Source organism: Saccostrea cucullata, unplaced genomic scaffold (genome assembly GCF_032062105.1).
Source record: "Saccostrea cucullata isolate Sc308-1 unplaced genomic scaffold, CSIRO_AGI_Scuc_v1 ctg387, whole genome shotgun sequence".
Classification (NCBI taxonomy): domain Eukaryota; kingdom Metazoa; phylum Mollusca; class Bivalvia; order Ostreida; family Ostreidae; genus Saccostrea; species Saccostrea cuccullata.
The window spans coordinates 190,215-302,466 of NW_026927209.1; the positions used below are offsets into that span (position 1 = coordinate 190,215).

At 33.6% G+C, this 112,252-nt stretch overlaps 3 protein-coding genes and 1 long non-coding RNA gene across 5 annotated transcripts; 1 reads left to right on the forward strand and 3 right to left on the reverse strand.

Annotated features, from left to right (window-relative positions):
* Nucleotides 1–25,605: 25,605 nt before the first annotated feature.
* On the reverse strand, nt 25,606–28,878 carry LOC134273720 (uncharacterized). The gene is made up of 4 exons (XM_062755922.1): nt 28,654–28,878; nt 27,649–28,224; nt 27,094–27,195; nt 25,606–26,877 (listed from the first exon to the last, which is right to left on the reverse strand). The coding sequence occupies exons 1-4, from the start codon at nt 28,876–28,878 to the stop codon at nt 25,606–25,608; spliced, it is 2,175 nt and encodes a 724-aa protein (XP_062611906.1).
* Nucleotides 28,879–35,969: 7,091 nt separating this feature from the next.
* On the forward strand, nt 35,970–46,723 carry LOC134273728 (uncharacterized). The gene is made up of 8 exons (XM_062755938.1): nt 35,970–36,085; nt 41,779–42,285; nt 42,475–42,969; nt 43,062–43,488; nt 43,574–44,242; nt 44,514–45,100; nt 45,348–45,565; nt 45,860–46,723. Exons 2-8 carry the CDS (start codon nt 41,785–41,787, stop codon nt 45,984–45,986), a joined length of 3,024 nt encoding a protein of 1,007 aa, XP_062611922.1. The 5' UTR covers nt 35,970–36,085; nt 41,779–41,784; the 3' UTR covers nt 45,987–46,723.
* Nucleotides 46,724–51,050: 4,327 nt separating this feature from the next.
* On the reverse strand, nt 51,051–71,260 carry LOC134273729 (uncharacterized). Its single transcript, XM_062755939.1, has 9 exons — nt 71,223–71,260; nt 61,735–62,273; nt 57,424–57,921; nt 55,286–55,328; nt 53,086–53,817; nt 52,821–52,988; nt 52,505–52,702; nt 51,535–52,014; nt 51,051–51,395 (listed from the first exon to the last, which is right to left on the reverse strand). Exons 2-9 carry the CDS (start codon nt 62,257–62,259, stop codon nt 51,220–51,222), a joined length of 2,820 nt encoding a protein of 939 aa, XP_062611923.1. The 5' UTR covers nt 62,260–62,273; nt 71,223–71,260; the 3' UTR covers nt 51,051–51,219.
* An 8,084-nt stretch (nt 71,261–79,344) lies between these two features.
* LOC134273717 (uncharacterized) lies at nt 79,345–83,293 on the reverse strand. Of its 2 annotated transcripts, none has more exons than XR_009993478.1 (4): nt 82,947–83,293; nt 80,582–80,707; nt 80,142–80,222; nt 79,345–79,607 (listed from the first exon to the last, which is right to left on the reverse strand). It is a non-coding gene; the product is annotated as an uncharacterized LOC134273717 (long non-coding RNA). The 2 variants fall into 2 exon arrangements; XR_009993479.1 differs by lacking the exon at nt 82,947–83,293 and adding an exon at nt 80,995–81,015.
* Between the last annotated feature and the right edge of the window lie 28,959 nt (nt 83,294–112,252).

Here is a 112,252-nt window from a genome sequence, read left to right on the forward strand (position 1 = left end):
ATAAGAATGAATTTAACTTAATGTTAGTGTTTATTCGCTAACAAAATCATTGCATCGAACATAGCAACTGCGAAATGATGACTTTAACTTTTAATATTCTACTTTCATCAACGTGATCGTCAGTATCTTAAGCATGCTCTACAAACGTTTTTGTTTCATTTGTAGAGCTTGCTTTGCTTATCAAATCAATTGCATGAGACATATGAACTCGATATGCAGACAACTGATTGATTGATTGTATATTGTTTAACGTCCCTCTCGAGAATTTTTCACTCATATGGAGACGTCATTGTATGCCGGTGAAGGGCTTCAAATTTAGACCTATACTCGGCACTCAGGGCCATTGAGCAGTGATGGTTCTTTATCGTGCCAGCGCCTACCGTGACTCGGGACCTACGTTTTTAAGGTCATATCGAATCCGAAAGACCCGTGACTTTCACTTCCAAAGCCGAGCGCTTGGCGAAGGAACAGTCACTACCTTTGTTTACTTCTTAGGTATGACGCGGCGCCGCGAACGAGAATCGAACCCGGGCCTCCCGATATGCAGACGATAAGAGTATATTGTTACAAAAGGGAGGAAAGATGACGATTTTAAAAGTATTCAAGCTCTAAATTCCATTATATAATACAAAATTTAAGCAGAGCAAACACATACCTCCGAAACATCAGAGGTGGGATCAGGTGCAATGGAGGAGTGATCACCCCCTGACCGGTCACACCCGCCATGTGCTGGTTGTCATAATCGAAAAATAGCAGAATAATCTGTCGACAATTCAGCAAATATTGGAATATATAGAGATAACGAACAGTATTCAAAAGTCTATAAAAACAAAACCTCACAATTAGTATGAAAAACGCCAGTCGGCATATGACTTAATATTAAAATGTATTTGCTGACAAGCTAATTGTATAGGCCACAGAACTTACCAAATGATGAATTTAAACGAGATTGTTGATGATCTAATATCATCAATGTCAATAATATATCTCATTTAAGAAATTGTAACATTCTCTTGCGTATCGAATCAGTTGGAATATTTTCCAACAGTCTGTTGAAAATCCCATGGCAACCAATTGCGCCCCGTTATTAGCAGACCTATTTTGGTATTCATATGAAGCAGAATTTAGTTTGTCCAAAATCTTATGCGTGAAAAGAAGAAAACACTTGGTGGCCTTCAACTCGACATTTAGATATATCTATGACGTATTTTTAGCTCTACTGGTCAGAGACCATAAAAACTTACCTCACAATTAAGGTATCGTCCGTCCGTCTGTCTGTAAACAATTTTTCAAAACGCTACTCCTCCTACAGTTTTGGTCTGATTTTATTATAACTTGGCACACAAGTAGACTAAACTGAGATACATAAAATAGTGCATCGGATTTTGATTTCGATGAACGGTGCTGCCAGGATTACTAAAAATAGAATTTTCTGTGAAATTCCTTTAAAACGCTACTCCTCCTACAATTTTAGTCTGATTTCAATATTACTTGGCACACAAGTAGACTACACTGAGATACATAAAATAGTGCATCGGATTTTGATTTCAATGAACGATGTTGCCATGGTTACTTAAAATAGAATTTCCTGTGCATTTTTAGCTCTACTGGTCAGAGACCAGAAGAGCTTATGCGATAGTAAGGTGTCCGTCGTCCGTCCGTCTGTCTGTCTGTCGTCTGTCTGTCTGTCCGTCCGTCTGTCTGTAAACAATTTTTCAAAACGCTACTCCTCCTACAGTTTTGGTCTGATTTTAATATTACTTGGCACACAAGTAGACTACACTAAGATACATAAAATAGTGCATCGGTTTTTGATTTGGATGAACGGTGTTGCCATGGTTACTAAAAATAGAATTTTCTGTGAAATTCCTTTAAAACGCTACTCCTCCTACAGTTTTGATCTGATTTCAATATAACTTGGCACACAAGTAGACTACAATAAGATACATAAAATAGTGCATTGAATTTTGATTTCGATGAACGGTGTTGCCATGGTTACAAAAAATAGAGTTTTCTGTGAAATTCCTTTAAAACGCTACACCTTCTACAGTTTTGGTCTGATTTCAATGTTACTTGGCACACAAGTAGACTACACTAAGATACATAAAATAGTGCATCGGTTTTTGTTTTCGGTGAACGGTGTTGCCATGGTTACAAAAAGTAGAATTTTCTGTGAAATTCCTTTAAAACGCTACTCCTTCTACAGTTTTGATCTGATTTCAATATTACTTGGCACACAAGTAGACTACACTAAGATACATAAAATAGTGCATCGGTTTTTGATTTCGATGAATGGTGTTGCCATGGTTACTAAAAATAGAATTTTCTGTGAAATTCCTTTAAAACGCTACTCATGCAGTTTTGGTCTGATTTCAATATTACTTGGCACACAAGTAGACTACACTGAGATACATAAAATAGTATATCGGTTTTTGATTTCGATGAACGGTGTTGCCATGGTTACAAAAAATAGAATTTTCTGTGAAATTCCTTTAAAACGCTACTCCTTCTACAGTTTTGGTCTGATTTCAATATTACTCGGCACACAAGTAGACTACACTAAGATATTTTAAAATAGTGCTAACGGTTTTTGATTTTGATGAACGGTGTTGCCATGGTTACTAAAAATAGAATTTTCTGTGAAATTCCTTTAAAATATCCTTCAGTTTTGGTCTGATGGCAATGGCTTCTTTTCACATCCTTTGTTTCATGTATAAGTACAAACCAGTAGAGCTACAGTCTCGACAGAGACTTCTGGTTAATTAACAGTAGTAATTTCCATTCTTATGTCGATACGATGTATCCTGGTGAGCTTGAGAAAAAAGATACCACAGAGTCTGACTCATCTTTTTCATACTTGAATATTTTACTTGAAAAAGACGTTAATAGTAATCTAACAACGGAGTTCTATGATAAACGTGATGACTTTAACTTCTCAATCGTCAACTTACTTACTTATGAAGCAATACGCCTTCATTACCTGCATACGGAGTATATATATCTCAGTTGATTCGATAGGCAAGAGCATGCTCTACGTATGAACAATTTCTAAAACGAGGTAAATTATTGACAAACAATTAATTTGAAGAAACAAGAATTTCAGCAGTTTCGTTTAAAGTCATCAATTCGTAAGTTCTATGTTCGATACAATGGCCTTGTCAGCAAATACAACTTATCAAATGCTGACTAACGTATTTCAGACAAATTGTTAGTCCAGCAGCAGCGGCCGATCTATTTGTGGTTGTGTTAGAAAATGCACATGGGGAAATGATACGTCTTAAATGATAGCATGTATAAAATCATGAGTAATATATTTATAAAACTTGCTTTAAACTAAGAATTAATTGTTGCTGTTACGATTTATTTTCATTATAATTTCTCATCAGATAATTGATAATTTATGGTTAAATAAAAATAGATGCTCCCTAACCTGTGAGTGTGTATGAAAGGAAATCTTATTGATTTTCCGAATAATAATGACTGGTAAAAGTGCGTGGTAAATAAATTTTTTTAAAAAATTGAAAAGTTGTTCAACTAGTAAAAATTATTTTGAATGTGCTACAGCTGCGAATGACACAAGAATACATTTTTTCCCTACTTTTGAACCGCGCCTTGCAGCATAGTCTATTCTGCAGAAACCATCATGATCATGGGCGTTATCACATGACGAAGATCTGGGGTATCAGACTGATTATTCCGTTATTTTCCAATCACGAGCAAGGAACACACACCGGTCGTGACCGGTCGGCAGGGGATACTCACTTCTCCATGGTACTTGATCCCACCTCTGATGTTTCGGAAGTCCGTGTTTACTCTGATCCAACTTTAAATTGTTAAATGGACTTACTAGTATAATCTTGGGTACTGTTCGTTATCTTCTCACGTAGAGTGACATTGGCCTGTCCACGACAGATTTGGGGTAAAAAACATTAAATAGATAATGAACAAATATTCCCAGATTATAATATTACGACCTTTATCTTTAGAAAACAATGCAATCATTGATAAATTTAAACTATGTCCTACAGTTCGCATTATAACAAAGTCGAAATGCAAATTCCGAATTTATTTGGCAAACAATCAGATGGTAACAACAGATCAGACAAAAAGACATCAGCACATGACAAGAAGTTGACATCAACTCGATTCTCTCGATTTTGAATACTAGTAGTAGGCGTAAGAAAATATCAATAGAGGCAAATTTTCCGGGGCAGGAAAAAACTTCTTTCAAATTTTGTGTGAAAATTTAAAGATTGAGTAAGAGAAGTCGACTGTTTAACATTTTAAACCGTGGAAATCTGTTAAAACTTGCAACGAATGTAGTGACAGTATTGAACTATAACTACAACAGAATTAATGAACCACACAATTCTAACAAAATAATTTATTCTACTAAGCTAAATGATATTAAATTTTTTTTTGGCAAATAAATACCGGGAAAACAAACCAGCAGGGATGCTTCGAAACATCAAAAATACTAAGCCGCCAGTTGAGTACACAGCTAACAAGAAGATTTGGATGACGTAAGAGATGACGTAAGAGATTTTCAACAACTGGAAACAACACCAGCATAAAAAAAAACAGAGAAGAAACATTTTGAGGTTTCTTGAAAAAGTCTCTTCCTATTCGAATGAATTGAGACTTAGCGATGTGAAATCGAAGTTTCTTCCTGCAAACATAACTTCTGTGCTGCATCAAGGTGTGATTTTTGCCTTCAAGACTGACTATCAAGTCCCTCATAATCAAAATTGTCCAGGTCCTATCAGCAACAGATCTCTGCAAGGGAATTTCTTTTCTTGATGTCATCTTCTGAATATCAAGACTGTATTGAAGAGTCTGGAAAAACCCAAACAACTCCACCTTTCCAGAACTGCTGAAAGCTTGCAGGAGTTCCTAGTTCAGACCAAGAAGAAACATGTATCAATGAAGACGATGAAGATGATGACGTATATCCTGCTGATTAAACTCGCAAGACAACTACGGGAATTTCCAAGTGACTTTGACAGCAACTTTGACGGCAGTGATCCGACAGAAGATGATTCTGACAACTAGGAAAGGGATCTTCGTGGTCATTTCCAACGCAAAAAAAACCTTTGGCAGTTCTCGACAGTGAAGATAAAGAAGAAATAGTCTGCAAATATGGGGACTATATAAAGTAAAACGAATCAAAGAAGAAAATACTAAGGAAATTAAGGAAAATACACAACCAGACAACAGATGGATCCATTAAGCCAATGACCGGAGAAATCTTTCTACAACTTGAAGGTTTGCTTGTGATGAAGCGATCCAAGACTGCTTGTGATGAAGCGATCCAAGACTGAACAGACAACACTGAACAAGTTTTTAAGTGACATGTTTGTGAAATATGACTGTGAATGATTGTACTCATTAAAGAAAAAAAAACATCAAAGCTCAAACTTTAAAATCTAGTGTTAGTATATGTATTTACACCATTCAATGCTCACGTTTTAAAATGCATTGCTTGTCCTATTCAATATACAATTTTTTTTATAAACATACATGTAATTCGTTAAGTTTATATGATTTTATTCATCATCAGTCTCATAAAAGTCATAATTTCGTAAGTTCTATGGTTGATACAATGATCTTGTCAGCACATACAATTTATCATTGAGTCACATGATGACTGACGTTTTTCATACTAATTGTTAGGCCATTATTTATACACTGACTTATCGACGGATTTTCCCACACGGCGACACTAAATAAGAGCTAATATTGGCATTTCAATGCTGAAACCATAATTTAATATGGATGGCTTAAAGATCTATGAAATAAAATTTTGGTGCGGCATTCCTCCTTTAAGCTTAGTTTTCATTTGAATCAGTAACCCTACCCGAAGAGGTCCCAGAATGATCAGCGAAAGAACTTCCAAAAGCTTTCTTGTACAAATTCCATACTCTTTTGTTGCATACGCAACTGAGAAACATAAAGAACCCCTGGAAGCCAATGAGAATTGCCACAAAATACGACAAGATAGAGATTTCAATAAAAGTACCTGAAATCTGTAAAACCCATGATAGTCCAGTCAAAGAGAACAACTTCACATAAAAAGTAAACAGAATTCTATTTTCGGATGTGCTTTCCATATCTGGTGAGGAGTATATTTTATACGACGTCAGAATATAAAACATTATATTTGTCAAGCAGATCAAAGTTAGCGGCAATATAAGCGTCACGATAAAGGAAATGTTGTGCGTCATTAAAGATGACGCGTTATCATAGCCAGTGCTATTGCCGTTCGAATCTATCAAAGATATAATTATATTGCAAGAAACAATAAATGAGGAACTACCGAAAGCATACGAGACATACTTAGTTATTGTTTTTCTGATATAGCTCCCTGAATTCTCGGTACGACGATCTTGCCTGAAGACTCGGAACATGTGAAAAGAGCAAACCTGAAGCCAGAAAAACAACAAGAGCCATGATAAATGGGACAAAGCCGACAATACAACCATACCTGTAGAACGAAAAAATGGTCTGACAATCAGCAACATCTGTGCTAGAAACAGAAAAATCATCAAGATCATATTGTTAATTCCAGGAAGTGTCCTAAGGCTTGGAAATAGACAATATGTTGTAAACGCTAACACCAAGAACAACAGAGATATGCATACACAACTTAGTGTAAGCAAAGACAAGGGAAGGCCTTCATCAAGAAAACCCATTTCTTTCAATTTCTTTTTGTAGATTGAGATATCAGAGGCACATACCCGATATTGAACAGTGGCATCGGCTGCGAAGTAATAAGAAGATAAAGACAACCCTAAATATGAAAACGTGGATCGAAGTTTTGTCCAGTGTACCCCAAATTCATTGCCTTTCAACTCAAGTTGCTGACACCTCAAAAGAGGGCTAACTAACACATTTTTAAATAAGCCAGCACCGCATTTCCTATCGTCATATAAAACAACACACCGTGACGTGTGAACTTTCCAGACTAAATATGGCAAGCTGAGAGCTTCCTCACTTCTAGAAAGTTCTACATTAACTACAAAGTCGTCGGCAAGAGTCCAATTTGCGGACATTTGAGTGAATTCTATCAGTTCTATCTCTAGGACATCCCGTTTAATTCCCACGCCGGAAAAAAATATTTGCAAATATAATAAAAATTGACCATGTCTTATGTTTTCAGTAGTACACTTAGAAGATGCCATTAAAATAAAATTTTCATAACCGAAGCTAAATCTTAATGCATTCATCTTTTCATAGACTAATGTCTTTATAACTGCTTTCAATTTTCGCATTAGGTCCTTGAGTGTCGCATTATTTTGTGTTAGCGTTGTCAGCTTAATTTGAATTGGAAGAGTGTATCGTAAATCCTGAGTGGATGCTAGTAGGGCTACACAGCTGTTGTTTATTTGTGTCTTGCCAGGAAAGCAAGTCAGATTTCTACATGTTTTCTGCAATAGAGAATACAAGTCTTTAATTTTCAACAATTATTTCACAGATTAAACGTCAGAATGTTAATCATTATCAAATATTTCAATTTTTTTACCCCCCCCCCCACCACGACTCCCTTCCATGATATTCAATAGAAATATTACCTGACTGCTATCATACATCTGATTTGGCAAACAATTCTTGTAAATATCTTCAACAGGCAGAAAATTTGACTGTTCATATGACGGTAGAGAGAAGTAAGATTTATAGGACCATCGGGATGCTGGACCTATGGGCGCTACCGTTGTGGTAGGAACGACCTCTTTGTAAACAACATCACCGCAGCTAGAAGCATTGATGTCATTACACATTTTACAAAAAACATTTTTGTATCCTGCACAAACATGGACATTAGGAAACTGCACACAAGCCTTGGTCAGATTTGAATTTTCTTGCAGCGCGCAGGATTGATCTGTTTCAGCAAGATGTGTTTCAGTGGGGTTACAGATCAGACAGAATCTGTTTTTATAAACAATTGAGTTAAACTTAACTGGTGGAAAAGTTAAGACATCTGTGTTTTCACATGCAACTGATACATCCTCGTTATAAGTATTCCACGTACCAGACACGTTACATGAAGATATTTTCGCGCTGCACACGTCGCTACACTTTTTTGCGTCAATGGGTGGCTCGAAACCCATCTCACAAGAGCTTTCCTCAAGATAATTCATCAGGTGCTGCAAAGATTTAAAATTTCTATGATTTACAAAGATCGGACAACTAACTTTTAACGGCCATGGAAGTACAGATTCTATGTCAATGTTATCAATTTCATTAGCTTGGATTTTCCCGCACAAATAACAAAACAAATTGGCGTAAGTCTCTTCATTGTCACGTGTTAAACTTACAGGAAACGTGTGATAAAAATGAGAAAAATTTCGACTCGTACAGTAATCTTCGTATTCATCAATTCTTTGAATGCATCCACCAATTGCTCGAAAGTTTTTCACCGTATCATTTTGACTTCCGGAATAACGATCACTGATACATGTCCATTTTTGTTTCAGAGCAAAATCATCACAGCAATTTTTCGTACATCCTACAGTACAGGAACAGTTCTTTTGTAAAGGTAATGTGTACCCTGGTAATAGCCACGGTAAACAGACGCCATTCCTGGACAAAGCAAAGCTCGTGTAAGCTAAATTAGTTACGTTGACAGAATATTGAATCTCGCTGTGATACTCAATTGGTGGATCAAAACTCGAAGATTCATTAAATGCTGTCGGTAAGCATGCATATCTAACATTAGGTAAGTTTATCATTTCTACCGAAGGTGACGACTCCAGTTCCACTCCTTGTTCTGTTAAAGTGTTCCCTTGTATGGCCGACATCGCTCTTAGTTCTTGCAAGTATTTTTGAACATGCTCTTTGACGTATTCAAATTCAATTGTAAATTCAAAAAGCTCATTCTGATAGATTTCTTTAACAGAAGAAAACTTAACATCACTGTAGTAGTAAGAATTGTCATCGCCACGCGAACAAGCAAAGCAAAAGTAATTCTTGTAAGGAAAGGACGCTTCTAAAGTAGGTTGATTTAAACATGCATTTTTAAAAATGCTAGGATATTCGCATGTGTTTATAATGGAACGTTTCTCAAAAGGTGGGGGGTTACACATTTTGCAAAATATATTTCTAAATGCTCCTATTGGGGCGTAATACCCGCTCCGACGGCAGGAGAAATCTATTTGCTTATCATATCGCCTCCACGATCCCGTCACATTACAAGATGCTATTTTGTCGAAACCATCTGAATTACAATACTTGGCACCAGAGCCACTAAAATTGATGCCACATGATCTGGATTTTGCTGCAGAAATAATGTCATTATACGACGAGAAGTAATTAAAATCCGTGGTTTCATGGCACCTGAAATATAGCTTCCATGACTCGATATTGGTTTCATTATGACACAGTGCGCAAAATTTGTTTTGATAAGTAATTCCTGTTGCTTCGCCTTTAACAGGTGGATTTTTTAGGTAATCCACTTCTGTTGGAAGCTGTGAGCAGTTTTTTGATAAATCAGGGTTTGCACCATATGGACACGATGCAACCATAAGATTTGACACAGAGTACATTGAACTAAAAATATACGTGCCCCGGCATTCCAGAAATCCGCCCCTGAAAAGAATATCTGGACAACAAGTAGGATCGCTCTTGTCTTCTGAACAATAGTAGGAACAGGAGCATTCCGGACATCCAGTTGACGTTTTTGAATTATCCGGAATATTCAGAGCCGTCAGAATAGATTTATCGCATACAATCTCAGTGCCACACAGAAGTATGCTTTGTAATATTACATGAGTGGCATTGAAGTCGAAATTTTCCTTATTTTGAATTTGCTTAATTTTATTCGGAATCGGTGTGTCGTTCTGTAAGAGCAGAGAGTTTACAATTAAAGTCCATATTACGACAATTTTCAACATGTTTTTCTCATGATAATCGTTACTCCACGTGAAGATGTGAAGATTTACACTGTTAGATCTACACTGTCAATCTTTACAGAAGTCAAGAGATGACATGAATTTTCTAAGTCATCTAATTTGTTTCCTGTCACATTTCAAGAAATTTGCTGTTTTATCTATTCAATTTTCTCCAATCAACAATTTTCAAAGAACTTACGTTCTTTATGCCCCTCCCCTATTTTTTGAAATGGTTGGAGAGTGTTCTATAGCATAATGGCATAGTTTATTCATTACCATTCAGGCTCAGATTTTTATTGCACATGTATGCAATAACAAAATGAAACTTGTGATCAACTTCAAAAAGATGTTTAATGTTATATGATCTCTATGTCAACATTTCAAAGTTTTTATTGAAGAGCTGGGATTTTTATTAGCAAGTTAAAGTTAATAAATATGAAACAATTTGCTTTATTGTTTTTCTAATTGCATGAAAAATAATCTTCACTTATTGTTAAACGTTACCATTAATTTTAAAATTTTCAAAACAAGATGGCCACAGGCCTCAATGCTCACCTTGAACCCCATGGAACATTTAGTGTGAACTATTCTATTCCACCTAATGCAGTCATGCAAAGTTATAACTCCATGTTATGGCCCCATCCTAGCTCGCTGAAGTGGACTTACAATCATTTAACACAATATTCAGATTCTGAAAATGTATATACAATAGGGACTTACCGTTGTGAAAAAAAAAATATATTACAGACTTTTTGTCTATATCCATGCATTATTAAAAAATCTTGCCGCAGCATAATTCAAGTACAAATAATGCGTACAAATTTTAATTTTTAGTAGAAATATGTTCATAATTAAGTATCACCTCACCCTACTGTCCTCGATTTCCTTTCGCCAAAATGCTTTATATTCCATATAAAATTTTGAATATTATTTTGGCTACATAATATCTCCAGATCAGGGTCAAATTTTAAACATGTACGTGAATCTGCACTAAATTGCGATAATTGCCTTCTAATACTAGATGTATTAAAAGGGAGAATTCAACTTCCGCCATTAACCCTATTGTTTGATATTATTCTTGTCCAAAAAAAATCCAGGGCAATTTACTGAAAGAAATTGAATCTAAATTACGAGTGAATCTGGAATGCCTTCATAAAATATTATTTAATATAGCCCTGCTGTTCTCAGAAACAAGCTCCGTGCACTTCTTAAGTTCACATGGTTTTTTGCACAAATCAAAGTTATATTCTTCTTGTAATAAAAATTAACATTATCGAACTTCAGTATTATACGGAAGCCCGTTGAGGCCAGTTCAGAGAGAGAAATATTTTTTATTGCGTTTAATCGCAATAATCATTGCGTTTAAACGCAAAACACTTTGCGTTTAATCGCAAAAAATTGCGATTAAACGCAATAATATTTTTGCGATTAATAGCAATAATTTTTGCGTTTAATCGCAATAACTTTTGCGATTAAACGCAATAATATTGCGATTAAACGCAATACTTTTGCGATTAAACGCAATAATATTGCGTTTAATCGCAATAATATTGCGATTAAACGCAATATTTTTTGCATTTAAACGCAATAATCTTTGTATATAAAAGCAATCATTTCTATTGATTCTTGAAGAGTGCAATGGATCCACGCTGATATTCGTTTCTTTTTTCTTTTGTATATTAACCTTTGAGGAGAATTGTGTATTGTTAAGCATTATAGAATCAGATTCTTCTGAAAAAGCATTTTCTGAATGGTTAAATCATTGGTATGGATTTAAAGAGGAGAAAGAAGTATCGGTCTGTAAAAACAAAGACAACCTTAGAAAGAAACAAAGCTTTAGCATGCATAGATGTCTATATTCCTGTTAAAGTTTTGGTCAGTTGCTTACAAACAAAAATAACATTTCCTATATTGTTTTCTCTACTTTTAAACTTTAAAACTATGCAAACAATTTTAAAGGAATTTCAAAATAAAAGACTGGAAAAGAAATAATGATGGAAAAACTATCACTCAAAGTTGCGGTCACAAACTTTACACCGTGTACCTTTATAAAGGGCTTAAGGAAACGACTGATGAAATGTTGAGACTTATATATATGTACATGTACATATTATGTATATGTATGTTCACAACCTTTCCTTTGATCACATACAGTAAACACGAGAACACGAAAATTTAGATGGAATCATATAAAATAAAAAATAAATAAAATAAAAAAAGATTGATCGATGTGTACTACCAAATTGTTATGGCTATTAATACCACTGAAACATTCTTAATTTGCTGTGATACCTAAGGAATTAATTAATGGCTGCTTTAAAAGTTTTGGATTCTTAAAGGTTTAAGAAACTCTGGTTGTTTACTTAGGATGCCATTGTTAAACTTCAAAACTCACACACTGAAACATTTTGCAAAAAGACACAGAAGCAAACGGTTCTTCTTTAAAGAATCAGATCATAGTATTCATAATAATTTTTGGCTAGCCGATGTTTGATTTCAAACTACAGCACTGAATCATTGTGGTTAAATGCAAAATGAATCCTTAAAACGAAGGATTATTGCGATAAAATGCAAAGAGTATTTCATTTAAATGCAACAAATTACTGTATTTAAATGCAAAACAATTATTGGGATTAAACGCAAAAAATTATTGCGATTAAACGCTAAAATTATTGCAATTAAACGCAATAATTATTGCGATTAAACACAATAATTATTGCGTTTAATCGCAATATTATTGCGTTTAAACGCAAAAATTATTGCAATTAAACGCAAAAATATTATTGCGTTTAAACGCAATAATTATTGCGTTTAATCGCAATATTATTGCGTTTAATCGCAAAAGATTGCGTTTAATCGCAATCTTTTGCGATTGAACACAAAGTGTTTTGCGTTTAAACGCAATGATTATTGCGTTTAAACGCAAAGTTTTGCGTTTAAACGCAATACTTATTGCGATTAAACGCAAAGTTTTGCGATTAAACGCAATAATTATTGCGTTTAAACGCAATAAAAAATATTTCTTTCTCTGAACTGGCCTCAACGGGCTTCCGTAGTATTACGACATCGCCACTAATAATAAAACCTACAGATGCCAAGGGCTAATGTCCATCAAAATTATGTAAAGTTTCCAAGTAGATGTTATATCGACGACGCATTGTCAATTAACAATTGTAATTTCAATTCTTATTTCGATGCAATATATCCTGGTGAGCTTGAATAAAAGATACCACAGAGTCTAAAACATCATGTAAATTCATATCAATTATTTGGATATTTTACTTTAAAAAGAAGTTAATAGTAATCTAACAATCAAGCTCTATGATAAACGTGATGACTTTAACTCTTCTATCGTCAAATTCCCTTACGTATGCAGCAATATACCTTCATCACCTGCATATGGAGTTTACATATTTCAGTTGATTCGATAAGCAAGAGCATGCTCTACGTATGAAAAACTTCTAAAACGAGGTATTGACAAACAGGTTGATGAAACAAAAAAATCAGCAGTCTCGGTAAAAGTCATCATTTCGTAAGTTCTGTGGCCGATACAATGACATTGTCAGCAAATACAATTGATCATTGAGTCAAATGTTGACTGACGTTTTTCAAGATTTACTGTATTAAAAACTTTGGAATTTTGATTAACTATAATGACAACTTTGTAACTGTGATTTACTGTAGTAAAACTTTGGAACTTGATTAGCTTTAGTGCAAATTTTGGAACTATGATTTAATATAGTAAAAACTTTGGAACTTTGATTTTATATAGGGAAAACCTTGAAACTTTGATTGCAGATCTCCTCAAGGCCGAAGAATATTGGACACCTACTATCTTGACAAATATTTTACAGAACATATGGGAATCAGAAGAGACACCAACCTTCTGGAGAACAGACCTTATAGTAAAACTTCCAAAAAATAGGAGACTTATCCAACTGCAACAACTATAGAGGGATAATGCTGATCTCAGTATCCATGAAAGTGCTAAGCAGAGTGATATTGAACAAAATCATGCAAGTCAATACTAAATCGGAGGAGCCTATTATCTTAAATAATGAAAAAATAGAAGACATCGTGACATGCAAGAAAAAAACCAACAAACTAGCAGAAACAACAAGGAAGATTGGCCTGTAAGTTTACAACACCAAGACCAAAATCATGCAAGTCAATACTAAATCGGAGGAGCCTATCATCTTAAATAATGAAAAAATAGAAGTATCAGAATTTATCTATCTAGGAAGCAAGATCACCATAGATGGGAACTCAGAGGTAGATGTACTAGCTCGAATTTCTAAAGCCACAGGAGCGTATGTTGCAGTAAGAAACATATGGAGGTCAGCAAAGATCAGCACAAAGTATCTTTTAAAGCAACGTGCCTGGGGTCCTCCTATATGGTGCTGAAGCATGGAAAGTTATAAAAACCATTTCAAACAAGCTAGATACCTTCCAGACAAGTTGCCTTTTCAGAATACAACGCATCTTTTGACCTAATATCATCTCAAATGAATAGCTGTACAAAGAGACCAACACCTCTATCTGAAGTTATAAAGAAAACAAAATGGCTGTGGATAGGAAATGTACGTAGAATGCACCAAACTTCCATCCCCAGGATTGCATTGAGATGGACACCATCTGGCAAGAAAAAGAGAGGAAGACCAAAAGAAACATGGAGAAACATGGAGAAAATCTGTGGAGAAAGAGATGGGAAAGAACAGCTCGACATGGGAACATTTCCAGAGATTTACACAGGACAGGCCAGCATGGAACTCTCTGGTGACGGTCTTATGTGCTAACCAGCACGAAGAGGATTAAGTAAGTAAGTTGAAACTTTGATTCCCCTTAGTAAAAACTTTGGAACTTTGATTTAGTATTATTACCTGTAGTTAGTATAGTTTACTTAAGTGTTTGATTGTTAGGGATGTTTCAACACAATTTTTCCAATCATTCCCTACGAAATATTTTTAAAGTCCATTCTGATAGTACACACAAATACTGTAAATTTAAGATTTAAAAAGATGGTTGAGTTCCTGGTTAACGATATCGTTATAGTTTTGTAAATGAGGTCTTAGAACAATATATTGGAATTCCCATTATTCTTTTCCTTCCTCCTCTCTACAATGTATGTTTGTAGAATTAATTATTTTCACTGTCATCGGTACTAATTTTACCTTGTTATTCGCAAATCTATATTTGTAATCATACAAAGGAAAATTTATTCACAAAACTTTCTCATGATTTGTGGAAAACACTTGTGATGGCCTCCAACTCAACATTTAGATATATCGACGACGTATTATCAATTGACTCCTTTAACAATATTAACTTCCATTCATATATCCTTTCGATATACTTCAGTGATCTTTAAATAAAAAATACTAGATGGTCTGACACATCTGTTTCAAAATTGAAAAACTTAACAACAAAAACTTAACGATGAAAAGAATGACTTTAAATTTCCAATGGTCAATTTACCTGATCGAAATATACCCTTATCGCATGTATACTGAGTTTATATCTCCCGTGCATTTGATTTGATATGCAAGAGCATCTATGCAAGACCTCTATGTACAAACGATTTCTAAAATGAGGCAAGTTACTGCCGATCAAGTTGGTAAAACAAAAATAATAACGGTTTGTCTAAAGTCATCACTAGTTGATATGGTCGATACAATGATTTTGTCAGCAAAAATAATCTTTCATTAAGTTAAATTTAGACAGACGTTTTAATACTAATTTTTTGTGCCAATTTGTACTCACCGAAAGAACTGCATAAGGTATATTGCATAATTTTGCCCCAACAAAACTAATATTTTGAAAATTTGTTGACTTGTTCTGTATTTTATATATTGTATTAGAAATCTAAATTAACAAAACAAATCAGATATTATAGTTTTAATGCAGGGTATTGAAATTTTTCTTTTATGACGTCAAAAACTTGTATTATTTTTGAAAAAGAGGAAACGATGGATAAATATGCTCAATTTTTAAGCTAAAATCAATAGAGTGCAGGCCTGCTCCAGAATAATATTTACATATTTTATTTTTTACGTCGTATCAAACATATGATATCATGGCTCATGAAAATATTCAGTGCTTTGAAGTCTGCAGATATCTATTTTAGAACATAGTTATATTTTTCTCCGTCCACATTTGATTTAGTGGGCAAATATTGGTCATTACCAAATATAGCCCTTTCCTGTATACCCGATCATGACATTTAGCACACTAAATGAGACTAGTAAACAGGGAATGCTTACTCGTCTATGCCCCCTGACCCCATCTCTCATGCTTTGGAGGTCGGTGTTTAAGCTTGAAAAGTGTTTATCTCCATATTTCAGTTTGGAATGTTAGGATCGAACTATTTTAATACTGACAAGCACCAACACTGATATGGATTTTGTATTCTAGTGAAGCAGGGATTATTGAAAAACTTTTATAGCATACAAGGTATTCTATAGCTTTTCGATAGAAATATTTTGTATTGAATTTTATTCTGAATATTCCAGTGAGCTGCCTAATTTTTTTTTTGTTTTGTTTTTTATTTCTAGTTCATTTGAATATTCAGAATAAAATTAAATAAACAAATATTTATATCTAAATGTGGAATTAAAAGCTATAGAATACCTTGTATTCTATAAAAGACTCTCAATAATTTCTGCTTCCCAAGAATACAAAATGCATATCAGTGTTGGTGCTTGCCAGTATTTAAATAGTCCAATCCTTACATATGTAGATAACAAACACTTTTCAAGCTCAAACTCTATTTATTAGATATAAATTGGAAATGCAGAGCAAACACAGACCTCCAAAACATCAGAGATTGGGTCAGGGGGCATAGACGAGTAAGCATTCCCTGTTGACCGATCACCCACCCCCATCCCCGTGTGCTCCATGTCATGATCGGGTATGCAGAAAAGGGTTATATTTGGTAATGACCAATATTCGCCCACAAAATCAAACTTCGACGAAGAAATATATAACTACGAGGGCTGTTCAATAAATAATGTCCTCGGTGCTCGAAAAGAAGCAAAAGACGATTTTCAATGATTTAGTCTTTATTATTTAACTTATTAATCTCTTTTAATTAAAACACATGTAACATTTTTATCTATTTTCTGATTGTTTTTAGAATTCATTTTTGGGTATGACCCTTAGTATATTGGAAAATGGCAGATCTAATGATTTTCTGGACTTAATTGTTTCTTCCTTCTGAAAGGTGTTTTATTGAAGTTTGGAAATAGAAACAAGTCAAAAGGTCAAAGATTTGACGAATATTGTTAATGTGAAAAAACATTAACTTTCTGTTTATCCCGAAAAAAAAACCTTTACTCTTTAGGGCGTGCGAGTTTGGACGCTGTCATGAAGAAATTCAGTGTAGTGGATTCCTGATTCTGGGTCCTTCCTCTAATAAACCTTTCAATTTTTTTGCAAAAAAATTGCTTTCTAGACTCCTCCAGAAATTAAACTGTCCCCCCGAATACGAATTTGAACAACAATGCCACTAATATTTAAGACAATTGCATTTAAATCTGTCTTCGTGTTCTTGCAATTCTTTGCTCTTGTCAGACCTTCGCTGTTTTTATCAAGTACATCTTATGGTAAATTTTGTTTTGGGGTTTTAAGCAATAGATTCAAGTTCCATTATCTGTTTGAATATCAAACAAACTTGGATAACTACAATTACTGATATTTTAAAATAATTGTTAAGACATTCGTACACGCTGTCGTTTTCACTCATTTTTCAAAATATAGGGTGTCCTTTGAGTACTAAGCTTTTTTACCGTCAAACGTTTCTTAAAACAGTGTAAACTACTCCCGAAATGATGTCTCTCAAATTTGCCATGTGTCTTAAAGTCAATCATACATCATCAAATATTATTTGTTGAAATTTGGCAAACAGTACATAAGTTGTTATAATTTTTTGTTGGCAGGACGGTACCCATTTTTGATGCCCATTCTATAATTTTTGTCATTGAAATCCACCTGCTCATTTGTCTATAAAACAGGTATTGGTTGCTGTAAATGTCACATATTTCAGTGAATATTTCTTTGGGATTTTTAACAAGTTTTACAGCAGCTTTAATGGAGCTTTTATTTTCACGCTAGTTTACTGATTCTTTATCATTCATTTATAATGCAGTGTCTCGAATAGCCCTTGTTTTCCATCCTCTCACAATGAAACTATTTGATGAAAAGTGGTCACATAAACTGTTATAAATTCATTAAAGATTCAATAATGAGAGAAAGTCAAGCTTAATGTCATATGATATCTGTATTGTATGCCATACAGTTCAGGACATTATCTATTGAACAGCCCTCGTATGTTCTAAAACAGGGGGATATCTGCAGACTTCAAAACACTGACTATTTTCAAGAGCCATGACGTCATATGTTTGATACGACGTCATGAAAATGGTGTAAATCTAAAATGTCCATGTTTTCTACAGAAAAAGGTGTTTATTACGTCGATATTTTGAGTAAAAGTCACCGAGCGCAGGTCTGCTCCAGCTAAATATTTTGAAATAATGTGAAGAATGGTAATATCAACAAAATATATAAATATTATTCTGGAGAAAGTCTGTGCTCTATTAATTTTAAAGTAAAAATTGAGCAAATTTTATCCATCTTCCTCTCTCTGAAAAATAATACAAAATCTGAAAAGTTTGTGACGTCATAAAGACAAAAATTGTCAATACCTTGATTTGAAACTATAATATATAATATGTTTTGTTAATTTAGATTTCTCATACAATATATACAATTTAGAACAAGTCAAGAAATTTTCAAAATATTTCTTTTGTGGGGCAAAATTATGCAATAACCGCATGTAGTCCTTTTGGTGTGTAACAATTGGCCAAAGCAATTAGTGTAAAAAACCAATCCAATTAAAATAAGTTGTTAAATCCGCTCGCATGCTCGCTACACTAACATCTAACAACATCCCATAAAGGGTCACGTCAGAGTTGTTCAAACTCTATCAACCAATCAAATCGTCACCTGCGAAAGCATCTTATATTGTTGAAGCGAATAAGTCTAGATTTGTTCCGAATTTGACCTCTGATGTGACTCTCTATGGGATGTTTTTATAGATGTTAGTGTAGCGAGTATGCGAGCGGATCTAACATTTAATTTTAATTAGATTGTATACATATGTAAAAACGTCTGTCTGAATTTGACTTAATGAAAGATTATATTTTCTGACAAAATCATTGTATCGACCATATCAACTAGAGATGACTTTAGACTTTAGATTGGTATAAAATCCAATCCAACTGAAATAAGTTGATAGATCCGTTCGCATGCTTGCTATACAAACATCTAACAACCTCACATAGAGGGTCACGTCAGAGTACAAACTATATCAACCAAACAAATCGTCAACTGCTAAATCATCATGTATTGTTGAAATGAATAAGTCTAGAGTTGTTCCGAATTTGACCTCTGAAGTGACCCTCTATGGGATGTTGTTGTAGATGTTAGTGTAGCGAGTATGCGATCGGATCTAACATCTAATTTTAATTAGATTGTATAAAAACGTCTGAATTTGACTTAAGGTCAAGATCTAGTAAATGTCCTTAGACTAACATTTTGGTACTAGACCCATTATGACGTCATAGTCACTTTCAACTTTCTTTTTCCCGTACTTTAGGGCTCTAATAGAATTATGTAGAAAATAAAGCATTTTCATGGAATTCAATTTGAAATCATCTGAAAAGTAGTCCGGATACCTATATTAAATTGAACATTATTTAATAGAAGAGATCAAGAACATACAATTTACTGTTTTCTGAAAGACTGTAGGCAATCTGGATACATTTTGTTTGTGTGATACGGAAAGAATTCCCATATCCATGACTAATTTTCTTAATTTTTCATTGAAAATGACAGTTTAAAATATGGTTTTTCATCTTATTTTCGTACAAATTATGCTCCGAAACACCTTTTCTGACCAAGCTAAAGTTATAAAGCATCATTAAAGAAATTCATTTCTTGAATTTGATAAATCTGTAGGCACCCTTCATTTACTAGATCTTGACCTTAATGAAAGATTATATTTGCTGACAAAATCATTATATCGACCATATCAACTAAAGACGACTTTAGACAAACTGTTATTATTCTTGTTTTACCAAACTTGATCGGCAGTAACTTGCCTCATTTTAGAAATCGATTGTACATAGAGCGTGCTCTTGCATATCAAGTCAAATGCACGGGAGATATAAACTCGATATGCAGGCGATGAGGGTATATTTCGATCAAGTAAATTAACCATTGGAAAGTTAAAGTCAATACGTTTATCGTTAAGTTTTCGTTGTTGGGTTACCAGTAAAGTCCTTTTTCTAATAAGACTTTCAATTTAAAAAAGAAGATGTTTCAGACCCAGTAGTATCTTTTATTTTTATTTCACTTAAGGTACTCCGATCCTCAGATTTGAAAATCAGACATTCACTTATTAAAAATGCTCAAAAAAATGTCTCTGAATTTTCAAAGTTATGTGTTTTTATCCAAGATAATTGTACAAACTTTATCTTTATAGTTGATCATATTATGTAGGGATAATATACAGGAAATGCGAATAAAAACACCTACTATGCATTTTCCAATTCAAATTTGATCAACAAACATATTTCAGAAATAAAAACTATTAGCATTTAGGCTTTTGAGGAGATTGCAGAATTTTTTTTACATATTAAATACTTTACTTCGATCATTTCACAATGCATTTAAAGTGTATAAAGATTTTCCTATTGTTTCAAAACACCATAAATCACTTTTAATTTCATATGATGTTAATAAACATTGGTATCTATGGTTACATTTAGAGAACCTCAATTTCTCTAAATATGTTATTTTAAAAACTTCCACGGGGTAAAATATTCGACTTTTTATAACATCTTTCTAAAAAAAACTTCAAAGAACCTTGAAGCACATTGTACGAAAGCCCACAAGGTTCATTCGAGATTCGAATTTCGGAGTACGAGATTCGAAATTCGAGTTTTGAAATTCAAGATCCAAACTAACCAATCAAAAGCAGGTTCAACATTTGATTACTCCCCTTTATTATGTTTTTACTATCAAGAATTCGTTGAATATTTTTAAAACAAATGGATCATTTGCTAAAATAATAATGCAAGAAAAAATGTTTTATGTGTCAAAACGAAATAAAAATAAAATTTGGATTACATTTTGAAAAATATACATAAAATCTTATTTTTCTAATTAAAGAAAACAGTAAATACGTATAATATAGAATATTATATGGTCTTTTCGTTGACTTGCGGAAAAAGTAGGTCGACTAAGTTTTTATTAGATCACTGATGAGGGAGAAAACTATTATTGATTAGATATGAAATATTGAGAATCGTGTCTACACTGCTTAGCAATTCAAGGGTATTTATTTCATTACATTTATAAAGGGTACATTAGTGCAGTGAGACTTGACTGCTGAATCGAACTGTATCGTTAAAAGGTTTTACTAGTATATTTTAGTCTTTGACCATAACACTATGGTCAGAGACTAAAATATATAACCATAAATCCTTAGTTCGCTACTATTTGATATCAGATAAAATAAATGCCGCGATTATTTTATTTCATAATGCCAATCTGTTTTGTGCATGTTATTCCTAATTAATTCAAAAAATCAAAGCCTTAGACCAAGATAAATAATTGAAAACTTATTCCTCTATTAGGAAAATAAACGCGATTTTTGTTTATCAATACCACGTCGCCTTTCAAGTTTTTCAAAGTAACAATTTCATTGTGTTCGGAAAAATGGACAGGAGGGGTAAGTAGGGGTGGGGTTATTGTTAATCTTTAGACACTTGACACTTATTTATAAGTTTATTATGTCATCAACCCTGTAAACAAAATTGACTATACAAAAATATATATACTCCTGATATATGTAATCTGTTTAATATTTAAGAAGCTAAAATATAAATTGAAGTATATCTTGCTGATCAAAAATTCAATAATTGTTTAAATTTCCTTCTAAAATATATAATACTCTTTCTTGCATTGTAATATTATCAAATGACCCATTTGTTATAAATATATTAAACGATTTCTTGATAGTAAAAACATAATAAAGGGGAGTAATCAAATGTTGAACCCGCTTTTGATTGGTTAGTCTGGATCTTGAATCTCGAAACTCGAATTTCGGATCTCGTATTTCGAAACTTGAATCTCGAATGAGCCTTCTGGGCTTTCGTAACATTGAGAGGTATAAAACGAAAATTTTTGCTTTAAAAGATTTAATTTTCAAGCGTTATTTTGAGACCTTTTGAATAAAATTATAAATTAAAGAGCTATCATTCCTGGCTGAGGATTGGAGTACCTTAAATATATCGAAAGGACATATGAATGGAAGTAATTATTGTTAAAGGAGTTAATTGATAATACGTCGTCGGTATATTTAAATGCCGAGTTGGAGGCTAAAGAGAGTGTTTTCCAAAAATCATGTAGAAACTCTTTGAATAAATTTTTCTTCATATGATTACAAATATAGATTTGCGAATAACAAGATAAAATTAATACCCATGACAGTGACAATAATTTATTATCTTAAATGTACAAACATACATTGTAGAGAGAAAGTAGGAAAAGATACAAGCACATAGAAAAAAGAAAACTGGGAATTCCAAAAGTTCCAAAAATTTCAATATGGTAAATAAAACTTAGAAAACTTTTACTTTGATACTATAGTTAACTATAGTTAACAATATTTTAGTATACTTTGTATGAGGTTGTACGTGCCGATATTATTGATTTTGGTGAAGTTTGACCAAAGCAAGTTGCTTGAAGTTGAATGATAACTATCCGTCTCTTATTTACAACACTTCTAAATATATTATTGCACAGTACTCCCGAGGTCCATCCTTCGAGATCCAGTATAGGTATTGTAATTCAAATTAATTCTGTCGCCCGCTCATTTGCTCAAGGAGTAAGGAGTTGATACTTACGTCGTGAGTTCGAATACCACTGTGAGACGTGGAGACCGGTCGTTTGGATCAGACCATTCAAACCGAGGTCCCGTGTTGCAGTAGGTGCTCGCACGAAAAAGATTCCTCACTAATCAATGGTCGTAAGTGCCGAGCATAGGGCAGAATTTGCAGCTCTCCACCGGCAAAATGGTGGTATTACCATATGAGTGATAAAATAGAAGGTTGTTAATCAACAATCATTCATCAAATTCATTTTGATTGTTTGGACTATGAAATAATTAATGCCGACTTATAGGTGTGTCTAATTCCTTCCTTAAGGATATCCGATCCTCAGCCATGAAGGATAACTCCAAAAATTAATATTTAATTTAAAATGCATCAAAATGAAGCTTGAAAATGAAATTTTTTCATGCAACAATTTTCATTTTATTCATCTTTATAAGATTCAGGGTCTTTGGAAGTCATAGAAAATGTCTTACAAAAGTTGACATTTGTACCCTATAAAAAGAGAAAAAAATCATTACAGTTTTAGAGAATAAGATTTTCTTGAATCCAGCCTTAGATACCAATGCTTATTAGCATGATATGAAATGATAAGTGATTTGTGGTGTCTTGAAATGATAGCAAAAGCCTTTTACACTATGTATTATAGAATACATGACAGAAATAGAAGACAAAAAATACCAAATAGATATAAAAATTATGACAATTTCTCTGAATGCCTGGATACCTATCGTTTTTTAACCTAAAATATATTTGTTGATCAATTTGCAATTAGAAAATGCATTGCTGATATTCCAATTTGCTTTTTCTGCAAAAACATTGAAGATTTGACAATTTTCTCCAAAATATGATTAACTTTAATCTTTAACTTTAAAGAAATACTGCGAATAAATTTACATATCTTTGTGGATTCAGAGATACTTTTATGAGCATTTTTGATTACTTAACTGTTAATTTTATAAACCTGAGGATCGGACTACCTTAATAGGGAGCAATGCGTACATGTACGAAATAGAATTTTTGTGTCTGTACATTTTTTTTTCAGGTTAATTGTATTTGCCGATTTTTTTCTATTCCACTTTAATATCATGGTAGTGACTATAGATACCATATAGCAATATCATACAATAGTTAAATAATATAATATTTGTTTAAAGTCGGGTAAAACAAACTAGTAACATTAGCTCTGAGGAAATACTTCTAACTTGCTTAAACCTAAATGTTTTTTTTTCTAGCCTATCACATACCGACTTCCATACGAAACATAGTGATACAACATGACATTACAATTTTTTTAAATGTAGACAAAAAGATGCATCATATCCCAAAGATTTTGCTATCATTGAAAATTTTATTAAAATCTTAAATTAAAAAAAAATTATATTTTTTGATTTTACTAGAAGCAACTAATCTTGAAGTTTTAAAATAATCTAATAAAAATAAAATAATCTTTCATACGTTTGAGAAATATTCTTTTGTAGATTACAATTTTCCATTGCAAATCATTCAAATTATTTCTTAGTATTTAACACAATGAAAAACTATGAAACGTATTGACAGTTTTATGACAAACAAAATGTGTAAAATAATAAATTCATTTATATGTATTTTACAATAATTTTTTCATAAAAATTTCATTCAACGATAGAATTGTGAAAAAAAACATCATAAAAATAGATGATACAGAAACATTCACATATTATAATATTAAGATCTTTGCTTATAGAAAAACAATTCAATAATTGACGAATTTAACTCATGACACAGAGTCCCCATTGCAACAAAGTTCAGATATAATTTCCGAATTAAGGACATACGCAAGGTACCTTACCTACTGATAATTTTTCAAAATGTTCTAAATTTAAATTAATTTATACTTATAATACCATTTCATGTTCTTAGACAAAAAATCAGCATGTGTTACAAGGGGTTTCGAAAAGATATCAAAGTTTGAACAGTTTTGCATTATTCAAAGAAAAAGGTATAAAAATTACAAAACATAAATTCCAGATTTCTTTTTCATCAAAATTTGTTTTTAGAAGAGGTATACAAATCAATGTATAGACATTAAAAGTATTGCACACAGGTCCTTTATTTAGTGGATTTCTTCAACTCCAGGGAATAACCCAATAAAGTTCAAACTACGTTGCGTATGACCTTAATGTGGCCTTGTTTAATACAAATAATTAGAGGATAAAAAGACAAAAAGACATCTGCACATGACAACAAGCTAACATCAATGTTTGATTCTCTCGATTTTGAATAGTAAGCTTAAGACATTAACAATATATACCAATTTCTCGAGCAATAAAAAAACTCTTCATTTAAATCATATGTGAAAATTTAAAGACGGAGTAAGAAAAGCCAACTATTTAACATTTTAAATTGTGAAAACCTGTCAAAGCTTGCAACAAATGCAGAAGCGTGACAGTATTGAACTAGGTACAACAGAATTAATGAAGCAAAGAATTCTTACACAATTGAATATACTTTGCAAAATGATTTTGAATAAATTATTCTTTCTGAAATACTGTAAATCACTTTTTATTCGCGAGAACTTTATTTTCGCGTAATTACGCGAGACAGTGTACTCGCGAAAATTTAATTCTCGCGTATAATAGTATTCCTTAAGAACATATAGAGCAATGACCACAGTTCGCGAAAATTTTGTCTCGCTAATCAAGAGTCAATGACTGTCTCGCGAAAATAAGGTGTCGCGAAAATTAAGTGATCTACAGTAAATACATCTACGTGGTTTTTAAAGCTTAGTTTTCATTTGAATAAGTAACTCTACCCGAAGAGGTTTTAGACTGATCAATAAAAGAACTTCCAAAAGCTTTCTTGTACAAATTCCATACTCTTTTGTTGCATACGTAACTGAGAAATATAAAGAACCCTTGCAAGCCATTGAGAATTGCCACAAAATACGACAAGATGGAAACTTCAATAAATGTATCTACAATCTGTAAGAGCCATGACAGTCCAGTCAAAGAAAACAATTTTACATAAACAGTAAATTGAATTCTATTTCTGGATGTGCTTTCAATGTCTGGTGAGGAGTATATTTTATATGACGTCAGAATATAAAACATTATATTTGTCAAGCAGATCAAAGTTAACGGCAATATAAGCGTCACGATGAAGGAAATTTTGTGCGTCATTAAAGACGACGCGTTATCGTAGCCAGTGTTTTTGCCGTTCGACTCTATCAAAGATATAATTAAATTGCAAGAAACAATAAATGAGGAACTACCGAAAGCATACGAGACATACTTAGTTATTGTTTTTCTGATATAGCTCCCTGAATTCTCGGTACGACGATCTTGCCTGAAGACTCGGAACATGTGAAAAGAGCAAACCTGAAGCCAGAAAAACAACAAGAGCCATGATATATGGGACAAAGCCGACAATACAACCATACCTGTAGAACGAAAAAATGGTCTGACAATCAGCAACATCTGTGCTAGAAACAGAAAAATCATCAAGATCATATTGTTAATTCCAGGAAGTGTCCTAAGGCTTGGAAATAGACAATATGTTGTAAACGCTAACACCAAGAACAACAGAGATATGCATACACAACTTAGTGTAAGCAAAGACAAGGGAAGGCCTTCATCAATAAAACCCATTTCTTTCAATTTCTCTTTGTAGATAGAAATATCAGAGGCACATACCCGATATTGAACAGTAGCATCGGCCGCGAAGTGATAAGAAGATAGAGACAACCCTAGGTATGAAAACGTGGATCGAAGTTTTGTCCAGTGAACCCCAAATTCGTTGCCTTTCAATTCAACTTGTTTGCATCTCAAAAGAGGGCTAACTAAAGCATTTTTGAACATGCCAGAACCGCATTTCTTTTTGTCAGATAAAACAATACACTGTGATTTGTGAACTTTCCAGACTAAATATGGCAAGCTGAGAGCTTTCTCACTTCTAGAAAGTTCTACATTAACTACAATGTCGTCCACAAGAGTCCAATTTGTGGACAATTGAGTGAATTCTATCAGTTTTATCTCTAGATCATTCCGGATAACTTTCTTATCAAAAAATATTTGTAAATATAATAAAAAATGACCATGCCTTATGTTTTCAGTAGTGCATCTAGAAGATGTCATTAAAATGAAATTTTCAAAATAGAAGCCAAATTCTTCAAAATTATTCGAAAATGATGTCTCTATAACTGCTCTTAATTTTCGCATCAGTTCCTTGAGTGTAGCATTGGCATATGTTAGCGTTGTAAGCTCGATTTGTACTGGAAGAGTGTATCGTAAGTTCTGAGTGGATGCTAGTAAGGCTACACAAGTGTCGTTCATTTGTGTCTTTCCAGGAAAGCAGGTCAGATTTTTGCATGTTTTCTGCAAGAGAGAATCAAGTAATTAATTTTTGATAATTACTTTTTAGATATTTAAGGAAGCAGTTTATTAAAAAAGAGTAAAAAGTTCCAACGCAGGTTGACCCAGTATAACTTGCGTTGCTACTTAATTAATTCCTTATAATAAAATTTTCAATAATTACTTTTAGAAAAACTAGACAATTTCTCTCTTAAAAAGTGCCTTAAAATTGTTCCTATCTTAAACGTTATGTCAGGCAGATTGATATGTTTTTGACGTTTGTTATTGTGACGTAGGCAAATCAGGATATAAAATATATATTAATTTTTTAATCCAATCAAATGACGCATCACAACCAAAATTAAATTATTGAAAATATTTTATACATTAAAAAACAGAATATTATCAAAAATTTGGATATTTACGTATTGTCCCTCACATTCCCTCCCTTCCAGGAATGAAAATAGAAAACATTACCTGACTGCTATCATAAATCTGGTTTGGCAAACAATTGCTGTAAATGTCTTCAACAGGCAGGATACCTGATTGTTCATATGAAGATATAGAGAAGTAAGTTCTGTATGACCAGGTATATGGGGGAATTGTGGGCCATGGCGTAGTAGTTGAAGGAATGACCTCTTTGTAAAAAACATCAATACAGTTAGAAGCGTTGATGTCATTACACATTTTACAAAAAATGTTTTTGTATCCTGCACAAATATGGACATTAGGAAACTGCAGACAAGCCTTGGTCAGATTTGAATTTTCTTGCAGCGTGCAGGACTGATCTGTTTCAGCAAGATGTGTTTCAGTGGGGTTACAGATCAGACAGAATCTGTTTTTATAAACAATTGAGTTAAACTTAACTGGTGGAAAAGTTAAGACATCTGTGTTTTCACATGCAACTGATACATCCTCGTTATAAGTATTCCACGTACCAGACACGTTACATGAAGATATTTTCGCGCTGCACACGTCGCTACACTTTCCTGCATCAATGGGTGGCTCGAAACCCACCTCACAAGAGCTTTCCTCTAGATAATTCATCAGGTGCTGCAAAGATTTAAAATTTCTATGATTTACAAAGATCGGACAACTAACTTTTAACGGCCATGGAAATACAGAGTCTATGTCAATGTTATCAATTTCATTAGCTTGGATTTTCCCGCACAAATAACAAAACAAATTGGCGTAAGTCTCCTTATTGCCACGTGTTAAACTTACAGGAAACGTGTGATAAAAATGAGAAAAATTTCGACTCGTACAGTAATCTTCGTATTCATCAATTCTTTGAATGCATCCACCAATTGCTCGAAAGTTTTTCACCGTATCATTTTGACTTCCGGAATAACGATCACTGATACATGTCCACTTTTGTTTCAGAGCAAAATCGTCACAGCAATTTGTCGTGCATCCTACGGTACAGGAGCAGTTCTTTTGTAAAGGTAACGTATACGATGGTAATAACCACGGTGAACAGACACCATTCCTGGTCAAAGCAAAGCTCGTGTAAACTAGACTGGTTATGTTGACATAATAGTGGATGTCATTGTGATGTTGAAATGTTGGATCAAAACTCGAAGATTCATTAAATGTTGTCGGTAAGCATGCATATTTAACATTAGGTAAGTTTATCATGTCTGCCGAAGGTGACGACTCCAGTTCCGTTCCTTGTTCTGTAGAAGTGTTCCCTTGTATGGCCGACATCGCTCTTAGTTCTCGCAGATATTGCTGAACATGCTCTTTGACGTATTCAAATCCAATGGTAAATTCAAAAAGCTCATCCTTATAGATTTCTTTATCATAAGACAACTCGACATCACTGTAGAAATTAGTATTGTTATCGCCACGCGAACAAGCAAAGCAAAAGTAATTTTTGTAAGGAAAGGAAGCTTCTAAGAGAGGTTGATCTAAACATGCATTTTTAAAAATGCTGGGATATTCGCAAGTGTTTATAATAGCACTTTTCTCAAAAGGAGGGGGGTTACACATTTTGCAAAATATATTTCTAAATGCTCCTACTGGGGCGTAATACCCACTTCGTTGACAGGAGATATCTATTTGCCTATCGTATCGCCTCCACGAACCCGTCACATTACAAGATGTTATTTTGTCAAAATTATCTGTTTCACAAAATCGTTGCTCAACAATAGTGCCTTCAATTTTGATGCCACATGATCTGGATTTTGCTGCAGAAATTATGTCATTGTACGACGAAAAATAATTAAAATCCGTGTTTTCAAGGCAGTCGAAGTATGGCTGCATTGGCTCGGTATTAGTAGCATTATTGCACAGTGCGCAAAATTTGTTTTTATAAGTAGTTCTTGTTGCTTCGCTTTGAACAGGTGGATTTTTAAAGAAATCCACATCTGTTGGAAGCTGTGAGCAGTTTAATGATAAATCAGCGTTTGCCCCGTATGGACACGATGCAACCATAAGCTTTGTTTTAGACACAGAGAACAATGAATTAAACATGTACGTGTTCCGGCATTCCAGAAATCCGACTTTAAAAAACAAATCCGGGCAACAAGTGGGACTATTCTCGCTCGTTGAACAAGAGTCGGAACAGGAGCATTCCGGACATCCAGTTGAAGTTTTTGAATCATCCGGAATATTCAGAGCCGTCAGAATAGATTTATCGCATACAATCTCAGTGCCACACAGAAGTATGCTTTGTAATATTACATGAGAGGCATTGAAGGCGAAATTTTCCTTATTTTGAATTTGCTTATTTTCATTTGGAATCGGTGTATCATTCTGTAAGAGCAGACATTTTACAATTAAGGTCCATATTACGACAATTTTCAGCATATTTTTCGGATTGAAAATTTGAAAATTCAAGACTTTGATTATCCTTATTAAAAGCCGATAGATGAAGTAAATTTTTGAAACTTGTTAGTTCCTTTCCATATTCAATTTTTATAGAACTTTTATTCTTTATGCCCCTCCCCTATTTTCTGAAATGGCTGGTAGGTTGTCAATAGCATAAAAACACAGTTTATAAAACATTCAATCTCAGATTTTTATTGCACATGTATGCAATAAAAAGAAAATGATTCAACAAAAAGTTTAATATTACAACCTCTATATCAACATTACAAAGTTTCTTTTTTAAAAAGTAGGGTTTATTATTACCAATTTAAAAATTTAATAAATGTTAACCAATTTGTTTTATTGTTTTTCTAATTGCATGAACAATGATCTTTGGCATCATTTAGAGTAAAAACGTAACTAATAAATAAAAAAAACAAGAGGCCCACAGACCTCAATGCTCACATTCGACATCGTGGAACCTTTAGTGTAAATATTATATTTCACCTAATACTGTAAAGAGAAGTTATGATTCCATGTTATGGCCCCATCCTAACTCGCTGAAGTCGACTTACAATCAATAAACTTAATATTCAAACTCTGAAAATGTATATACAACAGGAACTTACTGTTGTGAAAAAAGACTTTACAGAGTTTTTTTGTCTATATTCATGCATCATTAAAAATCTTGTGGCATCAAGGACAAATAATGCTTACAAATTTAAATCTTTAGTAGAAATATTTTCATAATTAATTAAGTGTCACCTAACCTTACTATTCTCGATTCCCCACTCCAAAATGCTTTATATTCCCATATGAATTTTGAATATTTACATTTCCAATGTCTTTGTCCGAGATAAAATTACCAATTGTAAATGCAATTTATTTCCTCATGAATGTTTTGGCGCGGTTCCAAAAAAAACCACGTGCAGGGCGGGACAACACCTAGAGAGAAGCAGGCTTGGAGCCCGTGGATTGGCGGAATCAAAGTATATAAATATAAGGAATAACTGTCAGATTTTTCAATTTCATAAAGATTATCAATCGATTGGCTTGTGTGATAATTTTACGCATAAACGCCTTCGGCGCTTATGCAAATTATCACTCAAGCCAATCGATTGATCACTTCATGAAATCGAAAAATAAGACAGTTATTCCTTAAATACTTATTTTGGTTACATAATATCTCCAGATCAGGGTCAAATTTTGAACATGAACGTGAATCTGCACTGAAATGGGGTGTTTGTCTTTTTATACGAGTTCTTCTAGAAGAAATCCAATTGTTTGAAATTAATCTTCATGGAAATTGAGAATGTCTTCATAAAAATTTGTGAATGACGAAGACCGTCAAGCATAAAATATCCTACGTTTTCAACTACCGTTAATGTCCCTGGCATGCTCTACCTCACTAGACAGTGATACCTTATATTTCATTTTCATTGTGAAATAAACTTGTAAATTTAAATTTAAAAATGTGAACTAATAGATTTGACCTACACAGGCCTCCCATATCAATAGTCCCCGCCGACTGACATACAACACAAAGACAGACGCACAAGATATACATGTATATTAGGCCTCCTTAGCTCCTAGAATGATCAAGAAATCAACTCAACCAACTTTCAAAGAGAATTCACAGAGAAAACAAATAGACATGGAAATATATCATTTTGTCAGAAATAATCAATCATAACTGAGAAAATTCTATGTTGTGCAAATGATATAGTGATAAAGTGAAATATATACACATAAAACTTTCCATTTTAAACTATGTAGATTAAATACGAGGATATATAATATATGAAATAACAAACAGTATTCAAACTCAAAATTCCATTAAACATTACGAATTTTGGAGCAGAGCAAACACGGACCTCCAAAACATCTTAGGTGGGATCAGGTACCATGGAAGAGTGAGCATAGCCTGCCGATCGGTCACTTCTGCTGTATGCTACTTGTCATGATCGGGGAATAACAGGAACATCCGTCGGTAATTCAATGTGTATATACTACAGTATAGACCTAGTAATAAGTATGAAAAAAGTCTGTCAGCATTTGATTTGTTACCTGAAGTCAATATTGTCTTGTTAGAAATGAGAATCGTAAGTGGACAAAATTTCTTTTCGTCAAGAGGTTGTTTGAAGAAAAGATACCACAGAGTCTGACACATCTGTTTCATACTTGGATATTTTACTCGAAAAAGACGTTAATGGTAATCTAACAACCAAGCTATATGATAAACGTAATGACTTTAACTTTTCTATCGTCAACTTCCCTTACTTATGCAGCAATATACCTTCATCACCTGCATACGAAGTGTATATATCTCAGTTGATTCGATACGCAAGAGCATGAACAATTTCTAAAACGAGGTACATTATTGACAGGCAAGTTGTTGATGAAACAAGAATATCAACAGTCTCGTTTAAAGTCATCATTTCGTAAATTCTATGTTCGATACAATGACCTCGTCAGCAAATACAATTTATCTTTGAGATAAATGCTGACTGACGTTTTCCATACTAATTGTTAGTCAATTATTTATACACTGAATTGACGACGGATTTTTCCGTTATTTCCCGATCATGACAAAGGGCACACGGCGGATGTGACCGTTCAGCAGGGGATGCTCACTCCTCCATGGCACCTGATCCCACCTCTGATGTTTCGGAAGTCCGTGTTTGCTCTGCTCCTACATGTATTTTGTATTGCTATTGAATACTGTTCGTTATCTCCATATCCTTCCTTGAATGATAAAAATATATGCCTATATACTTGTAACTTTCCATTTCAAAATGTATTTAATGTCAAATGTAAGAATTTAGACCATCATTGAAAGAGAAAAAAATTAAATCCTTTATTTTTAACTTTTTTTAAAGGAAGAATTGATTCAAACTTTTACAATATATATTTAGGATACGAAATATCACGTTTTGGACTTGGGCCGGATAACAAGTGTTACTTCTACTAAAAGAAATTTATAAAAAACATAAAAACATCAAATATTTCCTGATTCAGGAGAAACGTCCTTTAACAAAATTCAACAACATTAAAACAAATATATAAAAACACAAAAAGTATGAAAATAAATTCATTTTTATAATTTTTTATCTTTTTTTGTTTATCTTTTATTTTCATTTACCTTGTTACGGGTAATGTTTAAATCTTTTTAAACATATTGTTTGTACACACAATTACACTGAAGTTATCACAAAGATATTTTTTAAAATGATATTTGGATTCTTAATATCTATGCAGTTTATTTATTTATTTATTTTTTTTTTTTCGTGTTTTCTAATATTTTGTCGGAATTTCCATATGTATCAATCGCACACCTTAATAAAAAACAAAAACAAACTAATTCTTCACTCAAATGAAGAAAAGTTTATTTAAACGTCTACATGTAACAAAGAGGTATATTGCTATGATCTTCAATTCAACACTTAGATGCAAAGAAGACTTTTTTTCCATTTCTACGTTATCGATTGATTGTTTTTTTTTTTTTTGTTTTTTTTTTTTTTTGGTTTTACCTCCCGTTCCACTTTTTACTCAAAGACGTCACCATTATGTAGTCATAGATTTACACCTTTATTTGGCATTCATTGCCATTTACATGTAGGAGTGGGAGTTCTTTATTGTGCCAACGTGTATCATGAAACAGGGTCTCGATTTGTTAGGGTCTCATTCAAACGACTAAGACTTTTCACTTCAATGTTCCAAGCGCTTTTTGAAGAAATGGTTGCTACCTATTTTTATAGACCTAACTCAGTCACGGCTGCGACTCGAATGAGCGTTCTACCGACTGAGCCACCGTAATTGTTGTGTATTCGGTATATCCCCTTGAACTCGAAACAAGAAAAACCAGAGTCTGGTATGTCGTATTTGCTAGGAAAGGACTTTAATTAATAGTAATTTCATAGCAAAACTTTATTATAAATATGAAATCATAAACGTTACTATCTTTATTGTTATCTTTCCTTATAAACTTTTGTGAGTGTATGTTTCCCAGTTGATTCGATAAGATCATGTTCTAAGTACAAACAATTTCTAAACAAGACAAGATATTGACAAATCAGCTGATAGGAGGAGGATATCAACACTCTCGTTTGCAGTCAAGATTTTGCAAATTCTATGGTCGATAAAATGACTTTTCATCAAATAAAAATTAAGTCGAATGCCGTCTGACGTTTTTCAAATCAAGTGTTCGGGTGTTACTTGCTTACTGAATAGTCCACAGATTTGTATATTCGCCGGATCAAAGACCACTCAAAGAATGGCACCTGATTCTACACTGTCTGTTCTGCTTCGAATTAATATTTCGAACATGATTACTCTCCTTTATCTCCATATTTCATACAAGTTTACAAGATGTGTAGGAAATCAAAGCTATGCATTGTACTCATGAAATATTGATATTAATTCTTGTTTGATAAAAACTAAAAACTGATCGTAATAGCGGTTTTGTAGAGTAAGACTTCCCCATAATTATACTTTTACCCGGAGGTCTGGCTCTGTAGTGAGATTTCCCCATAATAATACTTTTCCCCGGAGGTCTGGCTCTGTAGTGAGATTTCCCTATAATACTACTTTTCCGTGGAGGTCTGGCTCTGTATTGAGACTTCACATAACAAGTAGAGCTTTTTAAAAAAGCTTCCCGTCTTTAGCAACAATCTTAAACAGTAAAGTGATCTACACCTATAAGGCGCGCCGTATAATTCTTTTGAATTGCTTGAATTTGTATTTCTATATTTGCTTTTTACGGGCATAAGCCCTACCATGGTTGTCGCTCGGCCATCTCCGTAAACTTTAACTGACCAAGAGCTTTCGATAAACCTCGGCTGATTCCATTCTCTCTTCAAACAAGAAAGGGGAAAAGAATAATAACAAATTGTAAAGCCTGCGAGCAATAAAAATCAAATTTTATTTATAATGAAATGAAAGAGACCTTTTTATTTATTGCTATAAAAAATATCATGTTATTAAAAAAAAATTACTGCTGATTTTGTTGTTCGTTTTGTCATTTTTTTTTTTAAGATTGAAAATCTTGCAAAATTGTTAAGTCGTACGAAAATTAGATCATCAGAAAGTTATCTCCCTTGCCTTGAATAGCTTTTCAACCGATGAAATAATTGAAAATTTTCTCATCATGCAATTTCTACCAATCACAAAAGAGAGGAAGTGCATAGTCCGAAGACTGTAAAAAACTTAAACTATACAACACCGTCTTCCAAGGAAGACGGTAATAATACTTTTCCCCGAAGGTCTGGCTCTGTAGTGAGATTTCACCATAATAATACTTTTCCCCGGAGGTCTGGCTCTATAGTGAGATTTCCCCATAATAATACTTTTCCCCAGAGGTCTGGCTCTGTAGTGAGACTTCACATAATACTTTTCCCCGAAGGTCTGGCTCTGTAGTGAGATTTCACCATAATAATACTTTTCCCCGGAGGTCTGGCTCTGTAGTGCGACTTCACATAATAATACTTTTCCCCAGAGGTCTGACTCCAAAGTGAAAGTCCTCGGGGAAGGAGGGGGCTCACACTAAAAAAAGGCTTGCAGATGAAGTCTCACGAAGGGGGGGGGGGAGTTCGCTCTACAAAACTTGTCAGTTTCCTCTATTCCTCTAACATTTTGCAGTTGTGTAGGCATTACACTGGGAAGTTATAAATTTGATTTCTCCCTTGAAGATCCACAAAAGCGAAATGTTTTATATTTTTCATGTAGAGTCTCTGAAGTGTAAGTAAGTAAGTAAGGTTGATCGATTTCCGCTGAAGATTCTTATTTTTTTTCTTTGCTAGTAAAGATATCATGGAAAAAAAATTTCATTAAAAAATATCATTTCTAACAACAACAAAAATAAAGTCAAGAAATATTTCTCTAAAACTAAAATTCTAAATCTGAAATAATTCCTTAAAACCTATTTTTAGGATAACTTTAAAAAAAAATATTTTTAGCGTAAAAAGTTTGGGCATAAGTGGGTTTTAAATGTAGTGTAATTCCACCAGAGTCAATATCCTTCCCGATTGCGTCCGAAATAAAACAGAATTTGTTCCTGAATGATCACAAACAACCAGAGAGGTATGAGATTCAATTATGTAATGCGGTAAGACTACATATTAATTTATATATTGATATAAAACGTTCTGTGAATAATGGAAGGTATAACATTGAAATAATGAAAGACTTATAATGTACATTTAATATACGGCATTCTCAGTCTTCCTTGTACTAAGAGTTCAACTATTCGCCAGATACACGTATAACAGGAATCTAACTTATTTCCTGCATTATTACAAATCTGTTTTCGAGACTTTATTTCATATCAAAATTTGTATCCTGATAAATGGTGAGTTAATTGAGTATTTTCTTTCAGTTGATTGGGTACGCCAGAGTATGTCTTTACATAAAGATTACAGACTGTGATCAGTCTCATACTTCCACAGCAAACGCTTTCCTCTTCTCATGTTCTAAAGAAACATGTAAAGTTCTGACCAGACAATCTCTAAACTGAGATTAGCCACTTACAAAACACTCTATGATACATGTACATAAGGAATCACTGTCTAGTTCGTATAGTATGCTAGGGCATCAACGATAGTGGGAAAATGGGATAATTTGCATAACGGGCGAAGCCCATTAATTAGAAATAATCCCATGTTTCCCACTATCGTTGATGTCCCTGGCATACTATACTAACTAGACAGTGTTTCCTCATATTTACATTTCATTGTGAAATAAAATTGTAGATTTAGACTTTTAAAATGTAGACATAGATTTGAATTAGACAACGACTATCATGCCAATTTCAATAGTCCTCTCCCGCTCACGTCAAACACAAAGGAAGCCGCACGAAATTTACATGCATATTTGGTCTCCTTAGCGTCGGACACAGAGACAGATGCGCACGAGATTTGCATGCATATTAGACCTTCTTAGCTCCTGACCCATCGACATGCCTAATTTACATTCCGGTAGAATTATCAAGAAATCAACTCCGCTAACTTTCAAAGAGTTATCACGGAGAAAACAAGAAAACATTGATGTAACCATAAATTGTCGCCCGGGAAATAAATAAAGTAAACAATGGAAATGAGTCTTGATCATCAAACCGTACCGCTTCGATGTGTGTGAAAAAGGCATGCGTCTAAATGATGGAGACGATAGTCGAGAATATTTTGAAAACAGAGTCGGATGAAAATCAAACCAAAAATACCATTTCAAACTTTATCAATTCCTCAAGTAAATGTTGGATGCATTGTTACAACGCACTTTGAAAAATTACGCACTTTGAAAAATATTTTCAAAGTGCGTTAAATTTGGGAACAAGCTAACACACTTTGAAAAAATTAATTTTTTAAAAGTGCGTTGATATCGACCATATTAACGCACTTTGAAAAAATGTAAAGCTTGATAAATGTTCTTGCAAATAATCGGTATGATAAATAATTGATCCTGGTTGGCTATCTTATTTTTTGATAAGGTCACTTCAGGACATGAGGTATTGACGTTTTAAATATTTTAGGTTTCGGTTAATGTTATAATAGGAAATGGGTCTTTTAGAAAAATGGAAAGATGATTATTATACCCCCCGCTTGAAAAGTAGGAGGGTATATAGTAATCGTTATGTCCGTCCGTCCGTCTGTTACGCTTTGGGGTACCCATCTCTTATCCGCAACTCCTCTTATACTAATGAGTGAATTTAATGAAACTTTCACAGAATCTTTATTACATATTGCCATTGTACACATCCTATTTTACTTTTTTATTCGACGCGTATTTTAGGTTTCCCATAGCAAAACATGGACATTGCCATTATATTCTTACCTATGACGTCACATATGCCGGCTTCTGAATATCATTTGATACGACGAGTTATTCCTCTTTACACATTACCGTAAAACAATATATAGCAAAACATGGACATTATGGGAGGCGGGGGGGGGGGGGTATCATTTAGTGAGCTCATTGCTCACAACACCTCTAGTTTATTATCATTATTTTGATTCGTTTCTTTTTATTAAAAAGCATATATGTAAGGGGCTGTAGATATAAACAACTAAAAGCATCGCATTTTTTCTTAAGAAAAGAGAGCAATTTGATTTGTCAAAACAATGCAAATTCTTTCTTTATCATACGTTTTTTTTTTTTTTTTTTTTTTTCCCTCATTTATTTCCCAGACCTATAACAATTAAACAGCTGATAAGTTGGGCAGCTGCCAGGGATTTGACTAAGCTCCCTCTATAACAATACATAATAATAATCCCTACAGCACCACGCAGGGTGCTTTATTATTTAGATACAAAGTCACACATAATTTTACATCTAATACATATTATAAATCAAATAATATACGTATATATAAATATGGAGATATAAACAACTAAAAGCATCGCATTTTTTCTTAAGAAAAGAGAGCAATTTGATTTGTCAAAACAATGCAAATTCTTTCTTTATCATACGTTTGTGGCAACGCACTTTGAAAAAATTACGCACTTTGAAAAATTTTTTCAAAGTGCGTTAAAATTGGGACAAAATCAACGCACTTTGAAAAATTTTTTCAAAGTGCGTTAAATTTTGGACCAACTCAACGCACTTTGAAAAAATTTTTCAAAGTGCGTTAAGAGTCTACATCAATATATTTTACCATGGAGACACTTAACGCACTTTGAAAAAAAAATCATATTTTAGTCATGAAAAGATTTTATTTGTTTTTTATCTTTCAAAAAACTAAGCCTAAGCCTAACCTCAAAAATGAATTGATTTACTCCCGTCGAAAAGAGAAGACGGGTATAAGATCCCTATGTCCAAATCGTTATCTTTCCAATACATAGGTGTCGGTAACAAACGGGGGAGGGGAGCAATAAACCCAAAAAGGGAAAGCTGCATTTTCAATGCTTATACGATGTATATATCTTTCCAAAATAAGTGGGGGGCTTAGCCCCCCCCCCCCATCCCCCCATGGCCCTTCGCCCAGTCTCGATGTCTATGCTATAACCAAAGCATTCATATAATTATGTATTTACCTAACTTGTATGACGTTGAAAACTTTCAATAAAAAATGAGTTAATTAAAACAGATGAAAACTAGAAATTTTAAAGTACAGTTAAACGTTTGAGAGAGAAAGAATTTTCATAGTTTTGAACAATCAAGTTGCCCCTTTTTATCAATGAATTTTATGAAGCTGTCCTCTGTTAGTACCCCTATATACCTTTATATCTACTTATCAGAAACAATCGTCACTCTTTTTTTCAAGACCCTTTAATTTTTCCTTTATTTTATCAAAACCTTAAAGCGTCAATATCTCAGGTCCTATATACAGTGAATTTATCATAAAAAGTTATCAAATCAGGATCTGTTATTTATCATACCGATTATTTGAAGGAATATTGATCAATCTTTACATTTTTTTTCAAAGTGCGTTAATATGGTCGATATTTACGCACTTTGAAAAAAAATTATTTTTTTCAAAGTGCGTTAGCTTGGTCCCAAATTTTAACGCACTTTGAAAATTTTTTTCAAAGTGCGTAATTTTTCAAAGTGCGTTGTAACATACGTTTAATGTACTGAAAAATTACTAGGTTTCATCTATTTAAAGATGAATCATTCATTGAAATTTTCAATACTAGGTACATGTATGTAAATACACTGTAGATATAAACATGTTAATGTAATATCATAGGCATCGAAACCGGGTGAAAGTCGGGCAAGCAGAAGGGCTATGCCCCCATTTATTTTGGAAAAAATATACATAGTATAGGCATTGAAAATGCAGCTTACACTTTTTGGGGTTTATTACTCCCCTTCCTGTTTTATTTGCTACCGACGCTTGTATAATGGTAAGATAAAGTGCTGGGCTCAGGATTTTCGATAGATAAATAAAAATCAAAGCTTTCCATTACTTAAATCTGAATTCAGAAATTTGTTTTTTACATATTTTTTCCAATGTGCTTTAAGTGTCTCCATTGTAAAATATATTGATGCACTTTAACGCACTTTGAAAATTTTTTTCAAAGTGCGTTGAGTTGGTCCCTATATAACGCACTTTAAAAAAATTTTTCAAAGTGCGTTGATTTTGTCCCAATTTTAACGCACTTTGAAAACATTTTTCAAAGTGCGTAATTTTTTCAAAGTGCGTTGCCACAATGCATAAAATATAAATTGAAACCAGACACGTGCATCATCTATAATCAAAATGTTTTTCATTTTATGGATATAAAACACGAACTGTGTAGAGTACGTTTGTACGCGATAAGGAAAATTCGGTGTTCTAAAAAAAAGGGGGGGACCTGTCGTTTTTTCGTCAGTAAATGATAAGCAACTTTATGTATTAAATTTGGAAAACATAATTATATATTTTTACAGAGATTCACTTTATGGAAGAAAATATATTATGTATCTCGAAATTTATAAAGGGAAAAAATATTCTGATTAACAATCTTTTAATGTTTAGAAAACCTTTAATTCTGAATAACTTCTCCCACCTCAATCCCCATACACCAACACTTAAACTTATATGTATAGAGCAGCCCGGTCCCCCAGGCTACAAAACAAATAGAAATGGAAATAATCCCGTATGAAATCATCACCAACGTTGAAAACTGTTTGATCGATACTTTGATCCTGTTGGACTTCTTATTGTTTAAATGTAACTTAATTTTAGTTGTAACACGTCATTTGATTGGATAAAAGATTTAATTTATATCGTATAACCAATCGCATTATCTCGGGTCTTTCCGTCAGAGGTCGGAAAACAACCTCGAATGTATTTTAAACATCCTCGGAACTTAAAAATGTATACATTTCCTGTTTATTCAAATATAGGATAGACGGAGTTCGAAGTCCCTTCTATAGTATATTTTAGGTAATATTATTACATTGAATAAAATTAAAGTCCATATTCCACAGATAAAAGGTCTCCATGCATTTATTTCAAAGATCGTGAAAAGGGAGGGTTGCCTACGTCACAATGAGTTATGTCAAAAACGTGAATACTCTGACTCCACTTTGAAAATATGATATAACTTGAAGCCATTTTTGGAGGAAAAATTGTCTTATTGTCTATACAATAAAATTAAATTATAAGGAATAAAACTTTGCGGTTTATAAAGCGTTAAATTCCCAAGTTGTTATAACGTATAACATAGGTTGCTCTGCTCTTCTTTTGTATTGTTTTATGGACTTTGAGATTGAATACTGTTCGTTATCTCCATATCCTTCTTGAAATAATTTTCGTTCCTTAAATGTTAATACAGTAAATCTTATAAAAAAAAACTTCAACGTGTGAAAAGAAAACTTTTCTTTGACCCTTATTCAATTTTTAGCGAAACGCAAATACCGAGTTGTCCTTAAAAATTGGTATTTTATTTTTAACGAGATGTAATTTTATTTAAGAGATTTAGAAGCTTACTAAAGAATCTATTACAAATAAAGTGCAATTAATATTTAGCGATATTCAATTTTAGCGATCTTGGCACCCTCGCTAATAATGCCAAAATTAAACCTTCGCTAAAAATCTGCTTATACGACACTTATTTAATTTGACTAGGAATTGCTCTCATTTACCTGATCAATACAAATGATATATTGCCGGTCGACAGGGAATGCTCAGTACTAATAGGCACTGAACCCCAAGTCTGGTGTTTCAATGTCTTCGGTCCACCTATTCAACGCTAGAATTATTGTTTCCCCTATTTTCAATTATTTATGAACTTAAGCGTAAAAATTGCACTTTTTGTTGTTCTTTTTAAATCTTTTTGATGATTGAGAAAACCCAATTCTTAATCTTTATTTCAATAGTTAAAAATGGAATCTTCTTGGGAGAAATTTAAACTTTGCATAAAAGTGCAAATTGAGGGGTTCTTTCCTAAGGATATGAAAGGAGAATATGATTTTACGAAATGGCTTTCTCCTCCCCTAATGCAATTTGTCTTCACGAAGGAGCTTACACTTCTACAGAGCGTTCTGCAGATGCGTGGTTATGTTTTGGAATACGATGGAGTACAGATCGACGTGATGCATGTGTCCAGAAAAAAACTGATAACCCTACAGTGGGTGTCAAATGATGTATGTAATGTGATGTCAGGGTTCATCACCAGGTACGACGCACGACCAATTTTATTGCCGGTAGATTTGGGTAAAATCAAATTTAAGAAACTGCCCTTGGAGGATGTCTTAGTTACCCGGCACAAGTCGAGGAGCTGTTACTGGCTGAGTGGAGTAGGGGAGGACGTTGACAAGGCATACAGCATTGTACAAAGTCACCATCCCTCTCTCTGGACTTTACCTGGTGGAGTATCATTCAAGGTTTGTCTGTTTCTCTTTTTATCTTTTTTTGAGCAGAATGTCAATATACATGGAACTATTTTTTTCAATAATATGAAAAGCTATTACCGGGATGCTGACCTTTAAATTAATACTGAATGGAGGTAAGTACTAAATTTAAAATGTGATATTTTCAAATCATTCCCATCTATAACCATGTATATTTATCAGATTGAAAATGACTGGAAAGACATCGAAATATCAATAACGTTAGAGGACATGCTTCAGCCGTGTCGGCTTTTGATTGAACCGTCTCCATTCATTTCCCGTCCAAAACTCCATTTTGCTGATACAAGGCAACCCATTTACAAAGCTCTGAAGTCCGGTGAAGACCAATCTTCACCAGAAAAAGTAGATCAACTGGAATCACTCATTGTTGAAACAATCAACTCTTTAGTTGAGGTCACATCAAAGTTCGATGCGAGGGCTCTAAAAGTTACCAGTCGTGCATATGATACAGAGTTTAGACGTCCTAAGTCGTATGGCAACGTTAGCTGTTACTGGGAAGAAGATTATTCAGTTGTCTGGGTAACAGGAACAAAAATTGACGTCACCTCCGGCTTTGAAAATATTCAACTTTATATAGAAAATGGCACAAAACTTCCAGAACCAAAAATAATAGACAACACAAAGGAAGTGAATGAGGAACAAATAGACGAGGAAAAGGTTTGTAAAAATGGTTTTTCTCCACTGGAAATAAAAACTTTATTAAAAATATATGTACATTATATTTAATTTAAATCTAACATTTTATGTAGACAGAGAATGTGGAGGAAGTCAACATAATCGAAATGAAATCAGCTGAGGGCATCACCATTAAAATATATTATGGAGATATCACAAAGTTATCAGTAGACTGTATAGTAAATGCCGCGAACGAACACCTCGCACATGCTGGAGGGGTAGCAAGAGCCATAGCAAAGGCAGCTGGGTCAGAATTTGAGAAGGAAAGTAAGGACTATGTGAAGACGCATGGTCCCCTGTCGGTCGGAAGCTGCTGTGTGACGTCAGCGGGTAGACTTTCCTACAAACACGTTATCCACACGGTTGGCCCAACGTGGAGCGACTATAAAGATAAGGAGAAAAAGTATTGCTTAGGCGATCTGCAGGAGGCGGTAGAAGTCACCTTTAGAAGGGCCGACAAATTAAAGCTTACATCAATCGCTATCCCAGCGATCAGTTCTGGTACACCTTTATATCAAACTATTTAGACTTTTCATGTATTTCTCAGATTTTATACCAATGAACTTCATATATTTGTATTATGCAGGAATATTTGGTGTACCCAAGGAAAGTTGCGCTGAACAATATTGCAAGGCAGTCGAATCCTTTGGTAAACAGTTTCCAGAAACAAGTCTTCAAGAAATTCATTTTGTTGATATAGATAGTCAAATGGTAAGTCTCATTGGAACTGTCTTTGAAAAACACTTCGGCACAAAGTCGCTAACAAGAACAATATCCCTACCTGTCCATCAGAAGTCCAGTAATGACCGAGGCAGAGAGGGGCGAAGCAGAAGCCAGAGTCCTCGAGATAAAGAAGAGAAGAGCGTTGTGTTTGATATTACAGACACAACGAGTCTATCTATAAAGGTCGGAGACATCGCCTCCTATCAAGGCTCAGCCATTGTATGTCCACAGGACAAGAAATGCAACTCTAGAGGACAAATTGCAAGAGCCATTACCGAGAAACTGGAAAATATGGAGTTGGACATGCCAAGCATTCAAACTAAAGAAGAACAAACTCATGGTAAAGTTATTCCAGTGAAAGGAAAGCTCTCTGTCCCTTGGGAGTATATTTTCCATGCTGTATGCCCAAGAAAAAGTAAGGAAGAACCGCTACGTCAGTTTGAACAGAACCTGAAAGAGACCATCAGGAATGTGTTCGAAGAAGCTAAAAAACACAGTTTACAAAGCCTAGTGTGTCCTCTCCTTGGAGCAGGTGAGAATTCTATAATATTTTCAAATATCAGTCTGAATATAAGTCTGAATATAAAAACCATACACATTAAGGTGGCCTTCTACCAGTGCAACTAGTTTTGTTCGATCATTTTTTCTTTCTAGCACAGTAGCTAGATATCATTTATGCAATTATCGCACAATGTGCCAATAAACTCGGGAAACTAGCGAGCTAATGATTTGAATATTATTCTTATTTTTGACACGTTTTCCATTAAAATGCATTCTTTCTAATGTAAAAAACATATTTTTAGGTTTTTCGACTTTAGACGGTCTTAATGAAACTTGTTCTAAATGTCTTGTTGACGTCGTCAAGGATTTGAAGAAAGGGGTCTGTCCCCTTAAGAACATATGCGTTGTTGTTTCATCTTTACCAATACTAAACACTCTAAAAAGTGCGCTCATTGATGCAGGTTTCTCATGCAAAACTTCGTCTAAATCTGACAGTTGGAAATATTCCCACGATGCAAGACCAAAACCTAGATCTAGCTGCTGCACGACGACAAAAGCGGGATATCGTTGTTGTCAGTTTCAGCGAAAAGGTTCTCCCGTGAAAAAACCAAAATTCAAAACGGCTGAAAAGTGTGACATATGCGCAGAGAGAGTATATAATCCTAAAACACTTGACAAGTGTGGCCACGTGTTTTGCTGTAGGTGTATCGATCGCCATTTATTATATCACCCAGACTGCCCAACTTGTGGGAAGAAATATGAAATGGTAAAAAGAGGTCAGCCCTTTGGAATAATGGATATCACCACAAATCAGAATAAGTTAGCTGGTTATGAACAATCAGACGGAACAATCGTCATTACTTATACATTCAAAGAGGGGTATCAAACAGTATGTAATTTCTGACACTTTATTTTATCATTATTCATAGCTTAAATTTATAAACTTTCGTTAAATTTTGAAATGGTGTACTTTTTGTAAACTACAATGAATATCGAGTTTCATCTTTTTTATCTTAATCTTTTAGTATGTATTAGATTTCGTGTACGTAGGAAAGAAATGAAAACTCCTCTCCGATGCGCTTGCCCCAAACACTTCATACATGTATGTCTCACTGATTATTTATTTTTCGTTACAGTCTTTACATCCATCCCCTGGGAACAAATACGCTGGAATCATCCGTAAAGCATACATCCCGTACACCGCCAAGGGACAACTAGTGACGCGTCTCCTGAATGTGGCCTTCAGCAGACAGCTTCTGTTTACGGTGGCTTCCTCCTCCACCAAGTCTACTGAAGGAATCATCGTGTGGAATGGGGTTCACCACAAAACTAGCGTAAACGGAGGAGAGCAGAGGTAGGTCTTCAAGTACTTATTATCTAAGGTATCCTTAATCTGACTTAAATGTCTGATAAAGATTTAAAAGTAAAGGATGTTCTTTTGAATCTATGCACAAAAACTATTATTCTAACACTAATTAGTGAACATATTTATATCTTTATAAGATTTAGAAAGGAGAATGTGAGATATTGGAGCGATCTAGACAAAAAATTCAAACGTATAGGAGTTTTGCAATAATTGTTAGCATGGTATAGCTGTAATTACCAAGATAGGTACACCATTTCACAATGGTAAGTTTGGTTGTTTTAGTTATGGTTATCCGGACAGCTCTTACTTGGATCGTGTTCTGGACGAGTTGTACGCCAAGGGTGTGACCCCGGACAACAGCAAGCAGCGGACCGAGTACCAGGAATTCTCACGCTGTTTTAAAGACTAGCAAGACTAATTGTATTCCATATTTTTTCATAGAGATTTCATTATCTAACTGTGTCTAATGTTTCTTATATGTAGAAGTGCGACCATTTTTATGTTTTATTATAAAGTTTGAATTGTATACAACCGTTTTATCCTCCTAATATCATCCCGAAGAGATATTACGTTTGGAACTTTCCAAATTCTTAGACCATAATATTGTAAGTTAGAAATAAAATTTCTCCATTTCTTAAAGCCTCGTATAAAATATATAAACTGTAAACAGTGAAATTTTCGTTCCCGGTTTATTTTCGCTCCTTTTTTCTCATTGAAATCAGGCAAATTTTAAACGGGCAAACACGGCATGGTCTTTCAAACAGAACTGTGTTTGCGCGAATTCAAGACAGTGCAAAATAATGTGCAGGTGTCAAAAGACGAAAATAACCCCGTATACAGAAGTTTATCCTTGAACTATTGCTCAACATTACTTGGACAATTTGTGTATAACAGATCAAATTTTGCCGTTTCAACTTCAAACTTTTCTAGGACAACAGGGCTAAATGCAAATAAATTATTCTTGGCACAAACATCCTTAATTTCTCCCAATAAATGCCTATATTTTGTCATATGATTCTAAAATATCTTTTAATTTTTTTTTTACATTCACATTTGTTGTTTGTGAGTTTCCAGGTTTTCTCTGTTACTACTGAAAAATGCGATTTTTTTAATCTTGATATCATGATCGTTTTTGTTAATAGTGAAAGATCTTGTTTTTTTTTTACTTTGTCAAATTTAATCAGTCATGTACATGTATTTCATTATTTCCTTATTATAAGCTATATTTATAATTGTGAATCTATAAATAAAAATTAAAACTTCCTTATAATAAAAAGAATAATAAAACTAAGTACTAATAGTACTTTTAGACTTATAGTACTAATAGACTTTTAAATATATGGAAATAAGGAACAGAATCAATCTCAAAAGTGCATTATATATAAACAAAACTGGAGCAGAGCAAACACGGACCTCCAAGTAATCGGAGGAGGGATCAGGTGTCATAGACGAGTGAGCATCCGCTGGACCCATCAATTGTTTCTTCTGAAATAACGGGAAATTCTGTTGACAATTCAGTGTGTGAACAATGACCTAATAATAAGTATGAAAAGCATCAGTCAGCGTTTGATTCAATGAAAAACTCGGTCACTGTATCGACCATTTAGCTATATATTAAATTTTATTACAATTCAGAGGAATGACAAACGTACAATTATAAAATGATCAGTTTTATATGTTCTGGCATTCATGGTAATGATCCAATGTGAAATTTTAAAAATACAAAAAAATCATATGTAGACATTAAATTGTTCATCTGTTAAATGTATTCATTGCTCTGAAATCTATTACAAAATAACATATGCACAGATATTATACTACCCTTTTTCTATCAAAACATTCACATGAAAGTTGATGAATACTTTAAACTTCAAAAGCCCGAAATGTTAAAAATTGTCTTCATCACAGACTACCTACTGAGTATTTCTATATATCTTTCTTATTGAAAACAATTAAAATGTCCTCAAAAGTAATGATTTTTTGTTTTCTTTCATCATTTGAAGCTAACAGAAAGAACAAAAGTTTTTTCAATGAAACATATGGTGATAACGAACGGTATTCAAGATAATAAAATCCATAATTATTAAATTATGCACTGAAGCAAATAAAAAATGCCAATATGGATATAAAGATTTGACTGCTTATTCATGTGTATACATATTTGAAGATTCTTTAAATCTAACTCTACTAAACCTTTTGACTTCAAAATCGACTTCAAAATCTCCTTAAGGCTATAGGGAATTGTCATGTAGAATTTTATTGCAAAGTGTAAAGGCCTCTCGAGATATCGCTTGGAAACGAAAGTGTTCCATACAGAAATACAGCCGAACGTAGGGACGGACAGAAGGGCGGGGGCATAGGGAGTTATCATCATGGTTTAAAAATTAATTGCAAAAACTCAAAATCTTCTTGAAATATCGCCCGGAAATGAAAATTTAACACATAAAACGACCTTGACTTCTGAGCTTTTGACCTCCAGTTTAATGGGGTCTTCTTTAAGCCAGTGATTTATGGTTTGAAATATTGCAAAAGCTCAAAGGTTTCAAGAGATATCGTGCGAAAACGTAAGCGTTTAAACAGACAGCCTTTTAAAAATTTATTACCTTGACCTTTTTACATCAAAATCAATAGGGATCTTCCTTAGGTCATAGGGACTTATAGTGTGTAAAATTTCATTGCAATCGAAATATTGCATGGAAACGAAAACATTACACACAGAACTACACAGATCGACGGACAGACACTGGCAAACAGATGGACAGACAGAACAAAATTAATATCCCCCACTTTCAGCGGGAAACAAGAAGGACCACAGCTTTACCTGAGCACGCTGACCAGAAAAAAAGCAGAAATCAGTTTAGCATTGAAAAGTTTAAGGGGAATGGAAAAATTCAAATTAACACTACCTTTGAGTCCTCTCATATCAAAATTACTAATCATGGGTTTGTTGTTCTTGAGCAAAGTGATTTTAAAGAATTTTTTTCTTTTGTATTCCTAAGTAATACTTATGATCGCTCATTGTGAACCTACTTTGAATTTGAATACATTTTGGTCTACCGTGGAATCATTTTAATTCGTTGGAGTCTATGTTCGTAAGCAGGAAACAGAGGATGCTCATTCCTCTACGGCATCAGATTCCATTTCTCATATTGTAGAGTTTCCTGTTTGCTCTGCTTTCGACACTTTTGATCTCAAATACTTTTTGTTAACCCCACAATTGTTCTTTTTTTTTTTTAAACATTTTAATAACCCAGTATACTTCTTTTAATTGTTCTTTGTTAAAATTTATGTCAATGTTTTGCTTTCGGAAGACAGAATAATAAAACAAAGAGAACTAGATCTTCATGGACAAAATAGGGACACAGCGGAGTTAGTACATTTCGAACTTACTACCGGTCAACTGATAGCAGATACATTTTTCTAAACAATATTTAAAAAAAATCTTTTGAAATCTTCTCTAGAATAGGTGGAGCGTTGTATATAATTTATGAAAGCATCTTAAACAAACAGATTCAATTTTCTTAAGAAAAAAAAATGAATCCAAGTTGGACTAGCAAGTAAAAGTTTGAAAAGTGGGTTTATGTTTTAAACTAGACCTTGTTCTGAGAAGTTTTTAACATTTTATATGGAAATACATGTACACATAGATATCTTAAGGGAAGATCGGGGAAAGTGCAATGTAGTTGCATTGAAAATTAATAACGAAAATATTAATACAAAGAATTCAAAGTATGAATTATTTGTACGGAGAATATGGTGAACAAGATATTTTTCTTTCAAAATGCAGAGATATAAAAAATGAAATATTTCTGAAGAACAGGAGTCAATACGTTTCATGGCAGTGCATTATAAGGTGGAATAAATCTTTCAAACTAAATGTTCTGGTCATTACATGTATGTCGAAGATGTGAGTTGAGGCCTGTGGGCCTTTGTTTTTAATAATAGCTATTGTTGAAGCTCATGTTCGATTTTGTCAGGGAATGAGAAAAAACATAAGGCAATTTCGTTTACATTATTAATTTTGAATTGGTAATAATAATCCGTACTTTTTTATTAAAACTTCGTTATATTCATTATCGGGAATATATTTTTTTTAAACATTTCGTTTTCATTATTTCCCCGGACGGTAAGTCGATCAAACCTCAATATGAGTTTCATTCTATTATTACATAGATGCGATGCGCAATTAAAATCTGAGTCTAAATCTTAAATGTTTTCTAAGACCAAGACAGCATTTTAATTTTGTTACAAAATATTTTTTGGATTATGTGTGCAAAAACGTCGTCATGAAAGTGTGAGATCGAATGCATGCACATTACTTTTTATTAACTTTTTATGCCACCGTACACGATGGTACGGGGTATATAGTTTTTGCCTTACCGTCCGTTCGTCTGTCTATCTGTCTGTTAGTTTGACCTATTTTTACAAAACAAATACTACACTTTGACCTTGGCCATAACTTTTAAACAGTTTCAGCTAGGGCTTTCATATTTCACATGTATTCATGGTGACAAGACCTTTCAGTGGCTATGAATATTTTTGATCTTGCCCTTAAAGTTTATCTCAATTTTTAAGAGCTTTTATCTTGGCCATTACTTTCGAACAGCTAGAATGAAGGCTTTCATTTTTCACAGGTGTGTTCCTTGTAACAAGACCAACCTTTTGAGTCCAAACAATTTTGGTGTTTTACAGGCATTTGAGAAATTTCAACCCTCGCCATAAGCTGCCATGCAGGAACACCAGTGTTTCACAAACACATCTTGTTCTTCCTTCAAGAAACTGAGTTTATACGGTTACAATGTGTGACCCATCTGCAGTTCCGATAGAAACTCAAGTTTCGACCAACTTAAGTCCGAAAGTGCCATTGTTTAAGCATCCTCATAAAATCAATTGTGACTAACACGGTCTTTATCGATTCTCAATAAGAGTAGTAAAAATTCTAAGGTTAAAATGTATCCTTTACTTGGATGTTTTAGAGGTCTGTGTTTACTCTGCTCCTATATTTTGAATTGGTTTATGGATTTTTGATCTTGAATACTGGTCGTTATATCTACATGTTTCATGCAAACATTACACAACTGAAAATTTTTATTTTAAAATAAATAAGTTTAAAAAAATTCTTCATTCTTTAAGAATAACAAAAATATTTTTAACAAAACATTAATACGAGGTGTTTACAAAAATCATTTTGCTTCCAATCCTTATTATTCAATCAGATTCTTACAATGCATGGATTTTAACACTAGTAACAAATATAAAGCTGAAACAAGATATGACATATTTGCATCTTTAAGGATGCTTAACAGCAAACCATACGATAAAGTGTTCCTTCGATTATTCTGGTCTTATAATGTTGTTGGCCATTCATTGTACAAAATCTTTCTTATTATTACATTAGAAATATATATATATATATATATATATATATATATATATATATATATATATATATATATATATATATATATATATATATATATATAGGTTTTATCTTAACTGTTTACTAAAAAGCCAGAAAAATTACAATACACTCATTGCTATATTGTTTTGTAAACATATAAACTGTATGTTAGTAGTCAGGAAAAAGGCAAGTGTGATATAAGCAATGCATATTCAGATGATCATAAAAAATGAGTGCATTTTCATTTCGAAGCATTTTTAAAGTCTTTAAAAGCATTCTGAATTTCAGCTATCATTGTTGAATCTCTGTCAACAAAATGAATTTCTTGCAGACTTTGACGAGGGTATGAAGCAGCAAACTCACAAACTGCCTTGTAATAACATTCTGCACATTTCTCTCTGGGAACACCGAAAATACCTGGAATTATCAAAGCAAACTATATATCGTGATTTATTATTTGTACCAATTTGTTGGTGTGTGTGATGATGACATTACTGAGATATTATTCTACGGATATTTTAAATAATCATAATTAAAAGTTCCTTTAATGAAATACCTGAACTGATCGCCGGCAATGCAATAGACTTCATAGCAAGTTTATCGGCCTCTCTAAAACTGACTTCTACAGCCTCCTGGAGGCCAGCAAGGCAGAGAGCCTTCTCGTCTGATTGGTAATCATGCCATCTTGGACCAACCGTATGTATGACACATTTGTATGGAAGTTTACCGGCGGTTGTTACGCAGCACTTTCCAACAGCCAAAGGGCCATTCTTTTTAACATAATCAGAACTTTCCTGATCAAATTCATAGCCAGCAGCCTCTGAAATTGCAGATGCTACTCCACCTCCATGCATTAAATTTTCATTCGCAGAATTCACTATACATTCTACTTTTGCTCTCATGATGCTTTCAGTATATATCTTCACCGACAAGCCTTTCAGGTTTGGAGAGATATCAGCTTCCGGATTTACAGAGAGCTTTACGTCAAGATCCGCCCCATCTATTGTGTGTCGCCGTTGTAAGACTCTTTTCACGGCTAAAACATAAATGTATCAAAATCTGTTTTACTTCTGGCTAGGAACAAGTTCATTGAGATATATTAGGAATTAAATTATTTACATGACTTCCAAATAGTTTCTTTCATGTTTCGGACTGAATGTAGTTTGATAAGGAAATCATTGATCTACGAAAAGCAAACTTAGAACTCTCATTTGAGAGTGCGGATAAAACATAAAAATTGCTCTTTTACTTTTTAAATTAATGATTCAAACGTATTATCAGTAAAGGTTAAAAAAGATATTCTTTGTTAGGCTAGTTTCTATGTATGTCTTTGAAGGTCGAATATTTTGTTAATTTGTATTAATTTATAACATCAAATTGAATAATGATTTATCATGCTTATTGAAGCATAATTATTTAAATATCTAAAATCTTTTTGCAATTGATGCACAACCATTGATATTGTTTCATTTGAATAAACATGTTAAACTCTAAAACTAATTAAGTGCTGAGATGTTAATCATTACCTTCTTCGTTATTAAAAGAGACATAAAATATTTTGTTGTCTTTGTCCATCATAACATTTGTAACACCACCCCCTCCTGATCTCCGTGCGTTGTCAAAATAAAATTCAAGTGTGTCAACAGTTGTCCTTCTACTTGCACCATACACGATAATTGTATGCGTCGACTTCATCTTTGTAGACCTCTGTGTTTGTTCAGACTCTGTCGCAAACAATACAAACTCAGTAAAAAGGAAAAAAGTAAATGAATTAATTGACATATGATTTTTAAAAATTACATAGAAATTGCAAATAAGTTTATTAATTTCGTATCTCTCTACCTCCTATTCCATTTCTAAACACATGTTGTATGCATTTTATTAAGTCCGTATTTAGGTCGATGAAATGTATTTCTTTTAATTCAGTTTGATATCCGTAATGTGCACTGAATTCTAAAACAGCTGACAAGTATTCCTCCGCACAAATATCTGTTGGAATTCCGAATTTTCCTGGAAATAAAACACAAAAATGTATATACAAGTACTATGTTGAAAGTTTTGCATTGTCATAAACATTTAATTAAGAGTTTTGTATAAAACTCTTTACCTGTACTGACTGGCGGGAAAGCAATTGACTTTACATGTCTATATGTAGCTTCTTGCAGACATCCATAAATTGACTGTCTCAGAATTTCTCGACATTTTTCTTTGAATCTGAAATCACCCCACCGTGGACCAGCTGTGTGAATTACAAACTTGTAACGACTTAGTTTACCTGATATTGTAGTGCAACATGCACCTGTTTTCAGAGGTCCATTTTTCTTTACATAGGATTCACATTCTCTGTCAAAATCAAGTCCTGCGGCATTTGATATCATTAAAGATACGCCAGCACCATGCATTAGGTTTTCATTACCAGCGTTTACAATACAATCCACTTCCAATGTTACAATGTTAGCACAGTACACTTTCAAAATGATTCCCTCGTTAGTAGTCAGTTCTAAGTCGCCTACATGTATGTCTTCATAATTTTGAAATCGGTTATGCCTGTGAGTTGGTTTGCCAACATGTGATTCGGATTTGTGTACAAGTTCCTTTATTGCAGATATTTGTTTCAGTTTTTCTTTAAAGTATTCTCTATCCCCCGCAAGGGTCGTTTTAATGAGCACTTTATCTTTATTCCACACTGGCTGAAGGGCAATCCATTTTTCCTCCTTACCAAACCATTGTGACATTGCTCGAAAGGAGTCCTCCGTGATTCCATTAATTTCTGTGGTTGTGTCGATATTCAGTTTGGAAGGCAGTGGAGATGGAAAACCACATTTACTGGTCTTACTGCCTAAAATTCAAAAGAGTAAATTTGAATAATTAACAAAGAAAAAAGACGATACAATTTTTACAAAAGTTTTTTTGCTCTCGTTAGTATGAAGGTCTATTTAAACTATTCTACTTGAAAGAGTTCACCCTCTACCAAAACTACCTTTGCGCATGATTCCCCTGAGAATCCATCTCTATATATTTAATTCGAGTGCATGTCAATGTAAAAAATTATACCCCATGTCTTTTCCTCACTATGACAGACTGTGGGTTTTCGATGTGAAGAGGTGAGGGATGAGAATGGCCTCCACACTGAGAACAATGAATCTGAGATGTACATTTCTTACACTTTTGTTCATCAAAATTACAGCTTAAATTTAAATCTCTTGCAAAAACGTTTTCATTCCTCAAATTACGTCTCTGAAACTCCGACAATCATTCAGGCAGACTAATTTTGTGAAGGGGACACAAAGGATCCGAATCCTTTGCCCCTCTAGTTTTTTTGCGGCAATCTATTATTTCACCAGATTGTTTCTCAGACTAACTTTTTCTATAACTGGGTATGAATTTGTTACATTCTCCGTGGTGTGCATGAATTCAGTGTCGTTTCTGTTTCATGAATGAAACGAAACATGAGAATGGAGGAAAAAGAACGGAATCAGTTGTCAAATTCTTTTGCATGTTGTGTGAAAGCTTACGAGAGTTGTTCGAATATTATTGAGACAGTGTGTATATCTTTCTTTCTAATTAACGTCTTTCATTGAAAATTTGCATACTCGTGTGACAAATACTACGAATCAATAAAAGCAAAAAATATTTAACAGATATTTAATTTCCGCTCTTAAATTGTATATTACATGTAAATGTGTCAATGGTAGGGGTATAAGACGCAATTACGAAGTCAGATATTGAAAATATACAACACCAACGTTCAAACTCCCGTTAGACCATAACAAGAGCAAAATAATTCAATTTATATAATACTTTTTTTTATCTCGGAATATTCTCATCCCGTAAAGTGTAAGAATTGCTGCCATCCGGCACGACGTGTGCCGACGTAAGAGAACCGACACCTGGATCGGCGTGCTGTATAAATCTCTAACGTGGTGTTTCATGCAATGAAAACACTTTGTTTCTTTTCCAATAATAAAGCTTTTTGAATCCAATGTTTTTGGATATGTCAATGAGTAAAAAAAGTTTTTTGTCAAGGAAAATTTGTATTCTCTGTGATCCGAGCTTATAACTATTAGCTCGTCTTGTTTTATGGTACAAGTTGTACTAAAAAAAGTAAATAAGTATTGATTTTATTTTTCTTAGAAATATTCACCATTAATGTTGAATATTTTCAGAAAAACTTTTTGAGCCTAAATCAAGAGATTTTAAACATGGTCTAAAATATTCTTTGAAGAATTTAATCGGCTTACTTTTACCAATTGCAATTAATCTCGGACATTTTTACTTATTGTTTGCAAATGTGTTATACTGCATACCATTCGATGGAATCAATGTTGCATTTTCTATCTCCTGGTCTTCCTAAAATAGACAAAACCATGTGCAGTTTTTCATGTGAATATTTTTCAATTTTTTTTTTTTTAAAATAATGACATCTTAATTCTGTGATGTTGGTAAAAAAGGTCTTAAACTTATCACTTGCAAATAAAAACAAACACCAGAATTCCAAAATTTAAAAAAACAAGCAAATTCAAAGAATTGTGGTCCCCCGCTTTCGGTGTCTTTTTGGGTGAGATGTCATTTTCTTAATGACATTTTGTGTCTAATATGAAAGCCCTATCATAAGTCATCTATTTAGAAATTATCACTGAACTCCAAGGTCAAGGTCAAAGGGTTAACGTTCTTGGTATCCAATGAAAAGTCTTCTCAAAAGGATTACATATGTGAAGTAAGAAAGCCCTAATCCTTACCATTCAAAAGTTATAGTCAAGGTTAAAGTTTTCTCATAAGTACAAAAAATCTCCAAGGTCAAGGTCAAAAGGTCAAGATTGTTAGTATTAAATGAAAGGTCTTGCCACGAAGAATACATATGTGAAATATGAAAGTCATGGTATCTACTGTTCAAAAGTTGTGGCCAAGGTCAAAGTTTTTGAAAATTAGGTCAAACTCCAAGGTCAAGGTCCAAGGGGCAAAGTTTCTGATATTGAATAAAAGGTCTTCTCAAAAGAATTATATAAATGAAGAATGAACCTATCCCTTACCATTCAAAAGCTAGGATCAAAGTTAAGATTTTTTAATAAGTACGGAAATCTCCAAGGTCAAGTTTAAAAGGTCAAACTTGATGGTATCCAATAAAAGGTCTTGCTACAAAGAATACATATGTGAAATATGAAAGTCCTCGTACCTACTATTCAAAAGTTATGGCCATAGTAAAAGTCTGGAATTTTTGTGTAAAAGTGGGTCAAACTCCAAGGTCAAGGTCAAAAGGTGAAATTTGGTGGTACCTAAAGAAAGGTTTTGTCACAAGGAATACACATATGAAATATGAAAGTCATAGCTCCACTAAATCAAAAGTTATGGGCAAGGTTAAAGTTTTTGTGACGGACGGACAGACGAATGAGATTTAATGTCCCCTCGCTTTCACGAAAGCGGGGGACAAAAATCAAACAAATGATCGCCTCAACGAATACGATAGGCAAGCAAATGTAACATCAATTTTTTGACAGGTTTTTGTGCATCCTAAGTTTAACATCAATGCAAGATTGATTTAAGTAGGATTTACATATGTAGTAATTTGGAAATGAACCCGCTCCAAAAACTCGAACCTGTTTAGTTATCCGTAAGATGTAGATCGGATCCAACGTCATAGGTATGTCTGGTTATACATTCCTTCATCATCCATTTAAGTTTTTTTTTTATTTTTACCTCCCAAATAATTATAATACTCTAGTCGGTCATTCAAAATATAGGTCACATGTCCTATCCAACATTCAAAGCAAATTGTTTTAGTTTGGTTCAGGAAGGGCAAATATTCACTCATGCATCTGGGAAATATAAGTGACCAAAGCACACAACGAATATATGGTATCCATAGATGCACCACTTATGCTAGTTTTGTTCAGGAAAGTTATAAACTTACTTATGTGTGGACAACTTTCAAAGTCTTTCAACTCCTCACATCTAGATCTATAACAGCATCGACCATCAGTTTGGATTAGATGAGATTAAAAGATTGGGAAAGGACATACCCTAAAAATTTTATTCTTGTGATTTATCAGGAAAAATTAGTCAGATCCAGCATCTTGAGAAAATTTGGAAGTGTTTATTACAAGATGCATTATCCATGCAAGTTTGGCCAAGGTAGGTTTTATTGTTCCTTGGGATTGAATTTGCTCCAAAACTCTAACCTGGTTACTTATCTGGAAAATGTAGATCAGACCCAGAATCTGAAGCTAGTCTGAAGTAGTGTCTATATCCCTAGATGCATCATCAATACAAGTTTGGTCCAGGTAGGCTTATAGTTACTTTCAAATGACTTATCCCAAAACTTTTACAAGAACTCTAAACAAATGCAAAGAAATAGTAAAACAATCCCGACTTCGTCGAAGATTTATATAATTTTGCATGTATGATAATTATGTAAAATATATTTTACACATACTGTTCATCATATTACCTGTTCTTCCTTTTTAATGACTGGCGCTTGAGCACATTCAAAATTAAACTTTGATTCCTGGATAACTTTCATGACTTTTTCAAATCCAAACTGAAATTTGTCTTTTGTAGAAGATACCCAGAGGATATTTCCATCTTCATCCCATACAATTGACAGGTCTTCTAATCCCGTCAGCTTTGTTTTCACGTCTTGCTGAATTTCTGTTGGCACCTGCAGAGATCTGCAGATATATCTACTGGTGAAAGAGATAAATGAATTCAAAACAGAGAGACAAGTTATTTCAAGCTCTCCAATTGTTGGTTGATCTAACTGTCCCTTCATTTTATTAGTATCCTTCATCGATGACTGCACAACGTCGGCCGATAATGTCCATAACAGAGGTCTGCGGTGACAAACATATGGCAGTACATTGATTGTCAGAGAAGACATTTTGGCAATATGACTTTTTACCTCTGTAGATACGACTATGTAAACGTTCTTTTCATCTTCATTGTAAAGCTAAAAAGGTAAAAAATTATATTATAAAACTGATGACGAGAAAGATTTTTTTGACAAATTTCCTACATTAAAAGAATGTTCCGAGGCAGTATTTGAAATGAAAAACAACAAATCCCCTGGACTCGATGGCTTACCGGTTGAGTTTTACAAAATGTTTTGGAAACATTTAAAACAATATATGTATGATGCGCTTATTAATTCTTACGAAGAACAAGAATTAACAAATACACAAAAATGTTCCGTTTTGTCTTTAATTCACAAGAAAGGTGATCTAGATAAACCTCAAAATTACTGTCCCATAAGTTTAACAAATTGCGACTACAAAATTATAGCCTGTGTCTTTTCTCGGCGTTTAAAAAAAATTATAAATAAATTAATTAACCCGGATCAGTCTGGGTATATAAAAGGACGATATATAGGCAGTAATGCTAGGCTTATTTTAGATATCTTTGAATACTGGGAAAGAAACGATGAATCGGGTATACTATTATTTGCTGACTTTCAGAAAGCGTTTGACTCAGTTGAGTGGGAATTTCTGATTCAATCAATGAAGAAGTTCAACTTCGGCGACAACTTTGTCAGATGGATCATAATCTTATATACAAACCCTTATTTTCACATAAAAAATAATGGCTGGATTTCTAGAAAATGTCACATGAATAGAGGCATCCGACAGGGGTGTCCTGTCTCAGCTTTATTATTTCTATTCGTAATGGAAATTTTATCTACAAAGGTAAATAAATCAGATAATGTTCAAGGTTTTAAAATATGTAATACGCAAAAGGAAATAAAATGCATACAGCATGCGGATGATAGTACTTTTCCAGTCAAAGATGAAGAATCTCTTAAACACGTAATTAAAATCATTGAAGATTTCGGGTCGATATCAGGTACAAAGTTGAATCTATCAAAAACAGAATGTATTCTATTGGGAGAACTTAAACAGGACATGGAAGGGGAGACATCTCTACATGGTGTCAGAATTAACTCTAAAACAATAAAATGCCTCGGCATATACATCGGGCATGACGAAGCAGAAAGAAATGAGAAAAACTGGCTATGCAAATTAAGAGAATTTGAAAAAATACTTGACTCTTGGCGAAGCAGAAAATTAACTATTTTTGGAAAATGTCAGACTATAAATTCTCTATTAATCTCAAAAATATTATACACTGCTTCAATATTAGAGAACCCAGAGCAATCTTTCATCAAAAGTCTAAACAAAATAATATTCTCCTTCATTTGGGGTAACCGTGAAAGAATTAAACGCAACACCTTATAAAGAAGCATAAACGAAGGCGGAATCGGTATCACTGACTTTGAGTCTAAAGTCAAAGCTATTAAAGCCTCATGGGTTACAAAGATTACGAAAGATAAAAGCAGTCTACTCTCTCTCGTAAATGCTGTTTTGTACAAAAATAATATATAGATTTTGCGTTTTTAACAAATTCAAGCGTAACAAATTACAATGATCTCTTACTAAACTCCCTTCCTGAGTTTTATAAAGAGGTTGTCTTGGCTTTTAATGAATGTAAGGATAATACTCTTACAAATCTTGCAAATCAGAATATTTGTCTTAATAAAAACATTTGCTTTAAAGGTAAACCACTATTCTTTCCGAATTGGACCAAAGGGGGTCTCTTGTTAGTAAAAGACCTTTTTAATGACAATGGTTTCAAAACTGTAAATGAAATTAAAGAAAAATTAGCATCCACTAATAATTTCCTTTGCGGATATCTAATTGTAAAGACCGCCTTAAAGAAACACTATTCACGCATAAACATGCAAACTATAAACTTTGTAAACATAAACGCTAATCAACAATTCTATTTTGACGGAAAATTTGAAGATATTTCTAATAAAAAATCTTGTTTTTTCTACAACATTTTAATAAAAAAGAAATCACACAAGCCAATCATGGAAAATATCTGGTGTAGAGAATTCCAAATAGATAAGAGTCATTTTGATACTATATATGAAAATAAAGTTCGCTCATTATTTGATAAATCTGTATCAGAATTTAGTTATAAGCTACTACATAATCTGTTGACTACAAATCTATCCGTTAGTAAGTGGGATAAAAACAACAGTGGCAACTGTGATTTCTGCGATACACAAGAAAATATCAAACATTTGATTTTCGAATGTTACTTGATAAAGCCAATCTGGAGTAAAATTTCTCAACTAATAAAGATAGATATAACATGGAAAATGATTGTTATAGGCTTTATTATTTTCAACAACAAATACACTTTTATTTTAGATAATACATTGTCATTCTTGGCGTGTAAGATTTACAAATATAAAATGAAATGTAGAATTGTTAAAGACCAGATTACATATGAAGGAGTGTGTCGCTTTTTAAAAAACGCGCTGATGCAATTGTATTTTACTATTAAAAAGACAAAATGTATAAATTCAGATTTTAAAATTCTTGAACTTTTGTCACAAAACTTAAAATAATTATGTATATTAATTGTATCAATTATATATGTACTAGAGGGTGAGCTGGCCCTCTGCATGTACATCCATGTGGCAGGACAAAACGGACTGTGAAGGTGAACTGTAAAAGCAAGTCCTGCCGCATGATATTCTGTCAACTATTCTGTTTGTAAAAATTATATATATTCTACTATAACCTTATACTGGTTTAATAAACATGATGTCACTGCTGCATATTTTTGAAGCAGCTAATTATCGTCTATTGAATTGTATAATCATGATACCAATTATATTTATAATAGTCACTTTCTACTAAAATCATACACTATATTGTATAAGTTTATGATATATTTATTTAACAAAATTATTCTTGATTTACCTTTTATACATGTATAAAATTTGTTACCGATCCAGGGAGCCTCTGGCACCCCAGGTGAGGTGTATGATGAGGGCCTCTGCGGAGGTGATGCCTCAAATATGAAACTATGTATGTATTTGAAATAAAAATCTTTTATTCAAAAAAAAAAAAAAAAAAAAATTATATTATTCTTTTTATAAATTAAAGACAGACTGCTTTCACATACAAGAAAGCAAGATAGTTCATATACCATGATTAAAAGATAAATTTTTCTAATTAACTTTGTATTGCAGTACTTAATACAATTTTGAATACGTAAAATAGCTGTATTGCAGAATTATGATGCGTGCATAAGTCTAGTATTACCCATCAGATCATTTTAAAACTTTTCTTTCCACTGTATATTACAGACTTACATGCACAATCACATCTTTTAAACTTTACGGAAGTAAATCATAATTATGTAAATTTTGTTTTAATATGCGCAATTACTCCAAACACATATATATAATGTTACTTCTTATCAGATTTTCATTTTGAAGTGAAAGGAACATTTATTTATTTTTTTATTCACAAGGCAATTTAAAAGGCGCTTATAAGATATACAAACGCCAACTTTTAAAATCTAAAAATGGGCGTTTTTTCTTTAATAGTTACACGCTATAAAGCAATTTTATTCTGATATTTGTTGTACTATGTAATACATTGTTTTACTGGCGCTCATCGACATATTTTACGGACATCACCATAGTGTATTTCTACTGGAGTAAGAACTCTGGGGCATCCGTTTTGGAGTTTATTTGCAAACTTTATAGATTTAAATAAAGTTAGTATTTTTTCCTAATTATGTAATAAACATGTCATACTCTTTTCATATTACACCCTGTACCAACCCTCGACAATACAAATATCTGTCGTCGGGCCTGTAAAGTTCTGAAAGGATTGTATTACATCCTGTAGATAGATTATACACTTTTATATTTCATTTACAAAATCCATACCATACAACTTACGGATATGTCCGCATTTTGTGGATATGTCCATAAACCCTCATTCTTCTTTTGCATTTCTTTGTATACGTTTTCCACATGGATATATTCCCCGTATATAAATAAAAGATTCTTCTTTTCATTCCATGTATAAATAAGTTGGCTTGAAGACAAGGTGTCATCAATTGACGAAAAATCCATGTCAGGTGGAAAAACAATTGTTCTGACGTCATAATCAATAGTAAAATGAGAAATAACATCACATAATTCATCACCACATTCTTCAAGATTTTCCACGGAGTTTTTATCAGAAGTATGACAAATTTCTATTGGATGCTTATTTTCCTCTAGAGAATAACCTCTGCTTTGCAAATGGTCTTTAAATTTGCAGCAGTCTTTTGTCAAAATATACTGCATAATTTGAGGTGAAATGGAATGGGTAAAATCAAATACTCCTGTGATGTCTCTTACTCGTCTTCTGGTACTTTGGTGCTTTGTCATGATGCGGAGACTAACTTTAAAATCTTTCCAAAGGTCTTCTGTTGCCATCTTTAATCCTGTGGCTAAAATAAAAAAAAATCCTAAAATTCTATGACGTAACAGAACGAAAACTAGGTGTGAGTTTAGATAACAATCATAGTCTTTATCTGTGCTTTACATATAGTGTTAAATAAAATTAAATAAATAGCTTAGTCTAGATCCAGCCAGTATTTTTATCAAATGCATCATCAAAATACCAAAGATACGTGATTTTCTGACTAAATCAAGATAAACCTGTAAAAACAAGATAGAGCTCCTTGCTTTTTTCCAAAGCACACTAAAGGGGGTGAGAATAAAAATAGTGCCTCGGGACATCAACTACTTTATTTAGATAAGTAAACGACCAAAACAGTTACAAAATAATAACGCACCGTCATACTAGGAAAAGATGATGAGGATAAATACTTTGACAGAGACTGAAAGAAAGATCGTATTTTGACAGATATGCTAGAAGAAAGACGTTTTTGTGATATGTCATTTAATAGCACTGCCAATAAGACAAGCAAGAAATGTTATTGCAGCAAGTAACGGAGTTTATATATCTCAATTGATTCGATACGCAAGAGCATGCTCTACGTATGAACAATTTCTAAAACGAGGTAAATTATTGACAAGCAAGTTGATGAAACAAGAATATCAGCAGCCTCGTTTAAAGTCACCATTTCTTAAGGTTTCGTCAAAGGTCAACATGTCTAAAATATAATTTTCACAATAGCTCCAAAACTATGTGTGGAATAAAGTCAAAACGTATACAGTTTATAAATATATCAATGATTAATTGATAGAAAGTATCACTTGATAACAAATATTTTTAAAAAGATATTTTTTGTGAAAAATTATATCAGAAAATGTGCATATTTAAAAAAAGGCACATGCTTAATTCTGTCCTTTATGTGAAAACCAACATTGTAGAACTAATATATGTTTATCATTGAAGGGCAAGTTGGATGTGAATGGTCTCTGAAAGTCTGTTATTGAAAGCATGACATGTATAAAGAAACGACTCCTATAGAATCCGCCATTTGCAATGTACTTTCACTTTCAAGTCTTAACATTTGGACAAAATAAACAGGGAAAAAAGCTTTCCAGAGGCTATCCAAGTCTAACTTGCCCTTCATTGATAAACATATTTTGTTTCTGCAATAATGGTTTTCACTAAGAGCGCTGAATTAATTAGGTGTATTTTTTGAAAATATATACATTTTTAAGAAGAACTTTTCTCAATATTTTTCCAAGTATTTTTTTTTTATCTACTGATACTTTCTATCTGTTAATCAATGAAAACTTTATAAACTGTAAAAGTTTTAACTTTATACCTCACATAGATTTGGGGCGTTTGTAAAAATAAATTTTTGGACATGTTGACCTTTGAACGAAACCTTAAGTTCTTTGGGTGATACAATCAGCAAAAACAATTTATCAGTGAGTCAGATGCTGACTGACATTTTTCATAATAATTGTCAGTCCATTATTTATACACTAAACTGACGACGGATTTTTTCATTATTTCCCGATCATGACAAGGAGCACACGGCGGGTGTGACCGGTCGGCAGGGGATGCTCACTCTTCCATGGCACCTGATCCCACCTCAAATGTTTAAGAGGCCCGTGTTTGCTGTGCTCATGTTTTGTATTGTTTTATGGACTTTGATACTGAATAATGTTCGTTATCTCGATATCCTTCATTCTAAACAAATATGCATAAAACAAAAAAAAAAAATCAGAGCATCACTCTAAGTTCAAACAATACTAAAGAAAAATAAAGTAAATTATTACATTGCAAGCAAGATAAATATAGACAAAAATGCAGAAACCGACATAAACCTTGTATTATACAACCAGAAACCCATTTTAGAATTGTACAACACCCAAATCTTAAAATAATCAACACAGACATTGATTTAAGAATCTTACGTTCCAAATAAAACCCAATTTAGAAAGACAGTTTATCTTCAACAAGCTAGCTAGATAGAATAAGATACCTATGTAAAAGACAAAATATAAGGCATAAGATATCACAAACAAGTTGTAGCAATTAAACACTCCCTTTGTCACACACGAAAAACAAGTGTTAGAATTGGATTAACATACTTACAGAATCAAACCAAAATCAATCGCAGAATACAGTAAGATGGATATCAACAGAGAGACAAAAGACAGAAAGACTACAAGAAACTTGGAGACAACCTCTTGACACACGAAAAAGGGGTCAAGTAAAGGGATTTGAAAGAGGACAATTAAGTTTCTAACGAAACCTTTGTTAGCTTAGTAGGCAGATGGACTAAATAATTAAATTTATGTTGTTTTACTTTCCATTTAAGATTTTTTTCTCTCATTTATAGAGGTCACCATACACCGGCGAAGATCTTCAAATTTAGGCTTAAACTCGGCATTAAGGGTCATTAAGCAGCGAGAGTGCCTCATCTTGCCAACGTCTACCGTGACGCAGGACTTCGGTATTTAGGCCCCTTATATCATAAACTTATCTAACAATAAACCTTTATCACCTAAAATTTATGTTTCCCATTTGGAGTGATACGCAAGAACATGCTCTACATACGAACAATTTCTAAAACGAGACAAACTTAAAGTTGATAATACAAGAAAATCAACAGTCTCGTCATTTTGCAACTTCTATGGTCGACACAATGACATTATAAGCAATAACAGTGTATCGTTTAGTCGAATGCTGAATGATTTTTTTTCATTATAATGGGTCAATTTTTTTTACACTCAGAATTGTCTACGAATTTTCCGTTTTCCTGATCATGTCAAGGAGCAAATGGCGGGTGTGACTGGTCATCGGGAGTGCTTCCTCCTACATGACACTTGATCCAACCTTTGATGTTTTTAGAGGGTCCGTGTTGCTCTGTTCCACCGATCTGAATTGTTTCAAAAACCTTTTGTGTATGATTACTATTTGTTATATTTATATTTCAAATTGACAAAAAAAAACGTCATAATAACGACGATAGTGCATACGATATGCTGACTTTAAACCAGGTAGCTAAAATCCATACAACATCAACTTATCTATCAGCAATGTCTGCCTCGGATTAGAAATTGATAGCATGAAGAACATGCTCGAGCATGGAATAAATTGGTAAACATAAACATCACATGCAGGTGATAGCAGAATACAACTAACTAAGGATATGGAAAAGCTAAGTTATCTTGTTTGTCAAAGAGTTGTTTGTTGGCAATTATCATCTATATTCAGAAAAAAAAAACACAGATGTATAGATTCGGCGGTGTCTCTTATTTCGAAAACACTGGATAATTGTAAATAAATAGTGTTAAAACCTAATGAATATACGTATATGTGAATGTCGAGGTTTATCAAGTGCTTTCTTCTCATGTAGAAGTTTAAAAAATTGTTAGCCTAAGTTTAAAGTAATATAAGAACATATCACATAATAAGGAAACAGAATTAGTGTTGGTCTTCAAAGACTACAAAGAAGTTCTCAATGAGGAACTACAGCATCATTTAAATATCAACTTAATTGTATTTCTGATGGATCAGAGTGATTCTAAACGAAAAAAAATTTGCTGATGAACAGTCACAAGATGTGAACATTTCCGACACTTAACTTGCCGTAATGACCTTGCACTAAGCTTATGAAGTACTCTTATGCATTAAAAGAAAGAAATACCTGTACTAAGGAGGAGATTAATATTCCATTAATTCTACATAACAAAGATAAAGCCTTTTGATGCCAGTAACCTTAAGATTGCCGGAATGAGCTTGAGTTAAGATTATTAATTACCCTTGTGTTAAAAGTAATACCAAGTATGAACTTCCATTGAATCCCAGTAGCAGTAGAAAAAATTTTCCGGACAAATGGTGAACTGCATGTCTAAAATCTTGTTAAACAAGATAATTCAAAGAATTCTTGTCTCCAGTTTTCGTATGTTATACCCCATTCATACGACGAAAATTTGCTCCTGTGTGCAATTTTACATACAAGTAAATCTACACACGTAAGTTAAAGTTAATTTGCTATGCGTTCAGACGTACTATTAGTAAAACCTCATATTTTCATATAAAATAAGGAGATGGACAGAACTGAGAATTTTTATAGAAAAGGGATATTTTCTTATTGTTTGGGTATAAGACTAACTTTTGGATGTTCCTCAAATAAACTGGGGCGTAGGGGGAGGGAGTCCGATCCACCGATTTATTGGTACGAAAAAAAAACTTTTAAATGACTTTAAGGACAAAGAATGGCATACGAATTTACGCACGAAGAAGGAAAATTTAATAATTTTGTTGTTGTTTAATGTTGGAAAATGTTTTGCACTGGTCCTAAAGACTGTAGAAGAGCTGTTGGGTGTAAAGAAAAAGGTGACTATTACCATCTACTTGTTTACGTCCTCAACAGAAATAGGACGATTGGAATCTTTTTGGTGTTGGGAAATATACAGTACATCACGTGTGTGAGGCCATTATAAAATATCTGCTTGAATACGATAATTATATTTTTTCCAGGAGAATGAAAAGGATGACGACAACTAACAGTGATCGATCTCAATAACCTTTGAACAACACAAATATATGGAAATCAACAACTTGAATAGTAAGGACATACTTATTTATCCTACAGGGCATTTAATTGTTTTCGACCACAGCTACATATCTCTAAAAACAAAGGTCTGCCAGAAATTAAGGATGCAAGATGCCCTCGTTTTTGCAAATTCGAACATTGATAATGGCTCCTTGTTTAGAGTTTTGCCTTCTAGCCACCATGTTTACCGACTGATATTTACTCGCCAATGGATACACAACCGAAACAACACTTATGATGGTAATTTATGCAATAAAGAAAACAAAATGTATACGTAATATGTTAATTTGCTGCGAGTTCATACAACAAAATTTACACACATGAGCTGTTAATTTGCTTCAAAGTGTATGCAAAAATTAATTTACACCTAGTCCTGACCAGGTGTAATTTTTTTTACGCAGGATTTGCGTATGAGTAAATCAGTTCATACAACAAAAATTGCTTATGTAAGTAAATTTACTTATGTGTAAAATATACTGAGGTATGCAAATCATGTCGTATGAATGGGGTATAATAGTCACCGGGATGCAATTACTTGTGGTGTATTGTAAATCTATTTTTTGTTTGTTTATCTTTGTTTATTTATCTTGTTTTCTCTGTTCATCATACAAAAAAAAACCTTTATAATAAATAATTAAATTTATGTTGTTTTACTTTCCATTTAAGATTTTTTTCTCTCATTTATAGAGGTCACCATACACCGGCGAAGATCTTCAAATTTAGGCTTAAACTCGGCATTAAGGGTCATTAAGCAGCGAGAGTGCCTCATCTTGCCAACGTCTACCGTGACGCAGGACTTCGGTATTGAGGCCCCTTATATCATAAACTTATCTAAGAATAAACCTTTATCACCTAAAATTTATGTTTCCCATTTGGAGTGATACGCAAGAACATGCTCTACATACGAACAATTTCTAAAACGAGACAAACTTAAAGTTGATAATACAAGAAAATCAACAGTCTCGTCATTTTGCAACTTCTATGGTCGACACAATGACATTACAAGCAATAACAGTGTATCGTTTAGTCGAATGCTGAATGATTTTTTTTCATTATAATGGGTCAATTTTTTTACACTCAGAATTGTCTACGAATTTTCCGTTTTCCTGATCATGTCAAGGAGCAAATGGCGGGTGTGACCGGTCATCGGGAGTGCTTCCTCCTACATGACACTTGATCCAACCTTTGATGTTTTTAGAGGGTCCGTGTTGCTCTGTTCCACCGATCTGAATTGTTTCAAAAACCTTTTGTGTATGATTACTATTTGTTATATTTATATTTCGAATTGACAAAAAACGTCATAATAACGACGATAGTGCATACGATATGCTGACTTTAAACCAGGTAGCTAAAATCCATACATCAACTTACCTATCAGCAATGTCTGCCTCGGATTAGAAATTGATAGCATGAAGAACATGCTCGAGCATGGAATAAATTGGTAAACATAAACATCACATGCAGGTGATAGCAGAATACAACTAACTAAGGATATGGAAAAGCTAAGTTATCTTGTTTGTCAAAGAGTTGTTTGTTGGCAATTATCATCTATATTCAGAAAAAAAACACAGATGTATAGATTCGGCGGTGTCTCTTATTTCGAAAACACTGGATAATTGTAAATAAATAGTGTTAAAACCTAATGAATATACGTATATGTGAATGTCGAGGTTTATCAAGTGCTTTCTTCTCATGTAGAAGTTTAAAAAATTGTTAGCCTAAGTTTAAAGTAATATAAGAACATATCACATAATAAGGAAACAGAATTAGTGTTGGTCTTCAAAGACTACAAAGAAGTTCTCAATGAGGAACTACAGCATCATTTATATATCAACTTAATTGTATTTCTGATGGATCGGAGTGATTCTAAACGAAAAAAAATTTGCTGATGAACAGTCACAAGATGTGAACATTTCCGACACTTAACTTGCCGTAATGACCTTGCACTAAGCTTATGAAGTACTCTTATGCATTAAAAGAAAGAAATACCTGTACTAAGGAGGAGATTAATATTCCATTAATTCTACATAACAAAGATAAAGCCTTTTGATGCCAGTAACCTTAAGATTGCCGGAATGAGCTTGAGTTACGATTATTAATTACCCTTGTGTTAAAAGTAATACCAAGTATGAACTTCCATTGAATCCCAGTAGCAGTAGAAAAATTTTTCCGGACAAATGGTGTACTGCATGTCTAAAATCTTGTTAAACAAGATAATTCAAAGAATTCTTGTCTCCAGTTTTCGTATGTTATACCCCATTCATACGACGAAAATTTGCTCCTGTGTGCAATTTTACATATAAGTAAATCTACACACGTAAGTTAAAGTTAATTTGCTATGCGTTCAGACGTACTATTAGTAAAACCTCATATTTTCATATAAAATAAGGAGATGGACAGAACTGAGAATTTTTATAGAAAAGGGATATTTTCTTATTGTTTGGGTATAAGACTAACTTTTGGATGTTCCTCAAATAAACTGGGGTGTAGGGGGAGGGAGTCCGATCCACCGATTTATTGGTACGAAAAAAACTTTTGAATGACTTTAAGGACAAAGAATGGCATACGAATTTACGCACGAAGAAGGAAAATTTAATAATTTTGTTGTTGTTTAATGTTGGAAAATGTTTTTGCACTGGCCCTAAAGACTGTAGAAGAGCTGTTGGGTGTAAAGAAAAAGGTGACTATTACCATCTACTTGTTTACGTCCTCAGCAGAAATAGGACGATTGGAATCTTTTTGGTGTTGGGAAATATACAGTACATCACGTGTGTGAGGCCATTATAAAATATCTGCTTGAATATGATAATTATATTTTTTCCAGGAGAATGAAAAGGATGACGACAACTAACAGTGATCGATCTCAATAACCTTTGAACAACACAAATATATGGAAATCAACAACTTGAATAGTAAGGACATACTTATTTATCCTACAGGGCATTTAATTGTTTTCGACCACAGCTACATATCTCTAAAAACAAAGGTCTGCCAGAAATTAAGGATGCAAGATGCCCTCGTTTTTGCAAATTCGAACATTGATAATGGCTCCTTGTTTAGAGTTTTGCCTTCTTGCCACCATGTTTACCGACTGATATTTACACGCCAATGGATACACAACCGAAACAACACTTATAATGGTAATTTATGCAATAAAGAAAACAAAATGTATACATAATATGTTAATTTGCTGTGAGTTCATACAACAAAATTTACACACATGAGCTGTTAATTTGCTTCAAAGTGTATGCAAAAATTAATTTACACCTAGTCCTGACCAGGTGTAATTTTTTTTTACGCAGGATTTGCGTATGAGTAAATCAGTTCATACAACAAAAATTGCTTATGTAAGTAAATTTACTTATGTGTAAAATATACTGAGGTATGCAAATCATGTCGTATGAATGGGGTATAATAGTCACCGGGATGCAATTACTTGTGGTGTATTGTAAATCTATTTTTTGTTTGTTTATCTTTGTTTATTTATCTTGTTTTCTCTGTTCATCATACAAAAAAGATATAAAATATCGAATTAATAAAAGGTATAGCAAATATTCTGAAAGGTGTTGTCACAGATAATTTTAAACATGAAGTCCCATACATGTATGTTCTGTATTTCATAATTTCAATTTACCTAAAGTAAAAGATACGCACCATTATTTTTTTCTCTTGTCCCAATTATACTAAGGCCAGGAAAGAATTTTTCAACAAGTGTTTGAGATTTTATAGGGTTCACATTGTTGACACCCATACTTTACTGTGGGGCGATACTTCACTAAGTGTTGCTGAAAATGAATATCTTTTTTCCATTGTACACTCATATATTCAGCAGTCTGACAGATTTAAATGATATATTGTAATTGTTTGTGTATAGCATTTGTACTTCACAAATTTTCTTGCAGTGACTTTACATTTTTTTCTAAAACTGTACGTGTAACACATGTAACATAAATTTTATAAACTTTTCATGTAGGGAGAGGGCAAAATAAGTTTTAAGAACTTGTGCCCAATCCCTTTGTATATATATTACAATAAAATATGTTCAGTACACCTGATGTGTGCATGTGTGCGATGTGTTTGATAGAGGTGTGTGATAGAGAGAGAGAGAGAGGTTTGGTGGATGAGGGTGTATGGATGGGTGTGGACACAAACACTACCAAGCTAAACTTATAATTCAGAACTTTTAACAGTCTCAATGGTATGTCTGTATTAATTGTCTTGGTGTGTACTTTAGAAAATGATATGCATTTTGGTAACCTTTACATCACTATCTTTAAAACCAGTACCCTAGTAAATATTTCAAAATATTACCTGACATATATAATAAGGTTCCTGAGATTTCAAAAGTTAAGTTGATCGCTGAAATATTTCGACGTATAGATGTTCATGTATTACATAAATTTTTACCTGAAAGACCTTTTAAAACGAAAGTAGATATTTCCGGTTTGTAAAAACCCGCATTCCCTTTACTAAAGTCAACAGAAGCGTGCATCTTCCCCTCACTTCAAATTTATGAATGTCACGATGTAACTTTAGTTCTTTACCATGTTTATGAGAAGTTTTACAGTTTATATACAGTTTCCGTTGTCATTCAACTTTTAATAAGTAAACAATATTCCCTTTACCTTTTAAATTTGAATCCACCCATTTCATCGATAAAGGCTTGTGCGGTTAATAAGCATTCTAGGGAGTCTCAGAATTGAGTCAAAATTGCATTCATTTATAAAATCTTATTTGACACTTGATGTTAAAGATTAACAATTTAACGGAAAGGAAATAAATTTGGAAAACACTTCCCAATAAAAGTGTTTTCATTATTAAAATAATGAAAAACATCATAGAAAACACCATAGTTAACATCATAGTAAACATGCCTTACAGATATCGTAGATTTAAGGTTTTTGATCAAATCTTGATTTCAAATTAACTAGCAGAACCTTTGTCTAATAAATTCGAAGCGTAACCGCCTTTCAAGCCGATTTACACCTTGCGTAATTTTATCAAATTCCACGACAAATGTCATATATTATGTGAAATATTTAAATTCGAATATATTCAATTATCCGTCTCAATTATAAATATAAGTAATAAATTATAAGTTAAAAAAACATCAATGGGTATTGAAGTGGGTCGGTACGGCCTTCAACGGATTTGGTCACGTAACCGACCCACTTCAATTCCCATCGAAGTTTTTTTAACTTGTTATTTATTTCTTAAGAAAACATTGTAAACATGGATTTAAACAGCATAGCTGAGGAAACTTTGGCGGTTTTAGTCACTGTTAGATGTTTCATTTACTTTTTCTACCAGGTATATTAGGCATATAAAAGGTCAGAGATTTTTTTTGTAAAGAGAAGGAAAATCGAGAGTTTTAAATTTTGTTATCAATGAACTGCAGGGTTCTTCTGGGGTCAACTTTCATCAACTGATCTCTTTTCAACAAGTTATATAGAATTTTGTTTATTTTCATTTAATTTGACTTATTTAGCAAAACAATGATAGCTTAATAATTCACATTTTTTCTAAAACGAAATCAAAGAAAAGGCCAAATGTTTCGTTAAAATATCCATATATTGTTAAATTAAAAACTGAATGAAATATACTATGTATTGCAATTAACTATTTAGCAATTTAAAATTAAAGGATTTGGTCTTTCACAGGGAGAAAGGGGGTTGTTTAAAGACCAAAGTAATGCAAAAATGCTCGCTTTTGATCAATTAAGATGACAATAAAATTATAATGTGATGATGATAATTATTAATTTCAATTTAAAAAATAATTTTGATCTAGCACTAGGGTTTCATATAAAAGGATAAATTGCCTTTTCCTATAAAATGAAATATATGGAGATAACACGAGCAATATTCAACATCAAAAGCCCTTTAAACAGTACAAACTAGGAGCAGAGCAAACACGGACCTCCAAAACATCGGAGGTGGAATCAGGTGCCATGGAGGAGTGAGCATCCCTTGCCGACCGGTCTCATCCGCCATGAGCTCCTTGTCAAGATCGGGAAATAACGGGAAAAAATCCGTCGTCAATTTACTGTAAAAATAATGCAATAACAATTAGTATGAAAAACGTCAGTCAGCATTTGACTCAATGATAAATTGCATTTGCGGACAAGGTTATTGTTTCGACCATAGAACTTACGAAATAATGACTTTACTCGAGACAGCTGAAAGTTTGTCAATTTGTTTGTCTATAATATACTTTGTTTTAGAAATTGTTCACACGTAGAGCATGCTCTTGCGTATCGATTCAATTGAGATATGTACACTCCGTATGCAGGCGATTAAGGTATATTGCTGCATAAGTAAGGGAAGTTGACGATAGAAAAGTTAAAGTCCTCATGTTCATCATAGAGCTTGGTTGTTAAATTTTCATTAACGTCTTTTTTAAGTTAATTATCCAAATATGAAACAGAAGTCAGACCCTGTGGTATCTTTTATCTAAAGCTCACCAAGAAATATCGTATCGGCATAGAATGGAAATAACTATTGTTGATTGTTTATTGACTATACATCGTCGATATATCTAAATGTCGCATAAGATTTTGCACAAATTCTGCTTTATATGAATACAAAACTAGGTCTGCTAGTAACGGGGTGCAATTGGTACCCATGGGAATATTTATAGATTGTTGGAAGACCTGGTCTCCAAAAACGACAAAAATACTGTCAATCAGAAACTCGGGCATATTTTTATGTCAACTTCAGAGTACTTGTACGTACAATCAAAATGTTTTTTATAAAAATGATTTTCGGAATGACCAATGACAAGGTTAGTAAATTTATGAGTTCCATTTTTATTGAAAAAGCAGCTGTCAATGATATCAAAAGGCCTGGACTTTAATTTCTCGTGGGGAATGGTTGTGTAAAAAGTTGAAATGCCGTAAGTTTTTAAGTTGTTGATTTTTGTGAAGTCTTGTGATTTCAAATTGTTCAAAGTTCCTTGGAATTTTTAAGTATCCACATCTGACTTACCTCACTTCCTGAAAATATTGTTCCACAGTACTCTTAAAGTTTCTCCTTCACTACTGTTACTATCTTAGTGAGGAGTACAGAAACAGAAAGAGGCCTGGTTGAACATTTACCGGAACCCGCAATGTATCTTTGTTTGTAAGTATTCTTATGAAGTTTTGGTATCCAATATACGAAATAATTGTTGCATTTACTTGTAGAAATATATATGGTAGTTCAAATTCATTTTGGTTTTTTTCATTTTTTCAGTTCAAATTCATTTTGGATATTAAAAATATTCAAAACTGACATGTGATTTTGAAGATGTTCAACTGTAGAGAGGGAACTGTGAGTATCATCAAGTATTATTTAGTTGGATAACCACTTGCAGAATTTAATCCAAGTGCTATACAATTTATATAATAAGCCTCAGAAATGAAGACAATGTTGTTACCTGCTTTGTCGGCAGGGACCAGTACGTAATGATCATGTAATCTATCTAATTCTTTTTTCACTTCTGGTTTATTGAACACAGAAGGATAGATGGTTTTCATTTTGCCCCTCAGTCTTCTAATACGCGACTTTAACATAGATCTAATACATTTTATCCATTCTGACAACGTGTCAACGTCTTCTTTTTCATATCTGGCCCATCGTATGGCGTAATTTTCAACAGAATCTGTGATATTTATGAAATTCCGACGCCAGTTGAAGGATCGGGGTTCCATATATTTAGGACCTTTTAAAATAAGTGATCTAAGGTCCTCATTATTAACTATATTTACGTCACCTGTAATAGCAGGACTATAGTTTTAGGGCGAAGAAGAACATGAACACGATCGAGGATTATGTTTCAGTATCCAGGTAATGTAAAGTTTTTTTGTAATTGAAAAGTTTGGAAGCAATAGTCGATGTACAATTGTAGGAAATACAAGGTGTAGTCTTTAACTTGAAATATGGTGGAATACAAAACTGGACCCTTTTGTGATTAAGAATATTACTTATATTAACCGCGTCAATTCCTTTATTGGCATATTGAAGTTTAAGGAAAAGACGGATTGTTTTAGCTGCATTTTCTTCCGTAAAACGTGCGGGTTTAAAAAGCCTATGATATGCAATATCAATAATCACAGTTCCGAGCCTTTATTCTGATGACGAGGAATCAAAAATTGGACTTTCCTTAGCATTTACAAGAAGACTATTTACAGGTCAACAAACTTTTCCAGCTCACATAGTTTTTCGCACAAATTAAGGTCACATGATTATTATACCTAAAGAGTCCATAATTGTTTTATTATATAGTCGGGATTTGAATGAATAAGACATTGAAGGCTGTATGACGACACCATTTTCATTTGCGATATTCCATTGTTGAAAATAAAAAGATTCTCCATATTACTGTTTGTAACCTCCGTGTTTTCCTTTCCGAGTTTCACAATGTGTAAGACGTCCAAATGTTAAAAAATAATTCTGAAAAAGGTTTGAATAATTGTTTTTCTGCTCAGATACGTAGTGTCTTCCCACAAATTTTTATTTAAATAGAAAATTTGGTGTTATGACTATTTTGACAGATACATTTTATATAAAGCAATATTGTAATAGTCACCTCATTATGTATTTGTATAGTTTATAGTTATATGTTTCAGTGTAATAAACGGGTTTAGCGACAGTCTCAAATAAATGTAGTGTTCTTAGAAATGTAATTTGAAATTTAGCGCCATTATATTCATTGTGCGCTCTTTAATATAAGGAGGTAAAAATGTTATTTGTTTATATCGAAAAGCGCTGGAAAAGTAAAATGACTTTAGAGATAAAATTGTAAGTACACAAGCTTTTGATTGTTATGATGATGGGAAGTTTCTAGTATGCCGGTCCCCAGAATCACGCGATTGCGCATGAGCAGTTATTTCCCTTTGCCGTTGCTATGCAGAATGTAAACAAACCGCAATTTCCCACTCGCTTCAAGAAAACGCATCCGATCGAGTGATTAGGGTTAGGGGGAAGTTTCTAGTATGCCGGTCCCCAGAATCACGCGATTGCGCATGAGCAGTTATTTCCCTTGCCGTTGCTATGCAGAATGTAAACAAACCGCAATTTCCCACTCGCTTCAACAAAACGCATCCGATCGAGTGATTAGGGTTAGGTTATATAGTTTTTAAAATTGGGTTGTTTTAGAAATCCACTCTGTAATCTTTCTGACTTTGGGCTAATTTATGTAATTTTTGCTTTATACAAAAGGCACTATGAGTGCCTTTTGTGACCAAAAACTTGCATGAATCAGCCTGTCGAATCGTGCCGATATCTTACACTTTGGTTTAGTTCATGAAATTTTTGCTTTACAAAGGAAAGTTTAAGAAATGAAAGTTTGGGTAAATCAACTCTATTGTTGAAACATGACGATTTTCAGCGCTGAGTTTAGGCAAGTTATTGTAAAAGCGACTTACCGTTAACTGCAGCTCGATATCCTGACCTCCTAATCATGTCCAAATATTCAGAATTCCTTTCAAATCGATAATGATGCACAATTCAATCCATCGATGACTAGTAATTAGCTAACATTTGTTAGATCCCTGTATTTCTTACAAAAATCACGCAATTTTAATAGCATTGCACTTTGAGTCCTATCAGGCATTTCTTCATTACGTCAAAACACAAGTGACGCATCTCATGAATATTTATGAGATTACGTCAAAAATTGATCATGTGACTACATTCCTAAACAACGCAAGATGGAGATTTACTTCCTAAACAAGTACGTTATTTTACGAAATCTTTTAATTCTCATTTAAAAAACTGTGTTTAAAAACCAGTTTTTTAAACCCAATTTTTCACAAGGAACACGAATTTGGGGTCAAATTTGCAATTTGTGGCTTCTTTTTCAATTTTGTCGATCGCTCACGCGATCGTCTATATATTGTACACCGCCTTCGGCGGCACCTATTTTAGCGCCATATTTATGGGGACCGGTATACTAGAAGTGTTCCTTATTTATGTAATTTTTGCTTACAAAAGGCACTACTTTGAGTGCCTTTTGTGACCAAAAACTTGCATGAATCAGCCTGTCGAATCGTGTCGATATCTTACACTTTGGTTTAGTTCATGAAATTTTTGCTTTACAAAGAACAGGATTCCAAATTTTATAAATGAAAGTTTGGGTAAATCAACTCAAATATCGAAACATGACGATTTTCAGCGCTGAGTTTAGGCAAGTTATTGTAAAAGCGACTTACCGTTAACTGCAGGCAGTGCAGCTCGATATCCTGACCTCCTAATGTCCAAATATTCAGAATATTTTTCCTTTCAAATCGATGATGATGCACAATTCAATCCATCGATGACTAGTAATTAGCTAACATTTGTTAAATCCCTGTATTTCTCACAAAAATCTCGCAATTTTAATATCATTGCACTTTGAGTCTTATCGGGCATTTCTTCATTACGTCAAAACACAAGTGACGCATTTCATGAATATTTATGAGATTACGTCAAAAATTGATCATGTGACCACATTCCTAAACAACGCAAGATGGAGTTTTACTTCCTAAACAAGTAGGTTATTTTACGAAATCTTTTAATTCTCATTTAAAAAACTGTGTTTAAAAACCAGTTTTTTTAACCCAATTTTTCACAAGGAACACGAATTTGGAGTCAAATTTGCAATTTGTGGCTTCTTTTTCGATTTCGTCGATCGCTCACGCGATCCTCTATATATTGTACACCGCCTTCGGCGGCACCTATTTTAGCGCCATATTTACAGGGACCGGTATACTAGAAGTGTTCCTTTATATTTAAATGATTTTAGTTCGGACTAGTTTCCACTTCAATGACCTATGATTAAATTTAAAAGAAAAGTGTAAAATAGATAATGCTTTATTTCCAAATTTTCTCTGTTTTTAGTAATATTAATGCCACGAGGCTGTCTGCTGTAACATTTGTAGTTTAGATTTATATAATATCTATGCAGGTTTAGATTTTCATTTTACAGAGGGATTTTTCCTAATTTGTTTAATCCTCTGTACAGTCACCAGGATTAACTTTAAAACGTATTTTTATAATATATAATAGAGGTAATAATTTGTAACTTTAAAGTATAGATTTTGCAAACAGATTCATAAAAGTTAGAGGAATCCCACCATAAACTGTATGTGATACTGTACAATTTTTAAACTCATGATGTAGTTCAACAAAATAAAGTGAATACATTCAGTACATGTACGGTAATACGAGGGGCGTTCAATAAATAATGTCATTGGGGCTCAGAAAGAAGCAGACGACGCTTTTCAATAATTTAGTCTTCATGATTTTACTTATTAATCTATTTTAATTCAAACACATGTCTGTAACATTTTAAATCCATTTTCCGATTGTTTTTAGAACTCATTTTTGGGTATGACCCTTAGTATACTGGAAAATGGCAGATCCAATGATTTCCTGGACTTCTTTTTTCCTTCTGAAAGGTGTTTTATTCAAGTTTGTAAATAGAAACAAGTCAAAAGGTCAAAGATCTGGCAAATATTGTTAATGTGAAAAACATTAACTTTCTCTTTATCCCGTAAACCCCTTTACTCTTTAGGGCATGCGGATTTAAACGCTGTCATGAAGAAATTCAATGTAGTGGATTCCTGATTCTGGGTCCTTTCTCTGATAGACCTTTCGATTTCTTTGCAAAAAAGCTGCTTTCTAGTCACCTCCAGATATTAAACTGTCTCCCCGAATACGAATTTGAACAATAATACCACTAATATTAAAGAAAATTGCATATAAATCTGTTTTTGTGCTCTTGCATACCTTTGTTCTTGACAGACCTTCGCCGTTTTTATCAAGTACATCTTATGGTAAATTTTGTTTTAATGGTTTTAAGCAATAGATTCATGTTCAAATATCTGTTTGAATATAAAACAAACGTGGATTATTACAATTACTGATATTTTAAAATAATTGTTATGACTTTTGTACACGCTGTCGTTTTCACTAATTTTTCAAAATACAGGGTGACCTTAGAGTACCAAGCTTAATTACTGTCAAACGTTTCTTAAAAACAGTGTAAACTACTCCCGATATGATGTCTATCAAATTTGTTATGTGTCTCAGAGTCAATCATACAACATCAAATATTATTTGTTGAAAGTTGGCAAACAGTACATAAGTTGTTATATTTTTTGTTGGCAAGGAGGGTACCCATTTTTGATGCCCATTATATAAATTTTTATCTTTGAAATCCACCTGCTAATTTGTCTTTAAAACAGGCATCGGTTGCTGTAAATGTCACATATTTCAGTGAATATTTCTTTGGGATTTTAACAAGTTTTACAGCAGCTTTAATGTTGCTTTTATTTTCACTCTTGTTTACTGATTCTTTACCATTCATTTATAATGCAGTGTCTCGAATAGCCCTTGTTTCCCAGCTTCTCACGATAAAACTATGTGATGAAAAGTGATCACATAAACTGTTATAAATTCATTAAAGATTCAATAATGAGAGAAAGTCAAGCTTTATGTCATATGACTACTATGTTGTATGTAATCGAGCTAATGACATTATTTATTGAACGCCCCTCGTAGGATAAACTTGCTATTTTGCTTTTTGTCTTATTGGCTAACAAAGATCAGTGTAAACATGTATGCATTTTTAATTGCCATCGTATGCAGCCAGTTGCGTCTTGTTCAAGGATCATGACAATTCCGTTGTTTTTATGTCAATACAACAAAGGTGTTCTTTCACAAGGATCTGCAGTAAGCAAAATTCACTCTGTATTTTCAGATTTTGAAGCACGTCTTATGGTGTGATATGTCCGTTCCTCTTTACCGTCTCCTTCTGGTAGTTCTTTTTCTGAAAAGAACAAAATATTTTAATACAATAACAATGAAAATACATGTTTTAATTCTTTCTTACACTACAAAAATAGTATGACTATGTCTATATGAATATAAGACACTTTTGAGATACCTTTTTTATATAATGTCATGAATTTTTAAAATTAAATGCATATAAAGTCAGCCTCATTAATCTGGGCACTTTTGCTCCCAAGGAAATTATTTGGATTAATGAATTGTCTTAATTAAACAAACTGGTATATAAGGATAAAGATCAAATACTTTAGTTTCTAAATGTAGGCCACACTCTAAGGCCAAGACCATGGGGTTAAAGGAAAAGAAATAAACATGAAATATAAAGACTCAGCACAAACTGTTCAAGAGTTAATACCAAAGGATCAAGTTTTTGTGGAAATAAAAAACTACATGTACCTGTCAGTGACACATCAATGCATATACAACTAGCAACCTAACTATTATATGTGGAATTAAAATACTTTTCTTTTTACATCTTATTCCATTTTTTTAATTCAGTTTTGTCCCTAATTACCTTATTGATATAAATCCAATATTCTTTTGTAACACTGCAGATGTCACATGATTAGCCAAGGATCCTATATTTCCATGGGATCTGTAACATGATGAAAATAAAATAAAGTAAATAGCTTGATCTATTTTTTTTTTAAATGTAGAATTTATTAACAATTTTGATTTATTTTGCAAATTTAGCTATGATAATGTGAAGAGGTCAATATTGTTAAAAAACCATGTCAATTACAAGTTTTTTAACAATACTGACTTCTTCATATTATCATATATACCAATTCTTTGGTGCTTTAGTTGAAACAATTTCATTCAAGTTAGAAAACATCTTTACATTTTACAATTGTATTGGTTATTCAGTTTTGAATTCAATTTACAACATGACTTTTTATATGTTTATACACAAATATTTAACCATACATGTATTTAAGTCAATAGAACACCTACATGTAAGTAGTGATGCAGGGATCCCCGGTTAGATTCTCAGACCAGCCATACATGTTCCTCGTTTCCTGACACACAAGTATGCCACTTTATGTTCAGTTTGCTGTAGCAGATCTGGCTTGAACTTTCCTGAAATATTAATTAATATGATCTTTGAGAAATTATTGACTTAAGAAAATGCTTCTATATGTATACAATAATACTGTATGTACATTATGGTGTTTAAATTAAAAATACAAGGAATAAAAATCATAAATTTAAATTTTTAATACATGTATTATAAAACACCTCCTTTTTACCACTCCCTTGAAAAAAATTTCTGGATTTTCCCTGATACATGTGCAAGTGTAAATTCAGGGACCTATATACTAAGTTAGTATATAGGTCCCTGGTAAATTGAAAGAAAAAATACAAACCAATGGCTATTTTGGAGTTAAAGCCAGCATTTTTTATTTTTAGGTTTACAAACCCGCCGCTCAAGTTTTTGAATTTTCAGAAAAAAAATAAAATTGAGAAAAACAGATTTTTTTCCTTCCGATGTCAAATTTGAGTGGGGATCGAGATTTCAAATTTACAAACTCGTACTTCCGGTTTTAGATGAACATGGCGGGTAATGAAGGTAGATTTGCAAAGTCCATAGCAGCACCAAAGCTTTGTTTAATGTTAATATTTAATAATTATTTATCTATAGGAGTGTCATTCAAAACTTTACACAAGTTCATAGGACAAATAAAATGCTGATGACTTTATTGCACAATGACATGCTGGTGAGATAATTATGTATCCGTATTCAAAAGTATCTGTAAATTATTTTCCTCCCACAGGTTTAAAACTGTCCATGGTAGCTTTTGTCAGAGACATTGTTTAAGTTTCTGTTATAGCTTACAGTCTTATAAGCATCATTCTTCAGAAAAGGGTGGCTTACATGTATGCATCAGATGTAATGAATAAAACTATGGGAGAAGTTAAGTCCATTTGAGGAAGAAATAAACAATAGCCTAAAGAAATAAAATACTTCAACTGTTAAAAACAAGTATTATACACAAATATATACAGGTATGTAGTATCGTTTGTGGCAGCCAGAAAAATTAATTTACACTTAATCCAAAAAATTTCACCCTACTCCCCAATACTCCTTGTCTGTTTTATGAAAGGAATTATTATTTTAGGTCTCAAGTATATTTTAGAACAATTTCTACACATTTACCAAAACATATTAAAAATAAAAATGAAGATATACTGAAAGAGTTTTGAAAAATTGATTTTTTTAAATATCTGTATTTTGTCCAACATAACAAAATATATATATCACTGACCCCAATTTGCAACTTGTAGATGATGAAATAAACAAAGGCTCTATTTTCCCCTTTATAATCCTTATGTGTCCAGTGGCATGGAGCCTGTTAAGAAAGCATAAAAAAAGAAAAAAAATTAATGTACAAAAGTCGATAACTTATCCAAAAAGAATAATTTTATTTTTTTTTTATTTCCTCCTCCTACGGGACTTTTTCATTCTGATGTTCGTAAACCTAAAAATAAAAAAATGCTGGCCTAATGTAAAAAGCACCCTTGGCATTCCTCTTTCCAGGTGACACTTGATTTGGTCACATTATTTCAGCAGAGAAAGCTGAATACACTGTCTAGTTCATAGCTTGCTTCACCTGTAGTATTAAATACAGTGTATTTCTTTTATAATCTATGAATATGATATCTGTTTATAATCAGGGCCCTTTTGAGCATAAAACAAATACATACATAAATTTATTACAGGTACATAAATATTGCATAAGGCTAAAAAATAGATTTGTTTCCTGCTACCTGACTGACCCTATTTTTTTGTCACTTGATCCTAAAGTTGTTTCTTTTTTTTTTTTCAATGCAACTTTTTACAATTTGCTCGTTATTTCAAAAAGACAAATTTTAAAGATTTGCAAGTAAATGTCCACTATCATTTATAAAAGGGGTTATAATAATTAAAAAGCATCTGCCATCCAAAGCAGAGAAAGTTTATACATTTCTGCATTTGAACAATTTAAGCGAAAAATGTTTTTCCATTTTTTGATCTGAATAACTAAACACCACCTCGTGTGTTAGGCACAGATAAGTATGATTACTTTCCATTTTTACCAATCCGGCCCTTATCATGTTCTGACACCAGAAATGTCCGGTTTTATTCTTCTATTCTAGAAGTTACAGTCTGGTCATGAAATAAGTTTTAATTTTTAGCTAAACAAAAATACTTTAGGAAGGGAAAAAAATCTATGAAGTTTATTGGTAATTGAAGCTAAATATACTGGTTGTACCAGACCTGTGCGTAAACAAACAAGCACCATAGTCATGATCGATATACTAAATCGTAAATATTCACCTTATGTATCTGACACGGACACAGCATACGAAAAATCTGTTCTCCAAAAATTTTACTTCTTCCGTCATACCAATTAACATCTGTAAGGTCATGGTCTTTAAAATGTCTATACAGAAAACAACATCAGGCACAGATCGATACCGGAGTACCCACGTGGTGCTGCAGCGGACACTGGACAAGGAGTAGTTTCACCAAAATTATGCTCATGCTCGGCTTCAGTCTCACTTCTATTTTGATTCTCATGAAGATGCTTCAATTTCGAGAACCGTAAAGATTTAATACGTATGGAAACTTTGTCTTTTAAGTCAAGGAAATTTCTCGATCGCTTCGTCGGCCATCTTGTAGCATAGACAATATTGTGTAAATGGAGACTTTTTTTTGACGGCGTTCAGGAATCCGGAAAAAAAGCACGTGCAAATATGCGAATTCTTTCTATCACGTGATTGCTATCGGTCTCTACCTTAATCTATTGAAGTCGTCAAAATGCGTCCGGCGACGTCACTTCCGGTCATACCGGAAGTCATCAGAAAATGCATATTTTTGCTGTTCTTGACAAGTTTTTGGGTAACATATGTCACTGGAAGCATAAAACTTAATTTTCCATCCGTCAACATCACTTCCGATCAAACCGGAAATAGCCAAAAATAGCTTATTTTTTAAGGTTTTGATGCAAAATTGAAATTATAAAGTGACTGGAGACAACTTAGCTCATTGTTTTCTTTTGTTGACGTCACTTCTGGTCAAAACAGGACGGAAGACCTACTCGTTGCTTTGCAACGAGCTTTGCTCTAGTATTTTACATTGTATTTGTAACTGGTGACTGTTTGTTTATAAAATTATTAATACACTTTCATCGACGATTTCAAAGAATAAACTTCAGTTATTAAAAATATTGAAACGGAAAGCTGTTTCCTATATTTTCATTATTGCGAAAGTTATAGCCCTTGTCGTTATTAATTACTTATTGTATGCATTGAAAATAAATACTTAATTAGTGTTGAATTTGAATTAAAGTTATCAATTATAATCATTGTATGTTACTTTAGTTGGGTTACTAAAGATTTGTTAATTGAATGCCTAATAAGTGTTTTGATTAGTTTGTAGATAAATAATCACTATGTATTATAGATGGTACTTGAGATATAAGGGTTTTTTCTGGCAATGAGTATAAAAGTTGGTGCTAGAGGTCAAACTCGAAATATCTGTGCTAGCGATCGCTCTTTGATGTAACTGAGACGGTGAACGCTGTACGTGATGAGTTAATTAGAGGACGGGACTAGTTTTAAACCTGTCCTGCTGTTATGATTTCTCTTTTACAAAGATTAAACTTATTTTGCTACCTTGCATGGTACATGTACGTGTAAGTGAGCGGACTTCCCTGCTTATATTATACTGTTCCAAGTAGTAAGTGTGTGGTCATCCCTGCTTATTACTTGTCAGAGTGTGTGGTCATCCCTGTTCTGAAATTGGCAACTCTTAGCAGCAAGTATTCGGACATCCCTGCTTGTTGCTGCGCAAGATCAGGTGTGTGGCCATCCCTGCCTGCATCTTGTAGAGCATTGGTGTGTGGACATCCCTGCCAGTGTCTCTAGTGTAGAACCGTGTCTATAGTGTCAAGTGTGCGGGCATCCCTGCTTGTCACTGCGCAAGGGCGAGTGTGCGATCATCCCTGCTTGTCTCTTGTGGATGTGCACTGGTGTGTGGACTTCCCTGCCAGTGTCACTTGTTCGCTACCAGTAAATACCTTATATCACGCAGTATCATAACAAAAATTGCACTAAAATAAGATTGTTACACGTTTTTGTGTATTTTGCACTCTTCGGCAGAGAAAGATAACGCGAGCTGTGAAGACCTAAAAATAAACACATAGATGCTGTCCTCTAGGGTGACCTTTTAACCTGATCGAACGATTCCCAGAACATGCGATTCATTAGAATGTGGTTGTTTACTTGTTTATCGGAAAATGTATTTGGTTAGGAGGAAGAAGCAACCAATGAGATAAGAGTGACCAGAGTTCAGGTGTTTGGATAAATTAGCTACAACAAACAATATTTAAAGATTATGCAAAAGATTGATAATTATTTTAAAAGTGCATTAGAAGTTTAAAACGAAATCAAGATCAGAATAATAGTAATTAAAATTCAAATCAAAATAAAAGGTAATTTTTGCAAATTTCGAAGGAGTTACAAATATGGAGATGGAAATATACAAACTTAAACCTAGTATGAAATAAACGGCCGGGATAGACAAGATTTCAGTGGAAAGCTGAATCTTGACTGCCTTGGTTGTATTTCATACAGGTTGGGTTACATCGCCACTCCCCAACTATGGCAGCCGTTCTGGTCCACAAATTTAAAAGGAGTTATATAATAAAAGAGGATAGCTGAATTGAGCCATCCCGGTACCTCCACAAGCCAAGCGAGTTCAGAATGAATTATATAATAAAGATGAAGAGCTAGAATGAGTAATCCCAGTACCTCTTCACGAGTTCCAGTGAAGGAGGTTAACCTGAACATGGTAGCGAACAATAAATACTTGTCTATTTTTTTTTATGAAAAGTGGTGGAGAGTCCTTTTAACTTGACGTCAGATTCAGAAGGAAGGAAATTAATAGCCTTTGACAGTTCTCTAAGTCGCCCCCTAGACGAGGATTAGCTAGCAATCACACTGGTTTTGCGGACAGAGGACTCTAATAAAGCCGAGACACGGACCAGAGCCGTCAGAACATCGACGAAGCCAAGTGACCCGGTTATGATAGGTGGTTGGAGAATCCGGTTTGCTTGACTGCAGATTGAGAAGAAAGTTAAAAACATTCAAATATAGAAGAAATCAGCCTTGGACAGTTCTCTAAGTCGCCCCCCCCCCCCCCCATGCAGATGAAGATTAACCCACAATCCCACTGGATTTTCGGACAGAGGAATTGAATAGAGGCAAAACACGGACCAGAGCCGTCAGACGATCGACGAGGCCAAAAGACCTGACATTCGATCCTTGGCAGAACCAACTAGGACTAACACGTTTTGACAAACTTGTGCCGACCTTGAGTTTAATGAAACAGACGAAACGAACTAAAAACGAACTAAAAACTCCTAATTGTGCAAACAGGACATTGTAGACTACTACCAACCCGTCCTTTGGTGGCCAGAAACACGAACAATTTCATATTTTGGGATAACCACAGTCGTTCCGTGCCGAAGCCCTTGCTTCCGAATTCCAGTGCTGATTTCAAGACAAATAATCCATTGTTGGACAGTTAAATTTTGTGTCCTATGAGTAAGACTTTGAAAAAAAAAAATGAAACTGAGTACAGGTAGGATAGCATTTTTTTTTTTCTAAATACCTACCTTTGGTTTGCAAGATTTTTTTTTAAAGACGACGGTACTTATAATGTTGTCATGCATATTGTTGATATTTTTTTTACATGGGCAATGTTTTATAATATACCTGATATAAGATTGTTCACGCATATGAGGAAATATAAATTAGGGACTTGCAAAATGAAGTGTTCTTAAAGTTAAATTTATGAGACCAAATCAAGAAAAAAAAACCTATAAATGGGAAGGGCCTTGAACGATAGTAAAGGAAACCCCGTTGACCATTTGTATAGGTTAACTAAGTTACAAATAAAAATCCTAAATGGGAAGGGCCTTGAAAGATAGTAAAGGAAAATCCGTACACCATGCATTTAGGTTGAAAGTAAAGTCACAAACTCTTGCGAGAGAATCTAATTAAAACCTATAAATGGGAAGGGCCTTGAAAGATAGTAAAGGAATCCCCGTAGACCATTTGTTTAGGTTAAGCAAGTTCCAAAATAAATCCTAAATGGGAAGGGCCTTGAAACATAGTAAAGGAAAACCCTTATACCTTTCATTTAGGTTAAGTCAGGACTTTATAAAAGTCAACCAAACACGGGGTTTGGTGAGAAATTTTTGAAGGGAAAATGATCGTAATGGAAGGGATATACATGTAGTTATTTTCCATTCTTCCGATATAATTACGAAAATCATTGCTCCTTTAGACTTAACTTTTAACCTTTTTTTTCAAAGCAGATATGCGTCAGATATAGGACGATATGTATTTGAACAGGATAAAGTCTTGTAATAAAAATGTATATCATGTGTTACTGTGAGAAACATATTTTTGTCAATTGTAAATCAAGATTTTTTACGGTTTTTTATCACTACTGTGTTTTTCTGGAAAAAAAAGGTGCCACCACTGCCCAGTTGGAGAAAAAAAAAGCAACCAAGAAAATTGTACATAGTATTTTTCGTGTTTGTTGTGTTTTTAAATATTGTAATTTTTTTTTTGGAAAGTGTATTTTGTATTTCTAAACATTTTGTATGCATTTAGATTATATTATATATAGTAATATGTCTATGTGTTTCCTTTGTAAAAGCCATCTGAAAATACGTAATGTTTACTAAATTTGAAATGAATTTTAAGTAATAAATATCACTTTGAACATTCGGTTAACTTTTATGTACACTAATTTTGCAGCAAGACAAATTATTCCGAATCATTAACTTTTTAAACAAATCTTGGGGACAAGATTTTCGACAGTAGGGGGAATTTATCATAACAAAAATTGCACTAAAATAAGATTGTTACACGTTTTTGTGTATTTTGCACTCTTCGGCAGAGAAAGATAACGCGAGCTGTGAAGACCTAAAAATAAACACATAGATGCTGTCCTCTAGGGTGACCTTTTAACCTGATCGAACGATTCCCAGAATATGCGATTCATTAGAATGTGGTTGTTTACTTGTTTATCGGAAAATGTATTTGGTTAGGAGGAAGAAGCAACCAATGAGATAAGAGTGACCAGAGTTCAGGTGTTTGGATAAATTAGCTACAACAAACAATATTTAAAGATTATGCAAAAGATTGATAATTATTTTAAAAGTGCATTAGAAGTTTAAAACGAAATCAAGATCAGAATAATAGTAATTAAAATTCAAATCAAAATGAAAGGTAATTTTTGCAAATTTCGAAGGAGTTACAAATATGGAGATGGAAATATACAAACTTAAACCTAGTATGAAATAAACGGCCGGGATAGACAAGATTTCAGTGGAAAGCTGAATCTTGACTGCCTTGGTTGTATTTCATACAGGTTGGGTTACATCGCCACTCCCCAACTATGGCAGCCGTTCTGGTCCACAAATTTAAAAGGAGTTATATAATAAAAGAGGATAGCTGAATTGAGCCATCCCGGTACCTCCACAAGCCAAGCGAGAGTTCAGAGTGAATTAAATAATAAAGATGAAGAGCTAGAATGAGTAATCCCAGTACCTCTTCACGAGTTCCAGTGAAGGAGGTTAACCTGAACATGGTAGCGAACAATAAATACTTGTCTATTTTTTTTTATGAAAAGTGGTGGAGAGTCATTTTAACTTGACGTCAGATTCAGAAGGAAGGAAATTAATAGCCTTTGACAGTTCTCTAAGTCGCCCCCTAGACGAGGATTAGCTAGCAATCACACTGGTTTTGCGGACAGAGGACTCTAATAAAGCCGAGACACGGACCAGAGCCGTCAGAACATCGACGAAGCCAAGTGACCCGGTTATGATAGGTGGTTGGAGAATCCGGTTTGCTTGACTGCAGATTGAGAAGAAAGTTAAAAACATTCAAATATAGAAGAAATCAGCCTTGGACAGTTCTCTAAGTCGCCCCCCCATGCAGATGAAGATTAACCCACAATCCCACTGGATTTTCGGACAGAGGAATTGAATAGAGGCAAAACACGGACCAGAGCCGTCAGACGATCGACGAGGCCAAAAGACCTGACATTCGATCCTTGGCAGAACCAACTAGGACTAACACGTTTTGACAAACTTGTGCCGACCTTGAGTTTAATGAAACAGACGAAACGAACTAAAAACGAACTAAAAACTCCTAATGGTGCAAACAGGACATTGTAGACTACTACCAACCCGTCCTTTGGTGGCCAGAAACACGAACAATTTCATATTTTGGGATAACCACAGTCGTTCCGTGCCGAAGCCCTTGCTTCCGAATTCCAGTGCAGTTAAATTTTGTGTCCTATGAGTAAGACTTTGAAAAAAAAAATGAAACTGAGTACAGGTAGGATAGCATTTTTTTTTCTAAATACCTACCTTTGGTTTGCAAGATTTTTTTTTAAAGACGACGGTACTTATAATGTTGTCATGCATATTGTTGATATTTTTTTTACATGGGCAATGTTTTATAATATACCTGATATAAGATTGTTCACGCATATGAGGAAATATAAATTAGGGACTTGCAAAATGAAGTGTTCTTAAAGTTAAATTTATGAGACCAAATCAAGAAAAAAAAACCTATAAATGGGAAGGGCCTTGAACGATAGTAAAGGAAACCCCGTTGACCATTTGTATAGGTTAACTAAGTTACAAATAAAAATCCTAAATGGGAAGGGCCTTGAAAGATAGTAAAGGAAAATCCGTACACCATGCATTTAGGTTGAAAGTAAAGTCACAAACTCTTGCGAGAGAATCTAATTAAAACCTATAAATGGGAAGGGCCTTGAAAGATAGTAAAGGAATCCCCGTAGACCATTTGTTTAGGTTAAGCAAGTTCCAAAATAAATCCTAAATGGGAAGGGCCTTGAAACATAGTAAAGGAAAACCCTTATACCTTTCATTTAGGTTAAGTCAGGACTTTATAAAAGTCAACCAAACACGGGGTTTGGTGAGAAATTTTTGAAGGGAAAATGATCGTAATGGAAGGGATATACATGTAGTTATTTTCCATTCTTCCGATATAATTACGAAAATCATTGCTCCTTTAGACTTAACTTTTAACCTTTTTTTTCAAAGCAGATATGCGTCAGATATAGGACGATATGTATTTGAACAGGATAAAGTCTTGTAATGAAAATGTATATCATGTGTTACTGTGAGAAACATATTTTTGTCAATTGTAAATCAAGATTTTTTACGGTTTTTTATCACTACTGTGTTTTTCTGGAAAAAAAAGGTGCCACCACTGCCCAGTTGGAGAAAAAAAAAGCAACCAAGAAAATTGTACATAGTATTTTTCGTGTTTGTTGTGTTTTTAAATATTGTAATTTTTTTTTTTGGAAAGTGTATTTTGTATTTCTATACATTTTGTATGCATTTAGATTATATTATATATAGTAATATGTCTATATGTTTCCTTTGTAAAAGCCATCTGAAAATACGTAATGTTTACTAAATTTGAAATGAATTTTAAGTAATAAATATCACTTTGAACATTCGGTTAACTTTTATGTACACTAATTTTGCAGCAAGACAAATTATTCCGAATCATTAACTTTTTAAACAAATCTTGGGGACAAGATTTTCGACAGTAGGGGGAATTTATCATAACAAAAATTGCACTAAAATAAGATTGTAACACGTTTTTGTGTATTTTGCACTCTTCGGCAGAGAAAGATAACGCGAGCTGTGAAGACCTAAAAATAAACACATAGATGCTGTCCTCTAGGGTGACCTTTTAACCTGATCGAACGATTCCCAGAACATGCGATTCATTAGAATGTGGTTGTTTACTTGTTTATCGGAAAATGTATTTGGTTAGGAGGAAGAAGCAACCAATGAGATAAGAGTGACCAGAGTTCAGGTGTTTGGATAAATTAGCTACAACAAACAATATTTAAAGATTATGCAAAAGATTGATAATTATTTTAAAAGTGCATTAGAAGTTTAAAACGAAATCAAGATCAGAATAATAGTAATTAAAATTCAAATCAAAATGAAAGGTAATTTTTGCAAAATTCGAAGGAGTTACAAATATGGAGATGGAAATATACAAACTTAAACCTAGTATGAAATAAACGGCCGGGATAGACAAGATTTCAGTGGAAAGCTGAATCTTGACTGCCTTGGTTGTATTTCATACAGGTTGGGTTACATCGCCACTCCCCAACTATGGCAGCCGTTCTGGTCCACAAATTTAAAAGGAGTTATATAATAAAAGAGGATAGCTGAATTGAGCCATCCCGGTACCTCCACAAGCCAAGCGAGTTCAGAATGAATTATATAATAAAGATGAAGAGCTAGAATGAGTAATCCCAGTACCTCTTCACGAGTTCCAGTGAAGGAGGTTAACCTGAACATGGTAGCGAACAATAAATACTTGTCTATTTTTTTTTATGAAAAGTGGTGGAGAGTCATTTTAACTTGACGTCAGATTCAGAAGGAAGGAAATTAATAGCCTTTGACAGTTCTCTAAGTCGCCCCCTAGACGAGGATTAGCTAGCAATCACACTGGTTTTGCGGACAGAGGACTCTAATAAAGCCGAGACACGGACCAGAGCCGTCAGAACATCGACGAAGCCAAGTGACCCGGTTATGATAGGTGGTTGGAGAATCCGGTTTGCTTGACTGCAGATTGAGAAGAAAGTTAAAAACATTCAAATATAGAAGAAATCAGCCTTGGACAGTTCTCTAAGTCGCCCCCCCATGCAGATGAAGATTAACCCACAATCCCACTGGATTTTCGGACAGAGGAATTGAATAGAGGCAAAACACGGACCAGAGCCGTCAGACGATCGACGAGGCCAAAAGACCTGACATTCGATCCTTGGCAGAACCAACTAGGACTAACACGTTTTGACAAACTTGTGCCGACCTTGAGTTTAATGAAACAGACGAAACGAACTAAAAACGAACTAAAAACTCCTAATGGTGCAAACAGGACATTGTAGACTACTACCAACCCGTCCTTTGGTGGCCAGAAACACGAACAATTTCATATTTTGGGATAACCACAGTCGTTCCGTGCCGAAGCCCTTGCTTCCGAATTCCAGTGCAGTTAAATTTTGTGTCCTATGAGTAAGACTTTGAAAAAAAAAATGAAACTGAGTACAGGTAGGATAGCATTTTTTTTTTCTAAATACCTACCTTTGGTTTGCAAGATTTTTTTTTAAAGACGACGGTACTTATAATGTTGTCATGCATATTGTTGATATTTTTTTTACATGGGCAATGTTTTATAATATACCTGATATAAGATTGTTCACGCATATGAGGAAATATAAATTAGGGACTTGCAAAATGAAGTGTTCTTAAAGTTAAATTTATGAGACCAAATCAAGAAAAAAAAAACCTATAAATGGGAAGGGCCTTGAACGATAGTAAAGGAAACCCCGTTGACCATTTGTATAGGTTAACTAAGTTACAAATAAAAATCCTAAATGGGAAGGGCCTTGAAAGATAGTAAAGGAAAATCCGTACACCATGCATTTAGGTTGAAAGTAAAGTCACAAACTCTTGCGAGAGAATCTAATTAAAACCTATAAATGGGAAGGGCCTTGAAAGATAGTAAAGGAATCCCCGTAGACCATTTGTTTAGGTTAAGCAAGTTCCAAAATAAATCCTAAATGGGAAGGGCCTTGAAACATAGTAAAGGAAAACCCTTATACCTTTCATTTAGGTTAAGTCAGGACTTTATAAAAGTCAACCAAACACGGGGTTTGGTGAGAAATTTTTGAAGGGAAAATGATCGTAATGGAAGGGATATACATGTAGTTATTTTCCATTCTTCCGATATAATTACGAAAATCATTGCTCCTTTAGACTTAACTTTTAACTTTTTTTTTCAAAGCAGATATGCGTCAGATATAGGGCGATATGTATTTGAACAGGATAAAGTCTTGTAATAAAAATGTATATCATGTGTTACTGTGAGAAACATATTTTTGTCAATTGTAAATCAAGATTTTTTAAGGTTTTTTATCACTACTGTGTTTTTCTGGAAAAAAAAGGTGCCACCACTGCCCAGTTGGAGAAAAAAAAAGCAACCAAGAAAATTGTACATAGTAATTTTCGTGTTTGTTGTGTTTTTAAATATTGTAATTTTTTTTTTTTGGAAAGTGTATTTTGTATTTCTATACATTTTGTATGCATTTAGATTATATTATATATAGTAATATGTCTATGTGTTTCCTTTGTAAAAGCCATCTGAAAATACGTAATGTTTACTAAATTTGAAATGAATTTTAAGTAATAAATATCACTTTGAACATTCGGTTAACTTTTATGTACACTAATTTTGCAGCAAGACAAATTATTCCGAATCATTAACTTTTTAAACAAATCTTGGGGACAAGATTTTCGAAAGTAGGGGGAATTTATCATAACAAAAATTGCACTAAAATAAGATTGTAACACGTTTTTGTGTATTTTGCACTCTTCGGCAGAGAAAGATAACGCGAGCTGTGAAGACCTAAAAATAAACACATAGATGCTGTCCTCTAGGGTGACCTTTTAACCTGATCGAACGATTCCCAGAACATGCGATTCATTAGAATGTGGTTGTTTACTTGTTTATCGGAAAATGTATTTGGTTAGGAGGAAGAAGCAACCAATGAGATAAGAGTGACCAGAGTTCAGGTGTTTGGATAAATTAGCTACAACAAACAATATTTAAAGATTATGCAAAAGATTGATAATTATTTTAAAAGTGCATTAGAAGTTTAAAACGAAATCAAGATCAGAATAATAGTAATTAAAATTCAAATCAAAATAAAAAGTAATTTTTGCAAATTTCGAAGGAGTTACAAATATGATGGTGGAAATCTACAAACGTAAACCTAGTATGAAATAAACGGCCGGGATAGATAAGATTTCAGTGGAAAGCTGAATCTTGACTGTCTTGGTTGCATTTCATACAGGTGAGATAATTTTCTAGACTTGCGCGGTTTTTGACAAAATATTTAAATTTTCACATGGCTTAATTTATTTACAGGTTACATTTTTTTTTTATATATTAGAACTAATAATGTTTAGTATAATGTGTAGTTTATTTTAAGAAATTATTTATTGTAATCATAAAGATTACAAATAGATTGTTTAATTAAATAAAAAGTGGAAAGCTGAATCTTGACTGTCTTGGTTGCATTTCATACAGGTTGGGTAACACCTCCACTTCCCAACCATGGCAGCCGCTCTGGTCCACAAATTTAAAAGGAATAAATAATAAAAGAGAATAGCGAAATTGAGTAATCCCGGTACCTCCACAAGCCAAGCGAGTTCAAAAGGAATAGTGAAAAATAGTCATATCCCGGTACCTCTTTACGAGTTCCAGTAAATGAGGGTTACCTGATAATGGAAGGCGAACAATAAATCTTTTTTATTTTTATGAAAAGTGGTGGAGAAATTAGGTCAGATTGAAAAAGAAGTTAGCTAAACTCTCACTGCGGTATTTAATAAAATTCTGGTGGATATCAAACATATGCATGATCGGCCCAATGTCATTCGGGACTCTGCCTTCCTAAACCTTTGCTGGTTAGGATTTAACGTCAACTAAGGCTGGAGTCCAGAATGAAGTTGACCCGGTTATGATAGCAGTACCAAGTGATTAAGACTGCGCATTGTACATATTTGCAGCATCTCAAGGCTATCCGTTTTTATCACGGGTACGAGCCTGCGGGGGTTCACAGGCAGTGACCTCCCTTGCACGTTACTATACAATTATTGCTGGTTTTTGAGGTCAATACAATGATTTAGCCATCTGAGGAGTACAATATTCACCGAGCCCGAAGGGCGAGGTGAATATTGTACTTCGAAGATGGCTAAATTATTGTATTGACCGAAAAAACAGCAATAATTGTTTTATTATGTGATTCACTGATAAAATGATACAGCTTATTTTATTAAGTCCTTGCCAAATACAAGAGAGAAGCAGAACTAAAACGTAAGAACACCTTACCAGTCGTATCAATTTGAAATGTTTTTAAAAATCAATTTTAGTTGCCATGAAAAAAATATATAATTAATCTTTTTCATAGGATATATTTTGAAAGGAAGGAGTATTATCAGGGAAAACTAACTGCCAAAAAGTAAAAAAGTAAAAAAAAATTGTTGTTCAGTAAAAGTGGTGGAGGGGGGTCCCTGCATCCCCTCTTACCACCCTCACCTAAAATATATATTCGCTTATGTTTTGTTCACATGAAAATATAAATCATAGTCGTTCAAATAGCTTTCTAAAATAATTTGTATCAGTTTGGAATTTCCCAATCTATTTTTAGATCAATGTAGAGGAAATAAATCCTTGTATTGACCTGGAACGTCACGTGCAGGTCAATACAACGTAATATTTTTCTAACATAGTTGGATCTCAGCCAATCAGAGAGATGGAAATTATTCAATCATATAATAAAATATATTATTTCTTTATTCTTTGGATTTTTACAGCCACCGTAGAGGGCAGTCCACATCAGGAATCTACCCCACATGTAGAGCAATCCAAATAAGGAATAAAGTCAACATACCCCCCAAGCGAGTTATTCCCCTAATAAATAAAACATAACACAAGTTCACTTGTAACCCTAAATATCAGCGTGACAGTAGCTTGCTGCGGCCGTAGTAACCATTTTTTACAACGTTGTTTGATATTTTGATTGTGACGTCACAATGCCGTTGCACGCACATTGACCCTCCGGTGAATACGGTCTAAAATCCAGTGAATATGTAGTGTTATGAACTGTTTGCGTTTGTATAGATTATATAGGGACTATAAATAAACTATATAATAAAATGTAATATTGTGTGTTGAGACATCAAAATACATTTTATAAGTATTTGTTCACATTATTTGAGTTTTATTTCATTTACAACAACATAATTCATACAAATCAATTGCTAGAACTTTGTAATATTCTTGGCTGAAAATAACAATTATTAACATTTGATTTTTTGTAGTTTCTTGCAAATTGCAGTTGTCTTTTTATCCGTTCTTTTGAAAGCAGTAGCTCTTTGCAGAAACATAGACACGGGCACAGTACAGTTACTGTAACTTGCATTTTCTGTACATTCTGACTCTTAAGCGCAGGGTAATAATAGTATTTTTCATCTGTTTGTCTGCTTTGTATGTCAATAAGGTGGCATTTTTCAGAGTCACCTTCTAAAAATCTAGAATCATGAAAGATTCATCCCACAGCAAAATTTTAACGTTTCAAACCTGAGTGAAGAAGAATTTTCCTTTTCATAGAAAAAAAATTATGATCAAAAAAAAAATAAATAAATAAATAAACAATACTTCATTATCCTACCCTGTAGTATGGTTTCTCTCTGCAATGTTATCCCTTTTCGGATCAACATTTCGACAAAACCCAGATGGGTATGATAAATGAGCAAAGAATTTTAAGAAATACTCACCTTTAAGAAAATTTAAAATTTTCAACTACATTGTATAAAAGAAAGCATGTTTTATATTATTTGTAAAAAGCCTTTGGTTGAGGCCTATAGTAGAAACATCGTACCATTTATTGATAAATTCCCCTCTAAAACGTCGACTTTGGAAACTTAAGATAATACTTTTAAAGGACATATATACTTGATATTATATTTCTAATATACCGTAGGGCTATGTCATCGCTCTAAGGTTCAAAAATAGTAATTTTTATTACAAAAATGTGACCTTAATTTGTGCGAAAAACCATGTGAGTTTAAAAAGTTTGTTGAGCTGTATAATTTTCAAAGGGACAGAGTAAAGTTTTGTTCGAATATGATGTAGACCTAACTGTTGATTTACATAAGGTAGTAAAGAATCAAAAGAGACGTCGTGTATTGCAGGTTTATTGTACGAACGATGCCAATGACTACGCTTACGTCTCTATGTATGGTTAAAAAGTCCCATCACATTTACATTATTACACTGCGGACTGGAAAGATTTCCAACACTTTCGACATTATCATTACATCCGTAGGGAAAGGCTGTCCCGAGTTTTCTAATACAAAGTTCTTTTCGTTGTTTACGGAAAGGTGTACTCAGCGACGGACTATTTGTTTGGTGATAAATCTTTTCGAGAATTCTAACTTTTAATGACAAAATAGAATGATCAGGTAAATTAAAATGTTTGTATAAAAGCTGCTGACCACCATGATCTATTTGAAATCGACGACCTGATATTCTTTTGTTAAGTGTTCCCTTGATTTCACCAACATAAAAAACTCCACACATATTACACTCTATTCCATGGACAACATTAGCAGATTTGAAGTTCAGATTTTCCCAGGTTTTGGTATAGAAGCTCTGTCCAGTAAGATTACTGGTGGAAAAAGTGTTAGTTATCAAAATGTCTCAAGTTTTACAGTTTCGCACAGAACATTTTGAAACAGAAGACATGGGATCGGAAAAGGAATGATCAGGTAAATTAAAGGGGCATAGACACAAAGCTAAAAATTTTCAAATTCATTTTTTCCATTTTTACAAATGTTTTTAAAACAAAGGTCTTTGAATGATCATAAAAAATTTGAACTTCAGTTGTCGAGATACAAGACAGATTTAGAGCTCCAAACCTTTGTTATATAAACAGGGTCCGTGTCATGTTTTGTTTACATAAGTAAATATGCTAAAATATGTTCGTTCAAAGCAGATAATTTCGTAAAAAAGTTAATTCTAGATACAATTAGACAGTTTATAGTGATTTGCTGAATTTCATTTTGTTATTTATATTTTCTCGTATATGTAAACAAAAAAAAGGCACGAGCCCTGTTTACATTTTAACTCTAAGTTCTATATCTGGTTTGTTAATCGATAAATGATGTTCAAATGTTTTGCTGATCGTAAGTTGATGCCTTAGTTAGAAATTGTAAGCATTAAAATTGGTTTAAAAAATTCGGTTGAACTGTGTCCATGCCCCCCCCCCCCCCCGATTTATTTGAAATCGATGACCTAATATTCTTTTATTAAGTGATCCCTTTGTTTCACCAACACAAACAGGTCCATACAGATTACATTCTATTCCGTAGACAACATTAAAAGATTTGCACTTTGGATGATTTTCCTAAGTTTTGGGATAGAAGAAGCTCTGTCCAGTAAGATTACTGTTGAAAGAAATCTGAGAGAATTATGTATTCTTGTGTAGTGTACTGAGTTTCGTTGACATAAGATTACAAGAAAGACAGACAATAAACACCTTACGATTGCATAAGCTCTTCGGGAATCCGACTTAAACAGTCACATGAATCTGCTATAATCTGGCAATTCTGTGATTTACAGTGACTATTAGACAGAAATAATAAATCAAAGATCAAATATTAATTTAATCGAGATAAAATATAAATCAAACATTTTACTCAAAAATATAAATAAATGTGATTTAAACAAAAATAAAAAAAAATAAAAATATCTATTAATATCCATTTGTACTTTAAAATCCTGTAGTGTTTTATGTCCTGTTCAAACTAAAAGTTTAATTTCAGTAAATGAATGAGAATCAAAATAATGCCAATTAAACTAAAAGGCAAATTAAATTACATTCACATGACAGTTAATGCAATTTTTTTATTGCTACAATAAGGATAATAAGTAAGACTATTTCAAATCACGTCACATTGTGCAGATTAGGGCTGCGTTCATGATCGTAGCGGTTAAACAGCAGCTAGGTGTTAAATATGTATCTCTACTTAAAGGACAACTAGCCTAGCCGCTACGTGTTAAAGTTTGGATAAAAATATATCAGTAAAAACTTATTTTTGGGACAAAAAAATATTTCATGCGAAAATGTATAGTATGTAATAGTGAGTAATTTATATATTTATTAAAGTGACATGTATACATATATTTATATTCACAAACTATATAAAACTAGTGCTAATTGTAACGGGGACCGTTACAGATGTTCCCCAAACGCTCCCCAACTCCCTTTTGGTGCCATATTCCCTGTAAGCTTCATTTACTAACACAAACTCTATGCATTTGAGATTTTAACAATGTTTACCCAGAAATTTACCATGCTCATTCAAATTTTAGCATTGCATGTGAATGCATGTACGTAATGACCATATCATCTTGTCTACACAATCTATATATTCTAATATACTAAATATTAAAGTATTTAATCCAAAAGTATTAAAAGAATACGCTCATTCAAGTGTATTTTTGAATTTACCCATTTCACGTGCACGCACGTGCATACATGAGCATGGTGACCATACCTTTTTGTAGAAGTTCATTAAATCTATCTATGTTCTCAATCCCATCCCGTTTGATTGAAAACCAAGGGAGTTAAAACTGTTTAAAGTTTCAGCCAGTCAGATTGCAGCGCACGTACACGCACATGTATGCATGTGCATGTTGACCATACCTTCTTGTAGATGTCCATTATATATATCTATGTTCCAAATCCCATCCTGTTTGGTTGAAAACCAAGGAAGTTATAACTGTTTAAAGTTTTAGCCAATCAGATTGCAGCTCACGTACACGCACGTGTATGCATGTGCATGGTGACCATACCTTCTTGTAGAAGTCCATTTTATATATCTATGTTCCAAATCCCATCCTGTTTGGTTGAAAACCAAGGGAGTTATAGCTTTTTAAAGTTTCAGCCAATCAGATTGCAGCGCACGTGCATGCACGTGTTTTCATGATAATTTCTATAAATCATGTTGTAGGATATCATAACGCATGGCTATGTTCAAAATTTCAAAGGATTTCCTCAAAAAACAAGAAAGATATTGAGACTTTAGTTTCAGCCAATCAGAGCAAAGCTCCTGTGCATGCACGTGAGATCTTGCTATTTTGACCATGTCATATTGTCTATATTACTTATATATCCTTACATTATGAGTTTCAAAGCATTTCATCAAAAATTAAAAAAGTTACGCCTATATCAATTAAATCGGTCATTTTACATGTTGCACGTGCGCGCTCTTGCAAGCACTTGCGCGCAAAATGACCTTTGTTCGGCAAATCTACATAACATGTCTATTGACCCTAAAAACATTTTACCTTAGTCGGATGTGTAGTTTACAAGAACACTCGTGGACAAAATTTTCCCAGGAATAATAATAATAATAACTAGAAAATCTGCTATTGCGAGCAATAGCATATGTCGCCCCGTACTGGACAAGACTTTCATTTTTATCATCACTAAAACAAAAGTCCACTAGCTAAGTTTGAACAACCATCGAGTTGTATCAGTCCTTTCCATTGGAAACGGAAGACCTTAATTGGGTACATCCCACTAATTATTTTTAGAATCGGTAGGAGAAGAAAGTAGTGCAGGAAAATTACAAGTTCCTAAATTTGCAGACTTGCATAAAAGAATGTACTGAACTGAGCATAATACTTGTTAATTGGTAGTATCTTTCCTTTCATAAAAGCTTGGGAAATGTAATTTATGAAGAAGATCAGCAGAATTATTTTGTGCATTGTAACGCCAGTGAGACCCTGAAATTTGCCTTTCACTTTCATTTTAGAGGTTCTGCCGAAAAACGAATCTGACATGCCACCATCAATTCGAGCATTTCTGCATTGCAGAGAGCTGATGTTTGTTGTGAAATGATAAATCATGTGTAAACTTTCTCAGTTTAGCGGAATCATGAACATTTTCGGCGAGATGAATGTTTTGTATACAGTGGTGATCAAGGCTTTGCGAACCTACAGGGGCGGATCAAAGGATTTATGAATGAATAAAAACTATGGAAATGACGTACCAATTTTTTAATTTATACTTGCACTATCTAATGAAATGAATAATATACAATTAATAAATATACAAGAAAACGCAAAATGATAATAAATGCAGCTGACAATCGTTAATTTTTTTTTATATAGATAAAATAAAATATTTATAAATTCAAGAGACAAAACAGAAGGAGAATGAATGATGGCAAAATATCATATGACGGAAACTGAGTTTTATGAATGAAGATTTTAAAAGCTACTTGTAAGTTGTATATGTTATATCTGTGTATTCTACCTGGCTGTGTGCTTCAAAAAGGGGGGGGGGGGGCGTCTTGAACATAGTACATAGCCATAACGTTTGAACGGTAAGTGCTAGGGCTTTTGTATTTCAAATATGTAATCCTTGTGAAAAGAACTTTTATTGGATACGACGAACTTTGACCCTTTGACCTAGACCTTGGAGAACACATGTGTACATCTGAATCTTTTTTTCTGTTTCGTTTCTATGGCAACTGTGAGCGACTCATTACAATTTTTTTAAAAGTAGAAATCACTTTGACACATTGCAAGGAATAAACATTGAAAGTTTCAAAACGATTGCCGGAGTAGTTATTGAGAAAATCGAAATTAAAGACTTTTAACTTTCACCTGGTTTCCATGGCAATAATCGATTATTTGAAAATTTTAAATGCGAGTTACACAACTACAGATACTAATCATTAAAATAAGAAAAGTTTCATGACGAACGTTTAAGGGACCAGAGAGAACACTCTCGGACAAAATTTGTCGCTTTTTACAGGTTTCCATGGCAACGGTAGACATATTGGAACTGAACGACCTCACTGCACAACTACAACCAGTGATCGTCCTTTGAGGAAAGTTTCAGGAAGATTGTCCCAGCCATCTCCGAGAAACAGCCTGGATAAAAAAAACATGCGTACAATATCAATATGTCGTCCCCGACTTCGTTCGGGGCGACATAATAACTTCTGAATTTTTCTCATCAAAAACTCCTGAATTTTCCCCATCAATTCGAGCATTTCTGCATTGCAGAGAGCTGATGTTTGTTATGAAATGATAAATCATGTGTAAACTTTCTCAGTTTAGCGGAATCATGAACATTTTCGGCGAGATGAATGTTTTGTATACAGTGGTGATCAAGGCTTTGCGAACCTGCAGGAGCGGATCAAAGGATTTATGAATGAATAAAAACTATGGAAATGACGTACCCATTTTTTAATTTATACTTACACTATCTAATGAAATGAATAATATACAATTAATAAATATACAAGAAAACGCGAAATGATAATAAATGCAGCTGACAATCGTTATTTTTTTTTATATAGATAAAATAAAATATTTATAAATTCAAGAGACAAAACAGAAGGAGAATGAATGATGGCAAAATATCACATGACGGAAACTGAGTTTTATGAATGAAGATTTTAAAACGCTACTTGTAAGTTGTATATGTTTATATCTGTGTATTCTACCTGGCTGTGTGCTTCAAAAAGGGGGGGGGGGGCGTCTTGAACATAGTACATAGCCATAACGTTTGAACGGTAAGTGCTAGGGCTTTTATATTTCAAATATGTAATCCTTGTGAAAAGAACTTTTATTGGATACGACGAACTTTGACCCTTTGACCTAGACCTTGGAGAACACATGTGTACATCTGAATCTTTTTTTCTGTTTCGTTTCTATGGCAACTGTGAGCGACTCATTACAATTTTTTTAAAAGTAGAAATCACTTTGACACATTGCAAGGAATAAACACTGAAAGTTTCAAAACAATTGGCTGCGTAGTTATTGAGAAAATCGAAATTAAAGAATTTTAACTTTCACCTGGTTTCCATGGCAATAATCGATTATTTGAAAATTTTAAATGCGAGTTGCACAACTACAGATACTAATCATTAAAATAAGAAAAGTTTCATGACGAACGTTTAAGGGACCAGAGAGAACACTCTCGGACAAAATTTGTCGCTTTTTACAGGTTTCCATGGCAACGGTAGACATATTGGAACTGAACGACCTCACTGCACAACTACAACCAGTGATCGTCCTTTGAGGAAAGTTTCAGGAAGATTGTCCCAGCCATCTCCGAGAAACAGCCTGGATAAAAAAAACATGCGTACAATATCAATATGTCGTCCCCGACTTCGTTCGGGGCGACATAATAACTTCTGAATTTTTCTCATCAAAAACTCCTGAATTTTCCCCATCAATTCGAGCATTTCTGCATTGCAGAGAGCTGATGTTTGTTATGAAATGATAAATCATGTGTAAACTTTCTCAGTTTAGCGGAATCATGAACATTTTCGGCGAGATGAATGTTTTGTATACAGTGGTGATCAAGGCTTTGCGAACCTGCAGGAGCGGATCAAAGGATTTATGAATGAATAAAAACTATGGAAATGACGTACCAATTTTTTAATTTATACTTACACTATCTAATGAAATGAATAATATACAATTAATAAATATACAAGAAAACGCGAAATGATAATAAATGCAGCTGACAATCGTTATTTTTTTTATATAGATAAAATAAAATATTTATAAATTCAAGAGACAAAACAGAAGGAGAATGAATGATGGCAAAATATCACATGACGGAAACTGAGTTTTATGAATGAAGATTTTAAAAAGCTACTTGTAAGTTGTATATGTTATATCTGTGTATTCTACCTGGCTGTGTGCTTCAAAAAGGGGGGGGGGGGTCGTCTTGAACATAGTACATAGCCATAACGTTTGAACGGTAAGTGCTAGGGCTTTTATATTTCAAATATGTAATCCTTGTGAAAAGAACTTTTATTGGATACGACGAACTTTGACCCTTTGACCTAGACCTTGGAGAACACATGTGTACATCTGAATCTTTTTTTCTGTTTCGTTTCTATGGCAACTGTGAGCGACTCATTACAATTTTTTTAAAAGTAGAAATCACTTTGACACATTGCAAGGAATAAACATTGAAAGTTTCAAAACGATTGTCTGCGTAGTTATTGAGAAAATCGAAATTAAAGAATTTTAACTTTCACCTGGTTTCCATGGCAATAATCGATTATTTGAAAATTTTAAATGCGAGTTGCACAACTACAGATACTAATCATTAAAATAAGAAAAGTTTCATGACGAACGTTTAAGGGACCAGAGAGAACACTCTCGGACAAAATTTGTCGCTTTTTACAGGTTTCCATGGCAACGGTAGACATATTGGAACTGAACGACCTCACTGCACAACTACAACCAGTGATCGTCCTTTGAGGAAAGTTTCAGGAAGATTGTCCCAGCCATCTCCGAGAAACAGCCTGGATAAAAAAAACATGCGTACAATATCAATATGTCGTCCCCGACTTCGTTCGGGGCGACATAATAACTCCTGAATTTTTCTCATCAAAAACTCCTGAATTTTCCCCATCAATTCGAGCATTTCTGCATTGCAGAGAGCTGATGTTTGTTATGAAATGATAAATCATGTGTAAACTTTCTCAGTTTAGCGGAATCATGAACATTTTCGGCGAGATGAATGTTTTGTATACAGTGGTGATCAAGGCTTTGCGAACCTGCAGGAGCGGATCAAAGGATTTATGAATGAATAAAAACTATGGAAATGACGTACCAATTTTTTAATTTATACTTACACTATCTAATGAAATGAATAATATACAATTAATAAATATACAAGAAAACGCGAAATGATAATAAATGCAGCTGACAATCGTTATTTTTTTTTATATAGATAAAATAAAATATTTATAAATTCAAGAGACAAAACAGAAGGAGAATGAATGATGGCAAAATATCACATGACGGAAACTGAGTTTTATGAATGAAGATTTTAAAACGCTACTTGTAAGTTGTATATGTTATATCTGTGTATTCTACCTGGCTGTGTGCTTCAAAAAGGGGGGGGGGGGCGTCTTGAACATAGTACATAGCCATAACGTTTGAACGGTAAGTGCTAGGGCTTTTATATTTCAAATATGTAATCCTTGTGAGAAGAACTTTTATTGGATACGACGAACTTTGACCCTTTGACCTAGACCTTGGAGAACACATGTGTACATCTGAATCTTTTTTTCTGTTTCGTTTCTATGGCAACTGTGAGCGACTCATTACAATTTTTTTAAAAGTAGAAATCACTTTGACACATTGCAAGGAATAAACATTGAAAGTTTCAAAACGAGTGCCTGAGTAGTTATTGAGAAAATCGAAATTAAAGAATTTTAACTTTCACCTGGTTTCCATGGCAATAATCGATTATTTGAAAATTTTAAATGCGAGTTGCACAACTACAGATACTAATCATTAAAATAAGAAAAGTTTCATGACGAACGTTTAAGGGACCAGAGAGAACACTCTCGGACAAAATTTGTCGCTTTTTACAGGTTTCCATGGCAACGGTAGACATATTGGAACTGAACGACCTCACTGCACAACTACAACCAGTGATCGTCCTTTGAGGAAAGTTTCAGGAAGATTGTCCCAGCCATCTCCGAGAAACAGCCTGGATAAAAAAAACATGCGTACAATATCAATATGTCGTCCCCGACTTCGTTCGGGGCGACATAATAACTCCTGAATTTTTCTCATCAAAAACTCCTGAATTTTCCCCATCAATTCGAGCATTTCTGCATTGCAGAGAGCTGATGTTTGTTATGAAATGATAAATCATGTGTAAACTTTCTCAGTTTAGCGGAATCATGAACATTTTCGGCGAGATGAATGTTTTGTATACAGTGGTGATCAAGGCTTTGCGAACCTGCAGGAGCGGATCAAAGGATTTATGAATGAATAAAAACTATGGAAATGACGTACCAATTTTTTAATTTATACTTGCACTATCTAATGAAATGAATAATATATAAGTGATAGATATACAAGAAAACGCGAAATGATAATAAATGCAGCTGACAATCGTTATTTTTTTTATATAGATAAAATAAAATATTTATAAATTCAAGAGACAAAACAGAAGGAGAATGAATGATGCAAAATATCACATGACGGAAACTGAGTTTTATGAATGAAGATTTTAAAAGCTACTTGTAAGTTGTATATGTTATATCTGTGTATTCTACCTGGCTGTGTGCTTCAAAAAGGGGGGGGGGGGCGTCTTGAACATAGTAAATAGCCATAACGTTTGAACGGTAAGTACTAGGGCTTTTATATTTCAAATATGTAATCCTTGTGAAAAGAACTTTTATTGGATACGACGAACTTTGACCCTTTGACCTAGACCTTGGAGAACACATGTGTACATCTGAATCTTTTTTTCTGTTTCGTTTCTATGGCAACTGTGAGCGACTCATTACAATTTTTTTAAAAGTAGAAATCACTTTGACACATTGCAAGGAATAAACACTGAAAGTTTCAAAACGATTGTCTGCGTAGTTATTGAGAAAATCGAAGTTAAAGAATTTTAACTTTCACCTGGTTTCCATGGCAATAATCGATTATTTGAAAATTTTAAATGCGAGTTGCACAACTACAGATACTAATCATTAAAATAAGAAAAGTTTCATGACGAACGTTTAAGGGACCAGAGAGAACACTCTCGGACAAAATTTGTCGCTTTTTACAGGTTTCCATGGCAACGGTAGACATATTGGAACTGAACGACCTCACTGCACAACTACAACCAGTGATCGTCCTTTGAGGAAAGTTTCAGGAAGATTGTCCCAGCCATCTCCGAGAAACAGCCTGGATAAAAAAAACATGCGTACAATATCAATATGTCGTCCCCGACTTCGTTCGGGGCGACATAATAACTCCTGAATTTTTCTCATCAAAAACTCCTGAATTTTCCCCATCAATTCGAGCATTTCTGCATTGCAGAGAGCTGATGTTTGTTATGAAATGATAAATCATGTGTAAACTTTCTCAGTTTAGCGGAATCATGAACATTTTCGGCGAGATGAATGTTTTGTATACAGTGGTGATCAAGGCTTTGCGAACCTGCTGGAGCGGATCAAAGGATTTATGAATGAATAAAAACTATGGAAATGACGTACCAATTTTTTAATTTATACTTACACTATCTAATGAAATGAATAATATACAATTAATAAATATACAAGAAAACGCGAAATGATAATAAATGCAGCTGACAATCGTTATTTTTTTTTATATAGATAAAATAAAATATTTATAAATTCAAGAGACAAAACAGAAGGAGAATGAATGATGGCAAAATATCACATGACGGAAACTGAGTTTTATGAATGAAGATTTTAAAACGCTACTTGTAAGTTGTATATGTTATATCTGTGTATTCTACCTGGCTGTGTGCTTCAAAAAGGGGGGGGGGGTCGTCTTGAACATAGTACATAGCCATAACGTTTGAACGGTAAGTGCTAGGGCTTTTATATTTCAAATATGTAATCCTTGTGAGAAGAACTTTTATTGGATACGACGAACTTTGACCCTTTGACCTAGACCTTGGAGAACACATGTGTACATCTGAATCTTTTTTTCTGTTTCGTTTCTATGGCAACTGTGAGCGACTCATTACAATTTTTTTAAAAGTAGAAATCACTTTGACACATTGCAAGGAATAAACACTGAAAGTTTCAAAACAATTGTCTGCGTAGTTATTGAGAAAATCGAAATTAAAGAATTTTAACTTTCACCTGGTTTCCATGGCAATAATCGATTATTTGAAAATTTTAAATGCGAGTTACACAACTACAGATACTAATCATTAAAATAAGAAAAGTTTCATGACGAACGTTTAAGGGACCAGAGAGAACACTCTCGGACAAAATGTGTCGCTTTTTACAGGTTTCCATGGCAACGGTAGACATATTGGAACTGAACGACCTCACTGCACAACTACAACCAGTGATCGTCCTTTGAGGAAAGTTTCAGGAAGATTGTCCCAGCCATCTCCGAGAAACAGCCTGGATAAAAAAAACATGCGTACAATATCAATATGTCGTCCCCGACTTCGTTCGGGGCGACATAATAACTTCTGAATTTTTCTCATCAATGACTCCTGAATTTTCCCCATCAATTCGAGCATTTCTGCATTGCAGAGAGCCGATGTTTGTTGTGAAATGATAAATCATGTGTAAACTTTCTCCGTTTAGCGGAATCATGAACATTTTCGGCGAGATAAATGTTTTGTATACAGTGGTGATCAAGGCTTTGCGAACCTACAGGGGCGGATCAAAGGATTTATGAATGAATAAAAACTATGGAAATGACGTACCAATTTTTTAATTTATACTTGCACTATCTAATGAAATGAATAATATACAATTAATAAATATACAAGAAAACGCAAAATGATAATAAATGCAGCTGACAATCGTTAATTTTTTTTTATATAGATAAAATAAAATATTTATAAATTCAAGAGACAAAACAGAAGGAGAATGAATGATGGCAAAATATCATATGACGGAAACTGAGTTTTATGAATAAAGATTTTTAAAAGCTACTTGTAACTTGTATATGTTATATCTGTGTATTCTACCTGGCTGTGTGCTTGAAAAGGGGGGGGGGGGCGTCTTGAACATAGTACATAGCCATAACGTTTGAACGGTAAGTGCTTGGGCTTTTGTATTTCAGATATGTAATCCTTGTGAAAAGAACTTTTATTGGATACGACGAACTTTGACCCTTTGACCTAGACCTTGGAGAACACATGTGTACATCTGAATCTTTTTTTCTGTTTGTTTCTATGGCAACTGTGAGCGACTCATTACAATTTTTTTAAAAGTAGAAATCACTTTGACACATTGCAAGGAATAAACACTGAAAGTTTCAAAACAATTGGCTGCTTAGTTATTGAGAAAATCGAAATTAAAGAATTTTAACTTTCACCTGGTTTCCATGGCAATAATCGATTATTTGAAAATTTTAAATGCGAGTTACACAACTACAGGACATAACTAGTGCTAATTGTAACGGGGACCGTTACAGATGTTCCCCAAACGCTCCCCAACTCCCTTTTGGTGCCATATTCCCTGTAATCTCTATTAAATAAGAAATACTTAATGGAATTGAAACTTATCAAGGTCTTCCCAGAAGAATACACAATATATTTAAATTTAAGCATTGTACGCGTGTTCATGTGCGTAACGGCCATATTATCTTGTCTACACTATCTATATATTTTAATATACTTGATATCAAAGATGTTATCCAAAAGTATTAAAAAATACACTCATTCGAGTGTATTTTTAATTTTACTCATTTCACATGCACGCACGTGCAAGGAAGTGCATGATGAATACACCTTCTTGTAGGAGTCCCTTATATTTATCTATGTACTAAATCCCATCCTGTTTGGTTAAAAAACAAGATAGTTATAGCCATTTGAAGTTTCAGCCAATCGGATTGCAGCACATATGCATGCGCGTGAATTCTTGAATTTTTTATCTTAATCGTATTGAAGGATATCTTAATGAATGACTATATTTAAAATTCCAAACATTTCGTCAAAAAACAAAATAAATATAGCCATTTAAAGTTTCAGCCAATCAAATTGCAGCACACGTGCATGCGCGTGATTTCATTATTTTCTTTCTATATCGTATTGTAGGATATCCTACTGCATGACTATGTTTTAAATTTCAAAGCATTTCGTCAAAAATCAAAGGAGATATAGCCATTTAAAGTTTCAGCCAATCAGATTGCAGCACGCACGCATGCGCATGCTTTCATGAATTTTTTTTTATATATCATGCTGTAGAACTTCATAATTTAAAACTTTGTTCAAAATTTCAAAAGAATATGACAAGAAACATGAAAAATATTGAGACTTTAGTTTTAGCCAATCAGAGCGAAGCGCACGTGCATGCGCGTGAGATCTTGCTATTTTGACCATGTCATCATGTCTATACTACTAATATATCCTTATATTATGAGTTTCAAAGCATTTCATCAAGAAATAGAAAAGTTGCGGCTTTCCCCATTTTCAAAAGTGAGTTATCTCCCCTCAAAATCGGAACTCTTCTACACTAGCATGACTTCCGCGGACTACACGTTACGATAATCCAACAAAATAGTGACCAATTTACACGCTGTATTTAAAAATTTAAAAAGAAGGAAACGGTTTGCTTTTTTTAAGATAATAAATTATTTCAAAAAGGGTCTGTTAGCCCCCCCCCCCTTCGAGAAAGCTATACGAATTAGCCAGGCGCGTAGTATCGTCTTTACAAGTGGGGGGGGGGGTAGCCAAAGAAATATTTTTTTCTTGCATGGATAAGTTGACAAGCAAAGAAAAACCTTGCCCAAAGTTGAAAAAGCTACTTATTTCAGTACCAGTTCCTTGGCATACATTACTACATTTCCCTTATATAGCTTTACCGTAGTAAACTGTGTGTGTGTGGGGGGGGGGGTGGTGGCAACCTGTAGATATCAATGAACATTTTCAATAGAAAAAGTAATATTGGGAAAAAAGTGGGGATGGGGCTAAGCCCCTACCCCCCCCCCCCCCCACCTTGCGGCAGGTACAGAGAACGAATATGTAAATGGTTGAACAGTTGAATATGAACCATAGTTGTGAAAATTAAAAATTATTAGAATTATTTATTGTGAATTCAATAATACGGTACATATATTTTTTTCACAGATGTACATGTATTGCAGTTACACGGGGTTACATGAGTCTCTCTCTGTCATGTTGTAAATTTTGAATTTACCGGGTGGCAGTATATATACAAAATTTACAACATGACATTTTGTATTTACTGCCACCCGGTAAATTCAACTTGAAATTTACAACATGACATCTCTCTCTCTCTCTCTCTCTCTCTCTCTCTCTCTCTCTCTCTCTCTCTCTCTCTCACTCTCTCTCTGATATTGTTTTTTACACACTTTTTAAAAAAGAATAACTTATAAAAATAAATACATGTACCTACCCTGAAAGGATTTTTAAAAAATAAATAACACTTGAGAAAAGAATGTTTTCCGTTAATTAACGAGAAATACGCTAGGAAATCATTGTATCGTGTTTCTGTTCCCAATTCTCTGATCTAAAACAAAACGTGTATTTTACTCGGGAATAAACATGTACATATGCTTAGATCCTACACTAAAACTTTGATTAAATGCAGCTCAGACTTTATACGACATATGTAACATGAATTCAGGTCAATGCTATTTTAATTAGTCTTTCTTCGTTACATGAGGACATGAGATTAAATTATTCATTTCGAATTCCATTCAAAGTTTTAATACTACTGAGTATATAGTGAATCAATTATTTTACAAACAAAAAAATTCTAGAAACACTGTTAATTCAAATGAAATAGGCCTTTAATTGTCACCAAATGTGTTCTTGTAAGTAAATGTTCTATGTTATGACATACAATCGAGCAAAAATGCAGTTTCTTGGTATCGGTCGCGGAAGAAGAACTACTGCTGTATATGCAGCAATTTCAGAGGTAAAACTGTAGATGGACATGTCATCAGTCTCCAAAAATTTCCAAGAGATACAAAGAAAATATATATTATTTCTGCAGCAGGCTAGATTAATATTCGTAAAAACTTTATAACTAAAAATTTGTTCCGCGCATTTTGTAAATAATGATGATCCGTCTGCAGAACATCCACTACCGAAAATAAGCTTATTAGCTTTTTTTTAAATAGGCCTATTCGAATATGTATTAGCATTTTATCAGTAATTTGTTTCGTTTTTTTTTTTGTAAGGGGGGGGGGGGGAGGTCACACAGCACCTTATTATAGTACTACACAGATTAATACAAATCCAGAAAGAGACTATGAGTGGGCAATTTAAAAAAATACGAATCAGTTAAGATTTCTTTTTATTCACAAACACAATAACATATGACAGAGGCATTACACCATGATCATGTTTACATCAAGAACGTCCGCGGAAGTGACTTTATTTATAGCGCATGCGTATTAAACACAGTAAAAGAGTTCCCTTCAGGGGAAATAACTCACTTTTGAAAATGGGGAATATCTATTATATTAGTCATTTCACGTGTTGCACGTGCGCGCCCTTGCAAGCACGTGCGCGAGGAACATGTCATTATGCATATACAACTAATATATACTTATGAGTTTCAAAGCATATAGTCAAAAAAATAGAAAAGTTACGGCTATATCTATTATACTGGTCATTTCACGTGTTGCACGTGCACGCTCTTGCAAGCACGTGCGCGGAAAATGACCTTGATTCCGCAAATCTACATAACATGTCTACTAACCCTAAAAAGGTTTTACCTACTTCGGATGAACAGTTTACAAGATCACTCGCGGACAAAAAAGTACCCAGGAAGAAGAAGAAAAATAATAATAATAAAAAACAGAGTAAAAACAATATGTTCCCCAACTTCGTTTGGGGAACATAACTAGTGCTAATTGTAACGGGAACCGTTACAGATGTTCCCCAAACGCTCCCCAACTCCCTTCTCGTGCCATATTCCCTGTAAGTTTCATTAAAGAAGGCAAAATCTTTGCATTTAAGACGTAAACAACGTTTTTCCAACAGTATACCAAGTATTTCAAATTTAAGCAATGCAGGCGTGCGCATGTGATTGCATGAGCGTAATGACGATATCGTATTGTCTACACTATTTTACTCATTTGCACGTGCACGCACATGCATGATGACCATACCTTCTTGTAAGAGTCCATTATGTCTGTGTAAGTTCTTAATCCCATCCTGTTTGGTTGAAAAACAAGGGAGTTATAGCTATTTAAAGTTTAAGCCAATCAGATTGCAGCGCACGTGCATGCGCGTATTTTAATGACAATTATTATATATCATATTGTAGGACATCTTAAAGTATGCTTATGTTTTAGATTTCAAAGCATTTTGTAAAAAAACAGAAAAGATATTGAGATTTTTGTGTCAGCCAATCAGAGCAAAGCGCATGCATGCATGTGAATGGTGACCATACCATCCTGTAGGAGTCC

Coding starts and splice junctions, on each gene's coding strand:
- LOC134273720 (XM_062755922.1), bottom strand. CDS start 28,878: ATGTCGGCCATACAAGGGAACACTTCTACAGAACAAGGAACGGAACTG. Junction 27,196..27,648: donor AGATTTATGATAGCAGTCAG/GTAATGTTTTCT, acceptor TCTCTCTTGCAG/AAAACATGCAAAAATCTGAC. Junction 26,878..27,093: donor ACTTACGATACACTCTTCCA/GTACAAATCGAG, acceptor TTTTTTGATAAG/AAAGTTATCCGGAATGATCT.
- LOC134273728 (XM_062755938.1), top strand. CDS start 41,785: ATGGAATCTTCTTGGGAGAAATTTAAACTTTGCATAAAAGTGCAAATT. Junction 44,243..44,513: donor GTGTCCTCTCCTTGGAGCAG/GTGAGAATTCTA, acceptor ACATATTTTTAG/GTTTTTCGACTTTAGACGGT. Junction 45,566..45,859: donor GTAAACGGAGGAGAGCAGAG/GTAGGTCTTCAA, acceptor TGGTTGTTTTAG/TTATGGTTATCCGGACAGCT.
- LOC134273729 (XM_062755939.1), bottom strand. CDS start 62,259: ATGGCAACAGAAGACCTTTGGAAAGATTTTAAAGTTAGTCTCCGCATC. Junction 57,922..61,734: donor CACAAAATGCGGACATATCC/GTAAGTTGTATG, acceptor TTACCTTTTTAG/CTTTACAATGAAGATGAAAA. Junction 55,329..57,423: donor TCATTAAAAAGGAAGAACAG/GTAATATGATGA, acceptor TGTCTATTTTAG/GAAGACCAGGAGATAGAAAA.